Here is a 144,179-nt window from a genome sequence, read left to right as displayed (position 1 = left end):
CCCTCCGCACAATCGGCACAACCGGGGCCGGGGAGACCACAGAAGAGATGAAAGAAATAAGATGGCAAATTGTATTTTAAAAACGGAGCTTTATAAAGTGCAAATCACAATTATTTAAAAGAAATCGGCGCCTGCATAGTGGTCATGCAGGAGCAGTCAGCGGAATTCCAACAGTGCATAAAATATCGTAAAGACAGAAAATAATAATGCCCCACGCTGTCACAGTACCCCCAGCGGGAATCAGGAACTGCCACCACCTGATCTGACCGCTGGCGGAAGAAACAACTTCTTCCCAAGATGGTCCAGCACCTTGGATTCCCTATCTGGTGGAGCAGTAGGGAGCGCGCCTCTTGAGGACGAGCCTAGGACCACCATGCTCTCAGGGGTAGGGTGTTGAAAGAGGAAAAGTGTTCACCCAGGCCAGGCGGTGGAGTTGGGAAATCATCCTGTCCACAGGAGCCCCTGTGTTGGGCTTGGACCAAGGTATTCAACCTTTACAACGCAACTTTTACAACGCACTACCATTACAACAAAATTTTTACAACGCAAATGTTTTTACAACGCATGTTATTACAACGCATGTTATTACAACGCAAATACCTTTACAACGCAAGTACCTTTACAACGCAAGTATTATTTTTATACATATTTTAATTTTTAAAATATTGTAAATTAAAATCATATTGGAGTATTAATAATTATATTGTGTTAAATTTTATTTGATATATTAAAATTAATTCATGATTATTTTTTTATATTTTTTGTTAATAAAAAACTAATACTCTAGTAATGTTTGATTTTTTTTTTTTTTTTAAATAGTATATTATTAAATGGATATTGTTTATTATTTGGTTATTAAATTAGTATTTTTTTAATTTATAAATATATAAGTTTATGTATTAAGAAATAATACTGTATTATTAAAAACAATATATAGTTAATATTAAAATAAATATTTAAATATATTTATAAATATTATTTTATATTTATTGTTACAAAAAATTAATACTCTTGTAATGTTTGAAAATTATTTTATTAAAATACTATATTAGTATAAAAATATTGTTAATTATTTTGTTATTAAATTATTATTTTTTAGAGTTATAAATATATTAGTTTGTGTATTAAGAAAAAATATTGTAGTATTAATGATAATATATATTTTATATAATTATTTATTTAGAGACTCTAGTAATTTTTATTATGATTATTATTAGTTTATTAGTTTATGTAAATTATAAAAAAAAGAATTGAAAAAACATTTATTTATTAAAAATTAATACTCTAGTAATATTTTGAAAATCTACTAATTTATAGTATGATTAATATTAGTTAATGAAAATATTAATAATAAAATACTGATATATTTAATATAAATAAAAATTAATACTCTAGTAATTTTTGAAAATGATATTGTTATAATACTGTATAATTAAGAGAATATTATCAAATATATTGTAATAAAATTATTAATTGATTTTAATAAATGTATTAATATTTATAAATATTATTTTATATTTATTTATTAAAAAATAAATAAATACTCTAGTAATGTTTAAAAATTATTTTGAAAAAATATTATATTATTATATGAAAAATATTTATTATTTTGATATTAAATTATTTATTTTTTTAATTTATAAATTTATAATTTTGTGTATTAATAAATAATACTGTAGTATTAATAATAATATTGTGATTTAAAAAAAAAATATTTTCATAAAAATATTTCAAAACATTACTTCATATATTTAATATAAAAATATAAATTAAGACTCCAGAAATTTTTATTATGATTATTATTAGTATATGAAAATATTTTCTCACGCTTTTACATTGATTCCTATGGAAACAATTGTCCTTCATTTATTTCAACAGCTGGAGCAGTACATTCCGCGGAAATGAAAAAGAAGGTCTCAAAGAAGAAGAAAGGGGATGAGTAGATAAGAAAAAGAAAAAGGATGAAGGTAAGGATGGAATATTATTATTTATAGAGTATAAAAATGTTATTAAAAAATTAGAATAACTAAAATACGACATTGTTTAATATTTGATATTTTTTTATTAAAAAAATATAGAAAAACTGCAATTAATTTTTAATATTTATTAACATTTTTCTGTAATTTTAATCATATAAGTAATGATTATAAAAAAATATAATGTAATCTTTTAATTACAGTATTTTAATAGTCCATTTTCTATCTTTGCAGCTGTTTGTGACGTATTCACGTAAACGTCATCGAAAGCGGCCATTTTGAAGAGCATCGATGGAGGAAGCAGCTGGAAGCTGATCTACGTCCAGGTAGGAAACATTTTTAACTTAAAAGATACATGTTTAATTTAAAATACATAAATATATGTTAAATAAAGGATAAGGAGTGGTTGCCGTTTGTATTTTTAATGTTAAATTTGAAGAACAACATGTCGACGGTCGTGTTAATACTGTATGCCTATGTCGGATCGCAAAAAAAGTTATGTTTTGAATTGAAAAATAAAAATATTTATTTCATATGCATTTCTTATGTCATTAAAGATATAATTAAATAGGACATGCATTTTCATGGAAATAGAATCGAATTACATTCAACTATAATTTTGTAAAAGGAAAGAAAAATGTTAATGGAAAATGCTTCTTAAAATTATTTCTGTTATTATTGGTTAGGTAGACTGTCAAGAAATAATTTTTTTCTTTGCATGTATTTTAAAAAATTTCTTTCGAATGTTGGAATAAAAAATTAGAAATGATTGGGTGGATTTTTTCAAGTTTTACGATTTGTTGGTCTGTCGGTAAATACTTATAAATAATATTGCAGCTGTTTTGGATGGGTGTTTTCGTTTTGATAATTTGGAAAAAATGTTAAAAATAGAAGCCAAATTGCCTGTTATTTTGGAAAAATATCAAACTAGCTAGGGTTGAATAGCGAGAAAATGTTGCTGTAGGAGATAGAACATTTTTTGGGATGTTCAAATGGAACTGGTATATTTTGAACAAAAAAATTTATGTTTCAGATTTCAAAATGCAATTGAGTGTGCTATTATTATAGGATTGAAAAAAATTTTGAAAAAAGAATGAAAGTGCGTATTTTAAACACAACACCTTTGATTTTTTTGTATGCAAAATTTATTTAATGTTCAAAATTATTTCCTATATTGAACCAATTTCATTTAGAATTTTTTTTAATTTTAAGAAGCATAGAAATCATTTTTTATAGTTGAAGAAACGTTCATAAGTTGGTAGAGAATGATACTCATTATTCAATTTTGAAAAAATAGCATTCAGTATAATATGAAAAATGCGAAATAAATGATATAATAAACTAAGCAGACCCGATTAAATTTTAGAATTAATTTAGAAAAAAATGACAAATTTAGCTAATTGTAATTAGTGAGTTTTTAAAATTTAGGGCAAAGCAGGAAAGTAAGGTCAAATGTTTTCATTAGAAAGTTAGAATGTTAGCCACATTTTCGAGGTAGTCCAGAGCCACAGACAACGAAAACTGTTGCATTATACCCAACAGTCTTTCAGACATTTCTTTAGTTTTTTTACTAACTCGTGTGTTTAGACTACCACTTAATGCTTGAGAAAGTCTCATTTCTTGGAAACTTTGCGCCTTCTTCAAAGTTTCTAAAAAAAGAGTAGAAATTAGGGTGATGTTTTCCAATTGTATGATTGAAGGAGTTATGCCATCCCTCAATGGCATTATTTGTTTTAGCTTCTCCCTTTAAACTGCTCAAGTAACAATTCCACCACTCCACATGGAAACGTGGCTTCCTCCTGCGACCTGATCTGCTTAGGTGTCCAATCCATGTGTCTTCGAAATAATTTAAGATGGGTGCCAATTTTTCATCATTTTGATTGTAAAATTCAGATTCAGTAATGGCAGTGTAGTACTCATCTACACTATTGGGAGGAACAAAACAAAGTGCAGTTAATTTTTTTAATTCAACTTGGAGTTTGCTGTCTGTTGAGTATTCTGTAACTAGGGATGTTTTCTGTAATTTACGCCAGAATGCCTGGGAAAAATGGAAAAAACACCCCTGAATTTGGGTATCCATGTACATTTAATTGATCACATTGATCATGCTCAATTCAAAATCTATTATTATTTTCCTAGGACTTTTTTTGTTTTATTTTTAATAACTGATAAAAGTTCAGTGTATGTTGCAGAAGTCTTATCAGGCAGCAAACTGTATACTAAGGGTATTATATTATGGTTAATTTTAGCGTGAATTGTGTAAATTTGGTAGAATGGATGGGGTGTACTTTTAAACGTCCCATCCATCATCCAAATTTCACTATTTTCTAACCTTACAAGGTTGCGGGGAGTACTAAAAATTAAAATACGTTTTTGAGGGTTTTCATTGTCATCGAGAAGGAAGGGTTCATCAGTAAAGGAAACAGTAAGTTCATGTGGAATATCAATATCAGAAAAAGTATGAGGTGTTCTGGATTGAGTGTTACTTGCCTGCTTTTTTGTCTTTGAATAATTCGTTTCAAATTTGGAATTATAGGCATATTAGCAGCAACATGAGAGGGGACATGTTGTGCAACCGCTCTTAAAATTGATCCTGTGGAATCATTGGAGGTGCTTGCTAGTTCTTTCATCTCATTAATAGTTTCCCTTACATCAATCTCCATTGCAGAGGCAGAGTGGTTGTGATCAGTAGTTTTTACAACAATATCATCATGGGTAACTGCTCTGCCGCTGCAATGGGATGTGTAGTATTGCACACACCTCCAATGATTCCTTGGGAAAACTTATCCTTTCTTTAGCATATATGTATCCTGCATGGTTCAGTAGTTTATTTCCTTTCCTGGATTTGATGTAGGTGGTTCTTTCAGGAGTAGACATTATCTGTTGGAGGTAAAAAAAAATAATTTAAATGTTCAGTATGATTAAACAAAATGTTATAAAATTTTATTTTTAATGATTCTTTACATCACAGTGTGGCAAATATTTAAATTAACACCATACCACACTTACCCTACGGTTGCACCTAACTAGAGTTAGATTAGTAATTGATATCCCTACACCATCCTACACTTACCCTACTGTTGCACCTTCCTGGAGTTAGATTAGTAATTGATACCCCTACACCATCCCACACTTACCCTACTGTTGCAGCTACCTGGAGTTAGATTAGAAAATGATACTCCTACACCATCCCACACTTACCCTACTGTTGCACCTACCTGGAGTAAGATTAGTAAATGATACCCCTACACGATCCCACACTTACCCTACTGTTGCACCTTTCTGCAGTTAGATTAGTTAATAATACCCCTACACCATCCCACACTTACACTACAGTTGCACCTTCCTGGAGTTAGATTAGTAATTGATACCCCTACACCATCCCACACTTACCCTACTGTTGCACCTACCTGGAGTTAGATTACTAATTGATACCCCTACACCATCACACACTTACCCTACTGTTGCACCTACCTGGAGTTAGATTAGTAAATGATACCCCTATTCTATCCCACACTTACCCTACTTTTACACCTACCTCGAGTTAGATTAGTAATTGATACCCCTACACCATCCCACACTTACCCTACTGTTGCATCTTCCTGGAGTTAGATTAGTGAATAATACCCCTACACCATCCCACACATACCCTACTGTTGCACCTTCCTGGAGTTAGATTAGTAATTGATACCCCTACACCATCCCACACTTACCCTACTGTTGCACCTACCTGGAGTTAGATTAGTAAATGATACCCCTACATCATCCCACACTTACCCTACTGTTGCACCTACCTGGAGTTAGATTAATAATTGATACCCATACACCATCCCACACTTACCCTACTGTTGCACCTACCTGGAGTTAGATTAGTAAATGATACCCCTACACCATCCCACACTTACCTTACTGTTGCACCTACCTGGACTTAGATTAGTAAATGCTAAACATATACCATTGTACATTTTCTAATGAATTATGTGTTTTATATACCTTGTGGTTTTCTTTCTTTTTTTATGGACTGGATTCTGGTTGTATTTTCGTCTCTTGGAGGCCTGTAGAGTTGTTGATGTTTTGAGATATTTGAGTATCAGAAGTATTTATGAGAGTTTCTAAAAAATGAAATAGGAAAATGAAATGTCATAAAAATGCAAAATGTTTATCATGAAGTTATAAATGTCAATAAAATTGGGTGTACATATTTTTGAATTTACAGTGTCCTACACCATCACACACTTACCCTACTATTGCACCTACCTGGAGTTAGATTAGGAATTGATACCCCTACACCATCCCACACTTACCATACTGTTGCACCTACCTGGAGTTAGATTAGTAATTGATACCCCTACACCATCCCACACTTACCCTACTGTTGCACCTTTCTGCAGTTAGATTAGTTAATGATACCCCTACACCATCCCACACTTACCCTACTGTTGCACCTACCCGGAGTTAGATTAGTAATTGATACCCCTACACCATCCCACACTTACCCTACTCTTGCACCTTCCTGGAGTTAGATTAGTAATTGATACCCCTACACCATCCCACACTTACCCTACTGTTGCACCTACCTGGAGTTAGATTAGTAAATGATACCCCTACACAATCCTACACTTACCCTACTGTTGCACCTACCTGGCCTTACATTAGTAAATGCTAAACATATACCAGTGTACATTTTCTGTTGCCTTATGTGTTTTATATACCTTGTGGTTTTCTTTCTTTTTTTATGGACTGGATTCTGGTTGTATTTTCGTCTCTTGGAGGCCTGTAGAGTTGTTGATGTTTTGAGATATTTGAGTATCAGAAGTATTTATGAGAGTTTCTAAAAAATGAAATAGGAAAAAGAAATGTCATAAAAATGCAAAATGTTTATCATGAAGTTATAAATGTAAAAAAATTGGGTGTACATATTTTTGAATTTACAGTGTCCTACACCATCACACACTTACCCTACTGTTGTACCTACCTGGAGTTAGATTAGGAATTGATAGCCCTACACCATCCCACACTTACCCTACTGTTGCACCTACCTGGAGTTAGATTAGTAATTGATACCCCTACACCATCCCACACTTACCCTACTGTTGCACCTTTCTGCAGTTAGATTAGTTAATGATACCCCTACACCATCCCACACTTACCCTACTGTTGCACCTACCTGGAGTTAGATTAGTAATTGATACCCCTACACCATCCCACACTTACCCTACTCTTGCACTTTCCTGGAGTTAGATTAGTAATTGATACACCTACACCATCCCACACTTACCCTACTGTTGCACCTACCTGGAGTTAGATTAGTAAATCATACCCCTACACCATCCCACACTTACCCTACTGTTGCACCTACCTGGACTTACATTAGTAAATGCTAAACATGTACCATTGTACACTTTCTGTTGCCTTATGTGTTTTATATACCTTGTGGTTTTCTTTCTTTTTTTATGGACTGGATTCTGGTTGTATTTTCGTCTCTTGGAGGCCTGTCGAGTTGTTGATGTTTTGAGATATTTGAGTATCAGAAGTATTTATGAGAGTTTCTAAAAAATGAAATAGGAAAAAGAAATGTCATTAAAATGCAAAATGTTTATTATGAAGTTATAAATGTCAATAAAATTGGGTGTACATATTTTTGAATTTACAGTGTCCTATATCATCACACACTTACCCTACTGTTGCACCTACCTGGAGTTAGATTAGGAATTGATACCCCTACACCATCCCACACTTATCCTACTGTTACACCTACCTGGAGTTAGATTAGTAATTGATACACATACACCATCTTACACTTACCCTACTGTTGCACCTACCTGGAGTTAGATTAGTAAATGATACCCCTACACCATCCCACACTTACCCTACTGTTGCACCTACCTGGAGTACGATTAGTAAATGATACCCCTACACCATCCCACACTTACCCTACTGTTGCACCTTTCTGTAGTTAGATTAGTTAATAATACCCCTACACCATCCCACACTTACACTACAGTTGCACCTTCCTGGAGTTAGATTAGTAATTGTATACCCCTACACCATCCCACACTTACCCTACTGTTGCACCTACCTGGAGTTAGATTACTAATTGATACCCCTACACCATCACACACTTACCCTACTGTTGCACCTACCTGGTGTTAGATTAGTAAATGATACCCCTATTCCATCCCACACTTACCCTACTTTTACACCTACCTGGAGTTAGATTAGTAATTGATACCCCTACTCCATTACACACTTACCCTACTGTTGCACTTACATTGAGTTAGATTAGTAATTGATACCCCTACACCATCCCACACTTACTCTACAGTTCCACTTACATTGAGTTACGCCTTACACCATGTATGTAATATTTATTAATGACTACATTTCTATAAAATCAATAATTTGTACAAATAAATATTTACCTTGTTTTTTAATATTACATTTTCAAAGTAGAGAAGAGTTGTTATTTTTTACAAAACGGTTTTCTCTGTGAAAATTAAATAAAATATATATGGTTTTAAACATGTCTTTCCTTTAAATTTTGGATAGTAAACTGTTTTTGTAAAAAATCCAAAAGTACCTTTAAATCAATCTTGAAGTAGAGTGTTGTTTTTTTGGCAAAAACCCAAATGTTTTTGCTGTTGTCGTTTTCGTAGTAGATTATAGTGCCTCGACTATTAATAAAAATGTCATATTTAGTGATGTTACTGAATAATATATGTATATATTTTATTGGAAAGATAAATAATTAAAATATATTTTTATTTACATTTAACTTTGCTTTTGATATGGATGGTTTTTTAATTATGGATGTATGTATTCATAAATATATTAAAATATGGAAGTTATATTATTACATTTAAATACGAAAAATAAATTTATTAGAGTCAACCTTTTAATCGTTTGAGGAAAATATTCTAGATATTATTTAATAACTTACTTGTTTTATGAGAAATATTGCTTCTAATATATAATCGGGTATTATCTTTGCTATCAGGTCAGAGGGTCAGCTGTTGGCGTCTGGTCTCTCTGGGAGTTGAGAATCAACTGTTTTAAAAATGGTGTCTGGCTCCTATTTATATGTTTTTCACTGTGTCATTGTTTTTTTAAAGAAAAACAGCGTTGGCATTCTTTTTTTACATACGTTATATTTTTGAGGAAACTTATAATTTAAAATGTAGTAAAAAGAGTAATTCATTTCGTTATTTCGTTCCGTTTTGGCATCCATTTTAGAAGTACTGTTGTGGTATTATTTTAATGGAAAGAGTTGTAGGACTTATTTTGGAAGACTACATGTTAAAATGGCGACTTCATCTATGTATAATGTTTTTGTTTACCAATCATTTGTTTTAATAATAATAATATGTTTCAAATTTATTTTATTGTTATTTTCGTAAATTTTTTTAAATAGTGACGAATATATCAGTATAAATTTTTAATACTCGAGTATTCATTTCAATACTCGAGTATTAATTTCATTAAAAATGTTGAATTTATTTAAAATAACGTTCAGTTTTTCTCTACATTTTAAAACACTTCCCCACCCAAAACCCCTAGTTTCCCTGCATCCCGTCCTAGGGTTTATTTTACAAAAAAAAAATATATATTTTTTTATATTTGCGTTGTAACGGTATGCGTTGTAAATGAATTCGTTGTAATAACTTATTACTATGATTAACACTATCTCGCGTTGTACTAGTACTCGTTGTAAAAACATGTGTTGTAATAGTGTTTGCGTTGTAAAAAATGTGTTGTAAAAGCATGCGTTGTAATAGTATGCGTTGTAACGTCATATATCCTTGGACCAAGTGCGCCGAAGGACATCAGTGAGGGCCTCATTAAAAGGCAGCAGGGGCTCCAAAGAGGATGCTGCTGGCTGAAGCACCTCAGTCATGAGGTTAGTCCTGACAGCCACCATAGGAAGCTCGAGGCCCAGGGACTGAGCCACCCTACGCAACACAACAGCTTAGGAGACTCTCTACTCCACAGCCACAGTCGGGGGAGAAAGCATACCAAGGTCTGAGGAGGTATCCAGATCACTGGCATCACCCAACTCCTCTCTCCAGTCCAGCTCCTCAAGTAGGTCTGCTAGAGGGTCAAAGACCCCTCCCAGTCCTCCTCACCCACCTATGGCTACCAAACAGGGCGGTAGGGAACGCCAGGGATGAACAGTGGTACAAAAGTACCCTCCGGTGCCAGCAGCACCGTATCCCCGTAGGAGGTGAAGCTTGAGTCAAAGCCGGTTTGGGACAAAACCGGTGTCGGGGTGTCGCCACTGAAATTGCCGCCGGGGTAGGTACCATGAGGTTGACCAGCACCAATCCGGAACCAAGCCTGAATCCTTGGGGCCCTGCGGAGCCGGGTGAGAGCCACTGGCATCGAAGGCTCAGGGCACCCAACCGAGTCCGTAGTGCCCAAAGCTGTGCCTGCATGCGGTGTCGGGCTGACCTAAGATGCTGTGCAACGTTTTGTAAAATTGACAAAGCTGGGCAGGGGATGCTACAGGGAAAGAGAGGGAATCTTGCAGCCGTCCCAACAGGCTCCGAGGCAGGAGTCAGAGAGGGATGACTCTCCAGGTCCCGTGTCACGTCGGCCGATGGACGGGGAGAAGGCAAAGATCGTCCCAAGGTTGTGAAGACTTCGATAACGAGCGGTGATGGCTCAGCGGCTGGCCCCACAACCTTCCCAATGACTGGGGCCTCGAGCGGAGCGAAGTAGACTGCTGGGCCTCCAAAAACTTTCGGGACTGCTCCAGCACCGACTTCTGCTTCAGGGCCCAGCATCAACTTGTGACAGGAGTCACACAGGGCTTGAAACCGGGCCGATGGCTGGACATCCATTATGCACTAGGAGTCGAAGACTCAAAAGACGTCAACAAAAAGTTGAAAATAGTTAGTCAAAAAGCAACTAAGTGGGCAAGCTCTCACAGGATCTGGACTGGTTGGCACGGAAAAAGAAAGAACTGACGTCAGTGCGCAGGGGCGGCATCTAAGTAGAAACCGCGACGTCATCTCGGTGACCACAACGCCGTCTACAGACGCGGATTTGACCAATGCCACCTACAGAAGCACAGAGGTACTGCTAAGAAAAAAGATCTCCGGACCCAGGTTGACGTATGCCCAGACATGGTCCCTTCCTCACTTTGACACTGGATTCAAGCTAGCTTGGCTGGTGACGGGTGTTACCCAGAAACTGGTCCCAGGATGCTTGTTTCCGGTCCAAGGAAGACATGGCTTGGCAGTTCAGGCTGGACTGTTCCCATGAGGCAAAGGGTCAAGACTGATTTGCATATAGCTATGTCTGAACTGGGGTGGCAAAGTGAGCTAAAGAATGATGATGGATTCAACCCAGATCTGTGACTGGGGGTGAGTGTCTCAAAAGTTTCAGCGCTATGTCCATCATCTCCTGGTGTTTGCTTTTTGGGGGTAATTCTAAGGCAAGGAATCTATAACTAATAGTCTCTTTCAGACAGGTGTGATTTGCGTGCATTGGTAACAGCAATGTCTGAACCCTACCACCAAACACTGCCATTACATGGTAAGGTTGGTGGGCACTATAAAGACAATCACTTGCCTATATAGAGCGATAGAGGCGTATACACTACTGCAACTGAAGACTTTGAAGTCTCACTCAGAAGAGGACCTAGGGATCCCCATTACAGAAACATTTTGGGGTAATATTTTAGCAAGAGTACCAAATGTCTCCAGAAATGCACGATTTAAATTCATTAGCAACATTTCCCTACACAGACAATACATGTTACAAGGCCATATCAACAAATGTTTCCACACATTGGAGGTGGCCTGCCTGACATGTGGAACAATGGGAGTGGCGTTCAAACACATGATCTGAGAATACCGAACATTGGTATCTTATTGGGAAGACCTCACAGCAGTAGTAGCAAATACAATTTCCAGGTCGGTCCCTTGCACAATGGGCCACTGCAAAGTAAACTGTTTCCCCCACACCACCAAGGCGAAGGTAACAAGCAGATTACAAGATTTGTTTTCATTTTAGCAAAACGAGAAATTATGAGAAAGTGGAAAGCCCTGGGAGGGCCCAGATTAGCCGGGTGGCGAAAGGAGCTAGAAAAATGGGGCGGTTACTTAGTGAGGCCATGAGAAACAATCGCTCCATTGAAATAGAGAGGGTTTCGGAGATACTAATGGAGTTATTGAGAGACACAGACCGAGATACACAAGAACCCATCCTGGAGGGCTCACCAACACCAACTCCCCCTCTGTCTGGAGAGTCTTGCTTATCGCTATATTCGCAATGACCCACATTGTATGTGCATCTCTCTCCAACTGTGTGCGATACGTGGATCGCATCAGACTAGACGACCAGTAGTATGCTTACCCTCATTACATATCTCTATTAAAATGGAACCGACTTATGTAGTAGGGAGTGCGGGGGAATTGGGATTATGGCAGTTGTCTATATTATAATATGTGATGAAAAGTAAAGATGTCTGACTTATGAAAAGGCCTATGAAGCGACGTTGCCACAAAAAGTAGTCTGCTGTTCAGTTGACAAAAGCTTCAATAAAATCTGTTTACAAAAAAAACAAGTGTTGAGGTCTGAACACGGGGTTAAGTAGCAATCTCAGTGTAACTTAGGGATGAACTAGCTTCTGGAAGGCTCGCGCTGGTCGCTCCATTCTCAGTAACTGCCTGATATGTAGTGCCTTCTGCTGGTGTTGCCTTATACAGGGGTGGTCATAATCTAAGGAGTTTGTCTATGAAGGAGTCTTCCTCTTCACTCTCTGGTTCTGCCTTATCCTTCTGTTTCTTTTTTCAAAAATGTTTTTCTTCTCAGAGTCATCGCTTTATATCAGTGAGTACGCTCCTATTGTTTCAATCACTTCCTCCCTCCGTTCTCTTCTGCCTCTCATCATCTTGCATGCTTATCCACGAATAAGCCTTTTTGAGGACCTTGGATGCAAGCTTCTTCCTTTTCTTTTCGTAGGCAACCTGCTCCCAAAGATTTAGGGCCTCAAAGTGTGAGGGTCTGGTCTGGGGGCTCAAATCGTACATTCTCATTCTCATACTCTCTATTCTGCAGAAAGTACCTGTAGGAAGCTGGCTCTGTATATGCTATACCAAAATTAAGCGTAGTGTGCACAAAGTGGAACACCAAAGATAGGCAGGGGTAAAAGTAGATAGCACCTTATTCTCTATTTGTAGTAGGGTGGGCGAGCAGTAAGGCTTTATCAGAGGGTAGTGTTAAGCATTTGTTGTACACACTCAATGAGCAAATGATGTCACACACTCAAAGACTGAACTCAGACCAATTTTGTTTGTATAAAAACATTATCAAGGTATTTTATTTCTTGAACCAAGCCAAGCTTGACACAGGTAAGTGAAATACATGCTTTGCAATATATTATGCATTGTTTACAAGTGAATGCAAGTCCAAATGCAGCTGTTTGAAATACAAGTAAGACAAGGTATTGAAATTACTGTACAGATTACTTTTTAGTTACTTTTTAGTTACTTTTTAGATTACTTTTTCTGCTCAGTGTGATATGCCTAGATATCACACTGGGACATTTCCTAGACAAAAGGTAGGTAAAATCTGTTTTCCACAATTGTTATTTAGGTCGGGATTGGCGTAGGCCGAGACTTAATGTCTAAGAATAGCGAGGGTAAACCCCGCCATTCTTCTCCATTGGCTGGCCTCCTAAACGGCGGCCAACCATTGGAGAAGAGGTCTCTGTGACGTTCTCTTTTTGTTGTAAGCCCTGTCCTTTTCGGATTGAGGGGCGTGTTTTTTTCGTTTCTTTCTCTCCTCTCCTCCAGCCAATGGAGAAGAGGGGAGAAAGAAAAACACGCCCCTCAATCCGAAAAGGACGGGGCTTACAGTTTGATCAGTACATGCAGAGGCTCGGTAAGATGGACAATTACCGTCCCGCGCTTCCCGTTTTGGCTTCATCTCTCCCCTTGTTTCAGGGCTCCTGTTCTTGGGCCGTGGGGTTTCAGGACCGGGGGCCAGAGCGCAACAGGCGCATCCCCCCCCTTCCAGCCGGCTCTCATGTGGCCGATAGTGCAGCGAGAGGTCGTAATGGAGTAAAACAACCGAGTTTGGTATTAACCTTATTATGCCTTTAGCGCCAAGACGCGAGCGGACTGTCCTGCGGCATGCTTCCCCATTCAAGTAAGGGTAGTCAGGGCAAGCGCTGCATCCACTGAGGGAACCAGCACGGTTTGATTGCGTGGTGAGTTGCCACACCTGGTTACAGCCAGCCCGGGGCTTGTATGGGTCTCTGTGACTGGGTGCGCGGCGTTGCCATGGTTGGGATCACTGGCATTCGTCTTCCACCGTCTTTCGTAGCGCTGAGATGCACATGCCTCAGGCAGCTGAAAGTGAGGGAGTGGGCTGCCCCCCTCTCTTCAAGTAGGCGCTTCCCAGCCAAGACTGGACTTGTGATGCCTAGGGGTGGTGGGGAATTGAGGAGCTCCCCCAGGAATGTCTCGCTCCTTCCGCTTTGGGGCGCCGGGGTAGATCTAGGGGTTTGATCTATAGGATCCTCTGCTCATGTCCTGCTACGATGTAGGTAATTTTGATGTTAGGGGACTGTAGCATGTTACGATGTCCTCAGGTTCCGTTATTCATTCTGGGTGTAGGCAGCGTCAGCGGGTTATAAGAGAATGCGTTGAATCAGCCTAGGAGTCCCAGGCCCGCCAGCACCACCCACCTCCCACATCTCGGAAATCTAGGGCATGCCTGTCTCTCGCACACAGGGCACCCTGGCACCCATGCAGGCACAAGGGCCGCATGGGTGCGATGTAATTAGCAGGCCTGGGGCGGGGGAGCAAGGGTGGCCCTGAATGTGGGCATGATCAAGGTGGCGGGCGTTTGAAGTCCCTGATTTGTACCCCAAGGGCTAGTCCGGATGTACACGGCGAGGTGCCGGCCCTCACCTCCTCTCCTTGCGTCCCCTGTCTCAGAGGTTGTGACTGTAGCCTCGCTGCTTTGGTCATATACACAGGCACGTGAGAGCAGAACCGTCTTTGGTCTGGAGCGGGTTGATCCCGGAGAAAGCAATTAGTCCTAGCTCTGGCGTGTGAGCTCCCAACACCCCTTGCCCCCTCCCCGGCCCCTCTGGCTACCCGCCTGGGAGGTACGAAAAGAGCCGCGGGGCGGAAGGGGGTATGGTGGGGTGAAGTGATTAACCGTACGGGTTGTCTTGCGTCGCGACGGAACCCGAGTACAGAAGGCTGGGCGGGGAAGGTGGCCGGGCATGGGTCGTGTGGAATCCCTGCGGTTTATGCCTGGGTCCGCTGGGCTACTCGCATTGCTTTGTTGTGTCGAGTAGCTGTGTGTAGGCATCAACTCATGTTCGGGGTCGTGGTGTCAAGCCCCATTTCCTGCGGTGGAGATTTGGTGCACGTGTTGTGCAGAGAAAGGGAGCTTTAGTCCCTTGTGGGGGCTGTGCACCGAAGAGCACAGAGATGGTATGTCGCTCCCCCACCAGGCGTTACATCACGGGTGGTTGTCGCTTTAGTTGGTTTTGTCCACGGTCGAGGGGAGGCTTGCCCGGGCGGCCCGAGCATAGACGGCATGAATTATTACCCGCCGCCCTCATAGGGGACGCGAGCAGGTCGCCGGGGCTCTTCATCCCCCTCAGCAAAGCAACTCCCCTCCCCCAAGATACAGCAATGGCGCGAGGATGGGGGTCGGGCCCGGCCTGACCGGTTTGCGGGCAGCATGCTGAAGAACAGATGGTGCATGTTATGCCGTGGTTGCTTTCCCTGGCTAATGGGACAGATAAGGCATGGCAGACGCCGTTGTTAGGGGCATGCTGTGCATAGCTCCGCTCTCGCCCGACACCCCCCACCACAGCGAGCAATACATGGCCCCTGGGCGCCACATGTTATTATGTTATTATCATGGTGTTAGAGTTGGGGGGGGCGCTAGAGGGGGCGTGGGTCCAGGGGCAGCAGCCGCTAGCGGCTTTCACACCTCCGGGCGCAGGGGAGATCAACCTTGCCTAGGTTGTAGCCACCAGGTATGGGGCGGCAATGCTCGGCACTGGTTGAAGAGCTTAATCGGGAAAATGTTCAATTATTGCGGGGGCCAATGGTGGTGGACGTAGGCTCGCCCGCTGGCATGCACGCACGCTGAATAGCCAGCCGGTTGCCAGTGCAGTCCACTGCCCTCGCCCTTTTGGCTTCTCTGCCCGGAGGCGCCGCATCTGGCCGAGGGCCTCGGGGGCCATTTTGACACTGCCTGGCCCCCTGCTTCGGACCCCGTCAGGGGGTCATCAGCTAAGCAAGCATATCCGTTCGGTCCCCCGGGCCCACGTGGTCAGCCCGCCCCTTCGGCATCGGTCCAGCACAGCAGGGGTATCTCGTGGCGGTCGTCGGGCCAGCGTGAATGGCACTAAGCATGCGATGCAGGGCCCATCCCCGACAGGGAAAGTGTAATGTTTGCAGCAGGGCGAGAGTCGGGTGAAAACATAAGGAGTTTCGTTGGCCTAGGGGTAGAGCAGCTAACTCCCACTCCCATGGTTAGTTGTTCGACTTTGGTGTGTCATTATCCTCACTGGGGAATGAAATGGAACGGGTCTTAACTGCGGTTAGAAATGTGTTTTGAAGACCCTTGGATTCCGCAGTCTGAATCGGCCTGCCCCAGGCTCCCAGGCCGCCCCTGGGGACGGACGGCGTCCAGGTTACCCCACCACATCCACCACCACCACATCCACCACCACCCCATCCACCACATCCACCACCACATCCTACACCACCACATCGACCACCACATCCACCACCACATCCACAACCACATCCACCACCTCCACCACCTCCACCACATCCACCACCACCACATCCACCACCACCACATCCACCACCACTACATATACCGTCACATCCACCACATTCACCATATCCACATCCACCGCATCCACCACCACCACATCCACCACCACCACATCCACCACCACTACTACATCCACCACCACCACATCCACCACATCCACCACCATAACATCGACATCTACCACCACCACATCCACCACCACATCCACCACCAAATCCACCACCTCCACTACATCCACCACCTCCACCACCACCACATCCACCAACACCACCACCACCACCACATACACCACCACCACATCCACCACCACCACATACACCGCCACATCCACAGCCACATACACAACTACATCCACATCCACCACTTCCACCACCACCACATCCATCACCACCACATCCAACACCACATCCACCACCAAATCCACCACCAAATCCCTCACCACCACATCATCCACCACCACCACATCCACCAAATCTGTGCGTGTGTGTGTGGCTGTATGTGCAAATTCAATAGGTCTCACATTTGCGAGAGATTAAGCTATTGGCATTGTAAACGAGAATGCCATTTATTTATCTGATTTCAAAATCAACACATAAATAAAAAAATGGTCATTTACAATGCCAATAGCTCTAACTTTTGCAAAGGCGAGACCGTTGCATTGTAAATGCTTGTTTTCAGGTTTCCATACATATCAACTCCACACTTAAAACATTTTTCAGAGAAAAACTGTCAATTGCTTCCTAAAGAGAGAAATTAAGTTAACGGTAACCAGGTAAGTAATCGGTCTTTGGGGTTGAGCTTCTGGGGTTAGAACAAGGGTTCCCCCAGGGTAAAGAATGCATTCTTGTTACACCCTCAGCGGCACAAGGGTGGCCGGGTGCAGAGTGCTGACGTCCAATGTTATCCAATGGGGGATAGAGGGCCACCGGTTGGTGGCTGCTTACGAGCAGGCCACTGAGTTGTGGGAGCAAAGCTCCTGGTGTTAGGCTCAGGGCAAAGAGGGATTTGGTTTAGCATACAAAGTGCACCCGCAGAGGCGCAGGGGCGGCTGAGTGCAGGGTGCTGTTATGCGTTGGGTTCCATGTTGTTTTCAATGGGGTCTTTCGATTTTGGTTTACAGCTGCAAGCTCGGTCCAGGAATACTTCCGGGAGGAACCAACAGCTCGACAGGTAAGTTGGAGGCTCGGGGACGTAGGAACACCTCGGGTTCTCTTATCCAGGGCTCGGGGTGGATGGATGCAGGGGTGCCGTTTGTGGTCCGATTTCACCTTACCAGGCCACTCGCTGTTGGGGGGTCTCCATGCAGAGGCTGCAAGGGAAGTCGAGGAGTCCTAGAGGGGTCAACTCACTGTGGACGTTGGCTCTGGAGCGCTGGGGGACCTCGATGGGACCTGTGGGCCAATTGAACTTGGGCAGTAGGCGACGGATGCAGTGGTGGTTCTAGGCGTTGCGTTTCTTTGTCTTCAGCAGGCTCAGACTTCGTCTTGGGAGTTTTATTTTGAACAGAGCTGCTGTTCACAGGAGATCTGGTCTTTGTTGAAGGCAATCAGCCCTCCCAGGGTTCTGCAGTCTCCTCTGCTGGGCGTCTTCTTTCGTCCTTTTTAGGTCATGTATTTGAGACCTCTTGTATATACTTTAGTATATACTTATTATATACTTACATGCACTTTGTGGGCTCTGGAGATCAGCCCTAGAACTTGTCTTCTTCCGCTTAGGTACTTTTGTTTCTGTTCAACTGCCTCTATTTAACTGTCTTGATAAAAACCGACCAGCAGAGGTCAGTAAAATACCGGATTTTGCATTCTCCAAATTCCAGTCCATAGAAATTGTCTTACATGAGCACACGTAGACAATAAAAAAAAATTCAAATCATGAATTTTCAGTGATATGACCACCAAAGAGCCTGATTTTATATTAAAAACAATGCTTTGGACTATACCATTTTCCGCTGAAAGGCAATATTTCTCTCCATATGTTCCCACACCTGGCGTGTCAAACAGTTTGGTGCTTACTTTCCCTCTATGTTGAAGAACAATAGATGTTTCAGCACCCAGGCTAATGTGCTGCATAGATAAATACATATAAGGTCCCAAAGGTGAGATCCAGAGCTTTAAGTAGCCCGGGTATCTACGGTGCTGAGCACCAGCAGTTTTTTAAAGGAGGCCTCGAAATGGGTCTCTATCGGGCTCGTTCTTGTGCCCTGGCACAGGCTGTCCGTTTTTAGCGGACTGCAGTGACAGCAGGCACAATGATGTGTGCATACTCTCACTGCTCACTATTGGAAAAGTTACGGCATGACGTCATGCCAGGTGAGCGTTGTAAAGGAAGGGAAATCCTTTAAAGAGACTAATTTTCTCTCTGGATTTCCCCTCTCCTTTTGAAACTCAGGAGAAGCAACATTTTCGTGGTGTCACCAGGGCTTTAAGTGGAAGCTTTTTCAATATTATATACAAGCCATAGTTGCTGCTTATTTATCTTATGCAACTAACAACCATTGACAAAGCCAATAGTCCTGACTTCTTGTAGGTATGATGTTACTTGTATCATATCTGGCGGCAATGACAGAAACAGCAAAATACAAGTCGGGTGGCCCACTATGCTAAACACAGACTTTTAGCTTACGTGTTTTTAGCCACACCCTTAATTACATTGGCCACGCCCCTTTATGAGACCCTCCTAGTTTTTTCATCCAACTTAAAGCCCTTGCAGGAGTGATTGCATTGCAAATGCTTGTGTTATACTGTTGCTTCATTATTTTGTCATTTTAGGTTGAGCCTATAGCGACAGAAAGCATGTGCTGCTCACTTTGCGAGGCATGTAGTATGGAGTGGAAGCTCTGCCCACTTCCACACCCATCTTTTTTATTGACTTACGTCTTTGTCCTTTCTCAATGCTGCCTTCCGATTGGTTTATAGGTTGTTAGTCCCGCCTCATGACGGCCATGTCCTCATTTATATCCTTCCATGGCTACTGGTCCCTTTACTTTGTGTGTTAAATGGTATGTGTTATTAAGATTGTGAGCACTATTTTCTTTCCATGCTCTCCCCTCCTACTGCAGTCCATTCCTTTTCGCTCACCTGCCCTCCGCCCGCACTCCTGTATGCCGTGCCTTCCCGCCCCCCTGCCTCCACCCCACTCCAGTTTGCAATGCATTAGGTCTCGGGTAAATGCGAGTCCTATTGCATTGCAAATGCTTGTTCTTCTTAGGTTGCGGGAATCTGCCTTCTTGGTTCAGGGCTGCCCCTAAATACTGTATTTAGGGGCATTTTAGGGGTCTCGGGGTCAGTAGCCATTTGCCTACTGACCTTAGTGTGGGTACACCCTTGGTGTGCCTACCCCACATGGGGGAGTGACCACAATCCCTAATCCTGATTGGGGAGTGCCTGCCATCTGCAAGATGGCGGGCACTTAACAGTGGACTTCACCTCGCCTCCCCCACCTGAGGGGTGGGGTTGGCAGAGGTGGGAACACCTTCTGGGCTGGCAAATGTTTCCCTCCTGTCTTCCTTCTGAAAAGGAGGGGAGAAAGGACGGGGGCCTGCTCCTGATAGCAGGAGAGGCTGGGGGTCGCATAACAAAGGCTGCAAGGCCTTTGATGCTCCCCTGCCACAGATGGCTTTTCCTGGACTTGGGGGAGATGGGAACACATGCACCCAGGAAAGGCTTTGTTTTTTGGCTCGGGGAGCAAAGGCTCCACCCCACGGGTCCACAAACATGTCTTGTGGTGACAAGCTGGAGTGTACCAGTCAGAAAACCCAACAGAGGCTGGTCATTTTTCAGGGGGCATCTTTAACATGCCCTCTGAGTGCATTTTTCTTTGAATTTCACACTGACATCAGTGTGGGTTTAATGTCCTGAGGAATTTTATACCAAACTTCTCGGTTTCATATACTCTTAATGGCAGCACTGTACTTACAATGTCTAAGAAAGGACTTAGACTCTTTAGGGATACAGGGCTCATGCAACTGTACCCTCACCACTGGTATAGTGCAGCCAGCTAGAGTGGTGGATGATCTATGCCAGGGCAGTGGGTTGTAGGCATGGCACACAGGGATGTGTGCCATGTCGACTCTTCACTTTGTTCTGCACCAAAACACGCAGCCTGCAAAGGCAGTGTGTGAGTGTAAAGGTAAAGGGCCTCTAAGGGTGGCACAATACGTGGTGCAGCCCTTAGAGACTTTCCCTGGTCACATTGCCCTGGGTACTTGGGGTACCACTTACCAGGGCTGACCTGTGGCCAGGGTGCCAATTGGGTTTGGTACAGTTTTGGAGAAAGAACAAAGGCCCTGGGAACCTGATTAGCAGGGACCCAGGGCACAACAAGTCAAAGTGCATCAGTAGTTCTGGCAACAAGTGGGGGCGTTACTGCAACAGAAATCCAGCTTCTCACAGTACCGCTCAGTGGGAAGCACAGATCTTTCTGGAGCCCCAACACTCTTTACAGAAAACATATGTACAAAAACTTCATAGTGAAAAAGGGATTTTAGATCATTATAAATATTCTTCAGTTAAAATGTTTCCTAGCTGTGCAACTTTTATGAAGTCCAAGCAACCTATTGTGACAGACAGAAAAGTTAATTTCAGTTAACTTCATGAAAATGCATAGATGGTCCTGCTTTAAAACTCCCCTAAAAGCTGGGTGTTTAGCCTGCCACTAAAAGAAATATCCCTGTCACGGTAGAGATGGAATGGTGATGAATGATGCCTATCGTGGATCAACATAGAGCACTTGCTTCCTTACCCTGTTCCATCAGCTGTATTCTTATCCACTAGCAACTGGAAACCTAACAAGGACATCACCATCCACGCTCCCACTAACAGAATATTACAAAAATGCAGTAAATTCCCCTGACAAACCAAATCTGTCTGGTGAATTAATTCACAGAAAAACGGCTCTCTGTCCATTCTGGGGCATGGAATAGACAAAGGCATCTTTATTCTAATATATTATTTTCAAAGGGATTCTTTTTGTAATTTCTGGGATACCAATCCAAATACAAAAGTATGCTGTATGGAAGAAAGAAACATTCTAATATATATGAAAATGTTCTAAGGCTCCGGAAGCTGACAGTGATTGGGAAAAGATGGCGGCCGCGCTGTGTGGCTGAGCAGCAGCGGAGTAGGAGCGAGGACACGGATCTTTTGATGGAGCTCCTCTAGATTTCGGATTACCGCGTAATTAACCCCCCGCATTGACGGAGATGAGAATAGGTGCTGGCTTACCGACTGTTGCTGACTCCCGCTGTGCTCCGACGGCTTGCGGCGACGGGTGCTGTGCTCTGCCTGGAATCGGAGCCGGAGTTAGCTGCCTGCGGAGCTGCCTGCGGAGTGCACGGAGGCAGTGGGCGGAGCAAATCCAGTGCATGCACGGTCGTCCTCGGTGGAAAAGGGACGCCGTGCCTGACTGCAAGAAGCAGAAAGGTGAAGGCGCTCTGCTTGAGGGCGGTATACTGCTGTAGCGAAATGGCTCCCAAAGCTAATAATGCCGTGAAGACCACTAGGAAGAAGAATGCGGGTGAAAATGCAGGCAGAACCACGGAAACTACTGATGGCAGCTCTGGACGGGTTCAAGAGCCGGTAGCGATATCGAAAGGCTCAACACCAGGGCGAGCTCAACCCCCAGTGAAGGAGAAGGAGATCAAGTCCGCAGCGGCCAGGACTCCCCAGAACACCGCCATTACCGCTAACATCAGCATAGTAGAGATGCTACGAGGCGGTAAGGAGAAAGGGGGGAAACTGCCTGTTGAATTGGATATGGCAGCGACTGATGTACCTGAAGCACCGGGGGCAGCGTCGGGGGGCAAGACACTGCAAGGCACTCAAGGCAACCCCGAGGGCAAGGAAGTAAGATCAAGAGACACAGCAATAGCTGCAGCTGATGTACCTGAGGTACCTGTGGGGTATATAATGCAGAGCGCCCAAAATGTTCATGAGGGCAAGGAAGCCAGAGCAATAATAAATCAGGAATGTACAAATGGGTCTGGTGCAACGGGTTCCTCTGGCTCGAAAAAGGCAACAATGACTGAGGTCGTGGGCGCATCTGAGACGCCCCCTGATGTCCAGTCTAACAAAGCTAGCATTCAGGTTGACATCATCACGAATGCTATTGTTACAGATGCAATGATGGTTTTAGCAGGGGGCCCATCTAACCTGCCCACAGATCTTACTCCTGATAAAAGTAACACAGCAGTCATTCATGTGGTTATCGCTGACCCAGATCAGGTAATTCTGGTGGAACAACAAGAGCCCACGGAAAGCAGCACCAGTAAAAGGCATGAGGGAATTGAGGTTATTCCTTCTGTAGCCAACATTACGCTCGATGCCAACACTCTTACTGAGCAGTTGGAGGCAACGAGTAACACTGAAAGTGAGAAGACTTCTAGTGAATGTTTCCACTCGGTGGCCGAGGAGGCAGATTGGTCAGAAGATGAGGGGGGAAACAGCTCAGATATAGACGGCAGTAATTTAGAGTCGGATACTGATCCAGAGGAGGATACCCCTACAACCACAGTGAAACCAGCAGTCTCCTTAAAAAAAAACGAGCAAAAGGGGTTAACTTGGGATCACTCACCCACTACTTTCCTCCAGGGGTCACCGAACCAAACTCAGGATTTCAAATCCACCCAACGCTCCATGTTGGAAGCAATCCACCAGGAAATAATCGCGCATCGGGAAGAGACCAGGCAAGACAATCGTAAATCCCAAGCGGCCATGAGGAAGATCAAGACTGTCGTGAGGAAACTTTCAAAGGCATGTGCGACAGTGGACGACAGAGTCTCAAATCTTGAAGAAAGAGTGGTTTCCACTGAAGCTGAATCTGCTGCTGCCACCAGTAAGGTGGAATCATACGGGGCACAAGCTGAGGACATACAGTGGAAGCTCAAGGACCTCGAGAATAGGCTTAGGAGAAATAATCTTAGGGTCCTGGGAGTTCCGGAAGGTTTGGAGGGGGGGACGCGAGAGCCTTCATTGTGAAAGTATTTGCTAAAGTATTTCCCGAATTGGAGAGCTGGTGCTGGGATTAAGAGGTGCAGCAAGCACATAGAACCCCGTTTAAGAGAAATCGAAATTTCAGGGAAGGAGATAAACCTAGGGCAATTTTGATTTTCCTGGGGAATTTCCTTTTGCGCCAGTCTATAGCAGAGAAGGCTAGACCAGACGCTAAGAGAACATTTGAGGGGTTTTCATTTTTTGTCAGACCTGACTTCTGCCATGTGACGGTGGAAAGGCGCTGGAGGCTACGACAATTGATCAAACCTTTCCAGGACAAAAAAGTGCAAGTCTATCTTATTAACCCAGCCCAACTCAAGATAATTCATCATGGAAAGACCTTATATTTCCCATCAGAAATTAAGGCTAAAGAATTTTTAAACTCTATATAGATTTCAGCCTGCGGATCCATTGCCCCTGCAGTATGGTGCTGGGGGGGGTAGACTGACAGCTATTAGTATGTATTAGTAGGTACCTAGAAACGAAAGGAGTTGGTATTTGGGAATGCATATTAAAGGACGTAGGTATCGCAAGGCTGTCCTTATGGTCTAGGCAATGAAGTGAATTGTCAACCAAGGTAGTCCGTTATACTAAGCTGATTTGTAGCTAGATCTAGGAAATATGAGCTCTGTGGTCAAGCCCATTTAGGCTACTAAGCGGTTTAAATTGAGTCCTCGCTGCATCGCTGCTCCCATCATATGCACAGACTTAGTCTGAGCACCCCACAGAGGTGGGCATGTGGCCAAGGGGCCAGTAGGGGAGGGGGGTGTGGTGCATGGGTAGAGTGGGTGGGGGGGGTTCGGGGGGTGTGGGAGTAAACAAAAAAGAAAAAAGAGCACGTGTTACTAATTTACATATAAATTCAATCCGAAATGGACAAATGAAGAAATGTTGTAATTTTGTTTCAAAAAAGTCATTTTGTTGTCTGAGAAGCTGGGAAGGGATGGTCCAGGAAAATGCCTAAACTCAAGATAGGTTCCATAAACATTAACGGTCTGAACGATTGGAAAAAGAGGCTCAGATTCGAGGAATACCTTAAAGCAATAGATATAGATATTTTGGCAATACAAGAGACTCATCTGCCATGGAAGAATAAGCACTGGCTCAAGTTAAAAGGGTTTGAGATCCTGTCCTGTACCTCTCAAACGTCTACCATAAGGGGTGTGGCTATTATTGGGAAGGTGGGCCTCGGTGGAGCTAAGCGCTGTAAGGCAGATGCCCTCGGTAGGTGGGCTATATGTGAACTGAACCTGGGTTGTACTATCTGTTCAATCTATGGAGCTAACTCGGATGATCCTGGCACTTTTGATTCTATCGAGAAAGAACTGATAGACTGGCCAGCTCCACTAATAGTCTGTGGAGACTGCAATATTTCGGCAGACTTTGTTAATGATATCCCATATACCGGACGCAAACCCAGGGTATATAAAGCAATATCCGCGCTACTGCTATCATATGGGCTAAGAGATGTCTGGGGTAATAAGGAACCACTGGATACTGGGTTTACGTACTTTTCACATCCTTTTAACAAATATTGCAAATTAGATTACTTCTTTGTTTCAGCCACAGAAATAAATAAGGTCAAAATCAATAAACTCCCAATGATAATGTCTGACCATAACCCCTTGGTAATGATAATGGATGTTAATCGACCTACAAAAGGACCAAGACCATGGACTTTTGATAGGAAATTATTAACTGACAGTGCCTATATTGAACATATTAGAAACTGGTCAAAGGCTTTTTTCGATGCCAACAGATATAGTGCTTCCAAGGGGATAGTCTGTTACACTTATAAGGCCGGGTTAAGAGGGGAAACTATTAGCTACACTACTAGACAATGGAAAAGAATCAAGTTGGAAAGGGAGCTATTACTGGAAAGTCTGAGTAATGCCGAAAGGCAGCACCAAAGGGATATAAGTCAGGGGCGGCAAGCACTGGAAACTCTTGAGAGGATTAATGCTATAAAAGCGGGTATACAGACTCAACTGGCAAAAAAATCCGCGGCGGAATATCATACAAACAGAACCAGGCTGTATGAGACCGGGGAACAGGCTGGAAGGGCATTAGCGCTGCGTATCAAACAAGTTACATCAAAAAATATAATTACAAAAATAGAGGAACAAGGGAGAGTATATGAGGAGCCTGCCGAAATCTTGGAGGTTTTCAGAAGGTTTTATCAAGATCTATACCAGGAGGAGGTGGTAACAGATACCCCAATTAATAGCTGGGAAAGTATAGGTCAAAAATTGGGTCAGCAGGAGAGGGAGGAGTTGGAACAGGCCATAACCATCGAGGAGGTAATAGGTGGATTGCAAGGTCTGGCAGCAGGGAAGGCGGTGGGCCCGGATGGGTTGCCACTTGAAATATATAAATGCTTGCGGGAGGAAATATCCCCTCTTCTCTTAGACTTATTTAATGGGATTATGATCACTGGCAAGATACCCGAGTCATGGAAGAGCACCAATATTGTGGTGTTCCACAAAAAGGGCAAGCCCAAAGAAAATCCAGGGTCTTACAGGCCTATCTCCCTGGTCAATGCTGATAATAAGCTGTATGCCAAGATATTGGCTACTCATCTGGGGGGGGATCATCGCGGCCCTGGTTTCACCCTGGCAGCATGGGTTCATCCCAGGAAGAGGGACGACGAATCATATTAAAAGAGCGATTACCATATGTGACATCTGCGCTGCCGGGGGGGAGGGGGCCACGATGGTCCTCCTAGACGCAGAAAAAGCATTTGACCGGGTGAGGTGGTCTTTCCTATGGAAGGTTTTAGAGGAGAGGGGGTTTGGGCCAAGGTTCCGACAGGCCTTACAGGCAATGTATGCTACTCCCTCAGCCAAGATTCAGTTGATGGGTGGGAGTTCTGGGAAAATTAATATAACGAGAGGCACTCGGCAGGGTTGCCCCTGCTCTCCTATCTTATTTGCCCTGTACATAGACCCACTAATTACACAGATATTATCCAACATAGAGATACAACCAGTAATTATAAAACGATTTCAAACAAAATTGCTTGCATATGCAGATGACCTAGCTGTTATCACGAACGATCCGGAATCTGCTATGAGGGAAATCACGAGCATGACAAATTTGTTTGGGAAATTTTCAGGATATCGATTGAACGAAGCTAAGACCCAAATTCTGTGTTCTAAGAATATAATTAAAAAGGATGCTAGGTATGTCAATTCAGTGGTGTATCTTGGCATAACACTTAATTCACAACCAGGGAACATAATTGGAGATAATTTTACACCCCTCTTGAAATCAATGGAACAAGAGCTAAGGAGATTAAATACACTTCATTTATCAATAATAGGCAGGGCCAACGTCATTAAAATGACTAAGTTCCCCAAGATTCTGTATAAACTTAGATCTATCCCATTTAAATTGGAAGATAAAATAATAAAGGAAATTGAAGCAATCTTCATGAAATTCCTGTGGCAATATGGTAAGATTAGAAGATCAAACAAGTATATGTCTTTACCTCAGGAAAGGGGAGGGCTAGGTATGCCTAATATCAGGAATTACCACTGGTCCTGCCTCCTTACAGAAATGGCAATCCTCTTCGATCAGGAGAGGGCAACTCAGGAAGGGGGCCCTGATGATATTCCATCGATATTTCAACTGGCATTGGGTGATGAAGCATTTGGTATACTTTTGAGAAAAACGGAAAGAAGGTATTATAAGAAATCACGGTACAAAATACTCAAAGGTATAGCTGGGTTCTGGGCATCTGTGCAGAAAGCAATGGGTATTCCAAGGTATAACCACCATACTCCTTTATGGAACTCTGGTCTTTTCCCAAACCTGTGCATGGATGGATCCTGGAGACACTGGGAGCAGCAAGGCATTGTAACACTTGGGCAAATAATGGTGAAGGATGCATGCAGATCACTGTCTGATTTAAGGCTGCGATATACATTACAGGAAGGACAAGAATATAAATACCTTCAGGTGGTAAACACAATCAGATCAGTAAGACCATGAATTATTTTGGGGAAAAGGAGTAATCTATTGGATTATCTGAAGGGAGGTGGGCGTAAAATTAATGGACTCTATAAAATCCTTATGGAAAGCTCTCCAGATGACATGCTTAAGACCGAGGCAGCCTGGGCTGAGAAATTGGAGGATCCAGAGATTGATTTGGATAGAGCTCTTACTTTTGATAAGAGATTTCTGCGCTCCTCTAACCTTAAAGCTCAACATTTTAAAACCCTATTTAATTTGTATTATACCCCATCCAAGCTGTTTGAGTGGGGGATGAGGACTGATAGTGATTGCCCCAGATGTGGCAGAGGCCCTGCAGACATTGTTCATATGTTCTATGGTTGCGAGAAACTCAACCCTATTAAAACTGAGATATTGGCTTTCTTAGAGGGGCTCCTAGAAGTCAAAATAACTTTATCCCCAACCTTATTTAATTTTGGATGCGATATTAATTTAAAATTAAGGATTGAGGAGGAAGCTTTAATTTTCATAGCAGTAGCAGTACTCCGGATATTAATAACAGCTGCCTGGAAAGATTTAGAGGCCCCAACATTTCAAATGTGGATATGTAGGCTGTTGGGCATCCACAACATTGAGGGTGCTCTATACGAGCATAAGGGTTTAAAAACAAGAGAGATGGGGTTACGACTGTGGGCACCAGTGGCCAGATGGAGAACTATGAGGTTGAGTGGTCAGGGGAATGAGAGTTAATATAAGTACTGGTTAAGATTTAAAATGACTTAACTATGAAAGTTCTTCTCCTATTGGATTTCATGTTTTATTTATACATGTTTATAATTTGTTTAGGTTTGCTACTTTTTGCTATATTGTATGTCCAAATCTGGAAACAAATGGATATTGTTTTGTATTATGCATACACGCACTCTCAATAAAAAAATGTAAAAAAAAAAAAGAAAATGTTCTAAGGCACATTTGCCTCCTCTTTGATTCACACCCTTATGCTAAATCCTTTAGCACCTCACATGTTCACATAATTTAGCTTTCCTCGAATAGCTGATGGTGGGAAGTGCTGCTTTTGGTGCCACTGCAGACCAGCAACATCTTAGCTTCCTGAATAGAACAGTGTTGACTTGCTACCATCTTTCTCTCAGATTGTGACATCATTGGTTCTTACCAGAGTAAGATGGCTTTGTGACATCAAAGAATCTTCAGGGTCGCTAAGGCGCTGGTGTGTCAACATTAGCAGCTGTAGACAAGACTTTGCCGCCATCTTTGTCAAAGTTGTTACAAGCTACAGAATTTGTTTCTGGTTTAAAGATTTTGTCAGGCCTCAACCTACGTCATTATAATATTTCTTCACTGTTACATCTTTGTGACATGACAGGTAAGGAATTCCTCATTTTATATTTTAAATGGCTCATTTATTCCCATACATATGGCTTGATTAGATTAAAGTCTTGACTTGTTGGCAGAGCATTGCAGTGATAAAGTAACTTGATATTAATGTCTCATTTTGCCCCTTCATGTTGTGTCCTTCATCATCAGTAGCAAAGACATATCAATAGTCAATAGCCAAACATCAGAGTCTTTGATATGTTCCTCTTCATTCACACCTTATCTCAGTACTTTTAACTCTGTTAGCACTTTAGTATTGAAAAGTTTCTACCTCGACTTGACTTGTAAACACAACGTAGATAGAGAATCTAGATAATCACTTTAAAAACTCCTCATCTCTGTCCATACTGTGTTTCCAATGATTAACTCACGTTGTAAAGCTAAGGGCTACGTTTTTAGGACATCAATAGCTCTAAACTCTTCATTGACATAACTACCAGGCCAATAGAATGAGAAATGAGAGTGAAAAACTAAAGAGAGTACCAAAGACGGAAATAAGACATGAGGAAGATGTCGTAATGAAACACTCTCTTAATATGGTCAGCGGCTTAGGGACATTGTACACTACAGACCTATATAAACCAGAGATGCATTTCCCCTCTATAGCCACAATTGTAAGTCTGGCTCTAGGGGGCTATACTACGGAAGCGCCCTCGCTGGTAGCTAGTAATTGTCTAGTGCATGTCGAAGTTGTAGATAAAAGAAAAATCGTGATTCTTGCAAATCATATTCGGACATTAGTTGTTCATAGAGGGTCATGTGCTCAGACATCCTACAGTTCAGAAATTTATGGCATGCACCACTTCTTTCTTCTACCTCAATTCCAAAACATTTTCCAGCTCGCTACATGCGTAATATTCTCAATCAATTCTCTCACATCCATCTTTAATCCCATCAACTTTAACAGATTTAACTCCTTGTCCCCACCAACATCCTGACATTCTTTCTCATCTACCTACTCTGTGTTAGAACAAATCCGCATTAATCTGACACTTTCTATTTTTGCATATGCTTCGTGTACTACCCTGTCTGCTTCTTTGCTCATGTAAAGCAATTTGCTCTCATTGTTATGCCCTAAGAAGTCCATCCCTACATTGACTTTCATGATTTCCGCAAACTCAAAAAATGTAGAAACAAGTGGGGCGTTGCCAAGACTCAGATGGAGTAGGACGCACCTTGCAGTGTCTCCCTCCTCCAGCAGCCGACCTAAAGAAACTAGCAGCAGTGGGGCTTTGGGGGCACAAACGGGCCCCTTCCTGAACTCCACCAACCCATCTACCCCGTATCTGCAACCCGCTTTGTCTTCCAGGCCCGAGCTGGGGGCTGATACATAGTGGGCAACCAGGGAGAGCGGCTTCGCCCACCATCTTGGTCCTGGGGCTCGTGGAAGAGTCCAGACCGGTGGGGACCTGGGACCCCATTGTGGGGGCCCTGGCCAATGATTATTGGTGACCGGGGAGTGGTGCCTGAATTCCACGGGCATGGACGGGCCTCCGACGCCCCCACTTGGGGGGCTTGATTGCCAGACCCGGCTGGAGCTGAGCAGATAGTTGGACGGGTGGGGGGGTCAGGACGGGCCTCGCCTGCTCGGCGCCCAGTGGGTCCCACCTTCTCGGATCTATTTGAGACCCAATCTGTGTGGTTGTATCAGCGGGGATGTGCCCTCAAGCGATTGGACTGTTACCTGGAGGGGCCTCTGTCATCTGAGGCCGGCGACGTCATCATCGGGCACCATCTTGCAGGCTTCCTCCCCGTGACTAACCGGATGAGGAGAGGCGAAAACGCCCCACCTGTGCTGCCTGAGTTGAACTGTGGCATCCCCCTGCGGGGAAAGAGAAGTGATCCAGCTGCCCCTGAGTGGAGGTGCTCCATTCAGCAGGTTCCTGCCTCGGGGAGAACCCGCCAGCGTGGGTATCGGAGAGAAAGATGCCGGCCCTCATTGGAGGCCGTGATGTTTATCGAGCTGAGTGTGGAGACTGGAGTGAATCTGCGCCACGCACAGACGGAGCTGAGGCGACCAGCTGTGCATTCGGCCAGCGAACCCAACCCCATACATCTGCCCTCCAGTCTTTGACGTTCAGTGGCCAGTGAGGCGGGGCTGGATCCTTTGCAGTTAATCTGTCAAGGCTTTGGGGTGACCGACCTGGCGGGGGCCACCACGCTATCAATCAATCAATCATAGCACTTGTATAGCACGCTACTCACCCGGAAGGGTCTCAAGGCGCTTGGGGGAAGGGGGGGCGCTACTGCTCGAACAGCCAGGTCTTGAGTTGTCTCCTGAAGGTGAGGTGGTCCTGGGTCAGCCGAAGGTGGATGGGGAGGGAGTTCCATGTCTTGGCCGCCAGGTAGGAGAAGGATCTGCCTCCGGCGGTGGCTCTTCGGATGCGTGGTACGGCGGCGAGGGCGAGGCTAGCGGATCGTAGCTGGCGGGTGGGCCTGTGGATGGTCAGGCGGTCGTTGAGGTACTTGGGGCCCAGGTTGTGGAGAGATTTGTGTGCGTGGGTGAGGAGCCTGAACGTGATCCTCTTGTTGACGGGGAGCCAGTGCAGGTTCTTCAGGTGGCCGGAGATGTGGCTGCGTCGAGGGATGTCTAGGATGAGTCGGCCGGAGGCGTTCTGGATGCGTTGTAGTCTTTTCTGTAGCTTGGCTGTGGTTCCGGCGTATAGGGTGTTTCCGTAGTCCAGCCGGCTGGTGACGAGCCTGGGTTACCGTCTTCCTGGTTTCGATCGGGATCCATCGGAAGATCTTGCGGAGAATGCGGAGGGTGTGAAAGCATGAGGAGGAGATGGCGTTGACTTGTCTGGTCATCGAGAGGGAGGAGTCCAGGATGAAGCCCAGGTTGCGTGCGTGGTCTGTCGGCTTGGGGGTGGTGCCCAGGGCTGGGGTCCACCAGGAGTTGTCCCAGGCGGTGGGTGATGGCCCAAGGATGAGGACTTCCGTCTTGTCTGAGTTCAGTTTCAAGCGGCTGTTCTTCATCCACTCGGCGACGTCTTTCATTCCTTTGTGGAGGCTGGTTCTGGCGGTGTCGGGGTCTCTGGTGAGGAAGAGGATCAGTTGGGTGTCGTCGGCGTAGGAGATGATGTTAAGGTTGTGTTGGCGTGCGATGGTCGCGAGAGGTCTCATGTAGACGTTGAAGAGGGTGGGGCTGAGTGATGATCCTTGCGGGACGCCGCAGATGACTTCGGTGGTCTCGGAACGAAACGGGAGGAGGCGGACTCTCTGTGTTCTTCCAGCGAGGAACGAGATGATCCACTTCAATGCCTTCTCTTGGATGCCGGTGTTGCTGAGGCGTTGGACTAGGGTGCGGTGGCAGACAGTGACAAACGCATTGGAGAGGTCCAGGAGGATGAGTGCCGCTGTTTCCCCGTTGTCGAGAAGGGCTCGGATGTCGTCGGTGGCTGCGATGAGGGCGGTCCCGGTGCTGTGGTTGGCTCTGAAACCGGACTGCGAGGGGTCGAGGGATCCATTTGTCTCGAGGAAGGTGGCAAGCTGTCTGTTGGCGATCTTCTCGATGACTTTGGCAGGAAAAGGGAGGAGCGAGATGGGGCGGAAGTTCTTGAGGTCGGTGGGGTCCGCTGTTGGTTTCTTCAGTAGCCATTAAGAAAATGGGGTAACCCAAAAGGTTCTGGACCTGGGCATCATACGTTATAAGAAAACAATGGTCCACGACCTCTATATTTTCATGAACTCAGTTAATCAGCACAAAATCATCAATTAAACATTTTTGGAGCATCTACTTTAGTCTGCTCAATACATTCGTATAAACAATCAGCATAAACAAAAGGGCATGAGATAAGCGACAGTATTCTCTAGATAATGGTTTTAATCAATTATCTTATGGTCAAACTTCATCACCATATTTACATTTGTAACACATTATAGATACCAATGGTTGCCCCAAAAGAAGCGTGCAACATAGCAAAAGGGTGCAAGAAAGTAGTAAGTGCTTAAAGAGAAAGAGTAATAGTAGAAGTGATTGCAAAAAAATATTTACAGGTACTTTTTTAAACACAAAGGCGAATCTTGCAAATCATCCAGCCAATGTCAACCTGGAATATGAAAAAACTCCTTATTGTCACTATTTTTACAATGAATAAATCATAGATTGTGCACATCTATACAGTGAGTATAAGGGTCCAGGTATTTACAAAACAGCGTCGACGTTTCGACTCGTCTTGCGGCCTCACGGTTAATTATGCCTGGGCCATGCGAGTCTTCCTCAGGACAATGGACGGGGCAACCAGGGGTATATCAGGTGACCCCAGTGGGAATAAGGCTAACTAAGGTCTTAATAGTTAGCCTTATTCTAACGTAAGTCTTAGATGAAAATTAGTGCGGCCGTTTGACTGTAATTTGATTTATTTGATCCCTCATAGTTTGAAAACCGGTGAGACTGGAAGCAAATAAGATTAATTTCGTCTGTGGGAACAATTCCATTGACTGGAGAGGTGGACTGTGTCTACACATACGATCAGATACGGCTGGAACTAACATGGATATTGAGGCACAACATTTCCTTGATGATAACCAGGACTGAGGGAGTCTGGTCCTGCATCGGCAATTTTCACCATTTGCACCCACTGGGGTCACCTGATATACCCCTGGTTGCCCCATCCATTGTCCTGAGGAAGACTCGCATGGCCCAGGCATAATTAACCGTGAGGCCACAAGACGAGTCGAAACGTCGACACTGTTTTGTAAATACCTGGACCCTTATACTCACTGTATAGATGTGCACAATCTATGATTTATTCATTGTAAAAATAGTGACAATAAGGAGTTTTTTCATATTTTTCAGTGACCAGGTTGACATAGGCTGGATGATTTGCAAGATTCGCCTTTGTGTTTAAAAAAGTACCTGTAAATATTTTTTTGCAATCACTTCTACTATTACTCTTTCTCTTTAAGCACTTACTACTTTCTTGCACCCTTTTGCTATGTTGCACGCTCCTTTTGGGGCAACCATTGGTATCTATAATGTGTTACAAATGTAAATATGGTGATGAAGTTTGACCATAAGATAATTGATTAAAACCATTATCTAGAGAATACTGTCGCTTATCTCATGCCCTTTTGTTTATGCTGATTGTTTATACGAATGTATTGAGCAGACTAAAGTAGATGCTCCAAAAATGTTTAATTGATGATTTTGTGCTGATTAACTAAGTTCTTGAAAATATAGAGGTCGTGGACTATTGGTTTCTTCAGTAGGGCGCTGAGCTCGGCATGCTTCCAGCTCTCCGGGAAGGTGACGGTGTTGAAGGAGGTGTTGATGATGTCCCGGAGTTGGGGTGCGATGGTGGAGTCGGCCTTGTTGAAGACGTGGTGGGGAAAGGGGTCGGTCGGAGATCCGGAGTGGATGGTGTTCATCGTGCGGGTTGTATCTTCGGTGGTCACTGCGGTCCAGGTGTGGAGGGTGGCGGTGGGGTTCGTTGGTTCGACGGTTGGGTGCAAGGATGGTGTGCCGAAGCTGTTGTGGATGTCGGCAATCTTCTGGTGGAAGAACGAGGCGAGGGAGTCGCAGAGATCTTGTGAAGGAGTGATGTCGTTGTTGCCGGTGCTGGGGTTGGAGAACTCCTTGACGATGCTGAAGAGTTCCTTGCTGTCGTGGGCATTGTTGTCCAGTCGATCCTTCAGTGATTTCTTCTTGGTGGTGCGGATGAGATGGTGGTGCTTGCGGGTCGCGTGTTTGAGGGTGGTCATGTTGTCAGTGGTCCGGTCGAGGAGCCAGGCTTTCTCGAGGGTGCGGCAGGTCTTCTTGGAGTCCTTGAGTTCGTCGGTGAACCAGAGGGCCTTCTTGCTTCTGGGTTTGCTGGGGGGGTTCTTCAGTGGTGCGAGGTTGTTGGCGCAGGCGGTCAGCCACTGCATAAAGTTGCGGGCTGCTTCGTTGGGGTCCGGTGTGCTGGTGGGTGGGTTCTGGCTGAGGGAGGCGGTGAGCTAGTCGGTGGTGATCTTGCTCCAGCTTCTGTGAGGAACTTGTTGCGGGTGGTGGTGGGTAGTGGTTTTTCTGAAGCTGAAGTGGACGCAGCTGTGGTCGGTCCAGTGAAGTCCGGTGGAGTGGCTGAAGGTGATGTGCTTGCTGGATGAGAAGATGGGGTCAAGCGTGTGGCCGGCGTAGTGGGTGGGGGTGTTGACCAGTTGCTTGAGTCCGAGGTTGGCGAGGTTGTCCAGAAGGGAGACGGTGTTGCGGTCCTTGTTGTTCTCCAGGTGGAAGTTGAGGTCCCCTAGGAGGATGTAGTCAGCGGAGGGGAGGGCGTGTGGGCTGATGAAGTCCGTGATGTCTTCGCTGAATTGTGTGCGTGGTCCCGGGGATCTGTAGATGAGGGTGCCTCTGAGGATCGTCTTTGGGTCGGTGTGAATCTGGAAGTGGAGGTGTTCGGCGGCGGTGAAGGTGTCGTCGGCGTCGGTCGTGATGCGGATGGTGTTCTTGTGGACGATGGCGATGCCTCCTCCGGTCTGGTTGATGCGGTCCTTCCTGATGATCTTGTATCCATCCGGGATGGCGATGGCGGTGTCAGGCGCTGAGGAGGCGTTCATCCATGTTTCAGTGAGGAAGGCGACGTCTGGAGATGTTGTGTCGAGCAGGTTCCAGAGTTCGACGGCGTGTCTGTGTACGGAGCGGGTGTTGAGCAGGATGCACATGAGGTCGCTGCTGGGGTTTGGCTTGGCGGGCGCGGTGCATGGTCGGAAGCAGGTGAACTTGCAGGTTGTGCAGGTGAAGGGTCCATGGAAGAGTTTCGGGGCGGCCCGGCAGCAGGTGGGGTTCCGGCCGGCATTGAGTGCGTTGAGGCTGGCGGCGTCGTAGGTCTGTTGGGTCGTCTTGCTTCGTCGGTAGGGGCCAGGGGTCCTGGCACTGGGCTCGGACGTGCGCAGACGGGCTTACCTTTGGCGCGCCTTCGGCACACAATCGGCGCGCCCGCTGTGCGTGACCGCTGCGCGTCCGCGTGGGCGCCATTTATGGCGAAGTGGGAGGGAGGGAGGAGCAGCTGGGAGGCGGGAGCGGGGAGGGCACAGAAGGAAAAGGGGGCGTGGCCGCTAGCTCGGCCGCGGGAAGCGGGGAGCGGGGCGGGCAGGCACAGGGGTCCGAGAGACAGCACAGGCACTGAACAGATAATCACTTACAGCAATGGGAAACAAAAAAATAGATTAACAGTATGCAGGGAAACAAAAAGGAGACACAATAAAATCAACAGAGCACGCAAATACGGCGGGGGGCGAGGCAGGCTCAGCGAGGCTGCGGGCAGCAGCGGGATGAGTGCACACGCAACAGCTGGTGGCCGTGCGGCGGGGGGTGTCCTGAGAACAGGTCACATTCACCTGCGCCGCGCAGTCGCCATTTATGGCCAAGTGGGAGGGAGGGAGGAGCAGCTGGGAGGTGGGAGCGGGGAGGGCACAGAAGGAAAAGGGCGCGTGGCCGCTAGCTCGGCGGCCGGAAGCGGGGAGCGGGGCGGGCAGGCACAGGGGTCCGAGAGACAGCACAGGCACTGAACAGATAATCACTTACAGCAATTGGAAACAAAAAAGTAGATTAACAGTATGCAGGGAAACAAAAAGGAGACACAATAAAATCAACAGAGCACGCAAATACGGAGGGGGGCAAGGCAGGCTCAGCGAGGCTAAGAGGTTGCGATTGTTTGAACTAAGGGGGCTCCGGGAGACCGGCTTTGTAGTCGCACAGCGAGCCTAACCCCTATCCTGTGCCCTCCATGTTTGGCCTCCAATGAGACCCTGACTTGAGGGTTGTGGGCTTATTTGATTGCCCTTTGCCTAACTCGATTCATAAAGGGGGTGGTGATGGACAGAGTATCTGAATTAAGCAGAACACTCCTACCCAGTCAAAAGATCAGGGCTTGATCCATCACCGTTTTTTAGCTCACTGCACCATCCCAGCTCAGAACCTGGCTACATGCAAATTAGTCTGACCCTGGCCCAGTGCATCATGGGAACAGGGCAGACCAAACTACCAAGCCAATTCTTTACTGGAAAGGAAACAAGCTTCCGAGGACCGGTTTCTGGAATTACAGCCGTCTTGGGCCCGGCTTGCTTGAATCCTGATGGTGCAGTGAGCAAGGGACTCACATCTGACCATACCCTTCCACACTTGTGGTGGCCAAAACGATTCATAAAGGGGGTGGTGATGGGCAGAGTATCTGAATTAAGCAGAACACTCCTACCCAGTCAAAAGATCAGGGCTTGATCCATCACCGTTTTTTAGCTCACTGCACCATCCCAGCTCAGAACCTGGCTACATGCACATTAGTCTGACCCTGGCCCAGTGCATCATGGGAACAGGGCAGACCAAACTACCAAGCCAATTCTTTACTGGAAAGGAAACAAGCGTCCGGGGACCGGTTTCTGGCATTACAGCCGTCTTCGGCCCGGCTTGCTTGAATCCTGATGGTGCAGTGAGCAAGGGACTCACATCTGAGCATACCCTTCCACACTTGTGGTGGCCAAAACGATTCATAAAGGGGGTGGTGATGGACAGAGTATCTGAATTAAGCAGAACACTCCTACCCAGTCAAAAGATCAGGGCTTGATCCATCACAGTTTTTTAGCTCACTGCACCATCCCAGCTCAGAACCTGGCTACATGCAAATTAGTCTGACCCTGGCCCAGTGCATCATGGGGACAGGGCAGACCAAACTACCAAGCCAATTCTTTACTGGAAAGGAAACAAGCTTCCTGGGATCGGTTTCTGGCATTACAGCCGTCTTCGGCCCGGCTTGCTTGAATCCTGATGGTGCAGTGATGAAGGGACTCACATCTGAGCATACCCTTCCACACTTGTGGTGGCCAAAACGATTCATAAAGGGGGTGGTGATGGACAGAGTATCTGAATTAAGCAGAACACTCATACCCAGTCAAAAGATCAGGGCTTGTTCCATCACCGTTTTTTAGCTCACTGCACCATCCCAGCTCAGAACCTGGCTACATGCAAATTAGTCTGACCCTGGACCAGTGCATCATGGGAACAGGGCAGACCAAACTACCAAGCCAATTCTTTACTGGAAAGGAAACAAGCTTCCGGGGACCGGTTTCTGGCATTACAGCCGTCTTCGGCCCGGCTTGCTTGAATCCTGATGGTGCAGTGAGCAAGGGACTCACATCTGAGCATACCCTTCCACACTTGTGGTGGCCAAAACAATTCATAAAGGGGGTGGTGATGGACAGAGTATCTGAATTAAGCAGAACACTCCTACCCAATCAAAAGATCAGGGCTTGATCCATCGCCGTTTTTTAGCTCACTGCACCATCCCAGCTCAGAACCTGGCTACATGCAAGTTAGTCTGACCCTGGCCCAGTGCATCATGGGAACAGGGCAGACCAAACTACCAAGCCAATTCTTTACTGGAAAGGAAACAAGCTTCCGGGGACCGGTTTCTGGCATTACAGCCGTCTTCAACCCGGCTTGCTTGAATCCTGATGGTGCAGTGAGCAAGGGACTCACATCTGAGCATACCCTTCCACACTTGTGGTGGCCAAAACGATTCATAAAGGGGGTGGTGATGGACAGAGTATCTGAATTAAGCAGAACACTCCTACCCAGTCAAAAGATCAGGGCTTGATCCATCACCGTTTTTTAGCTCACTGCACCATCCCAGCTCAGAACCTGGCTACATGCAAATTAGTCTGACCCTGGCCCAGTGCATCATGGGAACAGGGCAGACCAAACTACCAAGCCAATTGTTTACTGGAAAGGAAACAAGCTTCCGGGGACCGGTTTCTGGCATTACAGCCGTCTTGGGCCCGGCTTGCTTGAATGCTCAGACATGAGTCCCTTGCTCACTGCGCCATCAGGATTCAAGCAAGCTGGGCCGAAGACGGCTGCAATGTCAGAAACCGGTCCCCGGAAGCTTGTTTCCTTTCCAGTAAAGAATTGGCTTGGTAGTTTGGTCTGCCCTGTTCCCATTATGCACTGGGCCAGGGACAGACTAATTTGCATGTAGCCAGGTTCTGAGCTGGGATGGTGCAGTGAGCTAAAAAACGGTGATGGATCAAGCCCTGATCTTTTGACTGGGTATGAGTGTTCTGTTTAACTCAGATGCTCTGTCCATCACTACCCCCTTTCTGAATCGTTTTGGCCATTATAAGAGTGGCAGGGTATGCTCAGACATGAGTCCCTTGCTCACTGCACCATCAGGATTCAAGCAAGCCGGGCCGAAGACGGCTGCAATGCCAGAAACCGGTCCCCGGAAGTTTGTTTCCTTTCCAGTAAAGAATTGGCTTGGTAGTTTGGTCTGCCCTGTTCCCATGATGCACTGGGCCAGGGACAGACTAATTTGCATGTAGCGAGGTTCTGAGCTGGGATGGTGCAGTGAGCTAAAAAACGGTGATGGATCAAGCCCTGATCTTTTGACTGGGTATGAGTGTTCTGTTTAACTCAGATGCTCTGTCCATCACTACCCCCTTTCTGAATCGTTTTGGCCACTATAGGAGTGGCAGGGTATGCTCAGACATGAGTCCCTTGCTCACTGCACCATCAGGATTCAAGCAAGCCGGGCCGAAGACGGCTGCAATGCCAGAAACCGGTCCCCGGAAGCTTGTTTCCTTTCCAATAAAGAATTGGCTTGGTAGTTTGGTCTGCCCTGTTCCCATGATGCACTGGGCCAGGGACAGACTAATTTGCATGTAGCCAGGTTCTGAGCTGGGATGGTGCAGTGAGCTAAGAAACGGTGATGGATCAAGCCCTGATCTTTTGACTGGGCATGAGTGTTCTGTTTAACTCAGATGCTCTGTCCATCACTACCCCCTTTCTGAATCGTTTTGGCCACTATAGGAGTGGCAGGGTATGCTCAGACATGAGTCCCTTGCTCACTGCACCATCAGGATTCAAGCAAGCCGGGCCGAAGACGGCTGCAATGCCAGAAACCGGTCCCCGGAAGCTTGTTTCCTTTCCAGTGAAGAATTGGCTTGGTAGTTTGGTCTGCCCTGTTCCCATGATGCACTGGGCCAGGGACAGACTAATTTGCATGTAGCCAGGTTCTGAGCTGGGATGGTGCAGTAAGCTAAAAAACGGTGATGGATCAAGCCCTGATCTTTTGACTGGGTATGAGTGTTCTGTTTAACTCAGATGCTCTGTCCATCACTACCCCCTTTCTGAATCATTTTGGCCACTATAGGAGTGGCAGGGTATGCTCAGACATGAGTCCCTTGCTCACTGCACCATCAGGATTCAAGCAAGCCGGGCCGAAGATGGCTGCAATGCCAGAACCGGTCCCCGGAAGCTTGTTTCCTTTCCAGTAAAGAATTGGCTTGGTAGTTTGGTCTGCTCTGTTCCCATGATGCACTGGGCCAGGGACAGACTAATTTGCATGTAGCCAGGTTCTGAGCTGGGATGGTGCAGTGAGCTAAAAAACGGTGATGGATCAAGCCCTGATCTTTTGACTGGGTATGAGTGTTCTGTTTAACTCAGATGCTCTGTCCATCACTACCCCCTTTCTGAATCGTTTTGGCCACTAAAGGAGTGGCAGGGTATGCTCAGACATGAGTCCCTTGCTCACTGCACCATCAGGATTCAAGCAAGCCGGGCCGAAGACGACTGCAATGCCAGAAACCGGTCCCCGGAAGCTTGTTTCCTTTCCAGTAAAGAATTGGCTTGGTAGTTTGGTCTGCCCTGTTCCCATGATGCACTGGGCCAGGGACAGACTAATTTGCATGTAGCCAGGTTCTGAGCTGGGATGGTGCAGTGAGCTAAAAAACGGTGATGGATCAAGCCCTGATCTTTTGACTGGGTATGAGTGTTCTGTTTAACTCAGATGCTCTGTCCATCACTACCCCCTTTCTGAATCGTTTTGGCCACTATAGGAGTGGCAGGGTATGCTCAGACATGAGTCCCTTGCTCACTGCACCATCAGGATTCAAGCAAGCCGGGCCGAAGACGGCTGCAATGCCAGAAACCGGTCCCCGGAAGCTTGTTTCCTTTCCAGTAAAGAATTGGCTTGGTAGTTTGGTCTGCCCTGTTCCCATGATGCACTGGGCCAGGGACAGACTAATTTGCATGTAGCCAGGTTCTGAGCTGGGATGGTGCAGTGAGCTAAAAAACGGTGATGGATCAAGCCCTGATCTTTTGACTGGGTATGAGCGTTCTGTTTAACTCAGATGCTCTGTCCATCACTACCCCCTTTCTGAATCTTTGCCTAACACAGCAAAAAATGTAAGAGAGACCCTGAGAACACTGGTTCTGGGGGCAATTCCAATCCAGGGAATAATACAATGAGAAACAAGAATGAAAGGCCCCACTACAAACAATATGAAAGGGCAATAGCTCCAAATGTAAAAATGTAACCCACCAAAAAGCTGATATCACAATTATTTATTCATCGTATTTTCGGTAGCGATATGTTTGTAAGAGACATTTATTAGTGATAGATTCCTTACCTTAGAATTACCCCAGACGTCAGACAGGATCCAGAGAAATTCTATCTTAGCTGTACCCATGCACGTCAGTTGGTGGCGTTGGTTGACTCTGCATCCGTCGTCGGCATCGTGGTCGCCGGGATCACATTGCGCTGTTTACTTAGATGCCATCACTGCATTCTGATGTTAGTTCTGAAATGACTTTCCACACCAGAAGCGCAGAGCCATGCAACACCCTGACCACTTGCGCACAAACGTAGGGCCCTGTAAGGGAGTCCCTATCCATAGAAGTCAGTTCGCAGAACGGGAAGGATGGGTGGGACGGTAAGGAATCTACAACTAATGTCTTTCTTAGAGATACATCGTTATCGAAGGTAAGTAACTTGCTCATCTGAAAGAGACTATTAGTTATAAATTCCTCACCTTAGAATAGATACCCAAGCAATAACAACCCCGGAGGTGGGTCTGCGAACTAAGTTCACACCAGGAAGAGCTGGAGTACAGAACGGCTGAAAAAGCTGTCTCTCCGGACTTGGCTGTCCAGGCAGTAGTGCTTAGTAGATGTCAACCAGCGCAACTCCATGTCCCAAAGCAGTAGTCGCTGCCGTCGCCCTGGTAGAGTGGGCGCGAGGCCTACTGGAGGTTCCTTTTTAGCCAAAGAATAATATATCCGAATGCATAGGGCGCCCCATAGAGAGATGGTACATTTGTGTATTGCCCAACCTTTCTTGGCATCCACATAACCCACAAAGAGCTGATCGTCCACCCAGAAGTCTTTAGTGTGGTCAAGGTGGAATACAGCAATACAGCACACGTTTTGGTTCCAGATTGTGGAGTCTCTCCTCCTTTTTGGAAGGGTGAGGAGGCGGGAAGAAGGGGGTCATGTGATGGTCTGACCTATGTGGAAAGAGGTTACCACTTTGGGCAGAAAAGAGGGCCTAGTGCAAAGAACCACTTTGTCCAGATGGACAGCAAGAAAGGGTGGTTTGGAACATAAAGCTTAAAGCTCACTCACCCTGCGAGCAGAGGTGATGGCAAGCAAGAAAGCAGTCATTAAAGAAAGGAGACAAAGAGGACAATTATGTAGTGCCTCAAAAGGAGCACACATAAGATAAGTAAGGACAAGATTCAAGTCCCACTGGGGAATTACGAAAGGAGAAGGAGGAAAGAGATGAGTAAAGCCTTTCAGAAATCTGTTACCAATAGGGGACTTGAAAAGAGAAGGCTGATCAGGATGGCGAAGAAAAGCCAAAAAGGCCAAAAGATAGCCTTTAGGAGTGCCCAGAGCAGAGCCCTGCTGGACCAAAGAAAGAATGAAAGAGGGGCAGAAAGGGGATCCACAGCCTTTGCTGTGCACCATGCCACAAATTAGTTCCATCTACAGGCGTATACAGTTTTAGTGGAGGGACACCTGGCTGCCAAGATGACATTACAGACTTCAGGAGGAAGGTCGAAACCTGTCAGCTGTCGCCGCCCAATCTCCACTCAAGGAGGTAGAGGCTGGACAGGTTAGGGTGGAGGGCCGTCCCCTGCCGCTGCGACAGAAGATCCTTCTGAAGAGCCAGTCTGATCAGAGGATCGATGGTCATGCTCAAGAGCTCGGGGTACCGGACTCTTCGTACCCAGTCCGGAGCCACAAGAATGACGAGCCCGGTCGCGCTTGATCTTCTTCAGCACTCTGGGCAGAAGTGGTAAGGCGGAAAGGCGGACAGGAGACCGCAATTCCACTCATGACGAAAAGCGTTGCTGAGCGAGTGCTGCCTTGGAAACTCTAACGCGCAGAACTGCTGACACTGCGTGTTCTCTTGGTGGTGAATAGATCTACCCAAGGCTCTCCACACCACCGAAAGAGCGCTTGCACCACGTCCGAGTGAAGGAGCCATTCGTGATCCATGATGCACCAACGGATGAGTTCATCCGCCCTGGCGCAACCTGCCAGGTGTTGAACCGCCAAGGTCATGCCCTGATGTTCCAGCCATGTCCAAAGGTGAAGAGCCTCTTGACATAGGGTCCACAACCGCACCGCGCCTTGTTTGTTGCAGTGGCCACAAGGAAGTGGTGTTGTCCGTGAACACATGCAATGCTTTCACTGCAAGACGAATCGTCCGAAGCTTCAAAAGGTTTTTGTGGACCCCCGACTCCACCAGATGCCAGCGGCCTCTGATCTCCGCCTCTCCCATGTAGCCGCCCCATCCCAGGAGTGATGCATTAGTCACTACTGTGAATTCTGGTTGGGGAAAGGAGAGGGATCTGACATTCAGCCAATCCTGGTTCGTAAGCCACCACTGCAACTGACTTGCAGTCCCATCCGAGATCTGGATGACATCTGAAAGACTCCCCAGATGCTGCACCCACTTAAAGTTCAAGTCCCACTGCAGAGTCCGCATATGCCATCTGGCATGATCTTCCAGAAGGATGCAGGAGACCATGAGGCCCAGCAACCTTAGGATCTTTCTCACCGGAATCCAGGATAGAGGCTGATACATCAGTATCATAGCCCGAATATCCTGGACTCGCTGCTCGGGAGGGTAAGACCGAAACTGCCCTGTATCCAGAACTGCTCTGATGATAAGGAGCTTCTGAGAGGGAATCAGGTGCAACTTCGGCAAGTTGATAGTGAACCCCAGTGAGTCAAGGAAGTCCGTCGTAGTCTGGAGGTGGGAGACGACAGCCTGGGGCAAGACCACCATCAACATCCAGTCGTCGAGACAGGGAAGACTGGAACCCCTGATCTACGCAGATGAGCTGCAACCACCGCCATCACTTCGGTAAACACAGAGAGGGGCTGGTAAGGCAAAAGGGGAGCACAGTAAACTGAAAATGCTCGTGGTCTACCGTGAACCGTAGGTAACACCAGTGGGCAGACAAGACAGGGATGTGAAAATAAACGTCTTGCAAGTCCAATGCTACCATCCAATCTCCAGGGTCGAGGGCAGACAAGACCTGAGCCAAGGTTAACAATTTGAACTTCTCCTTCCGGAGGAAGCGGATGACGTCCCTGAGGTCTATCAAAGGATGCAGGCCTTTGTCCTTCTTGGGTACCAGGAAGTAGTGGGAGCTACCACAACCTACTTCTGGCACAGGGACCTGTTTGATAGCTCCCTTGGCCAAGACAGCCGCTACTTCCTGGTGAAGAAGGGCCAAATGATCCTCCGACATGCAATGGAGTGTTAGTGGCATGGAGGGAGGAGGGGTCTCAAAGGGGAGGGAGTAGCCCCTTCGGACTATCTGCAAAACCCACCTGTCCAACGTGATGATGTGCCAGTGGGGGAGTTGATGGCGGATCATGCTACCCACTGGCAACTGGTGGCCCTGAAAGGTTGGACTAGGAAGGTTTGAAGGCTGCTGCAAAAGAGCATTGGTTAAATGGCCCACCCGCTGGCCCCCAGACCTGCGACACTGGGTCCCATGTCGTCCTGGGCCACACATAGGCTGGGTAGCTTCCACTGCACTGTGGCTCTGGGTGGAACGTGGTGGGGTACCCCTTCCGCAGCCACAAAAGGGCCAAAAGACGCACTGCATGAGGTGAGAAGATGCTTCGAGGTCCCAGGATCTGACCGTAGCCCTAGAGTACTTGAAACGCTCGAGCGAAGGCCATCAAAGGCCATGTCCAAAAGACTAGATTAGACATCCCCAGAGAAGCCAGACATTCTCAGCCAGGCGTAGGGCCTCAGGGCTACCAACGTGGAAAACCTTTCTACCTAGTGAGTTGGCGGGTATCCAGCCCACACCGGACGGTAAACTTTGGTGCGCCTCGACCCTCAGCAACAGCGTGGGGGAGCACAGCCCTGGCCTCCTCCGGGCACTGCGGCAGCACTTGCACAACTGTATCCCGCACCGTTTGTGTGTAGCGGCTCAAAAGACATGCAGTGTCCACCCACCGCAGTTCTAAGCTGGCGGAAGAAACATCTTCTTCCCAAGAGGGTCCAGCACCTTGGATTCCCTATCTGGTGGAGCAGTAGGGAATGCGCCTCTTGAGGACGAGCCTAGGACCACCAAGCTATCAGGGGTACGATGTTGAGAGAGGAAAAGGGTTTTCCCGGGCCAGGCAGTGGAATTGGGCAATCATCCTGTCCACAGGAGCCCCTGTGTTGGGCTTGGACCAAGTGTCCAGAAGGACATCAATGAAGGCCTCATTAAAAGGCAGCAGGGGCTCCGAAGAGGCTGCTGCTGGCTGAAGCACCCCAGTCATGAAGTTAGTCCTGACATCCACCGTAGGAAGCTCAAGGCCCAGGGACTGAGCCACGCTACGCAACACAACAGCATAGGAGGCTCTCTACTCCAAAGCCACAATTGGGGGATAAAGCATACCAAGGTCTGGGGAGGTATCCAGATCACTGGCATCAACGAACTCCTCTCTCCAGTCCAGCTCCTCAAGTTGGTCTGCTAGAGGGTCAAAGACCCCTCCCAGTCATCCTCACCCGCCTATGTCTTCCAGTCAAGGCAGTAGGGAACGCCAGGGATGAACAATGGTACAAAAGTACCCTCCGCACGGAGCAGACTGCCGGGCCTCCAAAAGCTTTCGGGTCTGCTCTGTCAGCGACTTCTGCTTCAGGGCCGGGCAGTCGGAGCACAATTTTGGGTCGCTGTCGTGCTCCAGGCACCAACGACACACGAGGTGTGGATCGGTGACCGACATCGACTTGTGACAGGAGTCACACAGGGCTTGAAACCGGGCCGATGGCTGGACATCCCTTATGCACCAGGAGTCGAAGACTCAAAAGACGTCGACAAAAAGTCAGAAAAAGTTAGTCAAAAAGCAACTAAGCGGCAAGCTCTCTCTGGACTGGCAAGCACGGAAAAAGAAATAACTGACGACAGTGCGCAGGGGCGGCATCTAAATAGAAACTGCGATGTCGTCCCGGTGACCACAACGCCGCCGACAGACGCGGATTTGACCAATACCACCTACAGAAGCACAGAGGTACTGCTAAGAAAAAAGATCTCCGGATCCAGTCTGACGCATGTCCAGACATGGGTCCCTTCCTCACTTTGCCACTGGATTCAAGCTAGCTTGGCTGATGACGGGTGTTAACCAGAAACCGGTCCTCGGATGCTTGTTTCCGGTCCAGGGAAGACATGACTTGGCAGTTCAGGCTGGACTGTTCCCATGAGGCACAGGGTCAAGATTGATTTGCAGATAGCTATATCTGAACTGGGGTGGCAAAGTGACCTAAAGAATGATGATGGATTCAACCCAGATCTGTGACTGGTGGTGAGTGTCTCAAAAGTTTCAGCGCTTCTTCCATCATTTCCTTGTGTTTGCTTTTTGTGTAATTCTAAGGCAAGGAATCTATAACTAATAGTCTCTTTCAGACAGGTGTGATTTGCGTGCATTGGTAACAGCAATGTCTGAACTCTACCACCAAACACTGCCATTACATGGTAAGGTTGGCGGGCACTATAAAGACAGTCTCTTGCCTATATAGAGTGATTCAGGAGTACACACTATAGCCACTGAAGACTTTGAAGTTTCACTGGGAGGAGGACCTGGGGATCCCCATTAAAGCAACAGTTTGGGGTAATATTTTAGCAAGAGTACCAAAAGTCTCCAGAAATGCACGATTTAAATTGATTAGCAACATTTCCCTACACAGACAATACATGTTACAAGGCCATATCAACAAATATTTCCACACATTGGAGGTGGCCTGCCTGACATGCAGAACAGTGAGAGTGGTGTTCAAACACATGATCTGAGAATGCCCAACATTGGTATCTTATTGGGAAGACCTCACAGCAGCAGTAGCGAATACAATTTCCAGGTCGGTCCCTTGCACATTGGGCCTCTGCATAGTAAACTGGTTCCCCCACACCACCAAGGCGAAGGTAACAAGCAGATTCCAAGACTTGTTTTCATCCTAGCAAAACGAGAGATTATGAGAAATTGGAAAGCCCTGGGAGGACCCAGAATAGCAGGGTGGCGAAAGGAGCTAGTAAAATGGGGCGATTACTTAGGGAGGCCATGAGGGGCAATCGCTCCATTGAAATAGAGAGGGCTTCGGAGATACTAATGGAGTTGTTGAGACACCCAGACCGAGATACATGAGACCCCATCCCAGAAGGCTCACCAACACCAACTCCCCCTCTGTCTGGAGAGTCTTGCTTATCGCTATATTCATGATGACCCACATTGTATGTGCATCACTCTCCAACTGTGTGCGATTCACAGTTCGCATCAGACTAGTCGACCAGTAGTATGCTTACCCTCATTACAGATTCCTTGTAAAATGGAATCAATTTATGTAGTAGGGAGTGTGGGAGAACTGGGATTATGGTGGTTGTCTATATTATAACATGATGAAATGTAAAGATGTCTGACTTATGAGAAGGCCTATGAGGCGACGTTGCCTCAAAAAGTAGTCTGCTGTAGTTGACAAAAGCTTCAATAAAATCTGTTTACAAAAAAAAAAAGTGTTGAGGTCTGAACACGGGGTTAAGTAGCAGTCTCAGTGTAACTTAGGGGTGAACTAGCTTCTGGAGGGCTTGCGCTGGCCGCTCCATTCCCAGTAACTGCCTGATCTGTAGTGCCTTGTGCCGGTGTTGCCTTATACAGGGGTGGTCATATTCTAAGGAGTTTGTCTATGAAGGGGTCTTCCTCTTCACTCTCTGGTTCTGCCTTATCCTTCGGTTTCTTTTTTCAAAAATGTTTTTCTTCTCAGAGTCATGGCCTTATATCAGTGAGTAAACTCCTATTGTTTCAATCAATTCCTCCCTCCTCTTCTGCCTCTAATCATCTTGCATGCTTATCCACTAATAAACCTTTTTTAAAAAAAAAAAACATTTTATTGACATAAAGAATAAACAATGGCATTTGAGAAAGACAATCAAGGCATACAGTCGTAAGGACTAATCAAAGACGAGTGAAATCAAGTATAGTGACACATTGCAAAAAATATAATACAGTTGTGGCATCATAGTAGCCCCTCCACTCCTTTCCCGAAACCCCTCATCACCCTCCCCCTCAAGTCGGAGTCAGTATCACTATCTAACTGCGGTGGGTCACAGATGAACCCTCTATACTCATTCCACGCCACCCCAAATCTTGGCCCACTTCCGTGGGCATTTTTGATTCAGATACACAGCTCTTTCTGTTACCATCGCAAAATCCAGATCAGCACACCAGTCCCTAAGCGCCGGTACCAAAGAGGACCCCCAAGCTTTGGCTACGTTTTGTTTAGCATACATAATACCTAGCGTGGCCCAATCTTGCATGGGGTGACTCAGATCGTTAGGCTCCCAAATGTTCAGCAGGCAACAGCGCGGCTCTGGAACCAGTGAGACCCTCGCTACTTGAGAGATGGTCCCCATAACCTTGGCCCTGAAACTAGCAATCAACGGGCAGTCCTAAATGGTATGAAAGAAAGTTCCCCCCTCCCCGCACCCCCGCAAGCAATACTGATGTGTAATTCTCGCTATCTTGTGAAGAGTGACCCTAGTATAATATACTCGGTGTAAAATTTTCAGCTGCACCAATCTTAGCCTAGATGGCACAGCAACCTCCCTAGGAGAGGAAAGCGCGGTCTGCCAGTCAGACTCATCCATATCCCCTATCTCCACAATCCAGGCTGCCTTCAACTTCAGAGTGGGGTCGAGCAAATTATTGACAAGCTTACGATAAACCAACAAGGTTTTTTTTTGGGCATATGCTCCGTAAGCAGTCTGTCTTCCAGCGGAGTGGATTCAGACAGCTCATCACCAGCGGGAATCACCGACCAAAGGGCATGGCTATCCTGTAAATACCGGAAGTGCTCTGTAGGTGCCAAATCATATTTGTCCACTAATTGGTCAAACGTGAGGACTGCGCCCCCACCGCCAAAGGTCCCCAACCGTCGAAATAAAAATCAAGTCCAGGGTCTCAAATCCCTTACTTTTGCAGAGCTGGCCGAGTCGACGTGAGGACCAAAGTGGCGTCATCTGCGTGATCTTACCTTTTCATTTAAGGCGAGCCGAGGCCAAGTACCACAACCTTACCGTATAAGTCGTAGGGCCCAACAAGGCCGCCGCACTTTTAATATCGTAGAGCGCTGCCAGTACCCCACCGCCACCTAGATCGTACCTATCCGCTTTATACGCCGGTTCAGTCTGCGGAGCATGGAGCCAGTGATTTATAATCTTTAACTGGGCCGCCCAATAATACAGTTGAATATCCGAAAGGGCTATACCTCCATCATAGCAGCCCCTAACTAACTTCTGCCTGGAAATGCGTGCAGGTTTATCCCCCCAGAGGAGACCTGAGACCAGTGCGTTTATAGACGGAAAGTATTTCAAAGGCACAAGATACGGAGTGTTCTAAAGGATATATAATAATTGCGGTAAAGTCATCATTTTGAATAACGCCGCTCTCCCCAAAAGGGTCAGCGGTAGGGTGTGCCAATGCTTCACATCTGTACGGAACCGGTCAAGCGGGGGTGTCAAATTATGTTGAAAAAAGGCCTCCTGGCTAGGCGTCACCCAAACCCCCAAATATTTAAAGGGCCCATCAGTGATCACCAAGGGACAATCAGCCGGAAGTAGTGGTGGGGGTCCCTTAAGAACAAACAAAACCGATTTGGACCAGTTGATAGTGTATCCTGAAGCCCTGCCAAAAAATTCACAGATGTTAAGGAGTACTATAATTACCCGCCTGGGCAAGGTCGAATAGAGAAGAATATCATCAGCATATAGAGATATGCGTTCTTCCCACTTCTCTGTCCAGCTAAGTCCTTTAATCATGGGGTGCCACCTTATCCATGCCGCCAGGGGTTACAGGATTAGAGCGAAGAGCAGAGGCGACAAAGGGCATCCCTGATGCGTGCCACGACCAAGCTGAAAGTCTCTGGAAATATGGCTGTTAGCCACCACATGTGCAAGAGGCTTCGTATACAGTAACTTCACCCAAGCACAAAACATGGGAACGAAGCCCATATGTCGAAGAACCACGAAAATATACGGCCATTCGACCGTGTCGAAAGCCATTCAGGCGTCCAACGAAAGAATCACCACCTGCTCAGACAGACTGGTTATCTGTGCCATCACCGCATGGACTCGTCTCAAATTTAGTGCAGTATTTCTGTTTGGCATAAACCCGGATTGGTCCGGGTGGATGAGTGTCTCCAAGTGCGGGGTCAGACGACTAGCTATCATTTTTGCCAATATTTTCGCTTCCGCATTTAACAATGAAATCGGGCGAGAGGACGTGCACTCGTCCGGAGGCTTGCCTGGTTTTGGTATAGCAATTATCGTGACTGTCCGCTGATCCCGCGGCAATTCCCCCTTATTCAAGCTATCTACTAACATCTTCAAAAGAGGCGGAGCCGCGAGGTCGGAGATGCGCTTGTAGAGCTCTATAGGGATTCCGTTCCATCCCAGGGCCTTACCCGATTGCAAGGAGTGTATTGCAATCAGGACCTCATCCTTCGTAAAGTCAGAGTCCAAGAGTGAGGCTTCAGTTTCATCCCCCTCGATACTCCCTTGTGTCTGGTCGGACCACTCTATTATATCATTTTCCATTCACTTGGGTTCGGCCGACAAGCTCCCTCTACCCAAAAACATTCTGGCTCGTAGTTGGAACCAGACTGACCTTAACTCTCTTTCGCTCTCCTTGGCTTCCTCAGCTTCTGATCTTACCGATCTCTCTTTGGATTCTCAGGCAGACGCTATTAGTATCTGGCTCTCTTCTTCTTGCGATCAGGCCTCCCCGCTCAAGAAGGTCAAAGCCGTCCGCCCCTATGACGCGCACAAATGGTTCACCATTGAGCTTAAAGCTCTTAAACTCGATCTCAGGCGGTCGGAACGTCATTGGAGACGGAACTACTGTCCCACTCTCCGCGCCAAATACAGACTCCTCCTCAATGATTATAAAAGAGCGATCCTCGCGGCTAAAACTAAATACTTCACCGAGAGAGTTGCCCTCTCTGCCAATAAATCTCGAGAAATCTTTTCTTTGGTTCATAATCTTGCTACCTCCGACCGCACCAGCACTAGTCTCGTTCCATCTCAGATCCTCTGCTCCTCACTTAATGACTATTTTATTGATAAGATTGCCAACATAAAGGCTAATATCCCCACTGTGCTTCAACCTGGTTTCCCCTGCTCCCCCCCTTGCCCTCTTCCTTTTTGGATCATTTTCCACCCATCTCTCTAAAGCTATTCCTTAACCTGCTTGTAAAAGTCAAGTCTGGTTCTCCTGCGGACTGTGCTCCTGCACGGATTCTTAGAACTCTCTTCACTTGCTGCCCCGCCCCTCCTCTCGCCCTTCTTAACGCTTCTCTGGCCCTGGGTTCTGTCCCTTTATCCTTCAAATCTGCTATAGTTCTTCCCATTCTTAAAAAAACTGGTCTGGATCCCTCTCTTCTTTCCAATTTTAGGCCTATCTCTCTTCTCCCTTATCTGGGCAAGATCCTTGAAAGTTACGTCACATCTTGTCTGTCCACCAAATCGAGGAGAACCACCTCCTTGCCTCCCATCAGGCGGGTTTTTGCCCAGGCCACTCCACGGAGACAGTGGTCCTCGCAGTCCTGGACGAACTCAAGGGGAAAGCTGACATCAACCTCCCCCAAGCTCTGGTCCTCCTCGATTTGTCCGCTGCGTTTGACACGGTCGACCATTCCATCCTTCTCGACAGTGTCGGCGCAGCGGGCATCCGGGGCGCCGCCTTTTCTTGGCTTGCGTTCTTTCTTCAAGGTAGGTCCCAGGCGGTCCACCTCACAGGTTTCTCCGCTCCCCCTCGCTTGACTACCTGTGGGGTTCCCCAAGGCTCTTCCCTTTCCCCACTTCTTTTCAATCTTTATATCCACCCTCTCATCATCTCTCTTCTCGAGCTGGGGGTCTCTCTGTATAACTACGCGGATGACCTCCAGCTCGTCTTTGATCTCTCCTCCCCTTCTGATTCCCTCCCTAAGTTCTGTTCCACCTTAGTTTTTATATCCGAGTGGATGAGCTTCAATCACTTGAAGCTCAATCCGGACAAGACGGAGCTTGTCCTCACGGGTGGTCCTTCAAACCCTTGGTCCTCGGACCACTGGCCCCCTTCCTTCGATTCCCCCCCTTCACCGGTTTCCTCTGTTCGGACTCTGGGCATCAAGGTCAGTCATGACCTGTCCATGCATGCCCAAATCAGCTCCGTCGTGTCCTCCTGTTTTTTGTCCCTCCGGCTCATCCGTAAGATTTCCCGGTTTTTCTCTGCGGACGCCTTCAAAACCATCGTCATGGCTCTTATCACCTCCCGCCTTGACTATGGGAATGGCCTGTACGTGGGCATACCCGCTTATGAAACCCGCCGCCTTCAGGCCATTCAAAATCAGGCAGCCCGCCTCATTCTTCGTCTCCCCAAATCTTCCCACATTACCCCTGCACTCAAGCCCCTTCATTGGCTCCCTGTGCGCCTTAGATCTTTTTTCAAATTGGCCTGTTTGGCCTTTAGGGCACACACCCGCTCAGCTCCTCTCTTTATCAGATCTCTCATCACACCTCACGCCCCCAGCCGCACTCTCCGTTCCTCTTCTCTCTCCCTTCTGCATGTCCCCGCTTCCGCAAATCCAGAACAGGGGGCACCCGTTTCTCGGTTCTGGCCCCCCGGTTCTGGAACAGTCTCCCTCTTTCAATTCGTTCTATCCCCATCTATACCCATTTCCGTAAAGCTCTCAAAACCTTCTGGTTCTCCCAGGCGTTTCCCTGCTAGTCTCCCTGGGTCCCCTCTGTGAGTCTGGTCTAGTCCCCAGCGCCAGGAAGCCGCTTGGCCGCAGTGCGCTTAATCAAGTACTTTTTTTCATTTCATTTCATTTCATTTCAGTGTCTGATAGTGAAGGCATTCTTATATCTTGGATATAAGTCTGCGCCTCGTCTGTTGACAAGTGGGCGGTGGGGGTATAGACTGTCTCATAATAGTCGGCTAAGGTATCTAAGATGTCCGCAGGAGCGGTGACTACATCACCGTTTGGGGTGCGGAGTTGTGCTATCGTCCTCTGGGCCCGTTCCTTTCTTTCCAGCCAGGCTAGAAGTTTCCCGGCCTTATCCCCAACTTCATAGACAGTATGTTGCGACCGCATGAGCCGCTGTCGAACCTGGGTCCGCTGATATTCAGTGAATTCAGCCTGTTTGAGGCGTAACTGTTGCGTAACTTCCTCAGTAGGGTCTTCCTCTTGTCGGGAATGTAGCACTGCAAAGTCACCCTCGATCACCTGGAGGTCAGCGTGCATAGCTCGCTTGTGACCCATTATAGAAGCTATCGCTTGGCCCCGTAGCACCATTTTATACGCCTCCCAGAGGACCCCGGGTGAGTGGACCGAGTCCGTATTTTCTTGGAAGTAATATTTTGTGACCGTGACCAACTCTTTTCTGATTTGGGGGATCTGTAAATAACCAGTGGAGATCGGAAAAGTACGTCTCCAAGCTTTGAGATAGGAGAAATACGTCAGGGAGACTGGTGAGTGATCAGAAATACCTCTTGGGCCTATCACTGCCTCCGTTAAATGGGGCAGACTATCAGCGGATAGCATGAAATAGTCGATGCGTGAGAGACTATTGTGTACCCGTGAATAGAAGGTGTATCGGCGTTCCCTAGGATGTTTAAACCTCCACCCATCCGTGAGGCCAAGGGCTTCTGTGAAACCAGTCAGTCGCGACCTACCCGACCCCGGCTGCCTGCAGGGATGGTGGTCCAGCCCGTCGTCTACAACCGCATTGAAATGAGTTCACCTTCCGGCAGTGTCAACAAAAAAGCACTAAGGGCAGGGAATGCAACAGCATGAAGGGCCGGTGGAATGTACACTGTAACCATATTGAACTTCCTCCCATCCCACAGACAGGAGATAGCTGCAAATCGTCCCTGCGTATCCCTCCATACCTGTTGTACAATCAAAGGGAAGCGTTTACGCACCAATATGCCCACCCCCCTGGAGCCAGTGGAAAATTCAGAATGCACCACCATCGTGTGCCCCCTACGGTCAAGTGAGTCTCCTGGAGCAATACAAGTGCCGGGGCAGCACGGCGAACATACTGCAATACTAATCCTTGCTTAATTTTGTCCCCCAACCCGTGCACGTTCCAAGTAAGCAAGGGCATGGGGGGCATCGGGGTCATAACCAGGGCGCCAATATCTATCTTCGTGTCACCCAATTCCTCATCTGCCATCACAATCAAAATCGCCTTGAAGTCCCATCACTGTACCACGCACCTTAGCATAGAAAACTATAAGATGTAGCCTAAAACCAAAAGAAAAAACAAAACACAACAACCCCCCTCTTCTGCCATTGAAAATGCAAGTCGTACATTGTCACTGCAATCAGTACCTTCAATCTCCCCGACATCCCCCCTCCAAATCCCTTCCACCCCCCTCCCTGCTCCCCTGTTAGTGGACCTCGAACTGCCCACCCCCCAACAAGGCAGAGTACCTGTAGTACCCCAAACCATGTTAAACACGCAGAGGTGAAGTGGTCCCCCCAACCCATGGCTAGGACTTTGATTATAAAAGAACGTTGCTTATCATTTAAAGACACAACCTTTAGAACAATATCATAACATGTCTATGAAAAAACGCAAAGTAGGCCTGTTACACAATCGGAACATCGAGCTCGAGTGCTCCTCAAGGTCCCCCCTCCCGCCAGGTTAACCCCCGCTCTCACAGCACATCCCCCCACCCGTTACTTGTAAATGTCATCAGGGGCAGTCCATCAGGCTGACAAGGATGCTGCTCATTCCTGCTCGTCTAGTCCACTGGCCTCCATCCCAGCCTCCGTCACTGGAGCAGCAGACTCTCCACCTTCCTGTCGCTTCGCCCTGTTGCGGAGGGTTCCTCTCGCGTCGCCGACCTTTGTCCATCCCTCCAGCCATTCCCAAGTTGCATCCAGAGAGTCAAAGAACCACGGTTTACCGTCCCATTCCACTCTCAATTTGAGCGGGAAAAGCATGGCATACTAGATTTCCCTGCTACGGAGTTCCTTCTTAACCGCCTGCAAGCTGCGTCTCTGTGCTTGGATCCGTGCCGTGAAATCAGGAAAAAAGGAGACCTCGTAGTTGTCTATCTTCAGCGGCGGACCAGCCATCGAGGCCTGTAAAATATTATCTCTGTCTCTAAAATTAAAAACTCTTGCAATCAAGGGTCTCGGCGGGGCCCCAGGCTTGGGTCGCCCGCCTGGCACTCTGTGAGCGCGCTCAATGGAAAAATAAACGGAGAGCGCCTTAGGCTTCAGATGTTTCACAATCAACTCCTCTACAAAAAGGTCCGCAGTAGGCCCCTCTGTTTTTTCCGGAACCCCAAGGATTCGTATATTGTTCCGGCGGGCCCTCCCTTCATAGTTGTCCAGTTGCTGCGCCTTGCGAGTCTGTTTCTTTTCCAGGTCTAACACTTGACGCTGCAACTCAGAGGTGTCCTCCTGTAGTGCCGCTGTCACCACCTTGAGCTCCTTCACTTTTTGATTCGTTTGTTTGGAACCTGCCCGGAGCAGGGAGACTTCAGTTGTGACAGAGTCCAGGGATGTACGCATATCCCCTATGGCCGCCAGGACGTCGTGAAGTGTTGGTTCCATGGTCGGGGTAGACGATGCTCCCCCCTTGTCCGCTCTCGGCGAGTCACCCTTGTCCGCTCCCTTGGTCCAGGCGAACTTGGACAACTGTGCCTGAGGGTTACTCCTAGAGCCTCTGCCCCCCGTCGCCATTTTCTTCGTTGGCATAAGGAGCAAGCCTGGGGACGCATAAAACCAGCAGTCTCAGCCTCTCCGCGATCTCCACCAGCTCCAAAAAGCTCGCAGAAGGCAGACTGCTACCCTTAGTAGCCCAGTGACGTAGTGGACGTGCAGTAGGCAGCACCTCAAATCCAGGTCGCACTCCCCAGCCGCAATCGATCGCAGGGGACACGCCAAGAGCATGCGGCAGTAGACACCAGTATCCCCGCACACGGGCGTCACAGTTTAAGCCACCAGTGCCTGTCCAAGCCCTCCGACCAACATGCCCCCAGGAAAAGTCACGAAGGAAAGAGGGTCCCAATGCGCCCCCCTAAAAAAAAAAAAAAAAAAAGGGGTTTATTGCAGAGGGGGGAGCAGAGACACCAACCGCCCCCTGAATGCTGTGTCGTGGCCCGCAGGTCCAAGAGCTTAGTCCCGGTCTTCGTAGACGGTTACAAAGGTCCACCCAGTGCCAGGTCTCGTGCCCAGTGAGGCAATTTCAGTTGCGCCAAATGAAAGCACCCTGGCAGCGTTTCATGGGAGCAGCAAATCTTCCAAAGCCCCGCGGAAGACGCGGGGGGGCCCACGCAGCGATGTCGGCCTCAAACGGACACCAAACTGACCTCCGCTGTAGAACTGTCCGTGACCATGCGCCTCTCCACTCTATGCTCTGCAATATCGATCTCCGAGCTCCACCAGGCCCCAAAGCCGGGGCCTCAGGTAGCACCGCGCCCCAGCCTGCACCTCCAGACTTCACAGTGCCGGTGAGAAGTCTCGCAGAGGGAGCCGGTATCCGTAGCTTCCCGCAGCAGCACCCCCCCGCCCAAGGGTTCTTCAATCGGAGGGGGGGGAAGGAGGGAGGGCCCACACCAGTCCGGCCACGCACTCCCCCCGGCGTCGATCAGCGCTAGGCCACGAAGCCAAGGCCTCAATTTGGGCCGCTTCCCGGGCCGACTAGACCACACCTCACGGAGCCCAGGATTGCAAGAAAGGGCTGTCTCCGTTGTCCCCCGGTATCTCGTTCCCCCGTCCGAGGAGCCAGGCCTGCCAAAGTCAACAGCTGAGGGATACGAGGGGTCCCCCGCAGAGTCTGGCGCACCCCAGCTCGGTGCTCACGCCGCCGGCGCAATTTTGCGGAGTGCAGTCTCTGGGCCTTCCAATCACTCGCCAGTCGTGTCTCAAGGGTCACGGCCCCGCAAATATCCTACCGGAGCCTCTCAAAGGGTTTCAGGCTTCCGATCGTGTCGCCCCTGCTCAAATTTGCCCAAATCTGCAGGCTGTGTCTGTACTTTTAGCCGCGGGTCGGTCGGAGCTCACTCAGGCTGCGGCCATCGCACTCGGCCGCTAGCCACGCCCCCCCACTAATAAGCCTTTTTGAGGACCTTGGATGCAAGCTTCTTCCTTTTCTTTTCGTGGGTAACCTGCCCCCAAAGATTTAGGGCCTCAAAGTGTGAGGGTTTGGTCTGGGGGCTCAAATCGTACAATCTCATTCTCATATTCGCTATTCTGCAGAAAGTACCTGTAGGAAGCTGGCTCTGTATATACTATACCAAAATGAAGTGTAGTGTGCATAAAGTCCAGTGGAATCCCAAAGGTAGGCAGAGGTAAAAGTAGATAGCACCTTAATCTCTATTTGTGGTAGTGTGGGCGAACAGTAAGGATTTATCAGAGTGTAGTGTTAAGCATTTGTTGTACACACTCAATGAGAAAATGATGTCCCACACTCAAAGACTGAACTCAGACCAATTTTGTTTCTATAAAAATATTATCAAGGTATTTTATTTCTAGAACCAAGCCAAGCTTGACGCAGGTAAGTGAAATAAATGCTTTGCAATATATTATGCAGTGTTTACAAGTGAATGCAAGTTCAAATGCAGTTGCTTGAAATACAGGTAAGACAAGGTATTGAAATTACTGAAACAGATTACTTTTTAGTTACTTTTTAGATTACTTTTTCTGCTCAGTGTGATATGCCTAGATATCACACTGGGACATTTCCTAGAGAAAAGGTAAGCAAAGTCTGTGTTCCACAATTGTTATTTTTCATGTTTCCATACAAATCTACTCCACACTTAAAACAATTTTCAGAGAAAAACAGTCAATTGCTCCCTATGGAGAGAAATTAAGTTAATCGTAGCCAGGTAAGTAATTGGTCTTTGGGGTTGAGCTTCTGGGGTTAGAACAAGGGTTCCCCCAGGGTCAAGAATGCATTCTTGTTAAACCCTCAGCGGCAGAAGGGCGGCCGGGTTCAGAGTGCTAACGCCCAATGTTATCCAACAGGGGATAGAGGGCCTCTGGTTGGTGGCTGCTTACAAGCAGGCCACTGGGTTGTGGCAGCAAAGCTCCTGGTGTTAGGCTCAGGGCAAAGGGGGATCCGGTTTAGCATACAAAGTGCACCCACAGAGGCGCAGGCACAGCTGGAAGATGGGGGCTGTTTTGGCGTTGGATTCCCTGTTGTTTTCAATGGGGACTTTCGGTTTTGGTTTACAGCTGCAGGCTCGGTCCAGGAAGACTTCCGGGAGGAACCAACAGCTCGACAGGTAAGTTGGAGGGCTCGGGGACGTAGGTGCACCTCGGGTTCTCTTATTTAGGGCTCAGGGTGGCTGGATGCAGGGGTGCCTTTTGTTGTTGGATTTCACCTTACCAGGCCACTCGCTGTTGGGGGGATCTCCGTGCAGAGGCTGCAGGGGAAGTCGGGGAGTCCTAGAGGGGTCAACTCACTGTGGACGTGGGCTCCGGAGTGCTGGGGGACGTTGCTGGGACCGGTGGGCCATTCGAACTTGAGCAGTAAGCGACGAATGCAGTGGTGGTTCCAGGCATTGCATTTCTTTGTCTTCAGCAGGCTCAGACTATGTCTTGGGAGTTTTCTTTTGAACAGACCTGTTGTTCACATGAGATCTGGTCTTTGTTGAAGGCAGTCAATCCTCCCAGGGTTCTGCAGTCTCCTCTGCTGGGCGTCTTCTTTTGTCCTTTTTAAGTCACGCATTTGAGACCTCTTGTATATACTTTAGTATATACTTACATGTACTTTGTGGGCTCTGGAGATCAGCCCTAGAACTTGTCGGCTTCCGCTTAGGGACTTTTATTTCTGTTCAACTACCTATATTTAACTGTCTTGATAAAAACCGACCATCAGAGGTCAATAAAATACCAGATTTAGCATTCTCTAAATTCCAGTCCATAGAAATTGTCTTACACGAGCACACGTTGACTTTTCAGTGATATAAACACCGAAGGCCCTGATTTTATATTAAAAACAATGCTTTGGACTATACCATTCTCCGCTAAAAGGCAATATTTCTCGCCATATGTTCCCATACCTGGAGTGTCAAACAGTTTGGTGCTTACTTTCCCACCATGTCGAAGAACAATAGATGTTTCAGCACCCAGGCTAATGTGCTGCATAGCTAAATACATATAAGGTCCCAAAGACGAGACCCAGAGATTTAAGTGGGCCGGGTATCACCGGTGCTGAGCACCAGCAGTTTTTTAAAGGGGGCCTCGAAATGGGTCTCTATCGGGTTCGTTTTTGTGCCCTGGCACAGGCTGTCTGTATTTTTGGGGACTGCAGTGACAGCAGGCACAATGATGTGTGCATACTCACACTGCTCACTAATGGAAAAGTGACGTCATGACGTCATGCCAGGTGAGTGTTGTAGAGGAAGGGGAATCCTTTAAAGAGAGTTATTTTCTCTCTGGATGTCCCCTCTCCTTTTGAAACTCAGACGCAGAAACATTGTTGTGGTGTCACCAGGGCTTTTAGTGGAAGCTTTCAATATTATATACAAGCCATAGTTGCTGCTTATTTATCTTATGCAACTAACAACCATGGACTAAGCCAATAGTCCTGACTTCTTGTACGTATGATGTTACTTGTATCATATCTTGCAGCAATGACAGAAACAGCACAATACAAGTCCGGTGGCCCACTATGCTAAACACAGACTTTTAGCTTACGTGTTTTAAGCCACACCCTTAATTACATTGGCCACGCCCCTTTATAAGACCCTCCTAGATTTTTCATCCAACTTAAAGCCCTGGCGAGACTGATTGCATTGCAAATGCTTGTGTTATACTGTTGCTTCATTATTTTTTCATTTTTAGGTCGAGCCTATAGCGGCAGAAAGCATGTGCTGCTCGCTTTGCGAGGCATGGAGTATGGAGTGGAAGCTCTGCCCACTTCCACGCCCATCTTTTTCATTGGCTTGTGTCTTTGTCCTTTCTAAATGCTGCCTTCCGATTGGTTTATAGGCTGTTAGTCCATCCTCATGATGGCCATGTCCTTATTTATATCCTTCCATGGCTACTGGTCCCTTTACTTCGTGTGTTAAATGGTGTGTGTTATTTAGATTGTAAGTACTATTTTCTTTCCATGCTCTCCCCCCGTACTGCAGTCCATTCCTTCTCGCTCTCCTGCCACCCCGCCCGCACTCCCTCTGGCTGTGCCTTCCTGCCCCCCTGCCTCTCCCCCACTCCAGTTTGCAATGCAATAGGTCTCGGGTAAATGCGAGTCCTATTGCATTGCAAATCTTGCTCTTCTTAGGTTGCGGGAATCTGCCTTCTTGGTTCAGGGCTGCCCTCTAAATACTGTATTTAGGTGAGTTTTAGGGGTCTCGGGGTCAGTAGCCATTGGGCTACTGACCTTAGGGTGGGTACACCCTTGGTGTGCCTACCCCACATGGGGGAGTGACCACAATCCCTAATCCTGATTGGGGAGTGCCTGCCATCTGCAAGATGGTGAGCACTTAAGAGTGGACTTCACCTCGCCTCCCCCACCTGAGGGGTGGGGTTGGCAGAAGTGGGCACACCTTCTGGGCTGGCTAAATTTTCCCTCCTGTCTTCCCGCTGAAAAGGAGGGGAGACAGGAAGGGGGCCTGCTCCTGATAGCAGGAGAGGCTGGGGTCGTATTACAAAGGCTGCAAGGCCTTTGAAGCTCCCCTGCCACAGATGGCTCTTCCTGGACTGGGGGAGGTGGGAACACCTGCACCCAGAAAAGGATTTGTTTCTGGGCTCGGGGAGCAAAGACTCCCATCCCACGGGTCCACAAACGTGTTTTGTGGTGGCAGGCTGGAGTGTACCAGTCAGGAAACACACCAGAGGCTGGTCGTTTTTCAGGGGGCATCTTTAACATGCCCTCTGAGTGCATTTTTCTTCGAATTCCACACTGACATCAGTGTGGGTTTAATGTCCTGAGGAGTTTTATACCAAACTTCTCGGTTTTCATTGTAGCCATTACAGTGCTGTGGAGGTAGTAATGACACCCTCCCAGTACCATATACTCTTAATGGCAGCACTGTACTTACAATGTCTAAGAAAGAACTTAGACACTGTAGTGATACAGGGCTCATGCACCTGTACCCTCACCACTGGTGTAGTGCACTCAGCTAGAGTGGTGGATGAGCAATGCCAAGGCAGTGGGTTGTAGGCATGGCACACAGGGATGTGTGCCAAAACTAAATGAATACTACTGGTCTGTTGACAAAGTAATATACGGCAAAAAACAGAGTCTGTGGCAGCCAAAACTGTGCTAAGTTGGAAAGGAATCCCATCAGCCCACCAGATGGCAGAACTTTATCATCTGGGATTTGTAAGACTGGTATATGATAGGCAACTCACCTTATACAATCGTGAGCTGTCCTAACACACAACCACCAGTGATGGATCAAGCCATGAATGTAAGCTCGGTGGTGCTGAAAAACTAATTTTGCAGTAATATTAAATGTGAGAAAAAATCATATGTGCTGATTAAAATTGACTACTACGATAACAAAGGTAAATTTATTAGAGGCTTATCATAGTGTCAAAACTAAAAACAGAGTGTGGATAGTTTGTCAAAATAACTATCGTCAGATGACTAAAGAGGACTTTAGTCATCTGACGATAGTTATTTATCTAAGAAATTTAACTTTGTTATCATAGTAGTCAATTTTACTCTGCACATATGATTTTTTCTCACATTTAATATCACTGCAAAATTGGTTTTTGTTTTTCAGCACCACAGAGCTTACATTCATGGCTTGATCCATCTCTCGTGGTTTTGTGTTAGGACAGCTCACGATTGTATAAGGTGAGTTGCCTATCATATACCAGTCTTACAAATCCAAGATGATGAAGTTCTGCCATCTGGTGGGCTGATGGGATTCCTTTCCAACTTAGCACAATTCTACCTGCCACAGACTCTGTTTTTTGCTGTATATTACTTTGTAAACAGACCAGTAGTATTCATTTAGTTTTGGCATATTGTGGATGGGGGACAAAATACTACTTGGTCTATAACGGAATTTCACCTTGGACCCTTTATTAATTGTGTATTTTGTTCACAGGGATGCGTGCCATTTCGACTCTTCACTTTGTTCTGCACCAAAACACGCAGCCTGCAAAGGCAGTGTGTTAGTGTAAAGGTAAAGGGCCTCCAAGGGTGGCACAATACGTGGTGCAGCCCTTAGAGACCTTCCCTGGTCACATTGCCCTGGGTACTTGGGGTACCATTTACCAGGGGCTGGCCTGTGGCCAGGGTGCCAATTGGGTTTGGTACAGTTTTGGAGAAAGAACACAGACCCTGGGAACCTGATTGGCAGGGACCCAGGGCACATCAAGTCAAAGTGCATCAGTAGTTCTGGCAACAAGTGGGGGTGTTACTGCAACAGAAAACCAGCTTCTCACAGTACCGCTCAGTGGGAAGCACAGACCTTTCTGGATCCCCAATACTCTTTCCAGAAAACATATCTTCAAAAACTTCGTAGTGAAAAAGGGATCTTAGATCACTATAAATATTCTTCAGTTAACTTTTTTCTTAGCTGTGCAACTTTCATGAAGTCCAAGCAACCTATTGTGACAGACAGAAAAGTTAATTTCGGTTAACTTCATGAAAATGCCTAGTTGGTCCTGCTTTAAAACTCCCCTAAAAGCTGGGTGTTTAGCCTGCAACTAAAAGAAATATCCCTGTCAGGGTAGAAATGGAATGGTGGTGAATGATGCCTATTGTGGGTCAACATAGAGCACTTGCTTCCTTACCTTGTTCCATCAGCTTTATTCGTATCCACTAGCAACTGGAAACCTAACAAGGAACTCACCATATATGCTCCCACTAACCAAATATTACAGAAATGCAGTACACGTCCCTGACAAACCAAATCCGTGTGGTGTATTAATTCACAGAAAAACGTCTCTCTGTCCATTCTGGGGCATGGAATAGACAAAGGCATCTTTATTCTTATTTATTATTTTCAATGGATTCTTTTTGTACTTTCTAGGATACCAATCCAAGGCAAAATTATGCTGTATGGAAGAAAGAAACATTCTAATATATTAAAATGTTCTACTGCACATTTGCCTCCTCTGTGTTTCACACCCTTATGCTAAATCCTTTGGCACCTCAAATGTTCACATAATTTAGCTTTCCTCGAGTGGCTGATGGTGGAAAGTGCTGCTTTTTGGCCACTGCAGACCAGCAACATCTTAGCTTCCTGAATAGAACAGTGTTGCCTTGCTACCATCAGATTGTGATATCATTGGTTCTTACGAGAGTGAGATGGCTTTGTGACATCCAAGAATTCTCAGGGTCGCTAAGGCGCTGGTGTATCAACATTGGCAGCTGTAGTCAAGACTTTTCCGCCATCTTTGTCAAAGTTGTTACACGCTACAGAATTTGTTTCTGATTTAGATATTTTGTCAGGCGTCAACCTAAGTCATTATAATATTTCTTCACTGTTTCATCTTTGTGTCATGACAGGTAAGGAATTCCTCATTTTATATTTTAAATTGCTCATTTATTCCCATGCATATGATATGGCCTTGTAAAGCTAAGGGTTACGTTTTTAGGACATCAATAGCTCTATACTCTTCATTGACATAACTGCCAGGCCAATAGAATGAGAAATGAGAGTGAAATACTAAAGAGAGTACCAAATACAGAAATAAGAAATTAGGAAGATTTCGTATTGAAAGACTCTCTTAATCTGATCAGTGGCTTAGGGACATTGTACACCAAAGACCTATATAAACCAGAGATGCATTTCCCCTTTATGGCCAAAATTGTAAGCCTGGCTCTAGGGGGCTATACTACTGAAGCGCCCTGGCCGGCAACTAGTAATTGTCTAGTGCATGTCGAAGTTGTAGATAAAAGAACAATTTAGATTTTTGCAAATCATATTCAGCCATTAGTTGTTCGTAGAGGGTCATGTGGTCAGACATCCTCCAGTTCGGAAATTCATGGCATGTACCACTTCTTTCTTCTACCTCAATTCCAAAACATTTTCCAGCTTGCTACATGCCTAATATTCTCAATCAATTCTCTCACATGCATCTTTAATCCCTTCAACTTTAACAGCTTTAACTCCTTGTCCCCACCAACATCCTGACATTCTTTTTCAACTACCTACTCTGTGTTAGAACAAATCCGCATTAATCTGACACTTTCTATTTTTGCATATGCTTCATGTACTACCCTGGCAGCTTCCTTGCTCATGTAAAGCAATTTGCTCTCATTGTTATGCCCTAAGAAGTCCATCCCTACATTGTCTTTCATGATTTCCTCAAACTCAAAAAATTTAGAAACAAGTGGGGCGTGGCCAAGACTCCAATGGAGTAGGACGCACCTTGCAGTGTCTCCCTCCTCCAGAGGCCGATCTAAAGAAACTTGCAGCAGCGGGGCCTTGGGGGCACGAACGGGCCCCTTCCTAAACTCCACCAACCCATCTACCCCGTATCTGCAACCCGCTTTGTCTTCCAGGCCCAAGCTGGGGGGTGATACATAGTGGGCAACCGGGGAGAGCGGCTTCGCCCACCATCTTGGGCCCGGGGCTCGTGGAAGAGTCCAGACCGGTGGGGACCTGGGACCCCATTGAGGGGGCCCTGGCCAATGATTATTGGTGACCGGGGAGTGGTGCCTAAATTCCAAGGGCATGGACGGGCCTCCGACGCCCCCACTTGGGGGGGCTTGATTGCCAAACCCGGCTGGAGCTGAGCAGATCGCTGGACTGGTGGTGGGGTCCTGACGGGCCTCGCCTGCTGGGCGCCTGGCGGGTCCCACCTTCTCGGATCTCTTTGGGACCCAATCTGTGTGGTGGCATCAGCGGCGATGTGTCCTCAGCGATTGGACTGTTACCTGGAGGGGCCTCTGTCATCTGAGGCCAGTGACGCCATCATCGTGCGGCCATCTTGCAGGCTTCCTCCCCGTGACTAACCGGGTGAGGAGAGGCGAAAACGCCCCACCTGTGCTGCGTGAGTTGAACTGTGGGATCCCCCGGCGGGGAAAGAGGAGTGATCCCGCTGCCCCCCGAGTGCAGGTATGCGGCCACTTGCCGCATACCTGCACTTAAAATCTGTGAAAGCACCGCGTTTGGAGCGGATCCCTTTCCCCTTGAATTTGCACTACACCGCCAGAATGGCGGACATCTTGTGTGAGGGCTAAGGAGTGGAGCGGTCTAGTCGTCACAAGGACGCTAGACCGGTACTTAAGGCAGGCAAATTAGGCGCCGATTTCTTGGAAACTGCCTTTGGCCACCTGGTAATACAGAGAAGCTCTGCTAGATTGTAGAGCCTAGCGTGCTCATAAGGAGCATTATAGCATATTTTAAACCCCTGTTTTGCCTGTTGAGTTGGAACTGTTTTATTTTCACATTGTACCTTGGTTTTAAAATTTATCAGCCACTTGCCGCATACCTGCACTTAAAATCTGTGAAAGCACCGCGTTTGGAGCGGATCCCTTTCCCCTCGAATTTGCACTACACCGCCAGAACGGCGGACATCTTGTGTGAGGGCTAAGGAGTGGAGCGGTCTAGTCGTCACAAGGACGCTAGACCGGTACTTAAGGCAGCCATGCTGACGCGCAGCGGGCACGCGCGGCGGGCTCGCCGGAGCATCGCCGGAGTCACGCCAGAGTCCAGCCCGTCTGTGCCCGTCCGCGCACGGACGGGCTCGGGGGCAGGGATCTCTGGCCAACGGCGCACCTACTCCTCAAAGGAGCTGCGTAATCTGGATAATGGGGAGGTACGTTTGGATCATGTAACCCTGGCGAAACTCAGGAAGTATGCAATATCTCTCCCCCATGATGCGATCCCCTCAGGGTTGCACTCCTCATTGAAAATAGCCAGCCTAAACACCCGCTCGCTCCACTGCCATCATGTGGAAGTCTATAATTTGTTGCAGGACAACGAGATAGATATATTGACCCTATCAGAGACTTGGATGGGCGATAACTCGATGCCGGATATCCTTGCCGCTCTCCCCAGCGGTTATGATGCTATATGGCACAACCGCCCAGGAAATGTACGGGGAGGAGGGGTAGCGGTCCTTTTTAAAAAGGCTCTGCTAGTGGAAAAACTATTGTCAGAAACAGTCGATCTAGCTGACTTGCTTGGGGTAAAAGTTACTGTGAATAACACATGCTGGGTGGTGCTAGCTGTCTACCGCCCACCCAATGCAACCCCACTGTTCTATGACTCCTTTGGCCCCATTATGTCGGACTTATGTACCCGATACACAAAAATCGTAGTAACAGGTGATTTTAACCTACATTGGAATGAGTCCCATCGGGACCTGCCTACGCGCCAATTGGACACCATGATGTCAGCCCTAAGTTTTAAACAACTTGTGGATGCTCCCACACACAACAAAGGTCATGTTCTCGACCTTGTGTGGACCACAGATCCAAATGTGGCCCTTAAAGATGTAGCCCCATGTATATGGTCTGACCATCACCTAATATCCTGTGAGGTACACATCAACGGCCCTATAAATAACCTACCACCGGAAGTCAGGAGTATCCGTAAATGGGCAGAGGTTGATTTGCTAACCCTGGCCAAGGTGCTCCTGCCAATGGATCGGTCTCTGAGCCCAGGCCGCAGCTTGGACCGGGACTACGCGGATTTAACGCAGAGCTTGACTCAAGCCACAGACCAGTTAGCCCCTATGAGAACGAAGCTAATAAAAGGACCTGGTAAAGGGGCCCCATGGTTCACGCCATCACTTAGGGACCATAAAAGGAAACTTAGAGCATTGGAAAGAGGATGGAGGAAAACCAAACTGGACTCAGTTAGGAACCTCTACCGAAACTCTCTTAATCAATACAAAAAGTCTATTACCCTAGCCAAAGCTGAGTATTATGAGTCCCGCCTAAGTAAGGCAGTTAATGTACAGAAAGAGACGTTTAAGATCTTGTCGGAGCTGAGTAAAAAATCTGAAAGCTCTCAGCCACCCATAAACTGCAATGCCTTCCAGGGATATTTTTTGGAGAAAGTAAGATCTATTATCCAGGACATAAAAAGTGGCATGGCAAAGGGGATGGCCTTGCCCAAAGTCCCTCATAAGCCGGTTGACTGCTCCATCGCACTGTTTCCAGAGATTGATACACTGAGTCTGGAACAATTGATGGGTAATATCAAATCTGGATCTCCAGCAGACCCGTGTCCTCCCAGAGTCTTTCAGGTAGCTCGCCCCTTATTGGAGGAACGTATCATCTCCCTTCTTAATAGATCTCTGGAGACGGGGTATATACCAGTTGAGCTTAAGGAAGCACGTGTGAGACCCCTATTGAAGAAACCAGGCGCAGACCCCACTGTGCTGAAGAACTATAGGCCTATTTCTCAACTGCCATTTCTTTCAAAAATACTGGAACAACATATATTAAAATCTTTGTCCATGTATTTGGAGGGTCACCACCTGCTTCATGAACGACAGGCAGGGTTCCGAGCTCATCACAGCACCGAGTTGGTGATGCTCTCGGTGCTGGATGAATTGAGAGGCTTAGCTGACGGTAAGAAACCGAGCGCCCTGATTTTATTAGACCTTTCAGCGGCGTTCGATACCGTCAGCCATGCCCTGCTTCTGGAGAGACTGAGTGACTTCGGGATCAAAGGCCTGGCGCTCAGGTGGTTGCAATCCTTCCTCTTAGGAAGGACCCAAAGGATACAACTTGGGGATGAAATCTCTGAGGTGGGGACTCTAGAATGTGGGGTGCCTCAGGGCTCGGCCCTGTCCCCACTTCTATTCAATCTCTACCTGCAACCCCTGATTGCCTCCCTGGCGTGCATGGGCTGTACAGTATTTAATTATGCAGATGACACACAGCTGTTGCTGAGTGTCGATAACACCAACGCCGCACAACTCCATGCCCAGAACATCTTGAGGTACACTGTTCAATGGATGACGGAAAATCTTTTGAAAATTAACCCAGATAAGACCGAGGTACTGGTGATTCCATCCGCCACCTCACTATGGTGTGACCTCTATTGGCCTGCGGAGTTAGGCCCGGCTCCAAAACCCAGTCTGAATGTAAAGAGCCTGGGGATCAAGCTGGACTGTGATCTATCTATGGTTAGTCAGATCTCTTCCGTGGTGGGAAGCTGCACTAACATCATTCGACAGCTACGGAAGCTAGCCCCCGTTCTCTCCCAATCGATGATGCGCTCCATCGTAGCGGCCACGGTGATCTCGAGGCTGGATTACGGGAATGCCCTCTATCTTGGCCTGCCGAAAACTTTAACAAACAGGCTACAGGTCGTCATGAATGATGCTGCACGTCTCATCTTCAGGCTACCAAGACGATCTAAAGCATCCCCACTGTTAAAGAGCCTGCACTGGCTCCCTATCAAAGAGCGTGTGGAATTTAAGAACCTGTGCACAGCTCATAAGGCAATATACGGTCTGGCACCTGCCTACATTAAAGATCGTCTGGTGGTGTACAGCCCAATGAGAACTCTTAGATCTTCAGACTCTCAGCTACTGGTCTGTCCTCGGTACAGACTGGTGACCAAGGGAGGGAGAGCCTTCTCTGTGCTAGTTCCTCAGTTATGGAACACACTACCTGAGACGCTGCGCAGGGAAGGGAATCTCCTACGGTTTAGAAAGGTGCTAAAAACACTGCTGTTTAGAAGATCTATGAGTGCGATATAGGCTAGCGGATGCCTTTTTGTGATTGCCAAGTTGTTGTTTTACCATCGATTTCCGAGCGCCTAGAGACCTGCAGGTGATTGGGCGCGATACAAATCACAAATAACAATAACAATAACAATAGCAAATGTAAAAATGTCACCCACCAAAAAGCTGATATCAAAATTATTTATTCATCGTATTTTTGGTAGCGATGTGTTTGTAAGAGACATTTATTAGTTATAGATTCCTTACCTTAGAATTACCCCAGACGTCAGACTGGATCCAGAGAAATGTTATCTTAGCAGTACCCATGCGCGTCAGTTGGTGGCGTCGGCTGACTCTGCATCCATCGTCGGCATCGTGGTCGCCGGTTTCACATTGCGTTGTCTATTTAGATGCCACCACTGCATGCTGATGTCAGTTCTGACATGGCTTTCCACACCAGAAGCGCAGAGCCATCCAAGACCCTGACCACTTGCGCACAAACCTAGGGCCCTGTAAGGGAGTCCCTATCCCTAGAAGTCAGTTCGCAGAACGGGAAGGAATCTACAACTAATGTATTTTTCTTAAGAGATACATCGTTTCCTAAGGTAAGTAACTTGCTCATCTGAAAGAGACTATTAGTTATAAATTCCTTACCATACAATAGATACCCCAGCAATAACAACCCCGGAGGTGGGTCTGCGAACTAAGCTCACACCAGGAAGAGCTGGAGAACAGAATGGCTGAAAAAGCTGTCTCTTCGGACTTGGCTGCCCAGGCAGTAGTGCTTAGTAAATGTGTGCAGGGATGCCCCTGTGGCTGCCTGGCAGATGTCAACCAGCGGCACTCCATGTCCCAAAAGAAGTAGTGGCTGCCGTCGCCCCAGAAGAGTGGGCACAAGGCCTACGGGAGGTTCCTTTTTAGCCAAAGAATAATAATGCATAAGGCACCCCATAGAGATGGTACATTTGTGCACTGCCCAACCTTTCTTGGCGCCCACATAACCCACAAAGAGTTGATCGTCCACCCAGAAGTCTTTAGTGCGGTCAAGGTGGAAATACAGCAATGCAGCACACGTTTTGGGTCCAGATGGTGGAGTCTCTTCTCCTTTTTGGAAGGGTGCAGAGGCGGGAAGAAGGTGGTCATGTGATGGTCTGACCTATGTGGAAAGAGGTTACCACTTTGGGCAGAAAAGAGGGCCTAGAGAACCACTTTGTCCAGATGGACAGCAATAAAGGGTGGTTTGGAACATAAAGCTTAAATCTCACTCACCCTGGGAGCAGAGGTGATGGCAAGCAAGAAAGCAATCTTTAAAGTAAGGAGACAAAGAGGATAATTATGTAGTGCCTCAAAAGGAGCACACATAAGATAAGTAAGGACAAGATTCAAGTCCCACTGGGGCATTACGAAAGGAGAAGGAGGAAAGAGATGAGTAAAGCCTTTCAGAAATCTGTTAACAATAGGGGACTTGAAAAGAGAAGGCTGATCAGAAAGGCGAAGAAAAGACGAACAGGCTAAAAGATAGCCTTTAGGAGTGCCCAGAGCAGAGCCCTGCTGGACCAAAGAAAGAATGAAAGAGGGGCAGAAAGGGGATCCAGAGCCTTTGCTGTGCACCATGCCACAAATTAGTTTAATCTGCAGGCGTATACCGTTTTAGTGGAGGGACACCTACCTGGCTGCCCAGATGACATTACAGATTTCAGGAGGAAGGTCGAAAGCTGTCAGCTGTCGCCGCCCAATCTCCACTCAAGGAGGTAGAGGCTGGACAGGTTAGGGTGGAGGACCGTCCCCTGCTGCTGCGACAGAAGATCCTCCTGAAGAGGCAGTCTGATTGGAGGATCGATGGCCATGTTCAAGAGCTCGGGGTACCAGACTCTTCATCAGCACTCTGAGCAGAAGTGGTATAGGCAAAAAGGCGAACAGGAGGCCGCAATTCCACTCATGACGAAAAGCTTCGCTGAGCGAGAGCTGCCTTGGAAACTCTAACGTGCAGAACTGCTGACACTGTGTGTTCTATTCAGTGGTGAATAGATCTACCCAAGGCTCTCCCCACCGCTGAAAGAGAGCTTGCACCATCTCCAAGTGAAGGAGCCATTCGTGATCCATGATGCACCAGCGGCTGAGTTCATCCACCCTGGCATTCAGGAAACCTGCCAGGTGTTGAACCGCCAAGGTCATGCCCTGATGTTCCTGCCATGTCCAAAGGTGAAGAGCCTCTTGACATAGGGTCCACGACCGCACTGCGCCTTGTTTGTTGCAGTGGCCACAGGAAGTGGTGTTGTCCTGAACACCTGAACTACTCTTCCTTTGACAGAAGGAAGGAATGCTTTCACTGCAAGACGAATCGTTCGGAGCTTCAAAAGGTTGTTGTGGACCCCGGACTCCACCGGAAACCAGCGGTCTCTGATCTCCACCTCTCACATGTGGCCGACCCATCCCAGAAGTGATGCATCCATCACTACTGTGAATTCTGGTTGGGGAAGGGAGAGGGATCTGCCGTTGAGCCAATCCTGGTTCGTGAGCCACCACTGCAACTGACTTGCAGTCCCGTCCGAGATCTGGATGACATCGGAAAGATTCTCCTGATGCTGCACCCACTGAAACTTCAGGTCCCACTGCAGAGCCCACATATGCCATCTGGCATGATCGTCCAGAAGGATGCAGGAGACCATGAGGCCCAGCAACCTTACAGGCTGGGTAGCTTCCATGGCACTGTGGGTCTGGGTGGAACGTGGTGGGGTACCCCTTCGTAGCCACAAAAGGGCCAAAAGACGCACTGCATGAGGTGAGATGCTGCGAGGCCCAAGGATCTGATCATAGCCCTAGAGTCCTTGAATTGCTCGAGTAATGTTGTCCCACGGGTTAAGAAAGCGCGCCTTGGTGGCCGCTCTTTTGGACTGCTGGCACCACAGCTGTGGAACTCTCTGCCGCTGGCTCTGCGGGGAGCCACTAGCCTGCTGGCTTTTAGGAAGGGCCTTAAGACTTGGCTGTTCACTCAGTAGTCTGTCTTTTGTAAATTTTCTGGCTGATTCTTCTTCTTTTTTATCTGGTGTTATGTCAGTATGTCGCAGTTTCTTCTCTTTCTCCTATAAAGCGCCGGGACACTCTTCTTGAGTAGCCGAGCGCTATAGAAAAGATTTAATAACATAACATAACATAATGGCCATCAAAGGCCAAGTCCAAAAGACTAGATTAGACATCCCCAGAGAAGCCCGACATTCTCAGCCAGGCTTAGGGCCTCAGGGCTAGCGACATGGAAAACCATTCTACCTAGCGGTGGAAGAGGTGTGGCGCCGCGGCCAGGGCGACTGACGCTGGAATCTGGGGACCACGGTTCGATCCCCGGCTCCGGCGGCAGGTCAGCCCAGCACCATGTGACTCTGGGCAATAGCTCGCTTAATCTTCCCGACGGCCCCCCAGCGCCTAGAGACCCTTACGGGTGATTGTGCGCTTTACAAATGTGGACTTTACTTTACTTTAGCGAGTTGGCGGTATCCAGCCCACACCGGACGGTAAACTTTGCTGCGCCTCGACCCTCAGCAACAGCGCGGGGGAGCCCAGCCCTGGGCTCCTCCGGGCACTGCGGCAGTACTTGCACAACTACCGACGTGAAAAACCTTTCTACCTAGTGAGCTGGCGGTATCCAGCCAGTAGTACTTGCACAACTGTATCCCACACCGTTTGTGTGTAGCGACTCAAAAGACATGCAGTGTTCACCGACCGCAGTTCTAAGCTCTTATGTTATATGTTGTGTTATAAAGAGATTTAAACCGCGCACTGATACTCAAGAGTGTCCTGTCGCGTAGGAGAACAGTGACAGAGGTGAGCAAAAGAACTAGATCAGCTGTTTGAACAGGAAAGCTTTAAGAAGTTTTTTAAAAATAGGAAGCTCCTTGGTATGCCAGAGGTCAGCTGGCAGAGCTTTCCACAGTGTGGTTGCTTTTACCACAAAGGACTGCCCCCCCAATCCGTGAGTGGCGGAACCTAGGGACTACCAGCCGACAATGGAGGGCGGAGCGAAGAGGTCGCCTGGGTAGATAGAAAGCGAACCGCGAACTAATGTAGGCAGGACCAGGGCCGTGAAGTGCCTTATGAGTCATGGTCAAAACTTTGAAGCGAACTCGCTGGGCGACGGGAAGCCAATGCAAATCACTTAGCTGCTGACGTACGCTCATTCTCCTCGGGATATTAAACAGGAGCGTGGCAACTGCGTTTTGAATAACCTGCAGTTTTCCTAGGATATACCCCGGGGTGCCAATGTAGGGGGCCTTAGCATAGTCGAGGCGCGATAGAATGAGGGCCCGAGCGACCGTCTCCCTGGCAGTGCGGGGGAGCAGAGGAAAAAGCCTCCTCAAGGCTTTGAGCAAGCCAAAGCAAACCCCTGAGAGTCTTTTGATCTGCTCATGGAAGCCCAAGTATTCCCCGAACCATATTCCTAGGTTCTTGGCAGCGCCACTATCCGCCTTAGGGCAGAAACATCTTCTTCCAAAGATGGTCCAGCACCTTGGATTCCCTATCTGGTGGAGCAGTAGGGAATGCGCCTCTTGAGGACGAGCCTAGGACCACCAAGCTCTCAGGGATAGGGTGTTGAGAGAGGAAAAGGGTTTGCCCGAGCCAGGCGGAGTAGTTGGGCAATCATCCTGTCCACAGAAGCCCCTGTGTTGGGCTTGGAGCAAGTTCCCCGAAGGACATCAGTGAGGGCCTCATTAAAAGGCAGCAGGGGCTCCGAAGAGGCTGCTGCTGGCTGAAGCACCTCAGTCATGAGGTTAGTCCTGGCAGCTACCGTAGGAAGCTCGAGGCCCAGAGACTGAGCCACCCTACGCAGCACAACAGCGTAGGAGGCTCTCTACTCCATAGCCAGAGTCGGGGGAGAAAGCATATCAAGGTCTGGGGAGGTATCCAGATCACTGGCATCACCGAACTCCTCTCTCCAGTCCAGCTCCTCAAGTTGGTCTGCTAGATGCTCAAAGACCCCTCCCAGTCCTCCTCACCCTCCTATCACTACCAGTCAGCGTGGTAGGGAACGCCACAGAGTAACAATGGTACAAAAGTACCCTCCGGCGCCAGCAGCACCGTGTCCCCGTAGGAGGTGAAGCTTGAGTCAACGCCGGTTTGGAACAAAACCGGCGTCGGGGCGTCGCCACTGAAATTGGCACCGGGGTAGGTACCATGAGGTGGACCAGCACCAATCTGGAACCAGGCCTGAATCATTGGAGCCCTGTGGAGCCGGTCGAGAGTCACTGGCATCGAAGGCTCAGGGCACCCAACCGAGTCCGTAGGGCCAAAAGCTGTGCCTGCATGCGGTGTCGGGCTGACCTAAGATGCTGTGCAACGTTTCGTAAAATTGACAAAGCTGGGCAGGGGATGCTACGGGGAAAGGGAGGGAATCTTGCAGCCGTCACAACAGGCTCCGAGGAAGGAGTCAGAGAGTGACGACTCTCCGGGTCCCGTGTCGCGTCGGCCGATGGATGGGGAGAAGGCAAAGATCATCGATGCTTTTACTTACCCAAGGTTGTGAAGACTTCGATAACGAGCGGTGATGGCTCAACAGCCAGTCCTACAACCTTCCCCTTGACTGGGGCCTCCAGCGGCATGGAACAGACTGCCGGGCCTCCAAAAGCTTTCGGGAATGCTCGCGCAACAACTTCTGCTTCAGGGCCCGGCAGTCGGAGCACAAATTTGGGTCGCTGTCGTGCTCCAGGAACCCGAGGTGTGGATCAGTGACCGACATCAACTTGTGACAGGAGTCACACAGGGCTTGAAACCGGGCCGATGGCTGGACATCCCTTATGCACCAGGAGTCGAAGACTTAAAAGACATCGGCAAAAAGTCAAAAAAAGTTAGTCAAAGAGCAACTAAGGGGCAAGCTCTCTCAGGATCTGGACTGGCTGGCACGGAAAAAGAAAGAACTGACGTCAGTGAGCAGGGGTGGCATTTAAGTAGAAACTGGGACGTCATCCCGGTGACCGCGCCGCCGCCGACTGACGTGGATTTGACCATGCCACCTACAGTAGCACAGAGGTACTGCTAAAAAGAAAGATCTCCGGATCCAGTCTGACGTATGCCCAGACATGGGTCCCTTCTTCCCTTTGCCACTGGATTCAAGCTATAGCTTGGCTGATGATGGGTGTTACCCAGAAACCGGTCCCAGGATGCTTGTTTCCGGTCCAGGGAAGACATGACTTGGCAGTTCAGGCTGGACTGTTCCCATGAGGCACAGGGTCAAGACTGATTTGCATATAGCTATGTCTGAACCGGGGTGACAAAGTGAGCTAAAGAATGATGATGGATTCAACCCAGATCTATGACTGGGGGTGAGCGTCTGAAAAGTTTCAGCACTCCGTCCATCATTTCTTTGTGTTTGCTTTTTGGGAGTAATTCTAAGGCAAGGAATCTATAACTAATAGTCTCTTTCAGACAGGTGAGATTTGCGTGCATTGGTAACAGCAATGTCTGAACCCTACCACCAAACACTGCCATTACATGGTAAGGTTGGTAGGCACTATAAGACAGTCTCTTTCCTATATAGAGCGAAACAGGAGTATACACTACAGCCATTGAAGACTTTGACGCCTCACTGGGAGGAGGACCTGGGGATCCCCATTAAAGAAACAGTTTGGGGTAATATTTTAGCAAGAGTACCAAAAGTCTCCAGAAATGCACGATTTAAATTAATTAGCAACATTTCCCTACACAGACAATACATGTTACAAGGCCATATCAACAAATATTTCCACACATTGGAGGTGGCCTGCCTGACATGCAGAACAGTGGGAGTGGTGTTCAAACACATGATTTGAGAATGTCCAACATTGGTATCTTAATGGGAAGACCTCACAGCAGTAGTAGTGAATACAATTTCCAGGTCGGTCCCTTTAATTTATTTTATTTAATGCTATTTTATCTAGCGCAACTTTACCCGAAGGTGTCAGAGCGCTTTATATAAGAACCAGTTTCAATACATATGGATTACGTGCGTTACATAAAAGATACAAGCAGAAAAAATTGCAAATGTACAAGTTGCAAAGTCACACAAGGAAGAGAGTCACTCATGGAAGCGATACAAATGGATACATTCTAAGCGTCACATAGGAATGGTAGAGAGTACAAAGGTCTACAGCATATACTAGTGATTAGAGTTATCTCTATGTACATATATATATCAAATCGTAGAATTGGGTGGGAGTAGGGAGGGTGGGAGGGATACTGGGGTATGGAAAAAAGGCAAATCAGAAAAATATGAGCATTTTCAAGGGGGAAACGAGGGAGAAGGGTAAAGGCAGAGGGAACGGACAAGATGGTGGGCCAGGGTCAGGAGAAAGAAGCGACCGAGAGCAGCAGCAAAATGGCAGCGAGGATAAAAGAAAAAAAAGTAAAGAAGTCCATGAATAAAGGAGCAGAGAAGAGGGGGGCATCCACAGGAGCAAGGAGGGAAAGGGATTGGGGGACCACCGAAACCAAGATGAGTCAGTAAGATGGGCAAGTGCTCAGGGGCCACTGGGCAGCAGAGTTGTCGAGGATACTCAAAGGCGCAGTCTCTGGGTCACAAGGGCAGCAGTGCCCCTCAGGCTCCACGCCAAATGTCTGTGGAAGTACGCGTGGGTGCCAGAGACGCAATCCAGGAAGGCAGGCACCCCCAGGTTAAGACAGCAATGAAAAGCCCCGGGGCGTCACGCTGAAGTGTCGAGATTCTCCCCGAAACTGCACCCCTGTACCTGGCAATATGGAAAGGCAACAGCAGCAGATTGGCTGTAAGATGAAGTGTCCTTATATCGCCTCACGGTTATTTGGCATCCCTGTGCTGAGGGCGAGACGGCTGGAAGTGCAAGTAGCAGAAGGTGGGCCTCAGGTGGTGTTAACATCCGGCTCTGGCGTGACCTCAGGGCGAGCCCCGTGCTCCTCGGCACCAGATGCGCCTCAGCACCAGCCACAAGGCTCTCATGGCAGCAGCCGCGATCGCTGATCCCGTCCGAGGATGCGCCTTCCTGGCCTCGTAGTGGTTGCTGCTGCGGGTGTCGCTGCTCGGTGTGCGGAGACTTGGCTTCACTGGAAGCGACGAGGCATTCCCTAGGCTCCCTGATCTCCTCACAGGCAACCGAGGATCCTCGCCACTCATGGGGTGCTGGGCGCCATCTTGGCGAGCGCCGGGGTCCGTCCTCAACTCTCCCGATCGCAGGGACACTTCAGCAGCCGCTGAAAAACTCCCAGTTTGTGCCCCGCATGTTCAGCCCGCCGATGGTGTGTTTCACGGCAGTCAAAACTCGGGTCGGCCGCATCTGGAGGCTCAGGAGAGCAGCGCAGACCGGGAGCCGAGACGAGCCACGTCCATCCGGCTTGTTACTTAGCTACCCCCAGCCGCTCTGCCCGTTTTTGGGGGGCCCGGTCCCACCTGGGCCCCGACTTTGTTGTTCTGAGGGTCCCGGTCCCACCATGGACCCTTGCGTGTCACCAGGGTTGGAGGGCAGGCCAGGGTGCCCACCCCTGGCTGCCCCTGCCGGCTCCCGCGCATCTAGCACTCTTCTGTGCTGCCCCGGGAGCTGGCCGAGCACTTCTGGCCCTTGCACAATGGGCCACTGCATAGTCAACTGTTTCCCCCACACCACCAAGGTGAAGGTAACAAGGAGATTCCAAGACTTGTTTTCATCCTAGCAAAACGAGAGATTATGAGAAATTGGAAAGCCCTGGGAGGGCCCAGGATAGAAGGGTGGCGAAAGGAGTTAGAAAAATGGGGCGATTACTAAGGGAGGCCATGAGGAGCAATCGCTCCATTGAAATAGAGAGGGCTTCGGATATACTAATGGAGTTATTGAGGGACCCAGACCGAGATACACAAGAACCCATCCCGGAGGGCTTACCAACACCAACTCCCCCTCTGTCTGGAGAGTCTTGCTTACCGCTATATTCATGATGACCCACATTGTATGTGCATCACTCTCCAACTGTGTGTGATTCACAGTTCGCATCAGACTAGGCGACCTGTAGTATGCTTACCCTCATTACATATCTCTTGTAAAATGGAATCGATTTATGTAATAGGGAGTGTGGGAGAATTGGGATTATGGCAGCTGTCTAAATTATAACATGTGATGAAATGTAAAGATGTCTGACTTATGAAAAGGCCTATGAGGCGACGTTGCCTCAAAATGTAGTCTGCTGTATAGTTGACAAGACGGGTTATGTAGTAGTCTCAGTGTAACTTAGGGGTGAACTAGCTTCTGGAGGGCTCGCGCTGGCCGCTCCATTCTAAATAATTGCCTGATCTGTAGTGCCTTATGCTGGTGCTGGCTTATACAGGTTTGGGCATATTCTAAGGAGTTTGTCTATGAAGTGGTCTTCCTCTTCACTCTCTGGTTCTGCCTTATCCTTCAGGTTTTTTTTTTCAAAAATGTTTTTCTTCTCAGAGGCATTGCTTTACATCAGTGAGTAAACTCCTACTGTTTCAATCACTTCCTCCCTCCTCTTATGCCTCTCATCCTCTTGCATGCTTATCCACTAATAAGCCTTTTTGAGGACCTTGGATGCAAGCTTCTTCCTTTTCTTTCTGTAGGCAACCTGCTCCCAAAGGTTTAGGGCCTCAAAGTGTGAGGGTCTGGTCTGGGGGCTCAAATCGTACATTCTCATTCTCATAACCTCTATTCTGCACAAAGTACCTGTAGGAAGCTGGCTCTGTATATACAATACCAAAATGAAGTGTAGTGTGCACCAAGTCCAGTGGAACCCTTAAGGTAGGCAGAGGTAAAAGTAGATAGCACCTTAATCTCTATTTGTAGTAGGGTGGGCGAACAGTAAGGCTTTATCAGAGTGTAGTGTTAAGCATTTGTTGTACACACTCAATGAGCAAATGATGTCACACACTCAAAGACTGAACTCAGACCAATTTTGCTTGTATAAAAATATTATCAAGGTATTTTATTTCTAGAACCAAGCCAAGCCTGATACAGGTAAGTGAAATAAAGGCTTTGCAATATATTATGCAGTGTTTACAAGTGAATGCAAGTCCAAATGAATTTGTTTGAAATACAGGTAGGACAAGGTATTGAAATTACTGTACAGATTACTTTTCAGTTACTTTTTAGATTACTTTTTCTGCTCAGTGTGATATGCCTAGATATCACACGGGGACATTTCCTAGAGAAAAGGTAAGTAAAATCTGTTTTCCACAATTGTTATTTTCAGGTTTCCATTAAAATTAACTCCACACTTAAAACATTTTTCAGAGAAAAACAGTCAATTGCTTCCTATGGAGAGAAATGAAGTTAACAGTAACCAGGTAAGTAATTGGTATTTGGGGTTGAGCTTCTGGGGTTAGAACAAGGTTTCCCCAGGGTCAAGAATGCATTCTTGTTACACCCTCAGCGGCAAAAGGGCGGCCGGGTGCGGAGTGCTAATGCCCAATATTATCCAAAGGGGGATAGCGGGCCTCCGTTTGGTAGCTGCTTACGGGCAGGCCACTGGGTTGTGGGAGCAAAGCTCCAAGTGTCCGGCTCAGGGCAAAGGGGGATCCGTTTTAGCATACAAAGTGCACCCTCAGAGGCGCAGGGGCAGCTGGGTGCAGGGTGCTGCTTTGGCGTTGGGTTCCCTATTGTTTTCAATGGGGACTTTCGGTTTTGGTTTACAGCTGCAGGCTCGGTCCAGGAAGACTTCCGGGAGGAACCAACAGCTCGACAGGTAAGTTGGAGGGCTCGGGGACATAGGTGCACCTCGAGTCCTCTTATTTAGGGCTCAGGGTGGCTGGATGCAGGGGTACCTTTTGTTGTTGGATTTCACCTTACCAGGCCACTCGCTGTTGGGGGGGATCTCCGTGCACAGGCTGCAAGGGAAGTCGGGGAGTCCTAGAGGGGTCAACTCACTGTGGACGTGGGCTCCGGAGTGCTGGGGGACGTCGCTGGGACCGGTGGGCCATTCGAACTTGAGCAGTAAGCGACGGATGCAGTGGTGTTTCCAAGCTCAGACTCTGTCTTGGGAGTTTTCTTTTGAACAGAGCTGCTGTTCACAGGAGATTTGGTCTTTGTTGAAGGCAGTCAGTCCTCCCAGGGTTCTGCAGTCTCCTCTGCTGGGCGTCTTCTTTCGTCCTTTTTAGGTCACGCATTTGAGACCTCTTGTATATACTTTAGTATATACTTATTATATACTTACATGTACTTTGTGAGCTCTGGAGATCAGCCCTAGAACTTTTCTGCTTCCGCTTAGGGACTTTTATTTCTGTTCAACTACCTCTATTTAACTGTCTTGATAAAAACCGACCAAGCACAGGTCAGTAAAATACCAGATTTAGCAATCTCCAAATTCCAGTCCATAGAAATTGTCTTACATGAGCACACGTAGAGAATAACATTTTTTTTCCATTCTTGACTTTTCAGTGATATGACCACCGAAGGCCCTGATTTTATATTAAAAACAATGTTTGGACTATACCATTTTCCGCTGAAAGGCAATATTTCTCTCCATATGTTCCCATACCTGGCGTGTCAAACAGTTTGGTGCTTACTTTCCCTCCATGTTGAAGAACAATAGATGTTTCAGCACCCAGGCTAATGTGCTGCATAGCTAAATACATATAAGGTCCCAAAGGCGAGACCCAGAGATTTAAGTTGGCCGGGTATCACCGGTGCTGAGCACCAGCAGTTTTTTAAAGGGGGCCTCGAAATGGGCCTCTAACGGGCTCGTTTTTGTGCCCTGGCACAGGCTGTCCGTTTTTTTCCGGACTGCAGTGACAGCAGGCACAATGATGTGTGCATAGTCACACTGCTCACTAGTGGAAAAGTTACGGCATTACGTCATGCCAGGTGAGTGTTGTAAAGGAAGGGAAATCCATCTTTTTTATTGGCTTGTGTCTTTGTCCTTTCTAAATGCTGCCTTCCGATAGGTTTACAGATTGTTAGTCCCTCCTCATGACGGCCATGTCCTCATTTATATCCTTCCATGGCTACTGGTCCCTCTAATTTGTGTGTTAAATGGTATGTGTTATTAAGATTGTGAGCACTATTTTCTTTCCATGCTCTCCCCTCCTACTGCAGTCCATTCCTTTTTGCTCACCTGTCCTCCGCCCGCACTCCCGCTGGTCGTGCCTTCCCGCCCCCCCTCTTCCCACCCACTCCAGTTTGCAATGCAATAGGTCTCGGGTAAATGCGAGTCCTATTGCATTGCAAATGCTTGTTCTTCTTAGGTTGCGGGAATCTGCCTTCTTGGTTCAGGGCTTCCCCCTAAATACTGTATTTAGGGGCTTTTAGGGGTCTCGGGGTCAGTAGCCATTGGGCTTCTGACCTTAGGGTGGGTACACCCTTGATGTGCCTACCCCACATGGGGGAGTGAACACAATCCCTAATCCAGATTGGGGAGTGCCTGCCATCTGCAAGATGGTGGTCACTTAAAAGTGGACTTCACCTCGCCTCCCCCACCTGAGGGGTGGGGTTGGCAAAGGTGAGCACACGTCCTGGGCTGGCTAATTTTTCCCTCCTGTCTTCCCGCCGAAAAGGAGGGGAGACAGGAAGGGGGCCTGCTCCTGATAGCAGGAGAGGCTGGGGGTCGCATTACAAAGGCTGCAAGTCCTTTGAAGCTCCCCTGCCACAGATGGCTCTTCCTGGACTGGGGGAGGTGTGAACACCTGCACCCAAGAAAATCTTTGTTTCTGGGCTCGGGGAGCAAAGGCTCCCACCCCACGGGTCCACGAACGTGTCTTGTGGTGGCAGACTGGAGTGTACCAGTTAGGAAACCCACCAGAGGCTGGTTGTTTTTCAGGGAGCATCTTTAACATGCCAGTTGAGTGCATTTTTCTTTGAATTCAACACTGACATCAGTGTGGGTTTAATGTCCTGAGGAGTTTTATACCAAACTTCTTGGTTTTCATTGTAGCCATTACGGTGCTGTGGAGGTTGTAATGACAACCTCCCAGTACCATATACTCTTAATGGCAGCACTGTACTTACAATGTCTAAGAAAGGACTTAGACACTGTAGGGATACAGGGCTCATGCACCTGTACCCTCACCACTGGTATAGTGCACCCAGCTAGAGTGGTGGCTCAGTGGACTAGTCTGGTGGCTCAGTGGACTCAAGCAGCCACTGCAGGGGCCTGTGTTTGACCTCATGGTCACAGGTTAAAATCCCGGCGGGTCCACTCAGCCTTTCATCCATTTGAGGTCGATAAAATGAGTACCATTGAGTTGGGTAACAATAAACATCTGTTATTCAGCCCCAGGACACCTTTGGGTAATCGTGTGCTTTACAAATACACCCGTTATGTTATGTGATGATCTATGCCAAGGCAGTGGGTTGTAGGCATGGCACACAGGGATGTGTGCCATGTTGACTCTTCACTTTGTTCTGCACCAAAACACACAGCCTGCAAAGGCAGTGTGTGAGTGTAAAGGTAAAGGGCCTCTAAGGGTGGCACAATACGTGGTGCAGCCCTTAGAGACCTTCCCTGGTCACATTGCCCTCGGTACTTGGGGTACCATTTACCAGGGGCTGACCTGTGGCCAGGGTGCCAATTGGGTTTGGTACAGTTTTGGAGAAAGAACACAGGCCCTGGGAACCTGATTGGCAGGGACCCGGGGCACATCAAGTCAAAGTGCATCAGTAGTTCTGGCAACAAGTGGGGGCGTTACTGCAACAGCTTCTCACAGTACCGCTCAGCGGGAAGCACAGACCTTTCAGGAGCCCCAACACTCTTTCCAGAAAACATATGTTAAAAAACTTCATAGTGAAAAAGGGATCATAGATCATTATGAATATCCTTCAGTTAACTTTTTTCTTAGCTGTGCAACTTTCATGAAGTCCAAGCAACATATTGTGACAGACAGAAAAGTTAGTTTCGGTTAACTTCATGAAAATGCCTAGATGGCCCTGCTTTAATACTCCCCTTAAAGCTGGGTGTTTAGCCTGCCACTAAAAGAAATATCCCTGTCACGGTAGAGATGGAATGGTGGTGAATGATGCCTATTGTGGTTCAACATAGAGCACTCGCTTCCTTACCCTGTTCCATCAGCTGTATTCTTATCCACTAGCAACTGGAAACCTAACAAGGAACAGACTATCCATGCTCCCACTTAAAGAATATTACATAAATGCAGTAAATTCCCCTGACAAACCAAATCTGTCTGGTGTATTAATTCACAGAAAAACAGCTCTCTATCCATTCTGGGGCGTGGAATAGACAAAGGCATCTTTATTCTTATATATTTTTTTTAAAGGGATTATTTTTGTACTTTCTGGGATACCAATGCAAAGACAAATATATGCTGTATGGAAGAAAGAAAAATTTTAATATATTAAAATGTTCTAAGGCACATTTGCCTCCTCTGTGTTTCACACCCTTATGCTAAATCCTTTAGCACCTCACATGTTCACATAATTTATCATTCCACGAATGGCTGATGGTGGGAAGTGCTGCTTTTTGTGCCACTGCAGACCAGCAACATCTTGAATAGAACAGTGTTGCCTTGCTACCATCCATCTTCAGACTGTGACATCATTGGTTCTTACCAGAGTGAGCTGGCTTTGTGACATCAAAGAATCTTCACGGTTGCTAAGGCGCTGGTGTGTCAACATTGGCAGCTGTAGTCAAGACTTTGCTGCCATGTTTGTCAAAGTTATTACATGCTACAGAATTTGTTTCTGGTTTAGAGATTTTGTCAGGCCTCAACCTACATCATTATAATAGTTCTTCACTGTTACATCTTTGTGACATGACAGGTAAGGAATTCCTCATTTTATATTTTAAATGGCTCATTTATTCCCATACATATGATGTGATAAAGTAACTTGATGTTAATGTCTCATTTTGCCCCTTCATTTTGTGTCCTTCATCATCAGAATCGAAGACATATCAAGAATCAATAGCCAAACAAGTCTTTGATATGTTCCTTCTCATTCACACCTTATCTCAGTACTTTTATTTCTGTTACCACTTTAGTGCTGAAGACTTTCTACCTTGACTTGACTTGTAAACTCAACGTAGCTAGGAAGCCTAGATAATCACATAAAAATCCTCATCTCTGTCCATACTGTGTTTCCAATGATTAACATACGTTGTAAAGCTAAGGGCTATGTTTTTAGGACATCAATAGCTCTAAACTCTTCATTGACATAACTGCCAGGCCAATAGAATGAGAAATGAGAGTGAAATACTAAAGAGAGTATCCAAGACAGAAATAAGAAATTAGGAAGATCTCATAATGAAACACTCACTTAATCTGATCAGCGGCTTAGGGACATTGTACACCACAGACCTATATAAACCAGAGATGCATTTCCCCTCTACATCACAATTGTAAGCCTGGCCCTAGGGGGCTACACTACGGAAGTGCCCTGGCTGGCAGCTAGTAATTGTCTAGTGCATGTCAAAGTTGTAGATAAAAGAAAAATTGTGATTTTTGCAAATCATATTAAGCCATTAGTTGTTCGTAGAGGGTCATGTGGTCAGTCTACAGTTCAGAAATTCATGGCATGTACCACTTCTTCTTTCTACCTCAAATCCAAAACATTTCCCAGCTCGCTACATGCCTAATATTCTCAATCAATTCTCTCACATGCATCTTTAATCCCTTCAACTTTAACAGCTTTAACTCCTTGTCCCCACCAACATCCTGACATTCTTTCTCAACTACCTTCTCTGTGTTAGAACAAATCCGCATTAATCTGACACCTTCTATTTTTGCATAGGCTTCGTGTACCCTGGCAGCTCCCTTGCTCATGTAAACCAATTTGCTCTCATTGTTATGCCCTAAGAAGTCGATCCCTAAATTGTCTTTCATGATTTCCTCAAACTCAAAAAATTTAGAAACAAGTGAGGCGTGGCCAAGGCTCCGATGGAGTAGGACGCACCTTGCAGTGTCTCCTTCCTCCAGCGGCCGACCTAAAGGAACTAGCAGCAGCGGGGGGCCTTGGGAGCACGAACGGGCCCCTTCCTAAACTCCACCAACCCATCTACCCGGTATCTACAAACCACTTTGTCTTCCAGGCCCGAGCTGGGGCCTGATACATAGTGGGCAACCACGGAGAGTGGCTTCACTCACCATCTTTGGTCCGGGGCTTGTGGAAGAGTCCAGACCGGTGGGGACTTGGGACCCCAATGGGGGGCCCTGGCCAACAATTATTGGTGACCGGGGAGTGGTGCCTGAATTCCAAGTGCATGGACGGGCTTCCGACGCCCCCACTTAGGGGGGCTTGATTGCCAGACCCGGCTGGAGCTGAGCAGATCGCTGGACTGGTGGCGGGGTCCGGACAGGCCTTGCCTGCTGTGCGCCCGACTGGTCCCACCTTCTCAGATCTCTTTGGGACCCAATCTGTGTGGTGGCATCAGCGGGGATGGGTCCTCAAGCGATTGGACTGTTACCTGGAGGGGCCTCTGTCATCTGAGGCCGGTGACGCCATCATCTTGTAGGCTTCCTCCCAGTGACTATCCTGGTGAGGAGAGGCAAAAATGCCCCACCTATGCTGCCTGAGTTGAACTGTGGCATTCCCCGGCGGGGAAAGAGGAGTGATCCCGCTGCCCTCCGAGTGGAGGTGCTCCATTCCGCAGGTTCCTGGCTCGGGGAGTCCCCGCCAGCATGGCTATCGGAGAGAAAGACGCCGGCCCTCATCAGAGGCCCTGATAACCATCGAGCTGTGTGTGGAGACTGGAGTGGATCTGCGCCACGCACAGACGGAGCTGAGGCGACCAGCTGTGCATTCGGCCAGATAGCCCAACCCCATCCATCTGCCCTCCAGTCTTCAACGTTCAGTAGCCAGTGAGGCGGGCTGGATCCTTTGCCGTTAACCTGTCCAGGCCTTTGGGTGACCGACCTGGTTGTGCCACCACGCTATGGGGTTGCAATTGTTTGAACTAAGGGGGGGTCCGGGAGACCAGCTTTGCAGTCGGACAGCGAGCCTGACCCCTATCCTGTGCCCTCCATGTTTGGCCTCCGGTGAGACCCTGACTTGAGGGTTGGGGGCTTATTTGATTGCCCTTTGCCTAACTCAGAAAAAAACGCAAGAGGGACCCTGAGAACACTGGTTCTGGGGGCAATTCCAATCCAGGTAATAATACAATGAGACACAAGAACGAAAGGCCCCACTACAAACAATATGAAAGGGCAATAGCTCTGAATGTAAAAATGTCACCCACCAAAAAGCTGATATCACAATTATTTATTCGTCGTATTTTCGATAGCGATGTGTTTGTAAGAGACATTTATTAGTTATAGATTCCTTACCTTAGAATTACCCCAGACGTCAGACTGGATCCAGAGAAATTCTATCTTAGCAGTACCCATGCACGTCAGTTGGTGGCGTCGTTGACTCTGCATCCGTCGTCGGCATCGTGGTCACCGGTATCACATTGCATTGTCTACTTAGATGTCACCACTGCATGCAGATGTAAGTTCTGACATTATTTATTTATTTATTTATTTATTTATAACACTTATAAAGTGCGCTAATACCAACCGGTGTCCTGACGCTGAAGTAGTAACTCCCTAAGATTTAGACTCCCGGGCTAGAGGGTAAAGAGCCATGTTTTCAGGTTTTTTCTGAATGCTAATAGATTGGTGTTTAGTTTGAGGGTCAGGGGGAGGGAGTTCCATGCCTTTGCTGCTCCCCTAACAAAGTTCCTGCCCCCCCCCAGAGTGCCTTCCTGATCCGATCTGTTTTAATCAGTCCCATACTGGCAGACCTCAGTTGTCTCCCTGGTCTGTACCATTGGAAATGATCCTGAAGAAACACCGGACCGAGACCATGCAGTGCCTTGAAGACAATGCAGAGGGCTTTAAACAAAATCCTCTTCCACATCGGGAGCCAATGCAACTTCTCCAGTTCCTTAGTAACTGATGAAAACTTGGGCAAGCCCCCAATAAGGTGGGCTGCCGCGTTTTGTAGGACCTGAAGTTTGTTCAACAACCCCTGTTGGGCCTCGAGAAAAAGGCTGTTACAATAGTCGAGGCGCGAAAGAACGAGTGCCGTCACCACCGTCTTTCTGCTTCCCTCCGGTAAGAAGGGGAGAACCTTCCTAATAGTTTTCAAAATCCAATGTATGGAGGAAGTCAACGCCTTGACTTGGGGTTTGAAGGAGAGTTGGTTGTCTATAATGACTCCCAGATTCTTTACCTGTGGAGCCGGAGATGGCGGAGATCCCATATCTGTAGGCCACCACTAGGAGCTCCAAAGGTTTGTGTTTGACCCAAAGATAAGCACCTCGGTCTTGGAGGAATTTAGTTTTAAACAGCTTTTTGCCATCCAGGAACTGACTGCCGACATGCAGTCCTGAAACCTGGCTGCCACCCCCAGCTCTTTCCCCGGAAGCACCGAGACCACAATCTTGGTGTCGTCTGCGTAAGAGATTAACTCGAACCCAAAGGATCGGATCACCGGTGCAAGAGAGGATACGTAGATGTTAAATAAAGTGGGGCTAAGGGAGGATCCATGAGGTACCCCCCCGGGGAGTTCGAAAGGTCTTGATTCGAAGTCCCCCATAGCCACCACTTGTACCCGGTCTTTCAGGAAGGCCTTCAGAATGTTGAGTGCTTGCCCCTGGATCCCGTGACTTTCGACTTTCGACACCAGAAGCACAAAGCCATGCAAGACCCTGACCACTTGCGCACAAACCTAGGGCCCTGTAAGGGAGTCCCTATCCCTAGAAGTCAGTTTGCAGAAAGGGAAGGGTGGGTAGGACGGTAAGGAATCTACAACTAATGTATTTGTCTTAGAGATACATCGTTACCGAAGGAAAGTAACTTGCTCATCTGAAAGAGACTATTAGTTATAGATTTCTTACCTTAGAATAGATACCCCAGCAATAACAACCCCAGAAGAGGTTTGCGAGCTAAGTTCACACCAGGAAGAGCTGGAGAACAAAATGGCTGAAAAAGCTGTCTCTCCGGACTTGGCTGTCCAGGCAGTAGTGCTTAGTAAATGTGTGCAGGGATGCCCCTGTGGTTGCCTGGCTGATGTCAACCAGCGGAACTCCATGTCCCAAAGCAATAGTCGCTGCCGTCGCCCTGGTAGAGTGGGCGCGAGGCCTACGGGAGGTTCCTTTTTAGACAAAGAATAATATATCTGAATGCATAGAGAGATGGTACGTTTATGCACTGCCCAACCTTTCTTGGCACCCACATAACCCACAAAAAGCTGATCGTCCACCCAGAAGTCTTTAGTGTGGTCAAGGTGGAAATACAGCAATACAGCACACGTTTTGGGTCCAGATGGTGGAGTCTCTCCTCCTTTTTGGAAGGGTGCGGAGGTGGGAAGAAGGTGGTCATGTGATGGTCTGACCTATGTGGAAAGAGGTTACCACTTTGGGTAGAAAAGAGGGCCTAGTGCAAAGAACCACTTTGTCCGGATGGACAGCAGAAAGGGTGGTTTGGAACATAAAGCTTAAAGCTCACTCACCCTGCGAGCAGAGGTGATTGCAAGCAAAAAAGTAGTCTTTAAAGTAAGGAGACGAATAGGACAATTATGAAATGCTTCAAAGGGAGCACCCATAAGATGAGTAAGGACAAGATTCATGTGCCACTGGGGCATTACGAAAGGAGAAGGAGGAAAGAGATGAGTAATGCCTTTCAGAAATCTGTTAACAATAGTGGACTTGAAAATAGAAGGCTGATCAGGAAGGCGAAGAAAAGCCGAGAAGGCCAAAAGATAGCCTTTAGGAGTGCCCAGAGCAGAGCCCTGCTGGACCAAAGAAAGAATGAAAGAGGGGCAGAAAGGGGATCCACAGCCTTTGCTATGCACCATGCAACAAATTAGTTCCATCTACAGTCGTATACCGTTTTAGTGGAGGGATACCAGGCTGCCAAGATGACATTACAGACTTCAGGAGGAAGGTCGAAAGCTGTCAGCTGTCGCCGCCCAATCTCCACTCAAGGAGGTAGAGGCTGGACAGGTTAGGGTGGAGGACTGTCCCCTGCTGCTGCGACAGAAGATCCTCCTGAAGAGGAAGTCTGATCGGAGGATCGAAGGCCATGCTCAAGAGCTTGGGGTACCAGACTCTTCGTACCCAGTCCGGAGCCACAAGAATGATGGGCCCGGTCGCACTTGATCTTCTTCAGCACTCTGGGCAGAAGTGGTATAGGCGGAAAGGCGTACAGGAGGCCGCAATTCCACTCATGACGAAAAGCGTCGCTGAGCGAGTGCTGCCTTGGAAACTCTAACGCACAGAACTGCTGACACTGCGTATTCTCTTCAGTGGTGAATAGATCTACCCAAGGCTCTCCCCACCACCGAAAGAGAGCTTGCACCACCTCCGAAGGAGCGATTTGTGATCCATGATGCACCGGCGGCTGAGTTTGTCCGCCCTGGTATTCAGGGAACCTGCCAGGTGTTGTACCACCTAGGACATGCCCTGATGTTCCAGCCATACCCTGCCTTGTTTGTTGCAGTGGCCACAAGGAAGTGGTGTTGTCCGTGAACACATGCACTACTGACAGAAGGAAGGAATGCTTTCACTGCAAGATGAATCGTCCGGAGCTTCAAAAGGTTGTTGTGGACTCCGGACTCCACCGGAGACCAGCGGCCTCTGATCTCCGCCTCTCCCATGTGGCCGCCCCATCCCAGGAGTGATGCATCCGTCATTACTGTGGATTCTGGTTGGGGAAGGGAGAGGGATCTGCCGTTGAGCCAATCCCGGTTCGTGAGCCACCACTGCAACTGACTTGCAGTCCCATCAGAGATCTGGATGACATCGGAAAGATTCCCCTGATGCTGCACCCACTAAAACTTCAGGTCCCACTGCTGAGCCCGCATATGCCATCTGGTATGATCTTCCAGAAGGATGCAGGAGACCATGAGGCTCAGCAACGTTAGGATCATTCTCACCGAAATCCAGGATAGAGGCTTAAACATCAGTATCATAGCACGAATATCCGGGACTCGCTGCTCGGAAGGATAAGCCCGAAAATGCGCTGTATCCAGAGCTGCTCCGATGAAAAGGAGCTTCTGAGAGGGAATCAGGGGGGACTTCGACAAGTTGATAGTGAACCCCAGCGAGTCCAGGAGTCCGGCGTAGTCTGGAGGTGGGAGACGACAGCTTGGGGCGAGCCCACCATCAACAGCCAGTCGTCAAGACAGGGAAGACTGGAACACCTGATCTACGCAGATGAGCTGCAACCACCGCCCTCACTTCTGTAAACACCGAGGGGCACTGGTAAGGCCAAAGGGGAGCAAAGTAAACTGAAATTGCTCGTGGCCTACCGTGAACCGTAGGTAACGCCAGTGGGCAGACAAAACAGGGATGTGAAAATAAGCATCTTGCAAGTCCAATGCTACCATCCAGTCTCCAGGGTCGAGAGCAGACAAGACCTGAGCAAAGGTTAACATTTTGAACTTCTCCTTCTGGAGGAAGCGGATGATGTCCCTGAGGTCTAAGATAATATGCAGGCCCTTGTCCTTCTTGGGTGCCAGGAAGTAGTGGGAGCAACCACGACCTACTTCTGGCACAGCTCCTTTGGCCAAGACAGCCGCAACTTCCTGGTGGAGAAGGGCCAAATGATCCTCCGACATGCAATGGAGTGTTGGTGGCATGGAGGGAGGAGGATTCTCAAAGGGGAGGGAGTAGCTACTTCGGACTATCTGCAAAACCCACACGTCCAACGTGATGTAGTGCCAGTGGGGGAGTTGATGACGGGTCATGCCACCCACTGGCAACTGGTGGCCCTGAAAGGTCGGACTAGGAAGGTTTGAAGGCTGCTGCAAAAGGGCATTGGTTAAATGGCCCACCCCCTGGCCCCCAGACCTTCGACACTGGGTCCCACGTCGTACCGGGCCACACATAGGCTGGGTAGCTTCCACTGCACTGTGGCTTTGGGTGGAACGTGGTGGGGTACCCCTCCTGTACACACAAAAGGGCCAAAAGACGCACTGCATGAGGTGTGAAGACGCTGCGAGGCCCAAAGATCTGACCGGAGCCCTAGAGTCCTTCATACGCTTGAGCGACGTCCATCAAAGGACATGTCCAAAAGACTAGATTAGACATCCCCAGAGAAGCCAGACATTCTCAGCCAGGCATAGGGCCTCAGGGCTACCGACGTGGAAAACCTTTCTACCTAGTGAGTTGGCGGTATCCAGTCCACACTGGACGGTAAACTTTGCTGCGCCTCTACCCTCAGCACCAGAGTGGGGGAGCACAGCCCAGGACTCCTCCGGGCACTGTGGCAGTACTTGTACAACTCTATCCCACACAGTTTGTTTGTAGCGGCTCAAAAGACATGCAGTGTTCAACAACTGCAGTTCTAAGCTGGCGGAAGAAACATCTTCTTCCCAAGATGGTCCAGCACCTTGGATTCTCTATCTGGTGGAGCAGAGGGGAATGCACCTCTTGAGGACGAGCCTAGGACCACCAAGCTCTCAGGGGTAGGGTGTTGAGAGGGCAAAAGGGTTCACCCGGGTAAGGCGGTGGAGTTGGGCAATCATCCTGTCCACAGGTGCCCCTGTGTTGGGCTTGGACCAAGTGCCCCGAAGGACATCAGTGAGGGCCTCACTAAAAGGCAGCAGGGGCTCCGAAGAGGCTGCTGCTAGCTGAAGCACCTCAGTCATGAAGTTAGTCCTGACAGCCACCGTAGGAAGCTCGAGGCCCAGGGAATTACCCACCCTACGCAACACAACAGCGTAGGAGGCTCTCTACTCCATAGCCACAGTCGAGGGAGAAAGCATACCAAGGTCTGGGGAGGTATCCAGATCACTGGCATCACCCAACTCCTGTCTCCAGTCCAGCTCCTCAAGTTGGTCTGCTAGAGGGTCAAAGACCCCTCCCAGTCCTCCTCACCCTCCTATGGCTACCAGTCAGGGTGGTAGGGAACGCCAGGATGAACAATGGTATAAAAGTACCCTCCGGCGCCAGCAGCACAGTATCCCCGTAGGAGGTGAAGCTTGAGTCAACGCCGGTTTGGGACAAAACAGTCGTTGGGGCGTCTCCACTGAAATTGGCGCCAGGGTAGGTACCATGAGGTGGACCAGCACCAATCTGGAACCAGCCCTTAATCCTTGGGGCCCTGCGGAGCCGGGCGAGAGCCACTGGCATCGAAGGCTCAGGGCACCCAACCGAGTCCGTAGGGCCCAAAGCTGTGCCTGCATGCAGTGTCGGGCTGACCTAAGATGCTGTGCACCGTTTCATAAAATTGACAAAGCTGGGCAGGGCATGCTACGGGAAAGGGAGGGAATCTTGCAGCCGTCCCAACACGCTCCGAGGAAGGAGTCAGAGAGTGATGACTCTCCGGGTCCCGTGTCGCGTCGGCCGATGGACGGGTAGAAGGCAAAAATCATCAATGCTTTTGCTTACCCAAGGTTGTGAAGACTTCGATAACGAGCGGTGATGGATCAGCGGCCGGTCCCGCAACCTTCCCCTTGACTGGGGCCTCGAGCGGCGCGGAGCAGACTGCCGGACCTCCAAAAACTATCGGGACTGCTCCCGCAGCGACTTCTGCTTCAGGGCCCGGCAGTCTGAGCACGAATTTGGGTCGCTGTCATGCTCCAGGCACCAACGGCACCCAAGTGTGGATCGGTGACCGACATCTACTTGTGACAGGAAAGGGACGCTCTACCGCGTTAGCGGTCGCGTTTGCGGGAGCGCCGTCCGTAGCGCCGGAGTCTCGCCTGAGTCAGCCCGTCTGCGCCCGTCAGCGTCTCGGAGGCAGCGAAGCGGGGCGGAACTCTGGCATGGCGAGTAGCATGATTTGCTATTCTTCCATGACTCTTCGCTCCCTGCAATCTACTTCTTGCGCGTGCCGATCTGTGTTTCCTGGTCGGTATCGGGGTAAGCATCGCTGCCCTGCTTGCGGTTGGTCACCTACCTTTGCTCCCTCCCCCGTCCAACGGTCAGTTGAGAGTCGGGTTAACCATCTGTGTCTATTGCTGAACACGCGTTCATTAGGTAGGCATGCCCTTGACATTTATGATCTCTTGGTCAGGGAGAAACCTTTATGTCTCCTTCTGACCGAAACCTGGCTGGGGGAGGCGTCCAACCCTGACATCCTGGCGGCTATCCCTCCGGAGTATAACATCTTCCGTCAGGACAGAGCCAAGGGAAGGGGGGGTGGAGTTGCGGTGGTAGTCAAGAAAAGCGTCCCTTGTTCTATCCTCCCTATGGAGACGATAGCAGGTTCTGAGTCCCTTGCCTTTGCCATCAGGGTGTCCCCCCATCAAGCCCTGAAGGGCCTGCTGGTTTATAGGCCCCCTGGGCCGGTTGGCTCCTTTTTTGAGGACCTCCAGGAGGTCCTATCCAGATTGGCTTTGTCTGCTCAGCATTGCTTGCTGGCAGGTGATTTTAATTTTCATCTGGACACTGTGGGGGACACGAATTCTAACAAACTGTTTGATATTACCACTCCTTTGGGTCTCGCTCCTTCGCTGTCGGGTCCCACACATGAGCAAGGGCATACATTAGATCAGGTGTTTTCCTCTGTTCCCCTTGTGGATATAGAACTGCTCCCGGTACTCTGGTCCGATCATAGACTGGCCAGATTTTTCATTCAAGGGAGTGATCATCTATCTAGCAGCATTCCGATTCACTCTGGGGCTGCTTCGAGGGCGTTACATAGAGTCACGCCTGATCTGCTAGCTCGGGCGTTTGCTGACCATCCCTGCCCCATCGTGGGTGACTTGGACCTGGACACTGAGACTTTGCAAGCGTGGCTGTTGGAGAGGCTGGATGACCTGGCCCCTGTGAGAGTTCTTCGATCAGTGGGTAAGCGGCAGTCTGCGCCATGGTTTACGGGGGTGTTGCGTACCGAACGCAGCCTGTGCAAGGTTGCTGAGAGGGCGTGGCGCTCTCAGTATGATGGGGAGGCCAGACTGACTTATAGGTTGGCGGTTAAAGCGTACCATCGTAACATTCTGTGCGCAAAAAAAGAGTATTTCGCCAGGAGGATTGAGGCGGCCGCCAACTCCTGTAAGGAGATTTTCACCGTGGTCAGGGAGTTTACAGCCCCTAGGTCCAATCTCCAGCAAGCAGTCTCATCTGAGACCTGGGTCAGTGACCTGGCTAGGTTTTTCACCGATAAAATCAGAACGATCCAGGCCTCCTTCTCTGTTGAGGTGGTGGATGGGGCTGTTAGCATCGGGGGGGACGAGCTCCAACGGCTACGCCAGAGGCTTTTTTGGCTGAGTTTCCGCCGGTCTCCTCAGATGCTTCCCTTGCACTTTTGGCCACTCTCAAGTCTGGGTCGCCACTCGATCCCTGCCCGGACAAATTTTTGGCCAGGATGGCGCCGCTGATGAACCCCTTGGGGAATCCTCTCCTGAACTCATCTCTGAGAGAGGGGCGGCTCCCTTTGTCCTGGAAAAGGGCGATGGTGATCCCCCTCCTCAAAAAGCCGGGATTGGATCCCGGGGTTCTGGCCAATTACCGGCCAATCTCTCTTCTTCCGGCCCTTGCGAAGCTCACGGAGAAGCACGTGCATGGCGTGCTCTCGGGTTTTCTCGAATCAAATGATCTCCTGCATCCCTCGCAATCCGGCTTTCGGTCTAACCTAAGCACGGAGACGGCACTTCTTGAGGTGTCAGAGGTCATTCGCGAGACTCTGGATGCAGGGGGGAAGGCTGTGCTTGTCATGTTGGACTTGTCGGCGGCCTTCGACACCGTCCCCCACGAGGCTTTACTCACCAGACTTTACGACATCGGTCTGAGGGGGACGGTGTTCAAATGGTTTACATCGTTTTTGGAGGACCGCCGACAAACGGTCTGGGCTTCTTCGAGCTCCGCTGAGATGCCGCCACTGGGAGTCGGAGTTCCACAGGGTTCTGTGTTGAGCCCGACACTTTTTAACATCTTTATGACCCCTCTGGCGGCACTCGTGGAGACCTCGGGGGCCCAGATCGTGTCCTACGCGGATGACACTCAGCTCCTCTTCACCTGCAGGAAAGACCAGTCATTTGACGGGGAGAGCATCCAGGGATGCCTGAAGAGGGTCTTTGATTGGTTTCAGCAGAATGGTCTTAAGGCCAACTCTAGTAAATCTGAGGTTCTGCTATTTGGCTGTGCTTCGGAACCGGAATGGCGTGATTGGTGGCCAGTTGATAAGTGCCCCCCCGGCCCAGCCATCTTTGGCTGCTAAAAATCTGGGAGTCAAGGTCGATAATGGCCTTACGTTCAGATCGCACATTCTTGGTCTGACGGGCACCTGTTTTGGCATCCTTAAGATGCTTCGGAAGTTCCTACCCCTGCTTACAGAGGAGCATAGGAAGATCATTGTCCAAGCTCTTATAGGATCTAGACTGGACTATGCTAATGCTCTTTACTTAGGGCTTCCGGAGTATCTGATCCAAAGGCTGCAAGTGGCGCAGAACTCTGCGGCTCGCGCCATATTCGGCCTTCACAGGCGGGCAAGAACATCTGGGGTGCTACAGTCACTGCACTGGCTCCCCATCCGAAAGCGGATAATGTTCAAAACGTTGACGCTGGTGCATAAGGCACTTTCTGGCTCCGGAGCTAAGTATTTGCAGCGCAGACTGGCCTTCTACTGTCCGGCCCGCTCTTTGCGGTCGGAATCTTTGTTCATGGCCGTGGTGCCCCGCGTGAAGAAGGCTCGCATCGGGGGTCGTTCCTTTAGCCTTAAGGCTCCCCAGCTGTGGAACTCATTGCCTCTTGATTTACGCAGCATTCCTAGTTTGCTCTTGTTCAGGAAAAATCTGAAGACCTGGCTTTTTAATCTTTAGGTTGCTTTTTTTTTTTTTTTTTTCTTTATTTCATTTTTCTTTTCTTGTTTGTTCACTGTTATGTTTTTTAATTGCTGAGCCGCCTTCTGAAAGCGTCGGGACACTCTTGAATAGTAGCCGTGCGCTATATAAATAATAGTTAACATAACATAACATAACATAACAGGAGTCACACAGGACTTGAAACCGGGCCGATGGCTGGACTTCCCTTATGCACCAGAAAAAGTTAGTCAAAAAGCAACTAAGGGGCAAGTTCTCTCAGGATCTGGCTGGCACGGAAAAAGAAAGAACTGATGTCAGTGCGCAGTGGAAGTAGAAACCGCGACGTCATCCCGGTGACCACAACGTCGCCGACTGATGAGGATTTGACCAATGCCACCTACAGAAGCACAGAGGTACTGCTAAGAAAAAAGATCTCCAGATCCAGTCTGATGTATGCCCAGACATGGGTCCCTTCCTCACTTTGTCACTGGATTCAAGCTAGCTTGGCTGATGACGGGTGTCACCCAGAAACCGGTCCCAGGATGCTTGTTTCTGGTCCAGGGAAGACATGGCCTGACAGTTCAGGCTGGACTGTTCCCATGAGGCACGGGGTCAAGACTGATTTGCATATAGCTTTGTCTGAACTGGGGTGGCAAAGTGAGCTAAATAATGATGATGGATTCAACCCAGATCTGTGACTGGGGTTGAGTGTCTGAAAAGTTTCAGCGCTCCGTCCATCATCTTCTTGTGTTTACTTTTTGGGGGTAATTCTAAGGCAAGGAATCTATAACTAATAGTCTCTTTCAGAAAGGTGTGATTTGTGTGCATTGGTAACAGCAATGTCTGAACCCTACCACCAAACACTGCTATTACATGGTAAGGTTGGTGGGCACTATAAAGACAGTTTCTTGCCTATATAGAGCAATAGAGTAGTTTACACTACAGAAACTGAAGACTTTGAAGTCTCACTGGGAGGAGGACCTGGGGATCCCCATTACAGAAACATTTTGGTGTAATATTTCAGCAAGAGTACCAAAAGTTTCCAGAAATTTCGGATTTAAATTGATTAGCAACATTTCTCTACACAGACAATACGTTACAAGGCCATATCAACAAATATTTCCACACATTGGAGGTGGCCTGCCTGACATGCGGAACAGTGGGAGTGGAATTCAAACACATGATCTGAGAATGCCCAACATTGGTATCTTATTGGGAAGACCTCACAGCAGTAGTAGCGAATACAATTTCCAGGGAGATCCCCTGCACAATGGGCCACTGCATAGTGAACTGTTTCCCCCACACCACCAAGGCGAAGGTAACAGGCAAATTCCAAGACTTGTTTTCATCCTAGCAAAACAAGAGATTATGAGAAGTTGGAAAGCCCTGGGAGGGCCCAGAATAGCAGGGTGGCGAAAGGAGCTAGAAAAATGGGGTGGTTACTTAGGGAGGCCATGAGGAGCAATCGCTTCATTGAAATAGAGAGGGCTTCGGAGATACTAATGGAGTTATTGAGAGACCCAGACCGAGATACACGAGACCCCATCCCGGAGGGCTCACCAACACCAACTCCCCCTCTGTCTGGAGAGTCTTGCTTATCGCTATATTCATGATGACCCACATTGTATGTGCATCTCTCTCCAACTGTGTGCAATTTGCAGTTCGCATCAGACTAGGCGACCAGTAGTATGCTTACCCTCATTACATATCTCTTGTAAAATGGAACCGACTTATGTAGTAGGGAGTGTGGGAGAATTGGGATTATGGCAGTTGTCTATATTATAATATGTGATGAAATGTAAAGATGTCTGACTTATGAAAAGGCCTATGAGGCGACGTTGCCTCAAAAAGTAGTCTGCTGTATAGTTGACAAAAGCTTCAATAAAATATGTTTACAAAAAAACCAAGTCTTGAGGTCTGAACACGGGGTTAAGTAGCAGTCTCAGTGTAACTTAGGGGTGAACTAGCTTCTGGAGGCCTTGCGTTGGCCTTTTTGAGGACCTTGGATGCAAGCTTCTTCCTATTCTTTTTGTAGACAACCTGCTCCCAAAGATTTAGGGCCTCAAAGTGTGAGGGTCTGGTCTTGGGGTTCAAATCGTACATTCTCATTCTCATACTCTCTATTCTACAGAAAGTACCTGTAGGAAGCTGGCTCTGTATATACCATACCAAAATGAAGTGTAGTGTGCACAAAGTCCAGTTGAACCCCAAAGGTAGGCAGAGGTAAAAGTAGATAGCACCTTAATCTCTATTTGTGGTAGGGTGGGCGAGCAGTAAGGCTTTATCAGAGGGTAGTGTTAAGCATTTGTTGTACACACTCAATGAGCAAATGATGTCACACACTCAAAGACTGAACTCAGACCAATTTTGTTTGTATAAAAATATTATCAAGGTATTTTATTTCTAGAACCATGCCAAGCCTGACACAGGTAAGTGAAATAAATGATTTGCAATATATTATGCAGTGTTTACAAGTGAATGCAAGTCCAAATGCAGTTGTTTGAAATACATGTAAAACAAGGTATTGAAATTACTGTACAGATTACTTTTTAGTTACTTTTTAGATTACTTCTTCTGCTCAGTGTGATATGCCTAGATATCACACTGGGACATTTCCTAGAGAAAAGGTAAATAAAATCTGTTTCCACAATTGTTATTTTTCAGGTTTCCATACAAATCAACTTTTATTGAAGGCAGTCAGCCCTCCCAGGGTTCTGCAGTCTCCTCTGCTGGGCGTCTTCTTTCGTCCTTTTTAGGTCACGCATTTGAGAACTCTTGTATATACTTTAGTATATAGTTATTATATACTTACATGCGCTTTGTGCGCTCTGGAGATCAGCCCTAGAACTTGTCTACTTACGCTTAGGGACTTTTATTTCTCTTCAACTGCCTCTATTTAACTGTCTTGATAAAAAACGACCAGCAGAGGTCAGTAAAAACCAGATTTAGCATTCTCTAAATTCCATTTCATAGAAATTGTCTGACACGAGCACACGTAGACAATAATATTTGTTCAAATCTTGAATTTTCAGTGATATGACCACCGAAGGCCCTGATTTTATAACAAAAACAATGCTTTGGACTATACCATTTTCCGCTGAAAGGTAATATTTCTCTCGATATGTTCCAATACCTGGCGTGTCAAACAGTTTGGTGCTTTCTTTCCCTCCATGTTGAAGAACAAAAGATGTTTCAGCACCCAGGCTAATGTGCTGCATAGCTAAATACATATAAGGTCCCAAAGGCGAGACCCAGAGATTTAAGTGGGCCGGGTATCACCGGTGCTGAGCACCAGCAGTTTTTTAAAGGGGGCCTCGAAATGGGTCTCTATCGGGCTCATTTTTGTGCCCTGGCAGAGGATGTCCGTTTTTTTAGGACTGCAGTGACAGCAGACACAATGATGTGTGCATGCTCACACTGCTCACTAGTGGAAAAGGTACGGCATGACGTCATGCCAGGTGAGCGTTGTAGAGGAAGGGAAATCCTTTCAAGAGAGTAATTTTCTCTCTGGATTTCCCTTCTTCTTTTGAAACTTAGGAGCAGCAACATTGTCTTGGTGTAACCAGAGGTTTAAGTGGAAGCTTTTTCAATATTCATTTCATTTCATTATTCTTTATTTCGGTTAAACAACCTTAAAAGAATGCAATACAATACATTTTAAAACATTACAATACAATATATGTATCTACACAGTACCGGGTTAAGAAAAAAAAAGAACTTGCAGCAAAATCCTTCTCAGGTAAATTAACACACATATTCGAGGAACACTTAATTCATTAAATTTAAAAAAATACTATAGGACAATAAAAACAAGGCACCAGGAACACTAAGATCAGGCCAATTCCTATTGTCATTATTCTAATTTGAGTTGCAGTATAACTCTAGATCAAATTCAATTACATGCACCACTTGGTAGTAAAAATAACAGTTCGGTTACATTTATAATTACATATTGCACACACGTTCCAATAAAGATTACATATGTACAATTAGTTTAGATACAATAGGTCACAAATCAGAATACATTTCAGCTGCTAGACTACAATCATGCCAACTCTCAGTTTACATTTTATGGCCTTTTCTCTTCCTGAATAACGCTGCTGACAGGAGGAAGCGGCTCAAACTGAATACTATTGGGCGTGCAGTGTCTCCTTTAAACACTCTTTCGCCATCTTTAATGTGGCGAAGGCCCAGGAGTTGGCATATGGGTTTTAACCATTTTTTCCTCGCATGTAAGTAAGCGGGGCATATGAATAACACATGGGACTCATCTTCCCTGAGGCCCATTTCGCATAATTCGCATAAATCAGATCCAGTACTACCTCCTGGTCCTTTATTGCAGTGCCATTTCGAAGTCCTAGATTTAATTTGAAGGGCACTATAGCGAAATTTTAAGTATAACGATTTGGCCATAGGTGGGTAGATTTCGTCCATAAAGGATTCTAGTTTCATATCCATTTTTAATTCAAAGAACCTGAGGGTCAGAATCCCCAGGTTGGGATTTCTCAGCACAGAGTCTTTGATGTATTCCCAATACCTATTCTTTAGCAATGTCTTAGAATTATTGGTAATCGAATCCGGGTCTGACCAAAAACTACTTAACCCCAACTTTATAAACCACTTTTCGATATAGGCCAACCATATTAAGCATGTGGAATTTTTTATTGCCATTATCTCCTTTAAAGCCTCTCTGTAGTCCACTAACTCGTCAGTGGACCAGAGGCGAACCCAGTATAACAATGGGCGCAATGCAGCGTGGTCATCTGATCGGCGAAAATTAAGATCCCATACAACCGGGGTAAGGGGAGTGGAAGCAGGTACACCTAGCAGCTGTCTGATGAATTTGTTTTCCTGAACTAAGAACGTGCCTTTCTAAATATGTCCCCAAAGTTCTGCACCATAAAGGGAAGAAGATTATGCTTTGTATTTGAACAGACTAATTGCTGGGGTGACTGATTTATAATGACTATTTTTGTGTTTCCTTAAAATAGGAGCTTGATTCTGAACTAGTCTGATCTTTGAGGTTTCTAATTGAGATTTCCAAGATATTTTACTATCTAAAGTGATACCCAGGTACTTAAAACTTTGGACTTCTTCAATTTTTTCATTATTTATGGAAAAAGTTTTATTAAAACCTTTATGTGGGTTGATTGTCATGACCTTAGTTTTGGATGAATTAATTTCAAGCTTCTTGTCCTGACAGTACAACCTAAATTTATAAAGAAGGTTCTGGAGTCCTTTAGGGGTTTGGGAAATTAAAATGGTATCATCCGCAAATAATAATGCCAGAACGGCTTGACCACACAGCTTGGGAGAGTCATGCTCGCAGCCCAAGAGGGTGTCAGGGATGTCATTAACATAAAGGGAGAATAAAGTAGGCGCCATGACACATCCTTGCCTAACTCCTTTCGCTATGTCTATTTTCTCACTCAACTCCCCATTGGGCCCCCATCTGACTCTTGCAAAATTATGTTCGTGCAGTCTGATCAGTTGTTGGAGAATGTTCCGAGGGACACCCATATCATTTAGCGTTCTCCAAAGTTTCCCCCTCGGAACAAGATCAAAGGCTGCTCTTAGGTCGACGAACGCCACATACATATGGGAGTTCCTTATGTTAATATATTTCCAAACTAAACATAAAAATCTAAAAACCTGGTCCATTGTACTAATACTAGGTCTAAAACCAGCCTGGTACTTTGTAAGAATAAAATGGTCCTCGACCCATGCATTAAGCCTACTAAGAAGTTGGCGGGAGAAGATTTTTTGCAGCACATCGATCAAGCTAATAGGTCGATAATGAGATGGGTTAGACCTATCGCCTTTCTTAAATATATTCACGATTTCTGCGCCCCTCCAGGTCTCCGGGATTGTGGCCCCTCGAGTTATATTATTTGTAAGTAAATTAATATAAGGAGCCCAAATAAAATCCTCATGCTTCCAGAGGTCCCGGGGTATTCTATCTGGACCTGGAGCTTTACCCGATTTCACCGCCTTAATTGCTAAAATGGTCTCCATTAAGTTAAAAGTTAAAGGATTCTCATATGGAGCTAACCTAATTTGTTTTATTACACAATCTTCCTCTTCTCCCTTACAGGAGTAGAGCAAGGAGAAGTGTTTAATCCAGGTACTTTCTTCAAGAAATCTGTCTTTTGCCACTGTAACCCCTTTCGTGTCCCTTGCAATGAGGCTCCAAAAAGAGGTCTGATCATTTAGTTTACAGGCCTCGAGCAAATCCGACCAGACTCTCTCGTCCCATTCCATCTTGGCTATCTGGACAGTTTTTGTTATACTGTGTCCTCTTAGCTCTAACAATATCTAATTGGTTTCCTTTCACGGCTTTGATAAGATCTGTTTTAGCTCGTCTACAAGCTTGGTTGTACCAAGGATTTTCCTGTGAAGGAGATCGGCGATCGGAGTCCTTCCTTTTTATCGCCTTTGTCAGAACAATGCCAAGTTCAGAAATTAACTGGCCATGGGTCTCCATGACGAGGGAATTATCAATAGCAGCGTCAGCATCAACTAGTGGAGTCATATATTTAACAAAAAGTTGATAGACCTGCCTGACAGTGCCCCCATTGCCCAACACCGCAGGCCACTTCAGACACCTGCGATTGTTGGATTCCATAGGTTCATGTGAGGGTTTAGAGTCCATACTACCTTTTGCGCTAGAGGGAATAAAAAGTGAGTCTTGAGCGGACAAGGAGAGTGGAGTGGTCACTTTTGGTACGCTTGTCCACCTTTATATCCACTAGCATTGGCCATAAGGCCAGGGAGACTAGGATATAATCTAGATGGCTTGTACAAACCCCTCTAGCAAATGTTGGTCGGGTAGGACAGTCGGAGGGAAATCGCCCATTACATGCACGTAATCTATATTCTAGTGTCATGCTTAGAATTTGTAGGGCACTTGTTGTGCAGGCGACTTTATGCTCTGCATCAGCCTAAGGGATATTGTTAACACTATCCTCGTCCCTGTGAACATCCTCCAGACCTAAAATGGGCTAAAAATTCCTATTAAAATCACCACCTATAATTAACATAGGATTGTGACCAAGCTCCGAGATAATATTACATAACTGCGTTATTACTGGTGACTCCTTACATGAGTTATTCGGTCTACTATAAATATTGATCACATAGAGTGTGGGTCCTTTGTTTTTTTTTAATTCTAAGATCAATATATCGGGGTTTTTTGAGTCTATTTGTTTAAATGTAACCCCCATTGTAATGCTGGCCCAAACCATCAAGCCCCCAGAAGGTCTGCCGCCATGTATGTTAACAGCTGGGATAAAAAAGGACCTACATCCAATTTTATAGTAATTTTCTAGCCCCCAGGTTTCTTGGAACAGAATGAGGTCCCCGCTATCACGATATTGGTGCCAAGCTGGATCTGGCAGATTCTTTTTTATTCCTGCGATGTTCCAGGAGATTAGCCTAGCCTCCCTTATTTTATTACAGGTCGCATGCCCAGAGGCCATAATAGTACTCTCAGGAGCAACTAGAATTGGTAGATCTGCATCTACTGCATCTACTGGGCAAGTCGTTAAGATAGATGGATGCGTAGCCTTAAGAGTATATTAGGTCTCATCACCTAATATAGGCCAAGATATTTCACTAGCCAGTAAATTGCCTAATATCGCTGCTAATTCTTGCGATTCTTGCCCTTGATAGTTGGATGGGTCAGGAACATTAAGGTTGAGAGTTGGACCAACGCAATTCAACCTTTCTAGATCCTAAAGTATATTACAGTTTTCCATCCTATTTATCCCATTCGTAAGAATGTCATTTGTAGAGGCAGTTCTCTGAGTTATAGAATCGCATGCTATAGGGTCATCAGATGCTATACTGCATGCCATGATATGGCCCCTCTGAAGTCAGTCGCAGTCGTTTAAGCCTGACAGTATCCCAAATCTGTTTTTTAATCTTATCTCCCAATCATTTACTGGAGCAAACGCATCCCATCTATATGCCCCTGTGTTCCATCTGTGCCTTGAAGTATTAGAGTGTGCCACCCCAAATCTGTTTCCCGAGCTTATCCCCCAATCATTTACAGAAGCACCCGTATCCCATCTATGCACCCATGCGTTCTGCCTAGGCCTTAAAGTATTCGGGTGTGTCACACTTTTCTGCTCGCCTTGGAAAAATTCAAGGGTGAGGGGAATAATAGATCCACTCCTACGTTGGAGGGGGAGGATGTTTGACAAGACATTAGGTAATACAGCCGTGTTAGAGAAATTCAACACCACACAGTCACTTTTAAACCTTTTTGGTCTGTTCCCTATCCAGGCTACCCTCCTAGCCGTCTTGATCTCCCCAGCTAGCTGTTGTTTCCCCCATGGAGCCATCTGCATATTACCTGACAGCCAATGTAGTGCCTTGCTAGTCAGAGATGGAACAGATTCTGACTGGCCAGATATCAAGACAGGTACATTGGCCAACACCAGCACCAAGGGTGAAGCCTCTGCTATAAATTGGAGAGAAACTATCTCCGGGCACAGTGCGGTTGATACAGTTGGTCTTAATATAAGGTCTTCTTTTATTGCTGCCTCGTTATCTGGATTTTCTAGTACCTGCCCAGGGGGGATAGTCAGTGCGGCGTTTCCGCTGCCCTCTATCCCGCTCACAGTATGCTCATTATTTATGTCAGCTAAATTTGATACTAGGGTTGTCATACTACCCACCTCCTCAGCTATCTTGTTCTGGACCCCACCCAATCTTTTTACCTCTGCAGTGAGCTTATCAATTTTACACATAAGTGGTTTAATATTAGCCTTTATCTTGCAGTCAAACATATCAGCTATCCTATCAAACAGCTCATCATCCATGGTTTGCCTGGCACTATCCTCCTCATGATCCATACTTATTGCCTTAGATTTTAATGGCGGTGTAACCCTTTTCCTCCCAGATCGTAGTCCCCCACGCTTAGGCTGTGTTTTTCTACATATCCTGGCTGCCCTAGTTGCAGACACAGGGGGGGGGGCTTGCTCAATTATCACATCCACCTGTGTATCAGGGTCAATGTCAGCATCCGTATCGGCATCAGCCACCAACAGTGCGCTTTGGTCAGAAATTTCATTAACATGAAGATCAATGTCAGGGGCGTCGTTGTTGGCAGCATGCAATGGTACAACTATCGATGGTGAATCAGAGTTTTGGCTCGGGGGGTAAAGAATGGGAGATTGGCTCAGCCCTAACGACTGCCTTCTTTCACTGTTAATTTTGGTTACCACCTGAACCAGATAGTTTTCCATCGTATTGGACGCGGGGGCTGCAATTTTTTTAGGCATAATATACAATCGCACAGATTAATTAAGGGATTAATGCCGAAGAATAGTCAATACATAAAATAGTAGAGGCTAAGTCAAATAATGTCCCTTGATGCAAAACAATCAATTAAACAATACAGTCTTACTTCAAGGATCTATCTCTGTCCCCGAATAGGCAAGGGTCCTGGCCCAGTCCAGTCGCGGACAGTCTCGGACTGTCTAAGACTGTCCGCCCTTTGTCCTCGCTTAGTCCGGCGCGTCCCGCGCGCGTCCTCGCGGGACGAGGGTCCTGGGGCTGTTTTATGCGCCTCCTGGCGCGCTGGCTAGTAGCGTCAACGATTTCCCCCGTGGGATCCTGGGGATTGCAGTCTCTTCCGTCGGACCGGCGGAGCCAAGCCTGGACGGTCGTTTACAGCAATGGGGGGGGCGGAGCCAAGCCCGGCCGCTGAACGGGGAACAAGTGTCAATGAGAATCAGGGAACTCGGCCCCTGGCGCTGTTTTATGCGCCTTCTGGCGCGCTGGCTAGTAGCGTCAACGATTTCCCCCGTGGGATCCTGGGGATTGGAGTCTCTTCCGTCGGGCCGGCGGAGCCAAGCCCGGCCGGTCGTTTACAGCAATGGGGGGGGGCGGAGCCAAGCCCGGCCGCTGAACGGGGAACTGGAGGCACAGCAGAGAGCCCGGTAACAAGTGTCAATGAGAATCCAATTCAATATTATATACAAGCCATAGTTGCTGCTAATTTATCTTATGCAACTAACAACCATTGACAAAGCCAATAGTCCTGACTTCTTGTACGTATGATGTTACTTGTATCATATCTGGCGGCAATGACAGAAACAGCAAAATACAATTCGGGCAACCCACTATGCTAAACACAGACTTTTAGCTTAAGTGTTTTAAGCCACACCCTTAATGACATTGGCCACGCCCTTTATGAGACCCTCCTAGTTTTTTCATCCAACTTAAAGCCTTGGCGAGACCCATTGCTTTGCAAATGCTTGTGTTATACTGTTGCTTCATTATTTTGTCATTTTTTGGTCGAGCCTATAGCGGCAGAATGCATGTGCTGCTCGCTTTGCGAGGCATGGAGTATGGAGTGGAAGCTCTGCCCACTTCCACTCCCATCTTTTTCATTGGCTTGTGTCTTTGTCCTTTCTAAATGCTGCCTTCCCATTGGTTTATAGGCTGTTAGTCCCTTCTCATGACGGCCATGTCCTCATTTATATCCTCCATGGCTACTAGTCCCTTTAGTTTGTGTGTTAAATGGTATGTGTTATTTAGATTGCGAGCACTATTTTCTTTCCATGCTCTCCCCCTCTACTGCAGTCCATTCCTTCTCGCTCTCCTGCCCCCCGCCCGCACTCCAGCTGGCCGTGCCTTCCCGCCCCCTGCCTCCCCCCCACTCCAGTTTGCAATGCAATAGGTCTTGGGTAAATACGAGTCCTATTGCATTGCAAATGCTTGTTCTTCTTAGGTGGCGGGAATCTGCCTTCTTGGTTCAGGGATGCCCCCTAAATACTGTATTTAGGGGCGTTTTAAGGGTCTCGGGGTCAGTAGCCATTGGGCTACTGACCTTAGGGTGGGTACACCCTTGGTGTGCCTACCCCACATGGGGGAGTGACCACAATCCCTAATCCTGATTGGGGAGTGCCGCCATCTGCAAGATGGTGGGCACTTAAGAGTGGACTTCACCTCACCTCACCTCCCCTACCTGAGGGGTGGGGTTGGCAGAGGTGGGCACACCTTCTGGGCTGGCTAATTTTTCCCTCCTGTCTTCCCGCTGAAAAGGAGGGGAGACAGGAAGTGGGCTTGCTCCTGATAGCAGGAGAGGCTGGGGGTCGCATTACAAAGGCTGCAAGGCATTTGAATCTCCCCTGCCACAGATGGCTCTTCCTGAACTGGGGGAGGTGTGAACACCTGCACCCAGGAAAGGCTTTGTTTCTGGGCTCGAGGAGCAAAGACTCCCACCCCACGGGTCCACAAACGTGTCTTGTGGTGGCAGGCTGGAGTGTACCAGTCAGAAAACCCACCAGAGGCTGGTCATTTTTCAGGGGGCATCATTAACATGCCCTCTGAGTACATTTTTCTTTGAATTCTACACTGACATCAGTGTGGGTTTAATGTCCTGAGGAGTTTTGTACCAAACTTCTCGGTTTTCATTGTAGCCATTACGGTGCTGTGGAGGTTGTAATGACAACCTCCCAGTACCATATACTCTTAATGGCAGCACTGTACTTACAATGTCTAAGAAAGGACTTAGACACTGTAGGGATACAAGGCTCATGCACCTGTACCCTCACCACCGGTATATTGCACCCAGCTAGAGTGGTGGATGATCCGCCAACTCTTCACTTTGTTCTGCACCAAAACACGCAGCCTGCAAAGGCAGTGTGTGAGTGTAAAGGTAAAGGGCCGCTAAGGGTGGCACAATACCTGGTGCAGCCCTTAGAGACCTTCCCTGGTCACATTGCCCTGGGTACTTGGGGTACCATTTACCAGGAGCTGACCTGTGGCCAGGGTGCCAATTGGGTTTGGTACAGTTTTGGAGAAAGAACACAGGCCCTGGGAACCTGATTGGCAGGGACCCAGGGAACATCAAGTCAAAGTGCATCCATAGTTCTGGCAACAAGTGGGGGCGTTACTGCAACAGAAATCCAGCTTTTTCACAGTACCGCTCAGTGGGAAGCACAGACCTTTCTGGAGCCCCAACACTCTTTACAGAAAACATATGTTCAAAAAGTTCGTAGCGAAAAAGGGATCTTAGATCATTATAAATATTTTTCAGTTAACTTTATTCTTAGCTGTGCAACTTTCATGAAGTCCGAGCAACCTATTGTGACAGACAGAAAAGTAAATTTTTAGTTAACTTCATGAAAATGCCCAGATGGTCCTGCTTTAAAACTCCCCTAAAAGCTGGGTGTTTAGCCTGCCACTAAAAGAAATATCCCTGTCACGGAAGAGATGGAATGGTGGTGAATGATGCCTATTGTGGATCAACATAGAACACTTGCTTCCTTACCCTGTTCCATCAGCTGTATTCTTATCCACTAGCAACTGGAAACCTAACAAGGAACTCACCATCCATGCTCCCACTAAAAGAATATTACATAAATGCAGTAAATGCCCCTGACAAACCAAATCTGTCTTGTGTATTAATTCACAGAAAAACGTCTCTCTGTCCATTCTGGGGCATGGAATAGACAAAGGCATCTATATTCTTATATATTATTTTCAAAGGGATTCTTTTTGTACTTTCTGGGATATCAATCCAAAGACAAAATTATGCTTTATGAAAGGAAGAAACATTCTAATATATTAAAATGTTCTACGGCACATTTGCCTCCTCTGTGTTTCACACCCTTATGCTAAATTCATTAGCACCTCACATGTTCACATAACTTAGCTTTCCTCCAATGGCTGCTGGTGGGAAGTGCTGCTTTTTGTGCCACTGCAGACCAGCAACATCTTAGCTTCCTTGCTACCATCTCTCTCTCAGATTGTGACATCATTGGTTCTTACCAGAGTGAGGTGGCTTTGTGACATCAAAGAATCTTCAGGGTTGCTAAGGCGCTGGTGTGTCAACATTGGCAGCTGTAGTCAAGACTTTGCCGCCATCTTTCTCAAAGTTGTTACATGCTACAGAATTTGTTTCTGGTTTAAAGATTTTGTCAGGCCTCAACCTACGTCATTATAATATTTCTTCACTGTTACATCATTGTGACATGACAGGTAAGGAATTCCTCATTTTATATTTTAAACGGCTCATTTATTTCCATACATATGGCTAGATTAGATTTAAGTCTGGACTTGTTGGCAGAGCTTTGCAATGATAAAGTAACTTTATATTAATGTCTAATTTTTCCCCTTCATTTTGTGTCCTTCATCATCAGTAGCAAAGACATATCAAGAATCAATAGCCAAACATCAGAGTCTTTGATATGTTCCTCCTCATTCACACCTTATCTCAGTACTTTTAGCTCTGTTAGCACTTTAGTACTGAAGACCTTCTACCCTGACTTGACATGTAAATACAACGTAACTAGAGAGCCTAGATAATCACTGAAAAAATCCTCATCTCTGTCTATACTGTGTTTCCAATGATTAACACACGTTGTAAAGCTAAGGGCTAAGGGGCATATTATCTAAGAACTGCGATAAATACATTTATCGCTCAATATCCTATCGCCGTCTATCGCCGATTTGCATCGGCCTGTTAGCGGCTTGTTATCAATGCTCAGCTAACAGGCGATGTCCAAACCGGCGATAGACGGTGATAGTGAACATTAGGGCGTGAAAACAAGCGATGTTTTCAAGCGCTAATGTTCACCTTGTGAATATGGGGGGTAGATTCAGCATAGCAATCCACCCCCCCATGCAAAGTATGGCTAAGATCCAAAAATAGCAGGCGTTGGGAGACCAGCGATAAACGAGTTTATCGCAGGTTTTTGTCTCCCAACGCCTGTCACGGGCCGCCTTGAAAATAATGCGTACCCACCTCCAACTACATTTTACATGTAGTTGGACGTGGGAACACCCACTTTGCATGTCATTAGCGATGTTTATCGCTGACATACAAAGTGGGGCGGTATGAGGATTGAGGCAGGCGTTAGCATGTCCTTGTTGATAGGGCGCTAGGAGTATCGCCGCTTTTTCGGCACAATTCACCGAAAAAGCAGCGATACTTTACCTTGATAATATGCCACTAAGTTATTAGGACATCAATAGCTCTAAACTCTTCATTGACATAACTGCCAGGCCAATAGAATGATAAATGAGAGTGAAATACTAAAGAGAGTACCAAAGACAGAAATAAGAAATTAGGAAGATTTCGTAATGAAAGACTCTCTTGATCGGATCAGCAGCTTAGGGACATTGTACACCACAGACCTATATAAACCAGAGATGCATTTCCCCTCTATAGCCACAATTGTAAGCCTGGCTCTAGGGGGCTATACTACGGAAGCGCCCTGGCTGGCAGCTAGTAATTGTCTAATGCATGTCAAAGTTGTAGATAAAAGAAAAATTTTGATTTTTGCAAATCATATTTGGCCATTAGTTGTTTGTAGAGAATCATGTGGTCAGACATCCTCCAGTTCGGAAATTCATGACATGTACCACTTCTTTCTTCTACCTCAATTCCAAAACATTTTCCAGCTTGCTCCATGCCTAATATTCTCCATCAATTCTCTCACTGCATCTTTAATCCCTTCAACTTTAACAGCTTTAACTCCTTGTTTCCCCAACATCCTGACCTTCTTTCTCAACTACCTACTCCGTGTTAGAACAAATCTGTATTAATCTGACGCTTTCTATTTTTGCATATGCTTCGTGTACTACCATGGTAGCTTCCTTGCTCATTTAAAGCAATTTGCTCTCATTGTTATGCCCTAAGAAGCCTATCCCTACAGTGTCTTTCATGATTTCATCAAACTCAAAACATTTAGAAACAAGTGGGGCGTGGCCAAGACTCAGACGGAATAGGACGCACCTTGCAGTGTCTCCCTCCTCCAGCGGCCGACCTAAAGAAACTAGCAGCAGCGGGGCCTTGGGGGCACACATGGGCCCCTTCTTAAATTCCACCAACCTATCTACCCCGTATCTGCATCCCGCTTTGTCTTCCAGGTCCGAGCTGGGGACTGATACATAGTGGGAAACCGGGGAGAGCTGCTTCGCCCACGATCTTGGGCCCGGGGCTCATAGAAGCCTCCAGACCGGTGGGGACCTGGGACCGCATTGTGGGGGCCTTGGCCAACGATTATTGGTAACCGGGGAGTGCTGCCTGAATTCCAAGGGCATGGACGGGCCTCCGACGCTCCCACTTGGGGGGGCTTGATTGCCAGACCCGGCTGGAGCTAAGCACATCGCTAGACTGGTGGCGAGTTCCGGACGGGCCTCACCTTCTCGGATCTCTTTGGGACCCAATCTGTGTGGTAGCATCAGCGGGGATGTGTCCTCAAGCGATTGGACTGTTACCTGGAGGGGCCTCTGTCATCTGAGGCCGGCGACGCCATCATTGGGCAGCCATCTTGCAGGCTTCCTCCCCGTGACTAACCGGGTGAGGAGAGGCGAAAAAGCCCCACTTGTGCTGCCTGAGTTCAACTGTGGAATCCCCCGGCGGGGAAAGAGGAATGGTCCCGCTGCCCCTCGAGTGGAGGTGCTCCATTCCGCAGGTTTCTTCCTCGGGGAGTTCCCGCTAGCGTGGGTATCGGAGAGAAAGACGTCGGCCCTCATCGGAGGGCCTGATGTCCATCGAGCTGAGTGTGGAGACTGGAGTGAATCTGCGCCAAACACAGGCGGAGCTGAGGCGACCAGCTGTGCATTCGACCAGCGAGCCCAACCCCATCCATCTGCCCTCCAGTCTTTGACGTTCAGTGGCCAGTGAGACAGGGCTGGATCCTTTGCCGTTAATCAGTCCAGGCCTTGGGGTGACCAACCTGGTGGTGGCCACCACACTATGGGGTTGCAATTGTTTGAACTAAGTGGGCTCCGGGAGACCGGCTTTGCAGTCGGACAGCGAGCCTGACGCCTATCCTGTGCCCTCCATGTTTGGCCTCCAGTGAGACCCTGACTTGAGGGTTGGGGGCTTATTTGATTGCCCTTTGCCTAACTCAGAAAAAAACGCAATAGGGACCCGGAGAACACTGGTTCTGGGGGCATTTCCAATCCAGGGAATAATACAATGAGAAACAAGAACGAAAGGCCCCACTACAAACAATATGAAAGGGCAATAGGTCCAAATGTAAAAATGTCACCCACCAAAAAGCTGATATCACAATTATTTATTCATAGTATTTTCGGTAGCGATGTGTTTGTAAGAGACATTTATTAGTTATAGATTCCTTACCTTAGAATTACCCTAGACGTCAGACTGGATCCAGAGAAATTCTATCTTAGCAGTACCCATGCGCGTCAGTTGGAGGCGTCAGTTGACTCTGCATCTGTCGTCGGCATCGTGGTCGCCGGGATCACATTGCGTTGTTTACTTAGATGCCATCATTGCATGCTGACGTTAGTTCTGACATGACATTCCACACCAGAAGCGCAGAGCCATGCAAGACCCTGACCACTTGCGCACAAACCTAGGGCCCTGTAAGGGAGTCCCTATCCCTAGAAGTCAGTTCACATAATGGGAAGGATGGGTGGGACGTTGATGAATTTACAACTTGTTGGAAATGGGATCCCTGGCTGGCCAGGGCTTTCGCCAAAGTCAGTCAGAGACCACCACTCCCAAGTCAGGGCAAGGGAGTTACACGCCAAGATAACCCCTACTCACCCTCTAGGTAACGTGGCGCGAGCAGCAAGGCTAAACTTGGAGGCGATGTAGGCTAAGTATTTGCGCACGCACCCCAGCAACAACAACCAAAGGCCCACCACAAAGGAAACTCCACACAAGGTTATATAAAAATAGCCTTTGTATTACACCAAAACACATTAGATAAAACACACACTTTACAATGTGCCCGGGGCACGGGCAGAATTTACAGGGGATATTTACAAGACAGGGCCACCTGGACCACTGTCAGGAATCAGAAGTAGCACTTTCAGAAATAGCACTTAGAAGGTAAAATCACTGTAGCACACAATAAAAATAGAGCACACAACCAGTCACTACTGGTAACAGGACCTCACTAGCACCACCTGTACTAGGGAGAAAACAACCACCTATGTATTACAATACCTGTAGGGGTGTAAGAGGAAAACACATGATGCAATGCATGACATTCATTCAGAGGTGTAAAAACAATATCAATTGCGCCAATCTCACAAGTCACCACCTGTGACTGTCCATGTGTCCCAATGTCAGGGAGGGGGCCTAAACGTGGCAGCTGCCCACGAAGTGCTGGGCAGCTGGAGATGAGGATGGGGCCAACGCTGGAGCCTCACAGGCTCTGCAGAAATCAAATGTCCCCCTGAGCCTCTCAGGGCTCTAGACACAACTGTGGCGCTTTTGAGCCTCCCTGGGCTCCAAGTAAATCAAAATGCCCCCCTAGAGCCTCTCTGGGCTCTCAAAACAAAGGTGCAGCCTCACTGGGCTGTGGGGTCCCTCACGGGGGACCCAGGAACACTTGGCGCGCCTAGAGCCTCTCTCAGGGCTCTAGGCACAAATGTGGGGCGTTGGAGTCCCTCACGGGGGACTCTGCATCAGGAGGAAATGCCCCCAGAGCCTCGTGGCTCTACACAAACTATAGCGGTGGGGTCCCTCTCAGGGACTCGACAAGGCCCACTCACCGGCTTCCCCCGGACGGGCGGGGCTCTCCTCCTCTCACGGGAGCCTCGCTCCCTGAAGCACTTCTCCCCTCTCTCCTGGGCTCTCCCTCGCTTTGGGAGCCCCGGGGGGGGACAAGGGAAGACGCCGGCTTCACTCCTCGCTTTCCGGATCCCGGGGTCGGCTCCCGGCAGCCTCGGGCTTCCTCCTTCCTTTGCCTGAAGCCCCGCCTACAACCAGGCGAGTCGCGGGCACTTCCGGGTCGCGCTGCTGAGGGCAGCCAGTAGTAGCGCGGCCCTGGAGACGTGGAGGCGGCACTTCCGGGTCGTCGCGGGCAGCGCGGCGGCTCGTACTAGGCAGGCAGGCGGGCTCTAAGTACCCGAGGAGTGGGCTCCCTCGTGGTAATTTACGAAATCCAAGTACGGGGCAATGCCGGGTGGCACCGGCCTTAAATAAAATATAAAGCGAGGTAGGCACTCGCGAATGTCGCAAATCGGCACAATCAGCCGGGCAGATGCCGGGTGGGCACCGGCTGTACAACGAGCGCTCCCCAGCGCTCGGGGACAAGGCACAGCGCTCTCAAGCGCCAAGGGACTAAAGAAAGCGCTCCTAAGCGCTTAGGGGCTAAAGAAAAGCGCTCCTAGCGCTAGGAATATCAGCAAAGCGCTATTGAGCGCTGGGGCACCAGGAAAGCGCTCCTAGCGCTATAAATCAAATAAGAGCGCCTCCAGGCACTCTAAGCAAAAAGCAAAAGCTCCAGCAGGGACTGGAGGCAGGCAGAGGGGCAGGGCAGGGCCAGAGCCAGCACACTGGGTCTCCAGGCAGGGAGACAGTCCAAGTGGCGGTCCTCCTGGCCCCAGCAGCAGCAGCAGCCCCCTCTGGCAAGGATCCAAAAGTAGAACAACTTCTGTGGGGACACAGCCCCATTTTTATACAGAGAAATCCTTTGTTCAAGGGTGCAGAGTGGGGGCGGAACCAGTCGCAGCTGGTTCTTGAGTACTCTGTTTACCTCAACCACCCTCTCTATTCACTGGCAGGGCTTGGGTCATTAGACACACCACAGGGGGACGAAGCCAGCATTGTGTGGGGAAAACCCAGCCCATCCAGGACACAGGTACACTCCTCCCACACATTACTCATGCAGATCTCCCACTCACCACCGGGCAGACCCATCCAGACTTCCTGGAGCCTGGCATGCCAGCCAGCTCCAGCCAATCACACGCCAGCACCCTCACAGCACACGTACAGCCATGTCTAGAAATGGCGCTTCTCTACTAGACACATACATGCTGCATACACCATCTCGCAGCATTCACTCTCACGAGTTCACACATACCAGACTCAAGCCTGTACACCCCACGCATCAGGAACTACCAGGGACACATACATTCCCCATGCATTCCTATGGGCGGGCAGGCCTAGCTCAGCACATGCACTCAGAGTGCGCACGCACTTTCCACTGGGACACAGTGAAAGTGCGCAGAATCCAAAAATCACCATCTCCAGGTCACCATTTCAAGCAAAAAGTCTAGGGGTGAACCTGCCCTAAGGGCCAAAGTCCAACACAACCCCCTTCCAGCCGAAACGCAGGGGAGACCAATCACCACCGTGATGGACTTCCCTGCTTGGGGCGATAGAACACGGACGCGGGCCCGCAACTGCAGGGACACCCTCCTGTTCTACGCCACGGGGAACCCATGTTATTCCTTCTAGAACCACTATCCGGACCAACTGGGCTACCCCACTGGTACTCCCAAGTTGTCCGCGGCCAGGACCAGGCCCTGGGCCACCCAGGTGCCACTGGTCCTTGCCAATTCGCAGAGCGGGGGGTAGTAACCCCTGGCACATAGCGGCCATTTTCCACTCTTCCTGTCTGCAAGACAGGGCTAGACTGCCACTGGTTCTCCAGCCTAGGGCCTACAACCTCAGGCGGACCAGGAGTCTCAGGGAAGGCTCTCCTCCCCTTACCTCTTCTCCTAGGGTTCCTCCTCCTCCGGCGAGGGGTACACCTAGAACTCCATTCCAACCCAGGGCTTATCCACTCAGGTTGCACCGGGGTCAGAGGGGGGCTCTCCCACCCTCTGCACCCCCTTCCAGAGGTCTGCCCTCTCCCACCTGGAGAAGTTCCTCTGGAAGAAGAACCGGTCAGGACACTGGTTACAGTCATCCTACCCTTCAGGTCAGGCTGATCCTGAACCTGGCCTTCCAACCTCTGGTCTAAAACCTTCGGTGGAACAATTGCCTGGCACTCCAGGACTACTGGGGACTTACACTCCATCCCCCTGAGGCTAACAAATGAGACATATGTTGTGTGACTGTCTGTCTGGCGCAGATCTCCCGCCCTCTGTCCACCTGACAGTGCGTGACGATCCCCCAGACCAGAAGTGGTGTTACCATGGTCACTACACGGGAACCTAGCCCAACTGGGTAGTCCCTGACCCACTGGTCCTTCCACTGGGGAACTCCCCCAATCACTCCTCACTCTGGACCCCTGTACCCTCCCTACCGGAGCGGTACTGCCAGACTCTAGAACCATAGGAGCTCTGGTTACAGACGCTCCAGGTCCTCTACTCACTAGGAGATCTTCCTCAAGTGGACTAACAGGACAGCCTAGGTCCCCAACCTGGTGTTCCCTACAGAAACCATCCAAGTCCTGAGGCAGGGCTTCGGGCGTCCGGGGAACCTCGGTCTCCCCCTCACTCCTGCTCCACTGAGCCAGGCAGTGAGCCCCTACACCCTCCTCGCTATCCTGGGACCTAGCTGGGCTACACTGAGCCTCCTCCACCACGCTGGGCTGGAAGATACCTGAACCACTACTTTTGGAGTCACTCCCTAATGACTCTAGAGAACCTTTAGCACTCTCCCAGCGGTCTGCTTCATCTGCAAGCTCACTTGGACTGAGGGATTCAGACTTCAACAGGTGCTGGCGCAACTCTGGACAAACAACATTGAGCAACTGCTCTTTGAGAAACATATTCAGTACTCCGTCTCTCTCATCATCCGAGCTAGCCTCCAGCCAATCCCACATTGCATCAGAACAGTCATCCATAAAAAAAAAACAACTCTGATGAGGCAGTTTCCTACTGCCCCTGAACTTCAACCTTAACTCCTCCTCTTGGGAACAAGGGACCATACGTTGGGCACGGGGTAGGGGACTTTCTGCACTGAAGTCTAAATAGCTGCCACCACTGGACTCAGCCCTCCCTGGGGAATCCAGAAAATTAAAACTGCGCGCAGGGGATAGTCTATCCTCCAGAGCTACTTTGCCCCTGGTGGAGGCCCTCTCAGCCTCCTCTATCCTTTCCTGCGCTAAGACCATCTCGGTCTCTAGCTGTTGCTTCCTAAGCTCCAGCTGCGCCATAGCCTGGGCATGCTCCAACCTGAGCTTTTCTAAAGCCAGCTGGTGCTCCCTTTCTCTCCTCCTATCTTCCAGCTCCTCTGGGGACAGGGAAAGGGATGAGGCGCTGCCTCCTACACTGGACCCAGCAAGGGACTCCCTATCTATGGGGTCCTCACTCTCTACTGGCATCCAGGTGCTGTCATCTTCTTCCTCCTCTTCTGAATCTTCAGGGCTCCCCACAGACCCACCACCCTCCTGGTGTGGGGCCCGGGCCCTTTCCTCACTGCGCTCAAGATCCCATTGATCCTCTTGCCATTTGACCATGCATCTCCTAAGTGCATACCATCCTGACTGATCCGCCCCTATGCCTCTCTCTTCACAGAACTTTCTCAGCTCCCACACACCGTATGTGGCTAGATCATTGAAATCAAAAACCAGCTCCATTCTGGCGGACGTTCTTGAGAAGAGATCACACAGGGAACCTAGGGGTCTGAGCTAACACAGGAGTACACAATTCACAAAGGTATCAGCAAGCTCTCTACCCCAGAGAACTCACACTAACTTGCCTAGTGCCACACACCATTCATCCACACACAACCCTCCCCTCGGACTGGTAAGGCAGTTTCTACCACCCCTGATTCCTCAACCTGACCACAAGTGACACAGGTACCGACTCTGGGCGCAGGGTAGGGGACAAATGTACTGACACAATTGCACAATGATACCTTGAGGAGAAGAAAATATGAAACTTCCAAAAAAAAAAACAATCCCCTAAAATGTGGTCATCTAAAATGCAGAGTTTTGTGGTGCAGCCAGCTGCTACTAAGGTACAACGCAAACACAAATCCTTATCCCACCGCTGCCACCAATGTTGGAAATGGGATCCCTGGCTGGCCAGGGCTTTCGCCAAAGTCAGTCAGAGACCACCACTCCCAAGTCAGGGCAAGGGAGTTACACGCCAAGATAACCCCTACTCACCCTCTAGGTAACGTGGCGCGAGCAGCAAGGCTAAACTTGGAGGCGATGTAGGCTAAGTATTTGCGCACGCACCCCAGCAACAACAACCAAAGGCCCACCACAAAGGAAACTCCACACAAGGTTATATAAAAATAGCCTTTGTATTACACCAAAACACATTAGATAAAACACACACTTTACAATGTGCCAGGGGCACGGGCAGAATTTACAGGGGATATTTACAAGACAGGGCCACCTGGACCACTGTCAGGAATCAGAAGTAGCACTTTCAGAAATAGCACTTAGAAGGTAAAATCACTGTAGCACACAATAAAAATAGAGCACACAACCAGTCACTACTGGTAACAGGACCTCACTAGCACCACCTGTACTAGGGAGAAAACAACCACCTATGTATTACAATACCTGTAGGGGTGTAAGAGGAAAACACATGATGCAATGCATGACATTCATTCAGAGGTGTAAAAACAATATCAATTGCGCCAATCTCACAAGTCACCACCTGTGACTGTCCATGTGTCCCAATGTCAGGGAGGGGGCCTAAACGTGGCAGCTGCCCACGAAGTGCTGGGCAGCTGGAGATGAGGATGGGGCCAACGCTGGAGCCTCACAGGCTCTGCAGAAATCAAATGTCCCCCTGAGCCTCTCAGGGCTCTAGACACAACTGTGGCGCTTTTGAGCCTCCCTGGGCTCCAAGTAAATCAAAATGCCCCCCTAGAGCCTCTCTGGGCTCTCAAAACAAAGGTGCAGCCTCACTGGGCTGTGGGGTCCCTCACGGGGGACCCAGGAACACTTGGCGCGCCTAGAGCCTCTCTCAGGGCTCTAGGCACAAATGTGGGGCGTTGGAGTCCCTCACGGGGGACTCTGCATCAGGAGGAAATGCCCCCAGAGCCTCGTGGCTCTACACAAACTATAGCGGTGGGGTCCCTCTCAGGGACTCGACAAGGCCCACTCACCGGCTTCCCCCGGACGGGCGGGGCTCTCCTCCTCTCACGGGAGCCTCGCTCCCTGAAGCACTTCTCCCCTCTCTCCTGGGCTCTCCCTCGCTTTGGGAGCCCCGGGGGGGGGACAAGGGAAGACGCCGGCTTCACTCCTCGCTTTCCGGATCCCGGGGTCGGCTCCCGGCAGCCTCGGGCTTCCTCCTTCCTTTGCCTGAAGCCCCGCCTACAACCAGGCGAGTCGCGGGCACTTCCGGGTCGCGCTGCTGAGGGCAGCCAGTAGTAGCGCGGCCCTGGAGACGTGGAGGCGGCACTTCCGGGTCGTCGCGGGCAGCGCGGCGGCTCGTACTAGGCAGGCAGGCGGGCTCTAAGTACCCGAGGAGTGGGCTCCCTCGTGGTAATTTACGAAATCCAAGTACGGGGCAATGCCGGGTGGCACCGGCCTTAAATAAAATATAAAGCGAGGTAGGCACTCGCGAATGTCGCAAATCGGCACAATCAGCCGGGCAGATGCCGGGTGGGCACCGGCTGTACAACGAGCGCTCCCCAGCGCTCGGGGACAAGGCACAGCGCTCTCAAGCGCCAAGGGACTAAAGAAAGCGCTCCTAAGCGCTTAGGGGCTAAAGAAAAGCGCTCCTAGCGCTAGGAATATCAGCAAAGCGCTATTGAGCGCTGGGGCACCAGGAAAGCGCTCCTAGCGCTATAAATCAAATAAGAGCGCCTCCAGGCACTCTAAGCAAAAAGCAAAAGCTCCAGCAGGGACTGGAGGCAGGCAGAGGGGCAGGGCAGGGCCAGAGCCAGCACACTGGGTCTCCAGGCAGGGAGACAGTCCAAGTGGCGGTCCTCCTGGCCCCAGCAGCAGCAGCAGCCCCCTCTGGCAAGGATCCAAAAGTAGAACAACTTCTGTGGGGACACAGCCCCATTTTTATACAGAGAAATCCTTTGTTCAAGGGTGCAGAGTGGGGGCGGAACCAGTCGCAGCTGGTTCTTGAGTACTCTGTTTACCTCAACCACCCTCTCTATTCACTGGCAGGGCTTGGGTCATTAGACACACCACAGGGGGACGAAGCCAGCATTGTGTGGGGAAAACCCAGCCCATCCAGGACACAGGTACACTCCTCCCACACATTACTCATGCAGATCTCCCACTCACCACCGGGCAGACCCATCCAGACTTCCTGGAGCCTGGCATGCCAGCCAGCTCCAGCCAATCACACGCCAGCACCCTCACAGCACACGTACAGCCATGTCTAGAAATGGCGCTTCTCTACTAGACACATACATGCTGCATACACCATCTCGCAGCATTCACTCTCACGAGTTCACACATACCAGACTCAAGCCTGTACACCCCACGCATCAGGAACTACCAGGGACACATACATTCCCCATGCATTCCTATGGGCGGGCAGGCCTAGCTCAGCACATGCACTCAGAGTGCGCACGCACTTTCCACTGGGACACAGTGAAAGTGCGCAGAATCCAAAAATCACCATCTCCAGGTCACCATTTCAAGCAAAAAGTCTAGGGGTGAACCTGCCCTAAGGGCCAAAGTCCAACACAACCCCCTTCCAGCCGAAACGCAGGGGAGACCAATCACCACCGTGATGGACTTCCCTGCTTGGGGCGATAGAACACGGACGCGGGCCCGCAACTGCAGGGACACCCTCCTGTTCTACGCCACGGGGAACCCATGTTATTCCTTCTAGAACCACTATCCGGACCAACTGGGCTACCCCACTGGTACTCCCAAGTTGTCCGCGGCCAGGACCAGGCCCTGGGCCACCCAGGTGCCACTGGTCCTTGCCAATTCGCAGAGCGGGGGGTAGTAACCCCTGGCACATAGCGGCCATTTTCCACTCTTCCTGTCTGCAAGACAGGGCTAGACTGCCACTGGTTCTCCAGCCTAGGGCCTACAACCTCAGGCGGACCAGGAGTCTCAGGGAAGGCTCTCCTCCCCTTACCTCTTCTCCTAGGGTTCCTCCTCCTCCGGCGAGGGGTACACCTAGAACTCCATTCCAACCCAGGGCTTATCCACTCAGGTTGCACCGGGGTCAGAGGGGGGCTCTCCCACCCTCTGCACCCCCTTCCAGAGGTCTGCCCTCTCCCACCTGGAGAAGTTCCTCTGGAAGAAGAACCGGTCAGGACACTGGTTACAGTCATCCTACCCTTCAGGTCAGGCTGATCCTGAACCTGGCCTTCCAACCTCTGGTCTAAAACCTTCGGTGGAACAATTGCCTGGCACTCCAGGACTACTGGGGACTTACACTCCATCCCCCTGAGGCTAACAAATGAGACATATGTTGTGTGACTGTCTGTCTGGCGCAGATCTCCCGCCCTCTGTCCACCTGACAGTGCGTGACGATCCCCCAGACCAGAAGTGGTGTTACCATGGTCACTACACGGGAACCTAGCCCAACTGGGTAGTCCCTGACCCACTGGTCCTTCCACTGGGGAACTCCCCCAATCACTCCTCACTCTGGACCCCTGTACCCTCCCTACCGGAGCGGTACTGCCAGACTCTAGAACCATAGGAGCTCTGGTTACAGACGCTCCAGGTCCTCTACTCACTAGGAGATCTTCCTCAAGTGGACTAACAGGACAGCCTAGGTCCCCAACCTGGTGTTCCCTACAGAAACCATCCAAGTCCTGAGGCAGGGCTTCGGGCGTCCGGGGAACCTCGGTCTCCCCCTCACTCCTGCTCCACTGAGCCAGGCAGTGAGCCCCTACACCCTCCTCGCTATCCTGGGACCTAGCTGGGCTACACTGAGCCTCCTCCACCACGCTGGGCTGGAAGATACCTGAACCACTACTTTTGGAGTCACTCCCTAATGACTCTAGAGAACCTTTAGCACTCTCCCAGCGGTCTGCTTCATCTGCAAGCTCACTTGGACTGAGGGATTCAGACTTCAACAGGTGCTGGCGCAACTCTGGACAAACAACATTGAGCAACTGCTCTTTGAGAAACATATTCAGTACTCCGTCTCTCTCATCATCCGAGCTAGCCTCCAGCCAATCCCACATTGCATCAGAACAGTCATCCATAAAAAAAAAACAACTCTGATGAGGCAGTTTCCTACTGCCCCTGAACTTCAACCTTAACTCCTCCTCTTGGGAACAAGGGACCATACGTTGGGCACGGGGTAGGGGACTTTCTGCACTGAAGTCTAAATAGCTGCCACCACTGGACTCAGCCCTCCCTGGGGAATCCAGAAAATTAAAACTGCGCGCAGGGGATAGTCTATCCTCCAGAGCTACTTTGCCCCTGGTGGAGGCCCTCTCAGCCTCCTCTATCCTTTCCTGCGCTAAGACCATCTCGGTCTCTAGCTGTTGCTTCCTAAGCTCCAGCTGCGCCATAGCCTGGGCATGCTCCAACCTGAGCTTTTCTAAAGCCAGCTGGTGCTCCCTTTCTCTCCTCCTATCTTCCAGCTCCTCTGGGGACAGGGAAAGGGATGAGGCGCTGCCTCCTACACTGGACCCAGCAAGGGACTCCCTATCTATGGGGTCCTCACTCTCTACTGGCATCCAGGTGCTGTCATCTTCTTCCTCCTCTTCTGAATCTTCAGGGCTCCCCACAGACCCACCACCCTCCTGGTGTGGGGCCCGGGCCCTTTCCTCACTGCGCTCAAGATCCCATTGATCCTCTTGCCATTTGACCATGCATCTCCTAAGTGCATACCATCCTGACTGATCCGCCCCTATGCCTCTCTCTTCACAGAACTTTCTCAGCTCCCACACACCGTATGTGGCTAGATCATTGAAATCAAAAACCAGCTCCATTCTGGCGGACGTTCTTGAGAAGAGATCACACAGGGAACCTAGGGGTCTGAGCTAACACAGGAGTACACAATTCACAAAGGTATCAGCAAGCTCTCTACCCCAGAGAACTCACACTAACTTGCCTAGTGCCACACACCATTCATCCACACACAACCCTCCCCTCGGACTGGTAAGGCAGTTTCTACCACCCCTGATTCCTCAACCTGACCACAAGTGACACAGGTACCGACTCTGGGCGCAGGGTAGGGGACAAATGTACTGACACAATTGCACAATGATACCTTGAGGAGAAGAAAATATGAAACTTCCAAAAAAAAAAACAATCCCCTAAAATGTGGTCATCTAAAATGCAGAGTTTTGTGGTGCAGCCAGCTGCTACTAAGGTACAACGCAAACACAAATCCTTATCCCACCGCTGCCACCAATGTTGGAAATGGGATCCCTGGCTGGCCAGGGCTTTCGCCAAAGTCAGTCAGAGACCACCACTCCCAAGTCAGGGCAAGGGAGTTACACGCCAAGATAACCCCTACTCACCCTCTAGGTAACGTGGCGCGAGCAGCAAGGCTAAACTTGGAGGCGATGTAGGCTAAGTATTTGCGCACGCACCCCAGCAACAACAACCAAAGGCCCACCACAAAGGAAACTCCACACAAGGTTATATAAAAATAGCCTTTGTATTACACCAAAACACATTAGATAAAACACACACTTTACAATGTGCCAGGGGCACGGGCAGAATTTACAGGGGATATTTACAAGACAGGGCCACCTGGACCACTGTCAGGAATCAGAAGTAGCACTTTCAGAAATAGCACTTAGAAGGTAAAATCACTGTAGCACACAATAAAAATAGAGCACACAACCAGTCACTACTGGTAACAGGACCTCACTAGCACCACCTGTACTAGGGAGAAAACAACCACCTATGTATTACAATACCTGTAGGGGTGTAAGAGGAAAACACATGATGCAATGCATGACATTCATTCAGAGGTGTAAAAACAATATCAATTGCGCCAATCTCACAAGTCACCACCTGTGACTGTCCATGTGTCCCAATGTCAGGGAGGGGGCCTAAACGTGGCAGCTGCCCACGAAGTGCTGGGCAGCTGGAGATGAGGATGGGGCCAACGCTGGAGCCTCACAGGCTCTGCAGAAATCAAATGTCCCCCTGAGCCTCTCAGGGCTCTAGACACAACTGTGGCGCTTTTGAGCCTCCCTGGGCTCCAAGTAAATCAAAATGCCCCCCTAGAGCCTCTCTGGGCTCTCAAAACAAAGGTGCAGCCTCACTGGGCTGTGGGGTCCCTCACGGGGGACCCAGGAACACTTGGCGCGCCTAGAGCCTCTCTCAGGGCTCTAGGCACAAATGTGGGGCATTGGAGTCCCTCACGGGGGACTCTGCATCAGGAGGAAATGCCCCCAGAGCCTCGTGGCTCTACACAAACTATAGCGGTGGGGTCCCTCTCAGGGACTCGACAAGGCCCACTCACCGGCTTCCCCCGGACGGGCGGGGCTCTCCTCCTCTCACGGGAGCCTCGCTCCCTGAAGCACTTCTCCCCTCTCTCCTGGGCTCTCCCTCGCTTTGGGAGCCCGGGGGGGGGGACAAGGGAAGACGCCGGCTTCACTCCTCGCTTTCCGGATCCCGGGGTCGGCTCCCGGCAGCCTCGGGCTTCCTCCTTCCTTTGCCTGAAGCCCCGCCTACAACCAGGCGAGTCGCGGGCACTTCCGGGTCGCGCTGCTGAGGGCAGCCAGTAGTAGCGCGGCCCTGGAGACGTGGAGGCGGCACTTCCGGGTCGTCGCGGGCAGCGCGGCGGCTCGTACTAGGCAGGCAGGCGGGCTCTAAGTACCCGAGGAGTGGGCTCCCTCGTGGTAATTTACGAAATCCAAGTACGGGGCAATGCCGGGTGGCACCGGCCTTAAATAAAATATAAAGCGAGGTAGGCACTCGCGAATGTCGCAAATCGGCACAATCAGCCGGGCAGATGCCGGGTGGGCACCGGCTGTACAACGAGCGCTCCCCAGCGCTCGGGGACAAGGCACAGCGCTCTCAAGCGCCAAGGGACTAAAGAAAGCGCTCCTAAGCGCTTAGGGGCTAAAGAAAAGCGCTCCTAGCGCTAGGAATATCAGCAAAGCGCTATTGAGCGCTGGGGCACCAGGAAAGCGCTCCTAGCGCTATAAATCAAATAAGAGCGCCTCCAGGCACTCTAAGCAAAAAGCAAAAGCTCCAGCAGGGACTGGAGGCAGGCAGAGGGGCAGGGCAGGGCCAGAGCCAGCACACTGGGTCTCCAGGCAGGGAGACAGTCCAAGTGGCGGTCCTCCTGGCCCCAGCAGCAGCAGCAGCCCCCTTTGGCAAGGATCCAAAAGTAGAACAACTTCTGTGGGGACACAGCCCCATTTTTATACAGAGAAATCCTTTGTTCAAGGGTGCAGAGTGGGGGCGGAACCAGTCGCAGCTGGTTCTTGAGTACTCTGTTTACCTCAACCACCCTCTCTATTCACTGGCAGGGCTTGGGTCATTAGACACACCACAGGGGGGCGGAGCCAGCATTGTGTGGGGAAAACCCAGCCCATCCAGGACACAGGTACACTCCTCCCACACATTACTCATGCAGATCTCCCACTCACCACCGGGCAGACCCATCCAGACTTCCTGGAGCCTGGCATGCCAGCCAGCTCCAGCCAATCACACGCCAGCACCCTCACAGCACACGTACAGCCATGTCTAGAAATGGCGCTTCTCTACTAGACACATACATGCTGCATACACCATCTCGCAGCATTCACTCTCACGAGTTCACACATACCAGACTCAAGCCTGTACACCCCACGCATCAGGAACTACCAGGGACACATACATTCCCCATGCATTCCTATGGGCGGGCAGGCCTAGCTCAGCACATGCACTCAGAGTGCGCACGCACTTTCCACTGGGACACAGTGAAAGTGCGCAGAATCCAAAAATCACCATCTCCAGGTCACCATTTCAAGCAAAAAGTCAAGGGGTGAACCTGCCCTAAGGGCCAAAGTCCAACACAACTAATGTATTTTTCTTAGAGATACATCGTTACCGAAGGTAAAGTAACTTGCTAATCTCAAAGAGACTATTAATTATAGATTCCTTTCCTTAGAATAGATACCCCAGCAATAACAACTCCGGAGGTGGGTCTGCGAACTAAGTTCACACCAGGAAGAGCTGGAGAACAGAACGGCTGAAAAAGCTGTCTCTCCGGACTTGGCTGTCCAGGCAGTAGTGCTTAGTAAATGTGTGCAGGGATGCCCCTATATCTCTTTTGTGCGATCCCGCTTATGGTGGGGAAAAGCATGATAAAATCTATTAAATCAGTTTTTATAAAATGTATCTGGCAGTATGGGAAAACAAGAAGATCTCTTAAATACTTGTCTTTACCGCAAGAAAGAGGAGGACTTGGGGTCCCGTATATTTTGTTTTATTTGGGGGCTTTTCTTTTTAGTCAGATAGCAATACTTCTGGATACTGCCACAGATATGACGAATAGTGCACTTGGGAATATCTACCCCCCATCTATCTTTGAACTATTGCTAGGAAAGGAAGCATTGGGGCTCCTACTGAGTAAAACAGATTGACAATATTATAATAAAAAAGATACAAGGTACTGGATAGCGTTTGGAGGGTGTGGAAGGTGATCCAGAAAACGTTAGGAATTCCTAAGTATAACTATTACACACCTCTCTGGAAATCAAATCTTTTTCCTCGTGTGAGTAGCGATAGATCCTGGACATTCCGGGAGGTCCAAGGGATTAGGAGTATCGGGAATCTCTGGGAAGGAACCGCCCCGATGAGTTTTGCAGATGTACAGTGGAAATTTGGAATAGCATCGAATCAAAGGTTTAAGTATTTACAAATTTCCCAAACCCTAGTAAGTATCAGGCACAGATCACCCCGGAGGTAAAATCAATATTCTAGAGTATATTTTGGCAGAGGGTACTAAGATTGGTATGATTTATGGAGGCCTGATCCCTATGTTACGGGATGATATGGATAAGGTGGAGGCCTCCTGGGCCCTGAAACTAGGTGACCCTGATATCGGTCTTGATAGAACATTATTGATGGCAGGCAATCTATTTTGTTCCTCGAACCTCAGGGCTCAACATTACAAGACATTATATAATCTAAATTATACTCCACCCAAGCTCTTTGAGTGGGGGAAAAAAGATGATGATAAGTGTCAAAGATGTTCACAGGGGCCATCAAACTTGGTACATATGTTTTTTCAATGTAGTACACTTAGGAAGATAGGCATAGAGATAGAAACATTCTGGGAGGGGCTGCTAGGGGTTAAAATCACCCTATCCCCAGTTTCAATGATTTTGGGCACTGATTCTAACTTGATATTGAAAAAGGAGGAGTAAGCCTTTGTATTTATCTGTGTGGTTGTTTTAAAAATAATGCTGGCTGCGGGCTGGAAAGACTCCACAACTCCCTCATTTCAGATGTGGTTGTCAAGATTGTTGGGAATTCATAATATGGAAGCAGCTTGATATTCCCAAAGGGAGCAAGGGCAGAACATCTGGCCCCCCTCAAAAATTGGAGGGAAGCTAGAGTATAAATTCCTTTTAATGGCTTTTATTCAGCCTTGGATAATGTAATTCTCTGTATATTGCTGTGCATTATTGTGTTTCTGATGAATTTATTGCTATTTCTCTTCAAATGTACTGTATTTTAAACATAGGGATGCTTAAATGTAATATTGTTTAACTATCTAACTTTTGTATGCACCAGATATTTATTTAATTAAAAAAAATAAAAAAATAAGGAAGAGCTGGAGAACAGACATGCTGAAAAAGCTGTCTCTCCGGACTTGGCTGTCCAGGGAGTAGTGCTTAGTAAATGTGTGCAGGGATGCCCCTGTGGCTGCCTCGCAGAAGTCTTTATTGGGGCCAAGGTGGAAATACAGCAATACTGCACACGTTTTGGGTCCAGATGGTGGAGTCTCTCCTCCTTTTTGGAAGGGTACGGAGGCGGGAAGAAGGTGGTCATGTGATGGTCTGACCCATGTGGAAAGAGGTCACCACTTTGGGCAGAAAAGAGGGCCTAGTGCAAAGAACCACTTTGTCCGGATGGTCAGCAAGAAAGGGTGGTTTGGAACATAAAGCTTAAAGCTCACTCACCCTGCGAGCAGAGGTGATGGCAAGCAAGAAAGCAGTCTTTGAAGTAAGGAGACAAAGAGGACAATTATGTAGTGCCTCAAAGGGAGCACATATAAGATAAGTAAGGAAAAGATTCAAGTCCCACTGGGGCATTACGATAGGAGAGGGAGGAAAGAGATGAGTAATGCCTTTCAGAAATCCGTTAACAATAGGGGACTTGAAAAGAGAAGGCTGATCAGGAAGGCAAAGAAAATCCAAAAAGGCCAAAAGGTAGCCTTTAGGAGTGCCCAGAGCAGAGCCCTGCTGGGCCAAAGAAAGAATGAAAGAGGGGCAGAAAGGGGATCAACAGCCTTTGCTGTGCACCATGCCACAGATTAGTTCCATCTACAGGCGTATACTGTTTTATTGGAGGGACACCTGGCTGCCAAGATGACATTACAGATTTCAGGAGGTAGGTCAAAAGCTGTCAGCTGTCGCCGCCCAATCTCCACTCAAGGAGGTAGAGGCTGGACAGGTTAGGGAGGAGGACTGTCCCCTGCTGCTGCTGCGACAGATGATCCCCCCTGAAGAGGCAGTCTGATCGGAGGATCGATGGCCATGCTCAAGAGCTCGGGGTACCAGAACCTTCGTACCCAGTCCGGAGCCACAAGAATGAAGGGCCCAGTCGCACTTGATCTTCTTCAGCATTCTGGGCAGAAGTGGTATAGGCGAAAAGGCATACAGGAGGCCGCTATTCCACTCATGACGAAAAGCGTCGCTGAGCGAGTGCTGCCTCGGAAACTCTAACTCACAGAACTGCTGACACTGCGTGTTCTCTTCAGAAGTGAATAGATCTACCCAAAGCTCTCCCCACCGCCGAAAGAGTGCTTGCACCACCTCAGAGTGAAGGAGCCATTCGTGATCCATGATGCAACGGCGGCTGAGTTCGTCCGCCCTGGCATTCAGGGAACCTGCCAGGTGCTGAACCACCAATTTCATGCCCTGATGTTCTAGCCATGTCCAAAGGTGAAGAGCCTCTTGACATAGGGTCCACGACCGCACTGCGCCTTGTTTGTTGCAGTGGCCACAAGGAAGTGGTGTTGTCCGTGAACACCTGCACTACTCTTCCTTTGACAGAAGGAAGGAATGCTTTCACTGCAAGATGAATCGTCGGGGAGCTGCAAAAGGTTGCTGTGGACTCTAGACTCCACCGGAGACCAGGGGCCTCTGATCTCCGCCTCTCCCATGTGGCTGCCACATCCCAGGAGTGATGCATCAATCACTACTGTGAATTCTGGTTGGGGAAGGGAGAGGGATCTGCCGTTGAGCCAATCCTGGTTCGTGAGCCACCACTGCAACTGACTTGCAGTCCCATCTGAGATGTAGATGACATCGAAAGAGTCCACTGATGCTGCACCCAATGGAACTTCAGGTCCCACTGCAGAGCCCGCTTATGCCATCTGGCATGATCTTCCAGAAGGATGCAGGAGACCATGAGGCCCAGCAGCCTCAGGATCATTCTCACCGAAATCCAGGATAGAGGTTGAAACATCAGTATCATAGCCCGAATATCCTGGACTCGCTGCTCGGGAGGATAAGCCCGAAACAGTGCTGTATCCAGAACTGCTCTGATGAAAAGGAGCTTCTGAGAGGGAATCAGGTGCGACTTCGGCAAGTTGATAGTAAAACCCAGCGAGTCAAAGAAGTCCGTCGTAGTCTGGAGGTGGGAGTCGACATGAGGCCCAGCAGCCTCAGGATCATTCTCACCGAAATCCAGGATAGAGGCTGAAACATCAGTATCATAGCCCGAATATCCCGGACTCGCTGCTCGGGAGGATAAGCCCGAAACTGTGCTGTATCCAGAACTGCTCTGATGAAAAGGAGCTTCTGAGAGGGAATCAGGTGCGACTTCGGCAATAGTGAACCCCAGCGACTCCAGGAAGTCCGTCGTAGTCTGCAGGTGGGAGTCGACAGCCTGGGGCGAGCCCACCATCAACGGCCAGTTGTCGAGACAGGGAAGACTGGAACCCCTGATCTACGCAGATGAGCTGCCACCACCGCCATCACTTATGTAAACACCGAGGGGCGCTGGTAAAGCCAAAGGGGAGCACAGTAAACTGAAAATGCTCGTGGCCTACCATGAACTGTAGGTAACGCCAGTGGGCAGATAAGACAGGGATGTGAAAATGAGCGTCTTGCAAGTCTAATGCTACCATCCAGTCTCCAGGGTCGAAAGTAGACAAGACTTGAGCAAAGGTTAACATTTGAACTTCTCCTTCCGGATGAAGCGGATGATGTCCCTGAGGTCTAAGATAGGATGCAGTCCTTTGTCCTTCTTGGGTACTAGGAAGTAGTGGGAGCAACCCCGACCTACTTCTGGCACAGAGGCCTGTTCGATAGCTCACTTGGCCAAGACAGCCACAACTTCCTGGCGGAGAAGGGTCAAATGATCCTCCAGCATGCGATGGAGTGTTGGTGGCACGGAGGGAGGAGGAGTCTCAAAGGGGAGGGACTAGCCCCTTCGGCTATCTGCAAAACCCACCTGTCCGACGTGATGTTGTGCCAGTATGGGAGTTGATGGTGGATCATGCCATCCACTGGCAACTGGTGGCTCTGAAAGGTCAGACTAGGAAGGTTTGAAGGCTGCTGCAAAAGGGCATTGGTTAAATGGCCCACCAGCTGGCCCACAGACACTGGGTCCCACGTAGTCCTGGGCCACACATAGGCTGGATAGCATCCATGGCACTGTGGCTCTGGGTGGAACGTGGTGGGGTACCCCTTCCATAGCCACAAAAGGGCCAAAAGACGCACTGCATGAGGTGAGAAGATGCTGCGAGGCTCAAGGATCTGACCGTAGCCCTAGAGTCCTTGAAACGCTCGAGCGACAGCCATCAAAGGCCATGTCCAAAAGACCAGATTAGACATCCCCAGAGAAGCCAGACATTCTCAGCCAGGCGTAGGGCCTCAGGGCTACCGACGTGAAAAACCTTTCTACCTAGTGAGTTGGCGGTATCCAGCCAGTAGTACTTGCACAACTGTATCCCACACCGTTTCGTTTGTGTGTAGCGGCTCAAAAGACGTGCAGTGTTCACCGACCTCAGTTCTAAGCTGTTATGGTATATGTTATGTTATAAAGAGATTTATACCGCGCACTGATACTCAAGAGTGTCCTGGTGCGTAGGAGAACAGTGACAGAGGTGAGCAAAAGAACTAGATTAGCTGTTTGAACAGGAAAGTTTAAAGAAGTTTTTTGAAAATAGGAAGCTCCTTGGTATGCCGGAGGTCAGCTGGCAGAGCGTTCCACAGTGTGGTTGCTTTTACCACAAAGGACTATCCCCCAATCCGTGAGCGGCAGAACCTAGGGACCACCAGATGATGTTGGAGGGCGGAGCGAAGAGGTCGCCTGGGTAGATAAAAAGCGAACCGCGAACTAATGTAGGCAGGGCCAGGGCCTTGAAGTGCCTTATGAGTCATGGTCAAAACTTTGAAGCGAACTCGCGGGGCGACGGAAAGCCAATGCAAATCGCTTAGCTGCTGACGTACGCTTATTCTCCTCGGTATTAAGCAGGAGCCTGGCAACTGCATTTTGAATAACCTGCAGTTTTCCTAGGAGATACCCCGGGGTGCCAATATAGAGGGCGTTAGCATAGTCGAGGCGCGATAGAATGAGCGCCCGAGCGACCGTCTCCCTGGCAGTGCGGGGGAGCAGAGGAAAAAACCTCCTCAAGGCTTTGAGTAAGCCAAAGCAAACCCCTGAGAGACTTTTGATCTGCTCATGGAAGCCCAAGTCTTCCCCCAACCATATTCCTAGGTTCTTGGCAGCGCCACCATTCGCCTTAGGGCACGGATAATCAGGCGGCCAGAGAGATTTTCTAAAAGTGGGGGGAAACTTGCCATAGAGGAGCACCTCAGACTTTTCTTCATTGCACTTAAGGCTGGCCTGCGCCAGCCAGGAAAATACTGAAGACAGGCACTGATGGGCAGTGTCAGTTTGGAGATCAGAGCCCTTCCAAGTGAAAAGGAGCTGAGTGTCATCGGCGTAAGCCATTATTTTGGCACCCACCTCCTCTGCCAAATAAATCAGGGGTGTCAGGTAAATATTGAAAAGTAGAGGGCTCAGCGTGGACCCCTAAGGGACCCCCGTGGACAGTTAGCTGATAGGTGATGAAAAAGGCGGCATCCACACCTGTTGGGTGCGGTTATCCAAGAAGGATTTGACCCAGTCCCAGGCCTCGCCCGTGATGCCGATGGCAAACAGACGGGAGAGAAGCTGGTGATGGGGTACCGTGTCGAAGGCAGCAGAGAGGTCCAATAAGATCAGAGCCACCCTGCCGCCCGCGTCCAGGCACTCCCTAATTGCCTCCGTGATCTCCACCAGCACTGTATCGGTGCTGAAAGATGTCCTAAACCCAGATTGGGCCAAGTGGAGAGCACCAGAAGATTCCACGAATCCCTCCAGTTGCCTAAAGGCCACCTTTTTGCACACCTTAGCCAAGGCCGGTAAAAGGGAAATGGGGCGATAGTTAGAAAGGATAGAGGAATCAGCAGAAGGCTTCTTGAGGAGAGGGAGGAGTTTGGCGTGCTTTCATTGCAGGGGGACTATGCCTGATTGAAGTGAACCATTAACAAGTGCTGCTACATCAAGAAAAACTATCTTGTCTACCCCGCCTAGAACTCTCGCCGGACAAGGGTCCGCAGGGGAGCCTGATTTCAAAGATTTCAGGATGGCTAAAACGTCCCTCCCCTCCGCCGGCTTAAAGTGCGAAAAGAGCTGGCTGAGTGTAATAGTGCTCGGGAGAGGGGGCAAAAGTAGAGAACACTGATCATGGGGGGTGGTCCCTAGACTATCTTGGATCCTTTGGATCTTAGCAATGAAGAAAGTGGATAGATCTTCGCACCATTGAGAGGAGATGGGGAGGGTGATTTGTTCTGCAGCAGCTGACCGAAAGCTACGGACGATGGAGAATATTTCTTTGCTGTTGTTATTAGCTTTGGAGATTCTTTCTGCAAAGAAGTTGCCTTTAGCTTCTTTAATGGCTGCGTAGTAATCCCTTTGGGCAGCGCGAAGCGCCGCCTTGGCGTGAGGGCAGTACTCGCGTCGCCAACATCTCTCAAGTTTTTTACATCCCAGCTTCAGTTCTTTTAGGGAGTCCGTAAACTAAGGTTTAGAGGGAGAGCCACGTTGTTGGCATCCCGAGGAGGGCTTAGGCAAAGAGTTGACACCCTGGCTGATCCAGGCTGAGAACCTCTCCACGGCTCCACCGAGATCGAGGGCTTCTCCCGGGGGGGCTGATGACAGAGCTCTAGACAAAGCCGGAATATTAATCTTCTTTGGGGGATGTCCCATTGCCGGGCCGGAGGGTAGAAGAGGATTGCCAATGTCCCATGAGAACCTGATCAAAAAATGGTCCGACCATGTGACAGGCCAGGGATCCGAACCGGAGAGATCAAAGTTGGAACAGACTATGTCGATCAAATGACCACATTTGTGTGTAGCGCCACTGACCCGCTGGGTCAGGTGGGTGAGATTACATATGTCCAACAGGTCTCTCGTACCTGGAGCTTCCAGATTTTCCAAATGAATATTGAAGTCACCTAACAACAGAAACTTGGAGAAACGAAGCGCCCACGAGGCAATAACAACATCAAGAGATTTGAGGAAGGTGCCCAGTAGGCCCGGTAAACCAAGATGCCGCTCAGCGTGAAGTGGGGGACATGGTCAGCGAGAACTCCAGAGCTTCGCCGTCCACAAGCTCCCCGGAGAGCTCCTTGGAAAGGGACCATATATCCCTAAAAACCACAGCGACACCTCCCCCTCTGCCTGACTTGCGATCTCTGGCTATTTTGTAACCCCGTGGAATAGCTAATTCAACCACTGGAGAGCAGGAATCGTTCAGCCCTGTCTCCGTGATAAACAGGAGATCTAGTTGTTCATCTATGATCAACTCATGCACGTCCGAGGAATGCTTAGCCAGAGACCGTGCATTGATAAGAGCCGCCCGAATATTAGTCTTTAGTGCTGTGTGAGAAGGGAGAGCGGGCTGCATGGTCTGAAAGCGAAAGTGACAGGAGGGACAGGTCCTCGACATACTATGTAGTACCTCCCAATGCCTACCATTATTACATGGAGTTGTGTCAAGCCTTATTAGTGTCTACCGGTTAAAAGATTTTCTATCTGTCCCATCCCTGCTGGTAATGCGGCCAGTATTTCTGACGCGGTGCGCTTCCGGGGCGCGGACAGGCGCAGACTGGCTTATCCTTGGCGCGTCTTCGGCGCACCATCGGCGTGCCAGCTTCGCGCGTCCGCTGCGCGCATGAGGACATTTGTGTGTTTTATGGGGTGCTCCCACGACCAGCTGGACCGCTAACTTCGGTCCAACCGCGCTTAGGGACACACCAAAGATGGCCCCGCCCTCCACACAATCGGCACCAACAGCCGCGGAGGACCGGGGCAGGGGAGACCACAGAAGAGAGGTAAGAAATAAGATGGCAAATTGTATTTTAAAAACGGAGCTTCATGAAGTGCAAATCGCAATTATTTAAAATAAATCGGCGCCTGCATAGTAGTCACGCAGGAGCAGTCAGCGGAATTCCAACAGTGCATAAAATATAGTAAAGACATAAAATAATAATGCCCCACGCTGTCACAGTACCCCCAGCGGGAATCAGGAACTGCCACCACCTGATCTGACCGCTGGCGGAAGAAAAAACTTCTTCCCAAGATGGTCCAGCACCTTGGATTCCCTATCTGGTGGAGAAGTAGGGAGCGCGCCTATTGAGGACGAGCCTAGGACCACCAAGCTCTCAGGGGTAGGGTGTTGAAAGAGGAAAAGTGTTCACCCAGGCCAGGCGGTGAAGTTGGGAAATCATCCTGTCCACAGGAGCCCCGGTGTTGGGCTTGGACCAAGTGCGCCGAAGGACATCAGTGAGGGCCTCATTAAAAGGCAGCAGGGGCTCCAAAGAGGATGCTGCTGGCTGAAGCACCTCAGTCATGAGGTTAGTCCTGACACCCACCATAGGAAGCTCGAGGCCCAGGGACTGAGCCACCCTACGCAACACAACAGCGTAGGAGGCTCTCTACTCCACAGCCACAGTCGGGGGAGAAAGCATACCAAGGTCTGAGGAGGTATCCAGATCACTGGCATCACCCAACTCCTCTCTCCAGTCCAGCTCCTCAAGTAGGTCTGCTAGAGGGTCAAAGACCCCATCAGTCCTCCTCACCCTCCTATGGCTACCAAACAGGGCGGTAGGGAACGCCAGGGATGAACAGTGGTACAAAAGTACCCTCCGGCGCCAGCAGCACCGTATCCCCGTAGGAGGTGAAGCTTGAGTCAAAGCCGGTTTGGGACAAAACCGGTGTCGGGGTTTCGCCACTGAAATTTGCGCCGGGGTAGGTACCATGAGGTTGACCAGCACCAATCCGGAACCAGGCCTGAATCCTTGGGGCCCTGCGGAGCTGGGCGAGAGCCACTGGCATCGAAGGCTCAGGGCACCCAACCGAGTCCGTAGTGCCCAAAGCTGTGCCTGCATGCGGTGTCGGGCTGACCTAAGATGCTGTGCAACGTTTTGTAAAATTGACAAAGCTGGGCAGGGGATGCTACAGGGAAAGAGAGGGAATCGTGCAGCCGTCCCAACAGGCTCCGAGGCAGGAGTCAGAGAGGGATGACTCTCCAGGTCCCGTGTCACGTCGGCCGATGGACGGGGAGAAGGCAAAGATCGTCGATGCTTTTACTTACCCAAGGTTGTGAAGACTTCGATAACGAGCGGTGATGGCTCAGCGGCCGGCCCCACAACCTTCCCCTTGACTGGGCACTGAGCGGAGCGGAGCAGACTGCTGGGCCTCCAAAAACTTTCGGGACTGCTCCAGCACCAACTTCTGCTTCAGGGCCCAGCATCAACTTGTGACAGGAGTCACACAGGGCTTGAAACCGGGCCGGTGGCTGGACATCCATTATGCACTAGGAGTCGAAGACTCAAAAGACGTCAACAAAAAGTTGAAAATAGTTAGTCAAAAAGCAACTAAGTGGGCAAGCTCTCGCAGGATCTGGACTGGTTGGCACGGAAAAAGAAAGAACTGACGTCAGTGCGCAGGGGCGGCATCTAAGTAGAAACCGCGACGTCATCCCGGTGACCACAACGCCGTCTACAGACGCGGATTTGACCAATGCCACCTACAGAAGCACAGAGGTACTGCTAAGAAAAAAGATCTCCGGACCCAGGTTGACGTATGCCCAGACATGGTCCCTTCCTCACTTTGCCACTGGATTCAAGCTAGCTTGGCTGGTGACGGGTGTTACCCAGAAACTGGTCCCAGGATGCTTGTTTCCGGTCCAAGGAAGACATGGCTTGGCAGTTCAGGCTGGACTGTTCCCATGAGGCAAAGGGTCAAGACTGATTTGCATATAGCTATGTCTGAACTGGGGTGGCAAAGTGAGCTAAAGAATGATGATGGATTCAACCCAGATCTGTGACTGGGGGTGAGTGTCTGAAAAGTTTCAGCGCTCTGTCCATCATCTCCTGGTGTTTGCTTTTTGGGGGTAATTCTAAGGCAAGGAATCTATAACTAATAGTCTCTTTCAGACAGGTGTGATTTGCGTGCATTGGTAACAGCAATGTCTGAACCCTACTACCAAACACTGCCATTACATGGTAAGGTTGGTGGGCACTTGCCTATATAGAGCGATAGAGGCGTATACACTACAGGAACTGAAGACTTTGAAGTCTCACTCGGAAGAGGACCTGGGGATCCCCATTAAAGAAACAGTTTGGGGTAATATTTTAGCAAGAGTACCAAATGTCTCCAGAAATGCACAATTTAAATTCATTAGCAACATTTCCCTACACAGACAATACATGTTACAAGGCCATATCAACAAATGTTTCCACACATTGGAGGTGGCCTGCCTGACATGCAGAACAATGGGAGTGGCGTTCAAACACATGATCTGAGAATGCCGAACATTGGTATCTTATTGGGAAGACCTCACAGCAGTAGTAGCGAATACAATTTCCAGGTTGGTCCCTTGCACAATGGGCCACTGCAAAGTAAACTGTTTCCCCCACACCACCAAGGCGAAGGTAACAAGCAGATTACAAGATTTGTTTTCATGTTAGCAAAATGAGAAATTATGAGAAATTGGGAGGGCCCAGATTAGCTGGGTGGCGAAAGGAGCTAGAAAAATGGGGCGGTTACTTCGCTCCATTGAAATAGAGAGGGTTTTGGAGATACTAATGGAGTTATTGAGAGACACAGACCGAGATACACAAGAACCCATCCTGGAGGGATCACCAACACCAACTCCCCCTCTGTCTGGAGAGTCTTGCTTATCGCTATATTCATGATGACCCACATTGTATGTGCATCTCTCTCCAACTGTGTGCGATACGCGGTTTGCATCAGACTAGGCGACCAGTAGTATGCTTACCCTCATTACATATCTCTATTAAAATGGAACCGACTTATGTAGTAGAGAGTGCGGGGGGATTGGGATTATGGCAGTTGTCTATATTATAATATGTGATGAAAAGTAAAGATGTCTGACTTATGAAAAGGCCTATGAAGCGACGTTGCCTCAAAAAGTAGTCTGCTGTACATTTGACAAAAGCTTCAATAAAATCTGTTTACAAAAAAAAAGTGTTGAGCTCTGAACACGGGGTTAAGTAGCAATCTCAGTGTAATTTAGGGATGAACTAGCTTCTGGAAGGCTCCCGCTGGTCGCTCCATTCTCAGTAACTTCCTGATATGTAGTGCCTTTTGCTGGTGTTGCCTTATACAGGGGTGGTCATATTCTAAGGAGTTTGTCTAAGAAGGAGTCTTCCTCTTCACTCTCTGGTTCTGCCTTATCCTTCCGTTTCTTTTTTCAAAAATGTTTTTCTTCTCAGAGTCATCGCTTTATATCAGTGAGTAAGCTCCTATTGTTTCAATCACTTCCTCCCTCTGTTCTCTTCTGCCTCTCATCATCTTGCATGCTTATCCACTAATAAGCCTTTTTGAGGACCTTGGATGCAAGCTTCTTCCTTTTCTTTTCGTAGGCCACCTGCTCCCAAAGATTTAGGGCCTCAAAGTGTGAGGGTCTGGTCTGGGGGCTCAAATCGTACATTCTCATTCTCATATTCTCTATTCTGCAGAAAGTACCTGTAGGAAGCTGGCTCTGTATATGCTATACCAAAATTAAGTCTAGTGTGCACAAAGTCCAGTGGAACACCAAAGATAGGCAGGGGTAAAAGTAGATAGCACCTTAATCTCTATTTGTAGTAGGGTGGGCGAGCAGTAAGGCTTTATCAGAGGGTAGTGTTAAGCATTTGTTGTACACACTCAATGAGCAAATGATGTCACACACTCAAAGACTGAACACTGACCAATTTTGTTTGTATAAAAATATTATCAAGGTATTTTATTTCTTGAACCAAGCCAAGCTTGACACAGGTAAGTGAAATACATGCTTTGCAATATATTATGCAGTGTTTACAAGTGAATGCAAGTCCAAATGCAGCTGTTTGAAATACAAGTAAGACAAGGTATTGAAATTACTGTACAGATTACTTTTTAGTTACTTTTTAGATTACTTTTTCTGCTCAGTGTGATATGCCTAGATATCACACTGGGACATTTCCTAGAGAAAAGGTAGGTAAAATCTGTTTTCCACAATTGTTATTTAGGTCGGGATTGGCGTAGGCTGCGCGCATGCGCAGTCTCGCCAGCGAGACTTAATGTCTAAGAGTAGCGAGGGTAAACTCCGCCCTTCTTCTCCATTGGCTGGCCTCCTAAACGGCGGCCAGCCATTGGAGAAGAGGTCTCTGTGACGTTCTCTTTTTGCTGTAAGCCCTGTCCTTTTTTGGATTGAGGGGCGTGTTTTTTTCGTTTCTTTCTCTCCTCACCTCCAGCCAATGGAGAAGAGGGGAGAAAGAAAAACACGCCCCTCAATCCGAAAAGGACGGTGCTTACAGTTTGATCAGTACATGCAGAGCCTCGGTAAGAGGGACAATTACCGTCCCGCGCTTCCCGTTTTGGCTTCATCTCTCCCCTTGTTTCAGGGCTCCTGTTCTTGGGCCGTGGGGTTTCAGGACCGGGGGCCAGAGCGCAACAGGCGCATCCCCCCCTTCCAGCCGGCTCTCATGTGGCCGATAGTGCAGCGAGAGGTCGTAATGGAGTAAAACAACCGAGTTTGGTATTAACCTTATTATGCCTTTAGCGCCAAGACGCGAGCGGACTGTCCTGCGGCATGCTTCCCCATTCAAGTAAGGGTGGTCAGGGCAAGCGCTGCATCCACTGAGGGAACCAGCACGGTTTGATTGCGTGGTGAGTCACACCTGGTTACAGCCAGCCCGGGGCTCGCATGGGTCTCTGTGACTGGATGCGCGGCGTTGCCATGGTCGGGATCACTGGCATTCGTCTTCCACCGTCTTTCGTAGCGCTGAGATGCACGTGCCTCAGGCAGCTGAAAGTGAGGGAGTGGGCTGCCCCCCTCTCTAGAAGTAGGCGCTTCCCAGCCAAGACTGGACTTGTGATGCCTAGGGGTGGTGGGGAATTGAGGAGTACCCCCAGGAATGTCTCGCTCCTTCCGCTTTGGGGCGCCGGGGTAGATCTAGGGGTTTGATCTATAGGATCCTCTGCTCATGTCCTGCTACGATGTAGGTAATTTTGATGTTAGGGGACTGTAGCATGTTACGATGTCCTCAGGTCTGTTATTCATTCTGGGTGTAGGCAGCGTCAGCGGGTTATAAGAGAATGCGTTGAATCAGCCCAGGAGTCCAGGGCCCGCCAGCACCACCCACCTCCCACACCTCGGAAATCTAGGGCATGCCTGTCTCTCGCACACAGGGCACCCTGGCACCCATGCAGGCACAAGGGCCGCATAGGTGCGATGTAATTAGCAGGCCTGGAGCGGGTGAGCAAGGGTGGCCCTGAATGTGGGCATGATCACGGTGGCGGGCGTTTGAAGTCCCTGATTTGTACCCCAATGGCTTGGCCGGATGTACACGGCGAGGGGCCGGCCCTCACCTCCTCTCCTTGCTTCCCCTGTCTCAGAGGTTGTGACTGTAGCCTCGCTGCTTTGGTCATATACACAGGCGCGTGAGAGCAGAACCGTCTTTGGTCTGGAGCGGGTTGATCCCGGAGAAAGCAATTAGTCCTAGCTCCGGCGTGTGAGCTCCCAACACCCCTTGCCCCCTCCCCGGCCCCTCTGGCTACCTGCCTGGGAGGTACAAAACGGGCCGCGGGGCGGCAGGGGGTATGGTGGGGTGAAGTGATTAACCGTACGGGTTGTCTTGCGTCACAACGGATCCCGAGTACAGAAGGCTGGGCGGGGAAGGTGGCCGGGCATGGGTCGTGTGGAATCCCTGCGGTTTATGCCTGTGTCCGCTGGGCTACTCGCACTGCTTTGTTGTGTCGAGTAGCTGTGTGTAGGCATCAACTCATGTTCGGGGTCGTGGTGTCAAGCCCCATTTCCTGCGGTGGAGATTTGGTGCACGTGTTGTGCAGAGAAAGGGAGCTTTAGTCCCATGTGGGGGCTGTGCACCGAAGAGCACAGAGATGGTATGTCGCTCCCCCACCAGGCGTTACATCACGGGTGGTTGTCGCTTTAGGTGGTTTTGTCCACGGTCGAGGGGAGGCTGCCCGGGCGGCCCGAGCATAGACGGCATGAATTATTACCCGCCGCCCTCATAGGGGACGGGAGCAGGTCGCCGGGGCTCTTCATCCCCCTCAGCAAAGCAACTCTCCTCCCCCAAGATGCAGCAATGGCACGAGGTTGGGGGTCGGGCCCGGCCTGACCGGTTTGCGGGCAGCATGCCGAAGAACAGATGGTGCATGTTATGCCGTGGTTGCTTTCCCTGGCTAATGGGAAAGATACGGCATGGCAGACGCCGTTGTTAGGGGCATGCTGTGCATAGCTCCGCTCTCGCCTGATACCCCCCACCACAGCGAGCAATGCATGGCCCCTGGGCGCCACATGTTATTAAGTTATTATCATGGTGTTAGAGTTGGGGGGGATGCAAGAGGGGGCGTGGGTCCAGGGGCAGCAGCCGCTAGCGGCTTTCACACCACCGGGCGCAGGGGAGATCAACCTTGCCTAGGGCGCAGCCACCAGGTATTGGGCGGCGATGCTCGGCACTGGTTGAAGAGCTTAATCGGGAAAATGTTCAATTATTGCGGGGACCAATGGGGGTGGACGTAGGCTCGCCCGCTGTCATGCATGCACGCTGAATAGCCAGCCGGTTGCCAGTGCAGTCCACTGCCCTCGCCCTTTTGGCTTCTCTGCCCGGAGGCGCCGCATCTGGCCACGGGCCTCGGGGGCCATTTTGACACTGCCTGGCCCCCTGCTTCGGATCCCGTCAGGGGGTCATAAGCTAAGCAAGCATATCCGTTCGGTCCCCCGGGCCCACGTGGTCAGCCCGCCCCTTCGGCATCGGTCCAGCACAGCAGGGGTATCTCGTGGCGGTCGTCGGGCCAGCGTGAATGGCACTAAGCATGCGATGCAGGGCCCATCCCCGACAGGGAAAGTGTAATGTTTGCAGCAGGGCGAGAGTCGGGTGAAAAGATAAGGAGTTTTGTTGGCCTAGGGGTAGAGCGGCTAACTCCCACTCCCATGGTTAGATGTTCGACTTCGGTGTGTCATCATCCTCACTGGGGAATGAAATGGAACGAGTCTTAACTGCGGTTAGAAATGTGTTTTGAAGAACCTTGGATTCCGCAGTCAGAATCGGCCTGCCCCAGGCTCCCAGGCCGCCCCTGGGGACGGACCGCGTCCAGGTTACCCCACCACATCCACCACCACCACATCCACCACCACCCCATCCACCACCACATCCACCACATCCACCACCACATCCACCACCACCACATCCACCACCACATCCACCACCACATCCAGAACCACATCCACCACCTCCACCACCTCCACCACATCCACCACCACCACATCTACCACCACCACATATACCGTCACATCCACCACATCCACCATATCCACATCCACCACCACCACATCCACCACCACCACATCCACCACCACTACTACATCCACCACCACCACATCCACCACAAACACCACCATCACATCGACATCTACCACTACCACATCCACCACCACATCCACCACCAAATCCACCACCTCCACTACATCCACTACATCCACCACCACCACATCCACCAACACCACCACCACATACACCACCACCACATACACCACCACCACATCCACCAACACCACCACCACATTCACCACCACCACATACACCACCACCACAAACACCACCACCACATACACCGCCACATCCACAGCCTCATACACCACAACTACATCCACATCCACCACTTCCACCACATCCACCACCACCACATCCAACACCACATCCACCACCAAATCCCTCACCACGACATCACCCACCACCACCACATCCACCAAATCCGTGCGTGTGTGTGTGGCTGTATGTGCAAATTCAATAGGTCTCACATTTGCGAGAGATTAATCTATTGGCATTGTAAAGAGAATGCCATTTATTTATCTGATTTCAAAATCAACACATAAATAAAAAAAATGGTCATTTACAATGCCAATAGCTCTAACTTTTGCAAAAGCGAGACCATTGCATTGTAAATGCTTGTTTTCAGGTTTCCATACATATCAACTCCACATTTAAAGCATTTTTCAGAGAAAAACTGTCAATTGCTTCCTAAAGAGAGAAATTAAGTTAATGGTAACCAGGTAAGTAATCGGGCTATGGGGTTGAGCTTTGGGGTTAGAACAAGGGTTCCCCCAGGGTAAAGAATGCATTCTTGTTACACCCTCAGCGGCACAAGGGCGGCCGGGTGCAGAGTGCTGACGTCCAATGTTATCCAATGGGAGATAGAGGGCCACCGGTTGGTGGCTGCTTACGAGCAGGCCACTGGGTTGTGGGAGCAAAGCTCCTGGTGTTAGGCTCAGGGCAAAGAGGGATCCGGTTTAGCATACAAAGTGCACCCGCAGAGGCGCAGGGGCGGCTGAGTGCAGGGTGCTGTTTTGGCGTTGGGTTCAATGTTGTTTTCAATGGGGTCTTTCGATTTTGGTTTACAGCTGCAACCTCGGTCCAGGAATACTTCCGGGAGGAACCAACAGCTCGACAGGTAAGTTGGAGGCTCGGGGATGTAGAAACACCTCGGGTTCTCTTATCCAGGGCTCGGGTGGATGGATGCAGGGGTGCCTTTTGTGGTCCGATTTCACCTTACCAGGCCACTCGCTGTTGGGGGGTCCCCATGCAGAGGCTGCAAGGGAAGTCGAGGAGTCCTAGAGGGGTCAACTCACTGTGGACGTGGGCTCTGGAGCGCTGGGGGACCTCGATGGGACCTGTGGGCCAATTGAACTTGGGCAGTAGGCGACGGATGCAGTGGTGTTTCTAGGTGTTGCGTTTCTTTGTCTTCAGCAGGCTCAGACTCTGTCTTGGGAGTTTTATTTTGAACAGAGCTGCTGTTCACAGGAGATCTGGTCTTTGTTGAAGGCAATCAGCCCTCCCAGGGTTCTGCAGTCTCCTCTGCTGGGCGTCTTCTTTCGTCCTTTTTAGGTCATGTATTTGAGACCTCTTGTATATACTTTAGTATATACTTATTATATACTTACATGCACTTTGTGGGCTCTGGAGATCAGCCCTAGAACTTGTCTTCTTCCGCTTAGGTACTTTTGTTTCTGTTCAACTGCCTCTATTTAACTGTCTTGATAAAAACCGACTAGCAGAGGTCAGTAAAATACCGGATTTAGCATTCTCCAAATTCCAGTCCATAGAAATTGTCTTACACGCGCACACGTAGACAATAATATTTTTTGCAAATCATGAATTTTCAGTGATATGACCACCGAAGAGCCTGATTTTATATTAAAAACAATGCTTTGGACTATACCATTTTCCGCTGAAAGGCAATATTTCTCTCCATATGTTCCCACACCTGGCGTGTCAAACAGTTTGGTGCTTACTTTCCCTCCATTTTGAAGAACAATAGATGTTTCAGCACCCAGGCTAATGTGCTGCATAGATAAATACATATAAGGTCCCAAAGGCGAGATCCAGAGATTTAAGTAGCCCGGGTATCACCGGTGCTGAGCACCAGCAGTTTTTTAAAGGAGGCCTCGAAATGGGTCTCTATCGGGCTCGTTCTTGTGCCCTGGCACAGGCTGTCCGTTTTTAGCGGACTTCAGTGACAGCAGGCACAATGATGTGTGCATACTCTCCTCTCACTGCTCACTAGTAGAAAAGTTACGGCATGACGTCATGCCAGGTGAGCGTTGTAAAGGAAGGGAAATCCTTTAAAGAGACTCATTTTCTGTCTGGATTTCACCTCACCTTTTGAAACTCAGGAGAAGCAACATTGTTGTGGTGTCACCAGGGCTTTAAGTGGAAGCTTTTTCAATATTATATACAAGCCATAGTTGCTGATTATTTATCTTATGCAACTAACAACCATTGACAAAGCCAATAGTCCTGACTTCTTGTAGGTATGATGTTACTTGTATCATATCTGGCGGCAATGACAGAAACAGCAAAATACAAGTCGGGTGGCCCACTAAGCTAAACACAGACTTTTAGCTTACGTTTTTTAAACCACACCCTTAATTACATTGGCCACGCCCCTTTATGAGACCCTCCTAGGTTTTTCATCCAACTTAAAAGCCCTGGCGAGAGTGATTGCATTGCAAATGCTTGTGTTATACTGTTGCTTCATTATTTTGTCATTTTTAGGTTGAGTCTATAGCGGCAGAAAGCATGTGCTGTTCGCTTTTCGAGGCATGTAGTATGGAGTGGAAGCTCTGCCCACTTCCACGCCCATCTTTTTTATTGACTTATGTCTTTGTCCTTTCTCAATGCTGCCTTCCGATTGGTTTATAGGTTGTTAGTCCCTCCTCTTGACGGCCATGTCCTCATTTATATCCTTCCATGGCTACTGGTCCCTTTACTTTGTGTGTTAAATGGTATGTGTTATTAAGATTGTGAGCACTATT

Source organism: Lissotriton helveticus, chromosome 8 (genome assembly GCF_964261635.1).
Source record: "Lissotriton helveticus chromosome 8, aLisHel1.1, whole genome shotgun sequence".
Taxonomy (NCBI): domain Eukaryota; kingdom Metazoa; phylum Chordata; class Amphibia; order Caudata; family Salamandridae; genus Lissotriton; species Lissotriton helveticus.
Note: the sequence above shows the minus strand (reverse complement) of the source record.